Source organism: Cherax quadricarinatus, chromosome 52 (assembly GCF_038502225.1).
Source record: "Cherax quadricarinatus isolate ZL_2023a chromosome 52, ASM3850222v1, whole genome shotgun sequence".
Classification (NCBI taxonomy): domain Eukaryota; kingdom Metazoa; phylum Arthropoda; class Malacostraca; order Decapoda; family Parastacidae; genus Cherax; species Cherax quadricarinatus.
The window spans coordinates 24,392,193-24,536,371 of record NC_091343.1 but is presented as its reverse complement, the minus strand read 5'-3'; the positions used below and the strand labels follow the sequence as shown (position 1 = coordinate 24,536,371).

Here is a 144,179-nt window from a genome sequence, read left to right as displayed (position 1 = left end):
GATAGTAGTTGTAGTTGTAGCAGTAGTTGGTTTTGTTTTAAATGTTGTAGTTGTAGTTTTTTGTTGTTGTAGTTGTAATAGAAACTCTGTATTAGGGGCTGAAGAATGGAAGATTTCCATTTAAAAAATGTCCTGATCTGTACATAAAAAGTTTTTCCACATCTCGTCGGCATCACCATTTCCCCCTTCCGTTCAAAGTTTGTAGCCGATCACGCGAGTCATCCCAGCAAACCAAAAAACCCGGGGAAAAGTCCATATAAAATTAACCAGAGTGCAGCTGCACAAAAGCAAAAAGCTATAAGCCATCCCTTTTGTTACAGTAAAAAGCGGTGAATGTTCGAAATGTCGCAGTAAGTTCCTCTCTCCCATGTGGGGGTTTTTTGTCTATAGTTCCATTCACGGGATTGCCCCCTTTTTTCTTTTTTTTTGAAAAAGTCATTCTAATCTCTCTTACAGACATATCAGTTAGTTATAAACCCAACACAGCATTTTTAACATTTTTTCTGTACCCCCCGGGTTTTCCCGAACTAAAAACATACAATTGACTTTTAATATCACCTCCTACCAAAATTTATTTTATTTTTCCCTTTTTAAATTTGGTTTTAGTATTCCCAGATTTGTCCCTCCCAAAAAAGTTCGTTCAAACCCAGCGTTTTTCTGGGCACACTAAACATTGTTTTTTTCCCGAAAATTATTTACAAATAAAATCAAAGGGGTTTCAATCAGCGTGTGGGGGAAACATCGGCTCAAATCTTTTTAATATCTGAAAAAAAATATAAAATATATATATATATATATATATTTTTATATATATATATATATATATATATATGAAATAATTTGAATACCTTTTTTTTTTCATATCTTTCAAAAGATGGGAAAAAATCATAGACTATTTGCATATTATTTAGAAGACGAAAATATGCCCACGTAAAAAATTTGTCAACATTGTTTAAGAGATGTCCATCTGGATTTTGAGGGTTTTTCCCTATTAATGCTGAGGGGCATTAATTTTTAACCCACTCCCACCAGTCAAAAAATACTTTAATCCCTCTTCAGTGGGAATTAAAACAATTATTTTGTACACCTTGACCTGTATACACTCCCCCCACTTTTGAGGGGGTGTGTGTGTGTGTTTTGTGTGTGTGTGTGTGTGTGTGTGTGTGTGTGTGTGTGTGTGTGTGTTTGGTTTGGGGTTTTTAAACAAAATAAGAACAGTAGCAGGTACTATTTTTCTGTCAAGAATAAAAAACAAATAATTTCTTTCAGACTTTTACGCTCAGTATGCATCTATCTTTTTTTTTTCCCGTGTGTCTCTATAATCCTTATTCCTTTTAATACTTATTTTCCGGCTTAGGAGGCCTGGTCTGAGACCGGGGCCCCAGGCGGTGATCCCAGTACCAAAGGGCAGATGATAACAAGTACTCCGGAACCCGAATACTGGTGGTATAATAGTATGGAAATATGTTACCATAACTGTGTGTTATTTTAAATCACGAAATCGTAAAACGGTTTTAAAGAAAATAACGGGAAAAACCCGCGATCAAAAGTTTTAGAACTCCAGAACCCTCCCTTAGCTGGGCCCCGGGGGTTTAAAGCGACGGGCTGGGGTTTTAACTCTCTGATCCGGGGTTTTCCCTTGGGGATGATTTTGTTACCTTGTCCAAGTAACGCAGCAGTCTTTGGGGCAGGGAAAACCTTCATAAAAAATGGGGGTTTATCATCCCCCAGTGGGGCTTTATCATCCCCAGTGGGCTTTTTTCATCCACATTGGGGGTTTATCATCCACAGTGGGGCTTTTATCATCCCTTGGGGGTTTATCTTCCCCAGTGGGGGTTTATCATCCCCCGTGGGGCTTTATCATCCCCATTTTTGGGGTTTTATCCACATTGGGGCTTTATCATCCACGGGGGGGCTTTCCCTCCACAGGGGGGGTTTTTCATCCACATTGGGGGGTTTATCATCCACATTGGGGTTTTTTTCCACAGTGAAGCTTTATCACCCACAGTGGGGCCCCTTTTGATTCTTTTCTTGCTTTTGAGTCCAGAACTATACTTTTCCTTTTACGTTACTACTTTAATGCAGAGTAACGTAGAAATTCTAGGAATACAGACTGTTCACTTCTTTCCCAACCCTTTCCTTCCCAAATCCCCACAGAAATTTTCCCAAAACATTATCTACAGCCCTGTTATTAAGTAAACACTGCTCCGGAGATATGGGGAAAATAACAAATGAGATAATGTGATTCCCTTTAATTTTATAGTTTACACATTTGGTTTAAAATCCCAAACAGAATTTTTCTGTTTGTGGGTTTAAAAACTTTTTACTTTTGGGGAAAAAAGTATAATAAAGGAAACACAAAAATACTCATTTGTGTTTTTATTTCCAGTTCGGTATTTTTTTACCATTTTATTTCCATCGAAATGCATGAAACAAAATTTTAACCCAAATGCCTGTTAAATTTTTGAATCGTCCCCGTCGGCTCTCAGCCTTCTTCAGCCCATTAAACTGTTCCACACATGTAGGTCCTTTTTCTATTGAAAGGGGATAAATTAGACACATGGCAACTTTCAAATTTTCTATTTACAAACCGAAGGTTTGTTTTTATCAAGAAATATTTCTGGCGTATATTACGGGTAACAAGAGGAAGCATCCTCCCCCGCATACCACCAGGGCAACTAATCGGCCTTAAACTTTAAAAATAACTCCGAAATTTGGGAATACAATTTAAACAGATCCGAAAGGGGGGGATTCAAACCCCTTTACACTTGCCTGTGGTTTTGGGGAAATCACTTCCTGGGGTTTTTGATCCCCCCCGTCCGAGTTTGTTTTAAAAAATAATACTATTTAAATTTAAAAAAGGGCACAAAATGCAACTAATGCAATTTTTTTTTGTCAACGTTTCACTTTTCCAAAAATCTTAACGCCGGCTTGACGGGGGGTCGTTAGAAAACCAGTACTTACCTATGTCCTTTCTAAATCTAAATTTATCTTTAGGGAAAAGTTTCGCCCGAAATGGCCCTTTTTCAATCCATACAAAGGAGAATCTTGAAGAACGGAGGAGAATGGGGGTAATCAGTCCCCCAACCTTGGGGCCGATTGGTCGTCCATCAATCTTGAATAGAATACGGCATACGTGCTAAGAAGGGTTTTTATACCCCTTGGCAGAGGGTGAAGAATGTAGGGCTTTTAACATTTTTTTAATGTTACACGACCCACGACATATATATATATATATATATATATATATATATATATATATATATATATATATATATATATATATATATGTCGGGAATATGTAAAAATGGTCAATTAGAAGAAAATTTATTTAAAATTAAATCCTTTCTAAAAATTTTTTCTTATACGATTAAAAAATATTTTTTTTTATTAATGTTAATGTAAAAATTTTAATTTTGCACCAAAAGAATCTTAGAAAACTTCCAACCTTATTATAACAAAGCAAAATTTTTTTTAGCCTTTTCAAATTAAATATATTTTAAATATGTTTAAATAATTTAGTACTAAAAAAAAATTTCAATCAAATTTATTTTTTCGTTGGTTCAGAATGATTTTAAAAAATTTTCATACACAAATTTTTTACTTGTCCTATAATGGAAGATGGGCGTTTGTATTTTAAAACCAAAATCCAAAAATTCTGTATATAAAATATTATATTATATATATATATATATATATATATATATATATATATATATATATATATATAATATATATATATATATAAATATATATACGTATATATATATATATATATATATATATATATATATATATATATATATATATATATATATATATAAAAATATATAAAAAAATATATATATATATAAATAGATATATATAGATATATATATATATATATATATATAAATATATAAAATTTTTAACCAATGCCAGCTAAAAAAAAAAATTGCATCCACCATTGATCTCGTTCCCCTCGTGTACATAAATCGCTGGAACAAGCAAGCATTCCCTTAATCCTACATTTTCCCCTTTATTCCCCTTTCCCTCTTTTCCCCTTCCATCCCGAGGGAAAAAAAAGAGGATATAAATAATATTTTAATTTTGACACGGGGGGATTCCAAAAGATTTATTAAGTGATTATCTTCAAACTGATAAAAAAAATATATGATTTTTCTGTTATTGGTTATCGTTTTAAATTTTTTTGTTCTGATTGTTGTTTATTTTGGGATTATCCGGTTGGTTTGGGTTAACTGATGTTGCATTTGATAAGTCTGAAGATGCCGCACATGTTGCAGAGCAACAGCCTTATCGGGGGAACCCCCTTGGGCCCTTTTTGGGGCTTTACTGTTGGATTTCGGAGCTTTGGGGAGTCCGGTTTTTTACTTTGGGGGAGAGCTTTACAGGTCATGTGTTTTTTCTGTGGAGAGCTTCATTAAATCTTTCGCTCGGCGGAGTTTGTCTGATCCTATTTCGCTCATTACAGAGCCTTTTATCAAATCATGTTTTTATTGGGGAAGAGCTTCATCATGTTTTTGTTTGAGATCCAACCGGGGGCCCCTCTTTTTGCGGAGGGTTTATCAAGTCACAACTTAACGAAGCCCCCCATTTTCCTTTTGCTTTTTTTTGTTTTTTCTGGTTGCATCTTGTGTAAAATTTCCCAACATTATTCCTTTATCCTTTATTACCCGATAATTCTTTCCGAAAAGTGAGGGAAAAAACAAAAAATTCAATCTAAGGATCATGAAATTTTTCTCTCATTAAATTTTAGAAGAGCGGGAAAAAAATACTTTTTGAGGTTCGTCTTCAACGTTCGGTTCCTTTTTTCAGGGGAACAATATTGGGAAGTCGACGGGCTGTGGCTTAAGATGATGTCCCTAAGGTGGGAAAACACACCAATTTGTTAAGGGTGATGGACGGGGGGCCAAAGTGGCTTGCGTCTCTCTTTTACGTTCAGGGTTGAATGGGTTAGATTTTTTATTTGTAAAAGTCTATCTTAACCGTCTGTCTGTCTGTCTGTCTGTCTGTTTTGTTTTTCCCCCCTTTTTTTCTCCCCTCTTTCTTTCTCTCTCTCTCTCTCTCTCTCTCTCTCTCTCTCTCCCCTCTCTCTCTCTCTCTCTCTCTCTCTCTCCCCCCTCTTTCTCTCTCTCTCTCTCTCTCTCTCTCTCTCTCTCTCTCTTTTCCCCTCTCTCTCCTCTCTCTCTCTCTCCTCTCTCTCTCTCTCCTCCCAAATAAGTATTGAGCGTTCTTGTCCATTAATCAGAAAGAAAAGGTTAAACTATATCAGTGTGGGGCAACGGTACAGGACAACGGTGGGTCAAAAATTACCAGGTCAAAATTCAAGAGCTGGACGAGGGGGCGGGGACAGGTTGCAGTGGCCCTTAGTGGTGAACAGGCGGTTTGGGAAATCTTAATGGCCATCAGTTGATGGGCCCCCTTAACGAACCAACCAATCACCCCTGACGTACGTGGACTGCGTCCGGGTAAAAGAATTGGGGGGAATATGAAGACCGGTGTAACTGAGAGAGGAAATGGGAAACCGTTTATCCTGGCCCGCATTTTCTTTGCTCAGGATTTGGAATACCCTTTGAGCCAGGGTATTCACCTTTCAGGCCGTGAGGGTTTTAAAAAAATAATTTAAAAATTTGGGTTAAAAAAAATAAACTGGGGTAATTTTATTTTTGGGTTTGGGGCTCGGGTTTTTTCCGTATTTTGAATTTGGGTTTTTTATAAATTATAATTGAAATATTTGGGCTCCTTTTTAAAACTTTTATCCTTTGTAAAAATAATTTTTAGATGTGCATGATATTATCAGTTCTAATTTTCAATAAGAACAATTATCAGGGGGAGAACATTCTGGGCAAGGGAAAAGGGGTTGAATAATCAGATAGATCCCAAAGGTGCAAAGGGGGAAAAAACAGCAATTGATAACAACCAAAAGGGTATAACAGTAAATGGCACAAGTGGGGAAAAAATGATGGAACAAGTGCTGAATACTAGTACAACGGGGGTACAACAGGACTTTTTGTTTATAATATATTCCTGGTTTCCTCGGTGTTTCCTCTGGGTCTATCAAGATTTCTGAGGCAATCTGCGAGAATTATTATGTAGATTTGGCCTATCTTCCTCGTGTCAGGAACCCCCTTATTACTATGCAAATTAAATATAAAAATCAAGTTGACATTAACCACTAAAAGTTGTGTCCTTAAGGGCACTTCTCTCAGCATATTTTTTTGTCTATTTTCATAATTTTTAAAAATTTTTAGGAAAGCGCTTGAAAAGAATGGGGGTGGGAAAAAAGGGGAAAGGGGATTAGTGGAAGGAGGATGGGGTCCCCCACTCTTCCGTCCAATTACGTGGGATTTGGCCTTTATAAATCTACAGTAAATCTTTTTTAATGAAAATTTTTTGACTCTTTTTTAAAGCATGGAAAAAATTTTTTATAAGACATGAGGGGACGTAAAGGGAAAAATATTTTATCACGCTTTCAAGGAGAGACATATACACAGAAGACTTGATAGGAAAAGTGACAGTGTTTGGGAAGTTTGGGTTTCGCTGGGCACACTGTGAATGATGATTTATAATTGAGAGGCGGGGAAACTGGTAGAAGGCCAACTGCAAGTTAAAAACGTACCTAATTTTTTTAAAGGGGGTGTTGGGGGGTATTCCCTCCTAAGGCAATCAGGAAGGGGGAATGACAAGGAAAGGTGGTAAACCAAAACCCACGGCAGTATTTTGAGATTGAGACGGAACCAAAAGGTTTTAAATCAACGTCCCCCCACCAACAAATAGGCAAGTACACACACACACCTATTTATTAGATTTGAAGATAAAAAAAAATAAAATTTTTCGCTTGAATTCTGTGCCAAAGATCTGAGAACGAAACGCTGAATAGACAAGATGGGCCTTTATTGTCAATCCCAAAAGAGCCCATTTCTCAGAAACTGTGTATTTATTTTTTATTTTAGGTAAAGTACTAAACCTTTTTTTGTTAAAGAAAAAATGTAAATTTCTATCACATGAAATTCTTGGTGTATTTTTGTATCAAGAAATTAGAGAGTCAAAAATTTGCAACAAGGCTAGTTCCAAAGCTAAGGGAAGTCCTACGATGAAAGGGGTTGGGGGAAACCCCTTCCAGGAAGGGGGGAAGACATAAACCCATATAAAAAAACTGCGAGGGAAAAGATAAGTTGGACAAAAACAGGAATTTTCCAGAGATGGGACACAGAAACAAGGGGGCCTTAAGGGTTTAAAGGGGGCCGGGTGAAAAGGGTGTTTTAAAAAAATTTCTTCAGTCGGTTATCGGGAAGTGGAAAAGTCTGGCAAGTGTAGTGGGGGAGAAACCATCCTAGTCTTAAGACCAGGTATGATGAAACTCGTGGAACAGGGGGGAGGACCTAGTGGGTATCAGTGAAGGGGCGGGGCCCGAGCCGTTGACCCCCTGCAACCACAAATAGGGGATTTTTTTCCCCTCTACAGGTTTTTTAGTTTGCAAGTTCTTTCCCCGGGATCATGACGACCCAACAGTCTGTCCACTTTAGGTGCAGTAGGCTGATTAATATATGATGTCATGCTAGCGGACGTCTCAGCCTCACCACTGATTGTGAGGTATCAAAGCTTGGAGCACCCAACCCCAATTTAGTACCAAGCGAGTAATGCTTTTTTGTTAACCTTTTTTGTCCCCCACAACCCCCCACGAAAAAGGGGTTCCAAACGTGAAAAACATTCCCGGGCGTCTGTAATTTTTGTTTCTCGTTATTTATGTGCCCCTTCCGGGGAGATGCCTGGATGATTTTTGGGGGCCTTTTGATTTATGGAATTTAAGTTGTCTTCCCCTGATCTATTCTGGTTCATTTTTAATCTTTAAATTTTTGGCCCAAAACATAAATAACGGGAAATTGGGAAAATTTTTTTTAAAAAAATTTTTGAAACTTAAATTTTTTATAAAAAATTGCTCTCTAAACCGCATTTCAGGGAAAAATTTTCAGATGAGTTAAACCCTTTTTGTGCTTTTTATATTTTGGGGAAATCTTGATTATGCTCGTAGTATGATGATAATACATTCATATTCATTCCAATACAAAAGAATATTTATCCCTTGGGCACATAGCGTAATAATAAAATACAAAACACTGTGACACATACACAGGGCGCACAATACTTAGATTATATAATTAGTATAGTATTAGTTAAATAACTATGCAGAACAAAGTGACAGGATTATAGAGACATACGATGGGGTCCATGAACTTTCCAGGCTCCAAAAAGCCCCAATCTTTTAAATATAAATTTTAAAGCAGCAAAAATTTAAAAGGGGGGAGAGGATCGTGTAGAACAAAAACTTGCTGGCCTGTTATTTCTACCCAGGGTTTGCATTTTCATGTAAATATATAGAATTAAGATGCCGTGACGAGACCTAGATCCACAAAGGTCTTGAAACGGGGTTTAAAAAGAAGACAAAAAAGATAAAAAAATCAGATAAATCATTTTTTGCCCCAATGTAATTTTTTAAAGAGAATTTGAAAGCTCTCCCAAAGGGTGCGAGTCAAACCCGGGCACAACTCCCGGGGAGTAGAAGGAAGTTAGGTGGCTGGGTTTTTAAAGTTTTTGGGCCCTCAGCTGGGAAGGGGAAAAAAAAGTTAATTAGGATTATTAAATGCATCCCAAAAAGACGTCTTAAAACGGGAAAAGGCCCTTAAGGGTTTCTCTTCGTAATCATGAAAGTCACTCCCCTCTCACACAGTCACTGCGCTCTCACAAGTCACTGCGCCCCACACAGTCACTGCGCTTCACACGAGTCACTGCGCCCCCACGAGTCCTGCGCTCCCAAGGTACCGCGCTTCACACGAGCCCGCCCCCTCCCACAGTCACTGCCTTCCCCACGAGTCACTGCGCCCCACACGAGTCCCGCGCCCCACACGAGTCACTGCGCCCCACACGAGTCACCCGGTCTCCACGAGTCACTGAGCTCCACGAGTCCTGAGCTTCACACGAGTATTTAACCCCACACGAGTCACTGGGCCCCTTTACACGAGTCCTTTTAGCCCCACACGAGTCACTGAGCCCCACACGATCACTGAGCTCTCAACCGATCACTAAACTCTGACAAAGTACTGGGTTATTAAAAGGAAGGGTACAAAGGGCAATAAACTATTATAGGAATAACTAAACTACCTCAATACTAAGGGCCCTCCGGGGCCCCTGAACCATTGGGAACTATTAACTATCACACATGGCTCTGAAGATACTGAAATAACACAAACAAAAATCTTTTTAACTTCCAAAAAAGCCCCTTATTCTTTTGCAGCCTCCCCACACACCCTAACCTTTACCTGAAAAAAAAGACAGGTTGCAACACTGTTCCCCCTGGTTTTGCAGCCTGGCAGGGCAACCCAATTTTTGGATCAGATTTTTTATATGAAGGAGAAAGGAAATTTATGGGATGGGGGGGGGGCGGGCCCGGGGAAAATGAAAAGACTGTGTGCGGGCGAAAAATAGTCTGGGTTTTTGGTTTTAAATTTACCGTCTTGTTAGACAGGGGAAAATTTTTTTTTTATAATAAAATTAATATTAAATTTTCTTTACTGACGAAACCTTTCCCTTACAGCAGGACTTTCCCGTCGAATACAAATTTTTGTAACACTAGACTAGTGGTGGTTTTAAAGTTCGGCAATAAAAAAACCCAAGTGTTGCACTTGTTTCCTTTTTTCCCCCTTTAAACCCTTTGGTAAGATATCATTATTATATTGGTTTTTTTTTGGGTAAAACAGGGAAAACCTTTTAAAGGGAAAAAATTATGAATTTATTTAGAAAGAGCTAATTAACAAAAAACATGTCCCCCTCTTAAAAACTGGACTGGGCATGCCACCATAAACCAAACATCAGAATTCCTTTGAACTATGTAACAAATGTAATCTTAATACAACACTGGGCTCCACCATAAACAAACACATCAGAACCTTTTTAAATATGTAACAAATGTAATCTTAATCAGCGAAATGGACATGCCCCCATAAACAAAACATCAGAATTCCTTTTTTAACTATGTAACAAATGTTTGATAATGGTTCCCGAGAACGACATGTTGATAAATTAGACACATGTACAACTCCCTTTGGGGATCTTTATTGAGGAAACGTTTGCCTTGGGTGGCTTCATCCCTCCCATACAAGGAGAATCTTGAAGGGAAAAGGGGGAGAATGAAAGGGGAAAAGTCCTCAACCAGTCGATGTGGTCAGTCCATCAATCTTTAATAAAAATACGGCCCGGGGCTGGGAAAGGGCTTATAAACCGTTGGCAGGAGAGGGGGAAACAGTCATAGGTCGTGTAACATTTGTTCAATGTTGAAGTAGGTCCCAAAAATTGGCAAACGAAAATTCCCAAAAAATTTTAAAATCCCAAGATGTTTTTGGGGTTTTGACAGGTTTTAGATGAATGGTTCAGAGAACCCAATGTTTATAAATTGGGGAAGTACAAATTTTTGGGCAAAGAGGGAAAGTTTTTGCCAAAGGGGGGCTTCCCTCAGTCCGCCAAAAGGGAAACTTGGAAAAAAAAGGGGGAAAAATGAGGGAATTTCCCCCCTTTGGAAATGGGTGAAACCGCAAAAAATTTTAATTTTAAAAAAATTAAAAAGGTTTTAAAAATGTCTAATTTTTCAACAAATTTAGAAAAAAATTTTACTTCTAAAGAATATTAATTTGTAGGATTTCAGTTGCGGAAAAAATTCCTTACTCCCCTGGGCACAATTAATATCAAGGGGTTTGGGGAAACACATATGCAAAAGTTAGGGGATTTTTTTTCCAGAAAAGTTTCGCCTACACAGTAGGCTTCTTCAATCAGTACAGAAAAATTTATAAAGCCCGAAGAATTTGGGAAAGATTTATCCACCCCTTTTAAGTTTTTAGGTTCCCGTCCCTGGGCTGGGGAAAGGTTTTTTCCATAGTCGATTACAAACGACGATTACATCTCCCTTTAAGTCTCTTCTGCTTCTATCAATTTTTTTGTACTTTGACTGAAGAAGCCTACTTTAGGGAAAAGTTTTAAAAAAAACCCCTGTTCATATTTTACCTTTTAAAAATCGAATTTTATACCATTTTAATGTTTTTACAATATCAGGCAGCTGGGAAAAGTAGTAAACAAGAGAAAAACCTTTCATGAAGGAATTTGGGGAGCTTGTAACGACCAAGGGGTTTGGGCGGGAAAATTAAAATTTTTGGGTATGAAAAAACACATGTTAACCCTTGGGATTTTTATGAAACGCCCACACGGGGCTTCATCAGTCCTACGTATGGACTGGGGTGAAGCCCGTGTGGTAAAGTTTTAATAAAATACCCAAATTTTAATTTTTAATTTTTCAACATGTCTTCCCCGAACCATTCATCTACAAAAGTTTGGGATCTTCTGAGCATATATATTAGATTTATGAATGCAACCGGGAAAAAATTTTCGTTTGGGTTTTTCAATTGGCATTATTTAAAAGATAAAAATTATTTTGGGGGTGATTTAATATAATGTAAGGGAAAAGTTATATTTATTTTTAACTTTTTAAAAATTAATTCAAAAAATTTTAATACTTTTTTTAAAAAATTTATTCTTTTAAAGAAAATAAATTTTTTAGAATTATCAGACTTTTTTAGTTTAAGATGATTCAGTTTTTAAAATTTTTAATTTCATGTTTTACAGTTCCCTAACTACCGTCTTTGTCTTTATAATCCCGTAGTTAAATAACAAAAAGGGACAATACCGGGTAAAATTAACAAAAAACCCCCACCCAAAAAAGAGGAAAAGAGATTTTGGCCCATTGGATTTGACCCCAAAATCCCCCGGGTTTTTTCCAAGGTCCGGGGGGGACCAAACTTTTCGTTGCTTTCTTTTGTGCCAAGGTGTATAATTAACCTAGTGCCACCCCGGTCTTTTTTAGTACTTTTAAGTAACATTTTTTTATTTTTTTAAAATATACAAAAGATTGGCATTTCTTAAAGTCTTAAAGAAAGGGACCAAAAATTTTTAAAATCTATTTTCCCCCTGAAAAATGACTAACACTTTTTTTTTTAAAAAATTATTGAAGGGGAAAATTTTTTTTTCTCCAAAACCTGAGTAATAAGTGAAGTCCCCACCCGTCATTTTTTTATCCCTATACAAGCATTCTTCATTTTGGGAAAGATAAAAAACTGGTCCCAATGGGGGTCATTTTAGATTCGGGGAAAAAATATAAAGGCAGAGAAGTGTTCCCTGGCTCCCTTTTAGAGAGAGATTGACTGAGGGAAAGGGGGCTGTTCTGATTTGCATGTTTTTCCCGCCCCAATGTGGGGGTCTTGGGCCCTCCTTTTTACCGTATATCTGGTGGGTAGACGGGGTGACCTTTTGAGTGTCACCCCCCATCCCGGGAGTGGGGAGGGGTAAAACCCCCCCACCCCCGGGGAGTGGGGAGGTAAGCCCTTTTCCCTTTCCCTCTCTAAGAAGATTGATGGAACCTGCCCAACCTTCAGCTTCCTGCAATCTCCCTACCAATTACCTTTCAAGGAGGGAATGGGGTACACTTTTGCTTGTGAAAGGCTCTTGGTCCGAAGATTTAGAGCCACCCCAAACCTGATTACATCCCATTTTTCAGGCGCTATGTGACCCGCAACTGTTTTAGCGCTTCCTCAAATAATTTATACCCAAAATATTAAGAAATTTTTGCCACCTGAAAGGTCCGTAATGAACGAAAGCAAAAAAAAAAAACTAAACAGATACAATCAAAGGTTATTAAGAAAACAATTAATTAAAGGATATCTCCCTCCTTACACCTCTGAGATGTATTCTGAATGACACGTTAGGTGGATTCTGCAATCCTAATAGTGTTTGTGGTTGGAATCTGAGTGCTAAGCGGCTGGACATTGGGATCAAACCCCTTCATGTTTTTTACTGCAGTTTTAGTTCTCGAATTACGTCTCCTCGTTAAGTCTTGAAAACAGCTGGGTGTTTACGATGACAGAGGTGTGGGAGAGCACTGCTGCAGCCAAGACAACATGTTTGTCAAGGGGATATGTTTTTATTTAACTACAACAATACTTCCGTAAATGCTGTCATGACTGGGCCTCAAACATTACTGCACTAAAATATTAGCATGTGTACCAGAAACATGTGTGTATATGCATCAAATTTATGTATATCTCCTGTTTCTTTCTTCTCCATATAGATTCGCATGCCTTCGCTGCGTTCCTGCACGTATCTATCTGGATTCCTGAGGTTAAACATTCTCAGTCATTTCACTGCATTGTTCCTGAAAACGCACCTGTAATTTGCAGTTCGATGGTTATTGATCAATTTCCCATCCCCTTCCCTTGTGGTGGTGTCCGCTGAAATTTCTTACTCGTTTTTACAACTTTAAGCTCCTGATGTGTTGATTGCAACACGAAAGACCTTGAGTTGTTATTCAACTCCCCTGTGGTTGTTTTGCATATACTGTATATATATATTGTGTGGGTGGGTGTTTTCAGTACAGACAAAAGCTGTTCATATTTAATTTCCTGTTTGTCATTCGTACCATCCGAGCTAGTCGCTCCTTCCAAGGTTTTTTTTAATGCTATTGTTCACGGATGTTTGTCCAAATTTATCTTTTTATCAACTGCAATATCGAAGACACATGAAACGGCCTAAACAACTAGTTTCATTGATCCAAACGTTCTTATAACAAAGGATTACTGTTCCACGTGTGTCTGACACGCTACGCTGTATCCGCTCTGGTGGTCAGCACCTCAACATTTAAATTTCTTACGCTGCTGTCTCTCCAAGTTTAATTTCCTGTTAATTTGTCCTTCAGACTTGTGTAGAGGCAACAGAAACGGCATTAACACGTGTAAAGTTTAACAGTAATAGTTTTAAAGTGTAGTTTAACAGTATTAGTCTATGTAAGAGTCTAGCAGGATTCAGAATATAAATCACTACAATCTTACTGCGCTACCTGGCTCTGTCGGCCTGGTCATTACCCACTAAGGCTATAGTATCGCTAGTTATCCTCTGTATTATGATATTCATGGGAAGCGCTAAGCCCGTAAGACTACCGTTTGGGAAATTGAAGATAATCAGGAGTGACGCATAGAACATGGAGATAGCTTCATCTCCTCAAATCAGTAGAGAATAAACTGTGTATATACAATGAGACGTATACCTCTTAGTGCATATACACTGAGACGTATAAAATCTCGGTGTATATATCCAGAAACATATAAATAGGCACAATACCGTGACTGAATAATACACAAATAACCCATATATAGAAAAACTTATGACTGCCACTTCTACTATCTTTTTTGTATTTTTCTGCCTCTGACCCGTCCCTGCTCTCCTCTCCTGTGTATACTGCCCTCACCTTCGTGTGTTTAGCCTGTGACTAGTTAATGATGGTCCTAGTATGAGCGAAACTTCGTCATACATCCGAAGTTAACTTCCTTCTAGAGTCTTACATTAATTAGAGATTTAGTTTTTGCCACGGATGTGCAAGTTTATTTGTTACTTCATATCCATCCTGTGGAGGGTAGCGCAAGAGTGTATGGATAAACAGGCCTAGGAACTAGCCCCCATCGATTAGTAACAAACGTAAACAATCAAATTATCTTTCAACTCAAATAATTACATTAAGCAGTTTAGTCATTAAACTCTCTCAATGTAACTCTCATTACACATTATAATGGCGTTTTTGGACCGTTATTTGTTTAGCGTTTATTTTTATTATAATGGACTGTTATTTATCACTATGGTAAATTTAATTTCTTTTATAGAGAAAAATAATTACAAATTTTCAGTTTTATATTAGTGTTAAAAATTTAATTATCACCACATTTCCATATATAAAAAGATGGCCCTTTGATATTTGGATAATTAATTAACAGATTAATTAATGAGCGATTAAACACCAAAATTAAAAATTCGATTTGTATATCATTAATAAAATATATAAGTGATCTTAGAGGCAAACTTAACGGTGTTGTTGAAGGACTCGTGATCCAAGGAGTTGGAGCTACTCTCCTTTTCATTAGATCAAACTTGATTACCCATCTTCATCCTTTCCCCATGAGCAGTGATACACTTGAGGGTTTAGCACTTCTCTCTGAATATGATAATCAAGAATACTTCAGAATACTTCATTGTTATTATTGTTATTATTATTGCAACGTTAAACCCGTAGAGGGCAACGTTGAACATTCCACTTCTCGATAACATTCCTTTTGCACATTAGCTGAAAATCATTCTCATTAGTCTGAAATAATCTCTGTAGCAGTCACAAAGAACTGAAAGTACTGCAAGTGTCCTGTAGTTCGGTTGCTAACGTACTCGCCTCACACACTGAGGTCCATGGTTTGATCCGGTACGGGTGGAAACATTAGAGCGTGTTTCCTTAAGACCCTGATGTCCCTGTTCACCTAACAGTAAAATAGGTACCTGGGTGTTAGTCGACTGGGGTGGGTCGCATCCTGAGACAAAAGAACAATTTACGAAATGTTCTGCAAGAAAGGGCTTTTATATAGTATTCATTGATGTCAGCTATGGTCTGCATTTTATCCACTTCTCTCGAGGCCGGGGTCCACAATTTACACTGAGACTTTATAGATAGTAGAAGAGAGATATATACATATACATATACATGTTGTATATATATATACATATATATATATATGTCAGTTTAAATTATGTAAACTGGTTTGAATAGCAAAAGAAATCTCCATTAAACAAGCCTTGAAATTTTCTATGTTATTAAGTTATAAAAGATATTTTTTATTAATGTTAATGAAAATTTAATTTTGCAATCAAAAGAATCTTAGAAATACTTCAATTCTTATTATAATAAGAATAATTTATTTAGGTTTACCAATTAAAATATATTTTATTGCTTAAATAAATTTCAATACTAAAATAAATACAGCGAAACATATTTTTTCCCTTTTGTGTTCGTGAAACGATTTGGCTTACCATTATATATGCCAATTTCTTCACTTGTCTTATATGGCAAGACAAACGTCATTTCAAGCCAGATCGCAAAAGTTCTGGTTTATTCGCATGATATATATATATATATATATATATATATACATACATATTGGCTACAGTTATTATATATATATGAAATATATTGGCTATATATATATATATATATATATCATTTTTTTCAACTTTTTTTAATTTTATATTTGACAATTGTATCAATATTTCTTTTGAAAACACTATGTTTAAATATTACATTATCCTTTGTGTCAACACTTTCTTGAAATACATATTTTTATTACTTTTAATTAAATAAATATTTAAAATGCTCTTTACTATTAATACTAAAAATTGATCCAAAAATAACATTTATTTGTTACTCTTTAATGGCTGTTAAAAGAATTTCCGCACCCGCCGGGGTCATAAAGTGCTCTGGGGAATGGGCGCGGATGTGAAAAATGATCCAAGGAAAGAGGGGATGGTTGCTCCATTACTCGACCGTATTATTCTTGATGGTTTTTTCCTTATTTACGACCTTAATCGTTCTTAAGTTCAACCATTGCTGAGAAATAACCAATCGTGCGCGAAGTTTTTATCTCCGCCGCCGGCCCAAATAACCAATCAAAACCCCGAGACAACTTCTTCTTATCAGCTAGATAACAGACGCAGTAGCTAATAGGTACGTCATAGCACCCTAGACCAGCTTTAATTAGAGGATTCACAAATTAACCCACGTCAATAGAAGCCTTTACCATTAGCAGCTCAGCAAGTCCGCATGGAAACAGAAAAAGGTTTTTGAGTGGAAAGGAAATGAGGATGAGGCCTGTTTGATGTGTCTGGTGAAAGCATTTTTTTCGTTTTATTGGGTGAGCACATGGATAATTATTGCTGCTGATTTATAAAAGAAACATGTCATAAACAATTTTCATTTACATTTGAGTGTTTACGACACAAGCAGCAAAATATAACTTGGTTATCGTCATCTCATAAGCCATATAAGTAGCCTTTAAAAAAATGGCCACGATTTTTGGGAAATTTTGCCAGAAACATTTTTAATTTTACCCAAAAGGGAGCAATCATGAGTACCTATGTGACGCTCGCAAATATAATACCAAAGGGAGTACTATACGTCAAAGACTCTTTCTGCCAGAAACAAAGCTTTTTTTATGATGGGTGCTCATGCAGCAGGATTATTATTATAATTCAGGTAGCCATCTAACCCGGAGTGATTATACAGCCTGGGGATGGTTGCATTTATTCACCTGTAACTGCAGCATCCACCTTAAATCAAGACATTCCTCACCAACATCGCGAACCCCTGAGTGGGGTGTCGCTGCTATGAACCTGGTGTCACTTTCCATATTGGGTTCCTTAATGACTACACGGTTCAGAGAACCGACAGGGCTGGTAAATTCAGGTGACATATGTACACTCACTTCGGCATCTTTACCGATGAAACGTTTCGCCATTGGCGACTTCTAATCAGTCCAATACAACGTGAGTGGTAAGAACGCATGATAGGGAATCAGTCCTTCAATTGAGGGACTGAAGCTTTAACAGGCCCACCCGGTCCTGGGCCGAGTGGGGGCGAACGCATGCCATTGAGCGGCGCTTTTAATCCCGAAACCGGAGCCATCTCTCCTCTGATCGGATTTCACTGTTTCATTTGAACAACGCTGTATGACCTCACGGCCGAGCCGCTCTTCGCACTGTTATGCTGCTTCCGGAACTAAATAAATTCGTGCAGGTTCGTCAGTGTGGCGGATAATTCGTATGTATTTGGCGTGGGCTTCAGTAATGCGAAGTATTAAGAAGGTGATAACTTAGGGAACTTATTTCGCACAACCAGGACCTTCGATACGGCAGTGCATGTCATTGATGCTTCGCTTTATATCCGGCAATAACAACACGCACTGTAGAAACAATTATCATTGTTACTAATTATTATTGTTAAGGGAAAACTGGCCAATACCATATTATTAGCGTTATTGGCCTTGTAGCTGTCCTGCACGCCCACCCGAACCATCCGCCCGGGCTTCCAGTTTTATTCTTAACTCAGCCTAGTTTAGCCAATCCCTTGGATCATGAAAATATTTTCTTACTCCGGAGTTTACTTCCGGAGAGGTAAACCTGGGGTCATCGCCCTCATGTGTGGCCTGGTTAAGGTCAGTGACCATGCCTCTCTGGTGGATCAGAGCCTCGACCCGCAACAGGTGGTATTGTCTCTAGTTTTAAAGAGCATTTTCTGCCTTCTGCAATATGTTGGATGCTGGTGAAGGGGTTCTGATCCAGGTTGAGTTGTTTGGTCCACTTGGCAGGCTGGCATTTATTCAAGGGGCTTTAACTTACGGACTTAGCAGACTCATGGACTAGCCATTAGTGCCCAGACCTAAGAAGGTGTGTATGATGCTTGAAATTCTCTGAAAATATGGGGATGCATACGCAAATACTTTTGTTCGAGTGAATTGGGAAAGGGACGGGCAGGTTGCTTGTACGGTGATGCAAAGGTTAGCGTGGTAAAGGTTGCACGCACGGGAAGGTTGTACGTGGCGTAAATTTGCACGCGATGCAAGCGCATGACGCAAAGGTATATGTGATATAGCCGTCGTAGGTGATTAAAAGAATGACAAAAGTAAAATTAAAACAACGGTCAAATAATTATGGGGTGATAAGGCTCGCCCGCACGTAAGTGCTACGTGTACGACCAGGCGTGTGAGTAAGAACAATTGTACTAAAAACTACTGTATTGGAGTAAGTACAGTACTTATACAGTAAGGTTAGTTAACGCAATTGATATTTACGTATTTGAGGCTTTTTGCACTTCTTAAATATAGTATGCAGAAGCCTCCTGCGTGAGAGTTGTGCTTAATTATTTCATGTTGGCACACTTACCTGGACGACCTTGCTCAAACCAAGGCTATCCCAGTTATAGCCCAGCTGTCCGCGCCTTAGGATTAGGGTCTGTCCATGAGTTTACTCTCGGAAATGACGCTTACTCTAGGATAAGATATTGCAGGCCTAGTTTAAAGTGCATTTACATCTTAAGATCACTGTTCTTTTCCATCTCAAATCTTTGATTCGTGGAACTGGGAGCCAACATCTTCTCAGATCAAACCTTTATTACTTACTCTGGCACTGTGGTCCACGTGTGGGATCATCACATCTCCGATGAATTGACATGGCGGAAAACATACAAACAGTAATAAAGAATTCATGCTAATGCCAATGAAGGTAAAAGACATATGCCCCGCGGTTGGGGTAAGTGGCACTTTAGTTACTATCAGGACGGGCGACTGTGACTCATTGTGCCTTGGAACTACTGTGCCTCTTGTGTTTTTGAAATTCATATTAATGTATGTGTAGGTTTGCCAGTGTAAAGAGCATTTTGTGACGGGTGGTTGAATTAATGTGAAGGAAATATGGCGGAGCTTCTCGTGTGAGAGTGAGGAATTTCATTCTTCCTGGTATTTAGTCACCCATCAACCAACCCAGGCTTGGCTTTCACTGCCAAACTATGCTTGCTTTGCCTCAAGCCTGACTCTCCATGCCCACATTCCCGCCCACGCAGCACTGGCCTGCTATTCTCATGTCACTCAAAGACCGGTTTGAAACCTCTCATGCCGGCTCCTTGTTCTCAAGCTTCTTGTTCCTTGTTTTGCTTCTCTGTCTTTCACCTTGCCTCTCTTGCTCCTTTGAATTTCTGGTCTTGTCTTGCCTCGCCCTCTTGTTTCGGGTCCTGCCTTTGTCTTGCCTTTGCTCTGTCCCTGTTCTGTCTACCATCTCTTCCTGCCCTGCCTCCTGCTCTGCCTCTGCCCTTCCCAACCTCGTCTTGTCTCCTGTTGGCACCAGAAATGCTCTGTTCCAGTGAATTAACCACCCGCCACCCGTGGGGACTCAAACGCAGGATTTCATCTCATTCTCTGTCGTTGCGTTACCTCATGACCAGCGCTTCTCGGCGGTCACTTCAATTATGGAATTTTTGTTTACAAAGCAAAATTTGGCGCCACCATGTATGGTAAGGTGCATGGCAGCAGTGGCTCGGCGCTATATTACTGAGATTTTGAGTACTTTGGTTCCAAGGAATTAGTTATTCTTTTCCTGATCAACATATGCTTTTTATTCCCATGGCGCTTGCATCTCTTTACGACCAGCGCTTCTGCGGATATGGAGGAAGATATCTGGCGATTTAAAAATTCTAGGATGATGAAGAAATTGGCGTTAAATCGCAATCTATAAGGCGCGCGCACGACTGTCGTTCGAAGCAAATTTGCGTGGCAGGTGACGTGTGAGTATATTGCTACTACCGAGTTTCAGGCTGCAGGTCATGCTACAGCCCTGTCCCTTTACTGTGTTTCTAGAATTACCTGACTTAAGTGTCAAGAGTTATCATTCCATATAATAATACATGTATACTCATCTATTTTAGCCCAATATTTCTAATCTTACTTTCTGCCACCTTATTTTTCTTGATGTTTTGCTTTTAAATTTCCTGTTAGAACTTTTGGGAGTCAGGCATTAATGATCAATATTTCTACTTATTTTTTCCCGCCTTTAGATGTGTTTCTAATAATACTGTAGTTTATGTAGGAAATATGTATATATTTTTTTTATACAGCTTCATGCTCTTATGCTATTCAATAGTTTATTACTATAAATTTGTAGTTGGGGGTTAATGGTACGTTTATATAAATCTTCAATCCCTATATGTCACAAATGTTGACACAAACATTATTTCTTAATCTTTTGACCCAATAGAGAATTTGGAAAGGTGGGAAATAAATGCTCATACTATTATTTTGGCGCCAATTAATGTTGGTTATCTTGAGGCTGCGGCGCAACAGCATGAGATGTTGAAGGCTTGATTCCAAGGAATTGGGAGTTATCTCCATTTAAATAAATAAGTATCTTTATATTACGAGCATTGCAGGTACATAATTAGTCACATCTAGATAAATGCAGTTTTTCTCTCACACTATCTCTTTACTAATTACTCTCAGTTCATTATCTTTACTAATTATTTTGCCGTTTTGCTTTTATATTTTAGGGATTTTGGAGAGTATTTTTTCTTAATGACTGGCTGCTTATTTTACTATTTTTTTCCACTTTTACTTTTCTATTTGAATGTCGTGCGTAAATACTGTTTACTATATGGAATTTGTGCACGGCGCAACTTGAGGTTATGCCTTATGAGTTTCCGACGTTTATTTTTACAAAATTTTGTGTGGTGCTATCACAGACGTTTAGTATATAAAACACTTAATTCTGAGGCCACAGATGTTTGATACAAAACACGTTTTCACGCATTTTGGCCATAAGAATTATGCAGCCATTTTAAAATTTTGCCGGCGCTACTAATGCTGGTATGCGAGGTTGCGGCGCAACGCATGAGATGTTATTGCTTTGATTCATGGGAATTAGAGTTACCTTGGGATCAAACCAGGTGTCCCATCATCTTCCATAGGTGTCACACTTGATGGACCAGCGCTCCCATGGGGCAGTACCAATTGACTGGAATTTTTGTTTGGCCAACTGGCGCTGTTTAGAAAGTCGGCAAGACGCACGGCGGTGCAGCGGCGCTATAATACCGGGATTTGAAGGCTTGAACTGGCGGAATTAGAGGTTGGTCTACTTCTGATCAAACATGAGTGCCTCTCATCTTGTGGAAGGTGCATCTCACGGACCAGCGCCTCCATGGATGCGTGGAGGAATATTGGCAGCAGTAAGTCAGACGAAAACGAAGAACCTGGCGCCAACTGCGGACATGAGGCGCGGCGACCGCATGCGGCGCTTTTCGGAGTGCAGGTGGCGCATGAGCGTTGGCTGCCACTACTTTATCTGGTGCTGCAGGTCACAGCTTCCTGGCCCTTACCGCAAGCTTCCTTGACCATTGCTGTGGTTGGTCGTTTAACATGCGGCGAGGGATTTTGGTTTTATACTATGTAGCATGACTTCGCTGACCCGGTAAGGCTTTTTAGTGGTTCAGTTTAATTTAATACGGTCTAGCGTATAGTTCGTTACAGCATAGCCTAGCCCAGTTCAGTATGTAATAGTTCAGCCCAGCTTTGTACCGGACCTAGCTTCAGCTTCTGACTACTAGAATTTAATTTCTTAAGGTTGTTTTGGTTACACCCGAAAATTTAAGATTACTATTATATTTACTATTGATATTGTATCTTGTTGTTATATTTCGTATATTTACTAGCATTTTCATATACCATGGCCATTAAAGATTCGCTGGCACTTCCCGGCCCATTTGTAGCTGTGCTCGGCCTATTCCTTAGGAGTAAAGTCCGAGACCGAATGCTTATGGGAGGAGTGCACAGAGCTCTCTTTCATCACTGGGACCACATCCGTCCTGCGGGCTTCCCAGCAACAAGCCAGGCTTTCAGGTCTGTCATCCCCGCCCCAAGGGGGGGCTAATGGGAATGAGAGTCCGCAGAGCTGCAAGCCTGGGTCAGGCACCCACCTACCCTCTGAAGGGTTGTGCATGGTGTTGACCTGAGAGAGTTCCGGGGTCAACGTTCTCATGGCTCCGGTTCCAGACCAGTTCTCTTAGTGACCAGAGCCTGATCAACCAGGCTGTTATTGCTAGCCGCACGAAACCAACGCACTGCGCCACAGCCCGCTTTGATCATGAACCACGAAAGCGGTCCAGCGCCAGCCAGGCGACCGCCAGGGTCTGTTGGCAATCTCTTGTGTATGCCAGAGGCAGTTGAACAGTCTCGGCCCTGACACTTGGCTATGGTCTCAACGCCAGCGGACACTTGCTTTTCATTGTGGCGTGCACGTCCGCCAAGTCTCTTTTACTTTCAGAGAGTACCGCAGCAAAAGCCCGCACCAGTCCCTCCAGGATTCTTCCGCGGGTACAGCAATCATAATGTGACGGTAAGCTGTCCATATAAAACAGCTAGAAACAGAACACAAAGCCAGCTATAGAGTCACTGCAAGGAGCAAGCACACAGAACATTCAAGAGGTTGCCAGTAGAACTGCAGTAAAATCAACCATTCAAATCACAGAAGCTGTGGTTCGTGGTCATTAAACAAACGGCTTCACGGATAAATTGCCATGCAGAAATTGCGTCACTTTTGGCAGATATCCTGCGAACCAGCTTATGCTTAGTAATAAAACAGCAGCTTGCTTTGGTATGCCCAATGAGGTACCAGTGGACCAAATTGAAGGATAAGTATTAAAGAGGACAAACATCAAAGCTGTTTTCCATAGAAACCCAAGCTTTACAAATAGATGAACATAAAAGTCTGGGGCTGAAAATGCACTGCCCTTGAGATCGGCCAGCAGTCACAAACCGTGGGAGCACTGATGATGTCCAGAGTTTAAATGTGGGGCTGAGTAGTGCTGTCCTGGGAGACAGAATGGTGTGAAGTGGAGGTGCCAACCTGGGAGACAGAAATGGTGGAAGAAAGGTCCAGGAGACAGAAATGGCAGCTGGGACATCAGTCCTGGGTGAGACAGTAATAAGAAGGGATACTGTCCTGGGAGACAGTACTGTGAAGCTGGAGCAGCTGGTTCTGGGAGCATACAGTAATGGTGAAGGGAGATTTGGTCCAGGCAGCTGGAATTAGATGAGAAGGGAATACATATATATAAATGACTTACAGACAGTATTTTACAGTAGGGAAACAAGCACAAAGACAGATAAACCAATATTGCAAACTAGAAATACCAAGAGAAAATAGCAAACAAGAGTGACTCCAACAGCTAAATACTGAGGATAAATTAATAAAAACAACTGGTGGGGAGTTTCTCCATTGCTGGTGCTAGGATGATAGTTAAGACAGGGAAACATAAAGTACCTAACAGTGAATATAGTCACAGAAACCCACAAGTGTTTGAAACCGCCTGTGTGCACACACTTTATAGCACTCTAGATTCCAAGGGCATGGAATGGAAAACAGATGGGACATGCAATCATGACAATTCTAGAAAATGCTATGCCCATATGACAACAGAAAATGTAAAACTCCTCTCCCGTGCTTTTTCACCCTCTGGGAAATGTAATTTTTCAGTACAGTGGAAAAGACTGTGTTAAGTAATCTAATTGCTTAGGAAAGTATACCATTCAAAGGGGGACAAAAGATACAAACATTCAGGGCTATGTAGAAAATTTGGGTAGCTGTTACAAAGATTTGTTATGGAGAGGTTAGTGCTGGTGAAGTAGGAAAAATTGGCAGGAAATGGTGCAGAACAGATAATAAATCTTAGTTATTCTTGGGAGTGGAAAACTATAGCTGATGGCTCCTCCCATCTAAAAACCAGAATAGATATAGATACTAATGCCGAAAAATCCTCTAGTGTAATAATAAATAATGGCTCACTCTTCAGTCCGATAATATTTCTTGCAAATATACAGGGCTCCAAAGCCAAAAGCAACAGTCAACAATAAAATACCAGTATCCGCAGACTGAAGTTTGGCAGAGGCAGAAGTGTTGCAATGTTCACATGTCACCGAGTGACCCCACATAAAGGATCACTTGGGCCATCTAAAATATGGATCCTAGGAAAGCCGAAACTGAAGCAGAGTGACAGAGTGAATATGGCAAATGGTGTCATTTGTGCATTGCAGTGAGTCATTGGTTTGCACAGAATTGCGAATGCCTTCAAAATGACAGTGAAGCTGGAGTAGAAGGCCGAGAATCCAAAACCTAGGCCACAGGTGTATAGTTCTCAAGCTCTCCGGGATGCAACATCCCAGTTAAATTCCAGGAACAGCTGTTAGTAATTGATCACGTCTGGAAAATCTTCCAGTTTCCGTAATCAACATCTTGCCTCTGGGGATTTAACTAAGGCACCCCAAAATGGAGAATATATAACAATATGCAGTGCAGTAATAAATAATTGCGGAGGCAGCGCCGATGAAACTCATATCACGGAAGTAAATTCCTGCACAAATTCAAGACTTAAACCAGCAAATAATAGATTTGGCTAGACCGAGAATACACTAGACTCACCACTAATGAATGATGATCCGACAAGAAATGCCACCATATCAAAAATAAATATACTCCAGATCAACATACCGAGTGTCTGTGACATGTATGCGTGAGCTCTGACCTGCTAAAAATGAGCATTTAGGTCACTAGGAGCATTCACTAATTCAAATCTCTGGCTGGTCACAAACATGTGTGGACTATGCAACAAGTCTCAAATCTCGAGATATGTTTTGGGAAGATACACTAGAGCAACACAGACTCCTTCCCAATCTTATGCTCTAGAACAGACACCTGCAGCACCCCTGATGTATGTAATGGGTATTATTCTCAAGAAAAGGAGGAGAGATGTGGGCAATAGAAAGAGACAGGATGCCTCCTTTATATATGTATTTTTAGTAAAAGAAGAAGCAGACAAGCAAAAGAGGTCAATATATCTGAATGTGTAGGGGAGATTACTGGTCAGAGAGAAATAAAGATCAACTTAAGTAAAAGAATCCCTTAGAGTCAGGAATCGCTGAAGAACTAAAGCCATAAATGAAAATCAAAGAAACCCAAAGTATTTTTCTCCATGCCAAATCAAAATCGAGAATAACGTCTGCATTAGCTCCTACTAAAAAAAGATGCACCTACAGATGATACAGCAAGTGAAATGAGTGAGCTAATTTAAGTCCTAATACGACTCCCGGGTTTTTAGCAAGCTACATCCGGGACTGAGAGTCTAAGACTGTGTGTCGAATTTTTATGAGAGGAGCTGTACAAAATCTCTGATTAACACAAGCCTATCCGGACAAGGTTATCTCACAAATGACTTCAACAGTAAGGATAAATGACATATAAGCCCATGCACTCCTCTGGGTTTCAGGGCCAGACTTGGAACTCTAGGAAAACATCAAGAATTGCAAGAAGTTCCCTATCATGAGCCTTTCCATCCTATGGAGAGGAGCAGGACACGTGTGGTTGCCTCGTTACAAAACACAGATACAGCCCCACTTCCACAAGTGTGGGCAGTGGCTTCAACAGCAAAGAATTACAGACTAATAGTGGCTTTAATATCCTATACTGTTAAAAATCTTTGAGGTGTCCTGAGAAGAAGATCACCACTCTATCTAGAAATCTATCAAAGTTACACAAACTTCAGGGCAATTATGGTTTAGAAACAGGTCAGCCTTGTCTGTCTCAACTATTGGATCACTACTAATGAAGGTCCTTAAATGTGCAATTTTTTAGGGAAGACAAAAAAGAATGCAGATGTATTATATATTAAGACTTTAAAAGCCTTCGATGGCGGCATTCATGTATGAAGAAATGCACAAAATGCAGCACTAATAACAGGAAAAGTCGGAGCGATGGACGTGCATAGCTTCACTAACAGAACAAGGTGAGAGTAGTTGCCATAGTATAAAGTCTCATATGCTATTGCTGTGTGGAAGCCTGGTTCCACAAGACAGATTTAGTTTCTGTTTGTGCCTCATTTCATAGGTCGATGATAGACAGATAGTTAAGGCACGTGTCGCTTTGCAGATGACAATTTCGGTCAGCGATAGTAATGCTTATTGCAGATACTGTAGAGGGTGATATCAATTAAATTAGTAAGGCGAGTCATACAGAGTTTAATGACAGAATTTAATTATTAGACAAGGTAAAGATGAGGCTTTGGGCTCATCAGTGGCTGAAACAAAACTCCGCCGCCAAAACAGAGCAAACACCAACGCTGAAGACCTGAGTGATTGAAAGTCGGAGGATTCTACTTTCATGACGAATATTGTATCAATCGCATTCGCTAGAACATTGGTACGGATAATGAGCAAACTTTAAATTAGAGGTTAAGCCCATAGATGACACTTTCGCCAGGTTACGTGAGTTCTTATCTAGCTGGAATATTGCTTTTCGCACAATCTAACAGAACTCTCTTTCAAGGCAAAGAAATTGTTTATCTAGAAAATGTACAGAGAACTTTCACGCAAGCATTAACGGAGATAAACACTTTACCATTGGGAGCACTTGAGAGGCTTCTAAACCTGGTATTCCTGGAACGTGAGGAGGGAGAGACATACATGATTGCATATTACTCCGGGAAAATCCGTGAGGTGACTAGTACCAACTTGCACACGGAAATCACTCACTACGGTTAAGATTCTAAGTAGATGATGCACCATCCCCACGAAAGCAGGGGAAGTTACCAGCACGTTAAGAGACTCATACAGTGTCAGGCCTGAGACTGTCTGAACTGCTCTCAGCACACATAAGGGGGATACCAACAGACTCTGGCAGTCTTCGCCGGCACCGATCGCATCAAAGTCACTCTGATCAGTCGAAGCTGTGCTCGCGATGCTGGTTTCGTGCAGCCAGCAGCGCAACAGCCTGGCTGATCAGGGGCGATTCACCAGGGAGGCCTGGTCACAGATCGGCCACGCTGGACCCCTAAACTCTTTCTATAGTGCAAATCCCAGGTATCTTCTCCCGCCTGCATTCAGGAATACAGGCCTGTGAACCTGCCATCTCAGTACTGAGGTGTTTTTATCCTGCATGCCATCGGGTGAAGGTTCTCTACATTTTCTAGGTCAAAGTAATTTCACTCTGTTTTGGGAAGGTGTTGTTAGTGTGCAGCAATATTTCAGCTCAGATAGAATAGCAATATGATCTGAAGAGGTTACTGCGGGCTTGGTATCTTTGATGAAGGTTCTCATTATCCATCCTGCTATTTTTCTAGCAGATGCGACCGAAGGCCGTACGTTATGGTCCTGAATGCGATCTCTTGACATGACTGGCTCCCAGTGTTCCTGACTTAGCTTTTATTTATTTTGTACAGAATTTGTTTTTCTAAAATTTACGAAGATTTTACTCTCTCGCGTGTTTACCATATATCTGAGCAATTTTGAAATTTTCTCATTGTTGAACTCATACTGTTTCTCCTTGTTTTCCACTGAAAAGATTTGGTTGATATCCGCCTCGGAGCCCTATATGTCTGTAATGGGAAGACACTAGATGCTAGATTTAAAAGCTACCTGTGGCGAAGACACGGTGCTGTGGGCCGATACCCCGTCTGCGCCTGATATATGAGTCGAGTGGAACAAAGATTGTTTAAATATATAATTTTTCTGTCTGCATTTTGGGGCCTGGACTTTTTCAGTGACTTTGTTTTTTTGAATGATTTTATCCCCATGCCTTGATATTTTACAAACACTCAGTATTGGTGTGTTAGAGGTGAAAATGCAGATTTGGCTCCTGGCTTCATAACAAGAAATACCAAGAGTCTCAGGTTATTCTTGCAACCATTTGTTGCTGCCCTATTATACTGCATAGTTTTGCCAACATGTTATAGAGTGGATATAAATGCACTGGAAAATATATAGAGAAGGTGATGATTAAATTGCCCTAAGGTATCAAATCTTTCTGAGGAGGATAGATTAATGTACTTTTCCGAATTCCACTTAGTATACCTGGAGATGGGTCTCTGGTTGATGGTTCACAGGGTCTGTGACCAGGCCTTGTGATGGATTAGACCTGATAAACCAGGGCTGCACTGCGGGCTGTATGCAAACCAACATAAGCAAATCCACAGCCCGGCTGGTCAGGTAATTGACTTAGGCATCTTGTCCAGCCTCCTTGAAGACAGCCAGGCCTATTGCATCCTCTTGTATGTTGTTAAAACAGCCGAACAGTCCAGCCTCTCATAACACATAAAATACATCTTAAGACACCAGGCACCTGCTTTATCAGATATTGTAAAACCTTATTTAATGTTTTTGACATTCGTAGGAAAATTTCATGTGCAAGATTTGAACCAGTCCTCTAGAATTTGGCCCAGTAAATTATGTATTTTGCGCCCTGGTGTTCCATGAACAGAGCCAGGAGTTCATATGTCTTGCGTACTGATGTACTTTATTGAATATAATAATAAAAGTTATAATAATATTAGTTATGACAATTCAAAATTCTATTCAATGCATAATAATAATAATACCATATAATAAAATTATATTGATACTTACTGAAAATAATACTGGTAAATGATATAAGATAAATAATAAACTCAATTTTATGTACATATTTACCATAAGTGATACGCATAAGGCATTACTTAAAATATTGGGGTGCATGTTAGGTGCCGTTTAATAGAATATGCTAATAAGAGAAATAATGAAACTGAATGTTGCGAATGTAGTTAGAACTGAGGAATTTATAATCTATCATGTTAATACGAGGGGAATGTGTAGATAGCACGCTTACGGAGCAACTTCTTGAAATGTAAATACTGGCTTGGTTGCTGCAGGCTGCTCTAATGCTCAGATGCCATTGCAGCAGAGCAGGTTTGCTACATATATATAGTTACAGCATGTGTACTTTTGACATTTGGACAGACATAGATGACGACCCAAATAACCAGCCTTCGGATCATTTATTTCTTTGGATTAATTATATTAATAATAATACACACATATTATTATTACATATATTTATTATTAATACATATTAGACATAATAACCTATGCATATGTCAAGATATATTATTAATGGAATAATATATAGACAAACTTTATTCTCCATAAAGTGGAGTCTCAGCATATTATGGTATTTAGGTGATTGACTTGGTATAATTTCTTAGAAAGTCCTTGTTATGCAAAATCATTTTGGATAGTCTTAAACTAAATTATGACCACCAGTATGTATGGGAACAAGAACACAATTTTAAGATGTTGAGGTATTTAGTAATTTGATAAAGTGTCATTGGTGATATATTAAGGATGAAGCTGTGTACAGAGTTGTATGATCTTTATTATATTTAAGATAACATTGATCAAAGTGAATTGTCTAGCATTACTTAATAAAGATTAGCAGGTAGCAATCCAGGCTTTGAAATTGCTGCAGTATGAGATTGTAGCTGAGGTGAGTTTTCAGACTTAGGTCCCTTTATGCACAGAAAGTTTTCAAAGATGAAACTAGGCACACAGTGAAAATATCTATATCTGTGTGTGGTATTTTCCCATGCGAGTTCTGTTGCAGTCTTGAGAAAGAGTTTGGCCATAGGGATTGACACTAAAATTTACGTTCTCTATATATAGTTATAAATTCTTGTTTATTGGCAGGCTTCAGGCCTTGAGTGAGTAGGGGAACGTTGTTCTACAGGCAGACTGAGTGATTATTTCTGTTCTATACCAGATACATCCACAAATTCTCCAAGATTTGCTTGCAAAGTGGATAAGGAACTGGTAGATATAAACCAGACGTATTCCTTGTCACTGCAATTTAAAATTTTAGTTCCAGGCCTTTTGTGTATCCATGCTTTTGCATTGCTATCCAGTGCGACGGGATATGGTGCAAGTAATAATAAACTAGCCATTACTAGCACACAGGATGGATATGGGGTACAATTAGCTAGCCATTACTATCCATAATGATATGTGACATAAGATACAATGGTAAACCATCCGCCTACCATCCATAGGCAGGGACATGAGGCATACAATAAATTCAAAGCCAACACCATCCAGAGCAGGATGGATATGAGGTACACATGATCTAAGTTGGAATATTTTTTAAAATTATAACCATGCAAATTTGTGCTTCAGAGAGCTATCTGGTCTTCAGCTGGACCATCCAAAAGATGTCAATGGTAAAGCCACACTTGATGTCACTGGTCATGTGAGTGATGTCCCTAAGAAAGTGTAAATTTATCGTGATGTAACCAATATTCTCAGAAATATTCCTTTGTGAACGCTCAGTAAGCCTATTACCTTCTGACATACATACATCTATATTCATTATTAAATTTTGCATATGAAATGCCTTATTTTAATGTTAATATAAATTTTATTTTTCTGTACTAAATGACACTAATTTAATATTAATATAAATCTGACAACATAAATTTCTGATGTATATATATATATATATATTTTTTTCAATAAAGCCTGTCATTCTCTCACTTCAGGTAGGTGACTCCAAAAGAAAGAAAATCCCAAAGAAAATACTTTCATCACCAATCAATATTTACCAATAATTTCACACATTATTATGCTTGCAGAGGTAAGCTAGCAATACAACAGTTTAGAAGTTATACAATATAAAAGACACAACAAACATATCCTCTCCAAACTGGCTAATATCCCAAATTCCTCTTTAAAGTGCAGGCATTGTACTTTCCATTTATGACTCTAAGTCCACATATGAAAAAACAATCGTTTTCTTGATCCTTTCACTAAATATTACTCTGCTTCATCTTAAATAGATCGTCAGGTCCTGCTACTCATCTGTCTCCATTCATTCCCATTCAACACGCCACGCACGCACAAGTCCGGCCCTCTTCTAACGCTTTGAGGGACGCACTTACCTCGCTTTCTCCTTCCTTCCTCATAGATTTACATGCTTTCTATGTCATTCTATTTTCTGATCCACTCTTTCAAAAATGACTACAAACTAATTCAACAAAATCTTCTCTGGTTCTCTGACTAACACTTTTATTAACTCCACACCCTTCTCCAATTTCCACACTGCACTTTTCTGCATGCCAATATTTACACTACACGTATTGCTCTTTAAATGCGACATCTCCGACTGCTCTTAAATCACCTGCTGCTGCATTTCATTTCACCTAAGCTTCATAATCTATATATGTTGGTACTACTATACTTCTCACACACCCTTCTTTACTCCATGAGATAACGTTTTTCACCCCACACATACTTCAACCCATCACTCACCCTTTTCTCCTTTATCACCCTCTGTGATTAACTCATCCTTCATGTTAAATCCATCTCTACTGACATCACAATCCCCAAGCACTTCCGAAAATATTCACTTTTTCTATACTTCCTCCTCCCATCTCCCTGATATCCAATTTCTTCTTTATTTTATTATTTGACACTTTATCAAATTTATTTTTTTTGTGTGTTACTAACTTTCTTTACCTTTATACACATTCCTAAACTCATCTACTAACCTTGTAATTTTTCTTTAGAATTCTCCTATACATTAAAGCATTGATTGTGCCAAAAGTAACTGTGTCAATCTTCATTTTGAATTCCTGATTCTGTAATTTAACTTCTACTCCTTCTCTCCAACAATTCACATTTACTTTCTCCTTTTTATAACTTTATTTCCAGAATATATTAAACAATCATGAGACATTATATATCTCTGTTCAGACCTACTTTTACTGGAGCTTAATCTTCCTCTTTCTACACACCCTCAACTCTGGGAGCCTCTCATTTATCTCATAAAACTTATAGTATTAATAATCTTACCATCTATTCATATAAATTTAAAAATATCGTTGGCCATTATTTGCCCTCCATCCACTCTATCATATGCCTTCTAAATCCACAAATGCACAAAAACTCATTTTATCTAAATACTGTTCACATATATGCTTCAATGAACATTGATCTACATATCCTTTACCTCCACTTTAAACTTCCTTGCTCAATCCAGCAATCCACATTCTCCTGTCTTATTCTAATTCTTCTTTCTCAATTATAACTACCATAATTTTTTCCTGGCATGACTTAGAGAACTGATTCCTCTGATGACTCTTACAATCTCTGTCCTCTTTCTATATAAGCTGGGGACTACAAGCATGTGGTTCTGCTAATCCCTAGGTACTCCTTCATACATTTATTGAAAACAGTGTTTACCAAAATAACGATCAACACTATATCTCCCTGCCTTTAACATTTCTTGTCATGATCCCATCAGTTCCAAAGGTTTTACCTCTCTTTCATATTTAATGCACGCTCATAAAAATTCTCTCTCCTACACCCCATTTGGTTTCTTTCACCTTAAAAGATGGTATATCTCCTGACTAGTATGAAATTACTGCCTGCTTCTTCCTAACATTTAAAAGTTCCTCAAAATATTCTTAAGTATTCACTTAATACTTCTCTATCTCCTCTCATTTCTCCACACCTCCCATTTCTATTTCTTAATTGATAAATCTATGTTAATTTTCTTTAGTTTTTCAATTTGTTTTAATCTCATCCTGTAATTTTTTTTATTTTCATTGTATTTTTTGACAGTGCCTTCTCCCACTCTAACATTCTTCCGTTTCCTTGTACTTCCCATCACTTTCTTTGACTTTTTATTTCTCCCATATACTTCTGTTTTATAATATCTTCTAGTTTTAGAAATTTTCTATGAAAAAGCATTTTTTTTCTTCTTTTATCACACTTTTACTTACTATTCCACTAAATCACTCTCTTCCTCCTGCCTCACCCTCCCACAACTACAAAATTTTTGCTCTATTATCTTGGTTACTGCATTTAAACTATTTCCAACCCTCTTCAACCCCCACTACTTTATCATCTTTTACTAGTCTACCTTTTCAAGCAATAGTCGCCATATTCACCCAACTCTCAGCTTTCATTTACACTTACCTCCCTACTTTGTTGCTGCCACCTTCCCTTTCCCATCTACCTCTACTCTAACTGTAGCTACAATTCAGTCAATGATCCGGGAGAACAGCTGCCCCTTCTATAAACATGTACATCCCGGAGCTCTACCCATCAACCTTATCCACCAATACAATCTAACAACTACTTCTTACTACGTGCCACATCACACTTGGCATATTTATTTTCTATTCTCTCTATGTAAATAGTGCTATTTGTTTTTCATTAAACTTTTTAAACATTAAATGTAGCCTGACTGAAGGCCCTATTTGCATTTACTGGCACCCAAAAATTACTCCGCTCACTGGCAACATTTTACCCACTCTAGCATTGAAATCCCGAACAATCATTAGTTTAGTTTCGGATTCAAAACTCCTCATGCACTCACCTCAAGATTCTCAGTAATCTCTCTTCCTCTCTTCTACACCCTCTTCCTTCAGGGTATACACGCTATTATAAACTGCTCTTTTCAGCATCAACTCCATTTTTACTCCACACCCTTGAATTAATACATTTATGTGTCCTCTTTTCCCGCCACAGCTTTTATCCTCTAACATATATACTTCTTTTGTAGAAGTTAAATTTATTTGAAACTTCTGACTTCCATCCTATTTTATTCTTTCCTCTCTACTGAGTCCTCTTACCCTCTTCCAGCTGAGCCTTCATGAAGCAGACATCCAGCTTCTTCTCCTGTCTATAAATATCCTCCACAATCATTCCTTTTCATTATTCGCACAAATATCCACTATTATCTTAGATTCTACTTTGAGCAATCTCTCTTTCTTTCTTTGTTTTAGTAATCTTTTATAGAAAAGTGTTACAGCCCATTGTTCCCAGCATTTCAGTTGATTTTTGGATAACATGTGATGATATTTGAGGAAAAGATTTTGGTCTACTTCTATGATATGCATAAAGTAGGCACCTAAGAATTACAAGATAAAATCAAAGAAACTGGGGATGAGTGTGTGAGCAACAACGTATATATGTAGTAGTGTGACCTATAAGCAGGTTACAGCAAGACATACCTGTAAATCTTAAAACATTCTCCCATGTGTAAAGAAATAGAATGAATCAATAATTGCTGTAAGACACCAAAAGTATGAAGATTAGTTTAATTTCTAAATACAACAAACACAACAACAACAACAGAATAACACACTACTTCCAATGAAGATTCGGTGATGATTGATGTGATGGGAGGAGGAGAGTGCTGTTTAATACGCAGAAGGAAATCCCTTCTCCACAGACTTGAGGCAGTCTTTCCAAGTTACTTCTTGTCAAAGAGCTGTGAGCCAGCTGAGAGTCATGAGCTGTCGCACAACATACCCGTCTTCACATAGTGCTTGTATTTTCCAGTGTCTTATGACTTTTCAAAGGGTCTGGCCAACACGTTGTAGCAGTTGCCAACACGGCTTGCAGCAGCTGTGTTAGGCACATTTGATTGCAAAAAGGCCTAGGCACTCGGCCACTTTGCACACATCTTCTATTTTCGGCTAGTCATTAGCACTCTTTGGTCTCGACAGAAAGGCACTAGAAGCTTTAGCCTACATGGTGACTTATTTGCAGAAATACACTAAAATAGTGATACTATGGATAATATGAAAATGCACTGAATGGTCTCAGATGCGCAAGACACTGCTGGGGGCTTGCAAACACTGGCACACACGGGGCAGTTCAGGCCACACATGGACACGTCTCAGCACAAAATCATATCTATAATAGGAGCGAAACTGGACTGACACCGGATTTATCGGATACCATGGCTTCAAACCGCATCCAATTGTATTTATATAAATCTGTACTTTTGGCACTGCATACAGTGACCAACTAAAGGACATGGCACGCATTAATATAAATCTGACTATTATTAGTTGATACATTTCCTTAAAGCAAAAATTTGCCTCGATTAAAGCAAAACCTGACTCGTAGCGCTATTCGTTCGCACTATATATTGTTCACTTCTTGCCTTGAGTGTTTACTGTCCTTTAAAAGCAGTAGCTTATAGTTAAAGCAGCTATCAAGTTGTCAAACATACAACTGAAATATTTTTGCTATTATTACAGCCTTTGTAGTGATTGCACCTGCAAAATGCTTTCACCATGGGGCCTCAAGAAAGTTTCTCAGTGCCAACCCTGGCTGTTAAAAAGGGTGAGAATTACTACATTAAAGAGCAGGATCACATAAGTATGAAAGTGGAGGCATGTAGCCCTGAGCTTTGGTCAGGTTGTATAATAAACCCCAATCAACTATCACGTATATCAGGCAAGAAATGGCACCGGCAGGTTATCTTACATAGTAACCATGTTTCTTCAAACTGACTCATGATAGAAGATGTTGAAAGATTTCAGCATGTGTGATAATCAGAAACAGATAGATGGCATGGTGCACTTCTTGCGTATTTATGTGTAGGTACTAGGAAGCAGATGACGATTAACCATAAAAATTCTAGCAACCAGTGATGTGAGTGAATCCTGGCCAGCAAAGGCTATTTGGAGATTAAGCGAGTGGCATTCCAGGTGTGACAAGGCATGGTGAGGCCAAGTAGTCTCAGACTACAACACAAAAATATGCAGACTGGTGAAATACAGGAGCAGGCATGACCGAAACCTGAACAAGTGTTAACTGCAGATTTGGGAATATACTCTGTTTTGGAAGAAAATGCTAAGCAGGACGTACATTACTCAGGAGGTATACCCCAGGACATGGGCCTATGAAAGACAGTGGCTTACTCTGTTGATAGAAAAGCACAAGTAGTGGGTGATTGCAAGAAGTTTGACAGGTATCACTCCTGAACTCCCAGAGTGTTCACAGGAAAACAGTGTCTCAAGCAATTTGTGTAAAGTGGGAGGGTAAACAGTAAGGTATTTGGGCCCAATAGGACTCTTTCCATGACTATTACAACGCTTACTTGCCCTCAATGTGAAAATTACCCCAATTGAAAGAAATTAGACTCTATGCCACTTATTAGACAGCGCTCCCGGTCATCCTGAGACTCATGCAGAGCTTAATTTCTAGGACATGAGTTTCATTATGTGGTTTTTTACTTCCTAATACCATCTCCCTTCTCTCTGCAGCCCATGGACCAGCAGGTTATTTCCAACTTCAAGAAACTGCGTTACAGAAAGCTTTATGTTTGAAAGGTGCGAGAAAGATCTCCCAGAAACTCAACTGACTCTTAAGAGTTTTGGAAAGACTGTTTACCATCCTCAATTGTGTGTAAACATTACAGGTAAGGGCTTGGGAGGCTTTTTGATCAAGAGGACACAGGAACTCTGCTTGAAAAACTGCACAGAATGTGTAGACAAAAGTGGGATTTGAAGGGTTGAGGTGTCAACCTTGAGGAATCTGGACAGTTGAGAATCCATTGCAGCATTGTGTAGTTCCTTTGGGGGTTGGATAAGCCAGGGGAGACAGGAAGAGTTGGTGGTGAGTGACAGTGAAGAACTAACTACTGATGAGCTTGTTAGATCATCTGAATAAAAGTAAGAGAGTTAAGACCTGGAGTGAAACTTGGAGGAGGGGGAGAGAAATTAAGAAGCTGTTTGATTTTAAGATCAGTGAATATGGGGCAAAGCATTTGAAGTGCAAACCCTTGGATGAAAATCACCCTGACAGCAGCTACCGCAAAGCCGTGGCAGCAACCTGTACACTGACAATGTTAGAACCACTTAGGAAAGTCATAGTTGAAATTCAGAGGTACAGGTATTCATGGACAGATATAGCACAAATGCTAGAAGTTCAGTGGATTGGAAGCTGGTCCAGTGGTATAAAGAATAAGGGAAGGAATCTCCTTTGTAAAAGACTCTGCCGCCTTTGGCGCTACTGTGGTAAGGGGGATCTTTCTAAAACACCAAGAAGATCAACACTCTCCTCCTCCCATCCCATCAATCATCACCAGATCTTCAACAAAGGCAAAGCGTCAGTGTAATATAGCATGTAATCTCTCTAAGCTCTGTGTATTTTTTGTGTACTCACTATTTCATGTAAAAATTTTTTCTCAATATTTGGTGTCTATAATGGATTAATCGATTTATTATTTTCATGTGTAGGGAACTCCAATCTCTGACTAACGACAATTTTGACTAACGATGAGCCTCAGGAATGGATTAATATCGCTCGAAGGAGGTCCACTGTATTAGTTATTTTAATGCACTCTTTATCCACATGTGCACAAAATGCCGCATTTAATTTTATTATCATGCAAATGTTATACTGCAAGATATTGTTTAAGAGAAATGAGAATGAGCGAAACAGAAACGAACTTCATATGTATCGTCTGTAGGGAGGTTTAAATATGGGTAGGGCCCAATAGGCGCGTTGGAGGAGGGGGCAAGAGCAAAAAGTGTTTGCATTTAAGGATTGGACTGAAAGTATACATGTTGGAGTTTGCTTGACAGGAGTGAATGGACAAACATTTTAACACTTGACGTGTTGTTGAGGTGGAGCAGTAACATTTATGTGAAGTGGGGATTCAGGAAATTGTGCAGTGGCTGGACTTAAGTCCTGAGATGGGAAAAGTACAGTGCTTGTAATTTCCATAAAGGAGGGTGTAGCACAGCAGTTTAAACTGTGGTGTGGTAAAGCAGCACTTTCCTGGCTGTACATTGCGATGGAGTGAATGACAGAGTTTTTCGCCACCCTGCCCAGGTGAATCAAGTTCAGTGTATTATTAAAATACAAATTATTCTTTATTGCTGAATACTTGTGTGATGTTATTGGTTATTTAAATTTGTTTTTTCTTGATGTTAATATAAACTCTGTTTGATGTGATGCATATATGCATATTAAGTGATATTTTATCACATATATAAGAAGTAAATTTACATATTTCTGTTTGTAGAAATTCACCCTTGAAATGCAAATGTTTATTTTTATGTGTATATAAACCAATTTTTCATCCTACAAAGGTCTTTATGGTAAATTTATATAGTATAAATAATTTAAAAATTTATGAATAAGGATTACATATTTTCTGCAAAACTATGTGTGTTTAGCATTTGCCTTTTTCAGCAATAATTACTATACTATGTTAAATTTCTTTTGTCTATTGATTATAGTTAAAATGGAGTTTTGAGCCTGATGGCTCTCACCTAAATTTTCTGAGGTTCTCAATATTTGGTGTGATCTCCTAGGTTTATTTTTCAGCCCCTGGAGTGTGTCCAGTGTGCTTAAGCCCCTGAGGTCTTATTTGGGACTCTAGAGAGACTCTGTATTTTGCCTCCCAGGGTCTATGTGCTGTAGTCTCTGAGGTCTTGTTTGTGGGACTCTCGGGAGAGATTGTGATGTGAGCCACGGGGCCCTCTGAGATCCTTACACATTAAGGGTCTGAATCACCTAGCCCTGGGAGGTTTATTTGGCAGCTGGGTTCATGTCTAGCCCTGAGGTTTCACTTTCTGGAGCCCTTGGGGCCTTGAGATCTCAAAGCCAGTCCCCTGAGGATTCTGGCGTGGAGCTTTTGGTCCTCTTCTGGAGGTCTCATACTGGGACTCTGAGACCCAATTGTGTGGCCTCCTGGAGCTTCTACATTTGGGTAATTCCGATGACTTCTACATAAGCTCTGAGCTCCCCTGCCAGCCTCTGAGCTCGCTACACACTGGGGCCCTGGAAAGCTCACACTTGACCAACCTTCTGCCACCTGGGGCCTGAGCCGAGCGCATCTGAGAGAGCTCTCTCGTGGGTCAATGCTCCACGGTCCGGCCCACTACTCAGCCTCCCGGTTCAGGAGCCCGATCAATTCAGGGGTTATGCCACTAAGGGATAAAATGCATCCAACGCATTTGTCGGCTGTCCGCCGGTCATAGGGCATCACTTTGTAAGTGCTTGTCCAGTGCCAGTTTGAAGAACGGCCATGATCTATTGGCATCTGCTCTGTGTATGGAGTGCAGTTGGAATAGCGTTCGGCCTCGACACTTATTGTATTGTCTCAACGCACATGACACCCCTGCTTTTTCTACATTAGGGATGCTGGGACTGTCAAACAAGCTCTTGCTTTGCAGGAGGCAAAGATTTCTTCTCCTGTGGTGTCTGTGGCACAGTCCTTCCAGGACTAGTATCTTTTTCTTTTCTTTCAAATAAATCACAGATCCCAATTACAAGTAGTAGTCAAAGAAAATAAAAGTCTTTCCTTTTTAAATTAGGGGGTGCACATATAAGTAGAGGAAGGTGTTATTTGTCTTGTCTTCTGGTGCAGTACTAGCTAGTTTCTCACGACATGCATGGTTTACGGAGGAAGAATTCCTGTCCCACTTCAAGGAGTGCAGTGAGAAATAAATACAAACAAAGAACTATGGGCAAATAGAAGAAAACCCCAGAGGTGTGTGTATATATATGTTGTACAATCGTACATGTATGTGCAGATAAAGACCTAAGTGTGGCAGGCGGCAAAGACGCAATTTTAATTCAACCTGCATGTTTATGAGACAGAAAATGGGATAAATCGTTAATCCTACTATCACTGTGTAATACAATTACAGTGTTCTCTGCTACACTACTCAGCAGACGAGTAGTACTCTCCCTGCAGTTGTTGCTCACTTTCACCACTACTCTAGGTGTATATAATCATGTTTTCTGCATCTCCCAGTGGAATACAGGCTCAGGAATCTTCTGCTTTACTCCTGTGTAATTCAGAGTGGTGTTTATTCTGTTATACAAGGCCAAAGCATAGTCCTTTTGCACTTTCTAGGTCAAATACTTCACCTGCCCTTGAAAAAGGTGCTACAGAGCAGTAGCAATATTCAGGCCAGATTAGAATGTTTAACTTTAAGAGTGTCATCATATTTGGCATCCCATTTCAGCCAGTTCTCATTATCCATCCTGTCATTTTTCTAAAGTAAATCAAGATGATACACACAGCAGGTCTCATTGTGAGATCTCACACGATCACCCCGTTCTTCTTGATGCTGTATTTTTTTATCTACCTTGCGGCTGAACTCTCTGTTTTGTACCTCTGATGAAAGTTTTTAATTTCCTGTACGTTTACTATGCATTTAGTGCAATTGAAATCTTCCAATACGAACCTCTCATGTTGTTCGCGAGCCCATTGAGATTTAGTTGATGTCCGCTTCGAGCCTTCGCAGGTTTGGTATTGAAGATACTCGCTTTTTCGTGTAGATTCGGGATGTCAATTCAGCAAGAAGACACCGCACCGTGGCCGACATCCTGTCTGTGCCAGATATGAGGATGAGTGAAATAAGATGGGGAGTTTAGTATGTGCCTTTGGTGGAACAGAGCTTTTCACTGCAGGCCGCCGGGACTCTACTCTCCTGTTGACTACTATTCTTTGTGCCTGTTTGTGCAGTGATGAAACTATAGATCCATCTACCAACTCTTTCCCGGGGTATTCCTTAGCACATTTTGTGCCAAGCTTTTGTCACGCCATATCACAATTTGTCAAGGCTTTAAAAGTTTAAAGATATTACATTCATTTCTGTCTTTAGCAATTCAGACCTTGTCAGAGTGATCCAACAGTTGAGACAGACAGCAGCGACTGCTCAAACCCATGTTTCTCTTCTTCTGCAGAAAATTGATGGGCGCCTTTAGATGGCAGTAATCTTGTTTAGACCCTTTCCAGACTTTATGACATGGGATGTTAGTATATCGGTCTGTAGTTCCTTTGTTATTGCTTTACTGCCTCTCAGAAGTGTGGCTATGTCTGTTGTTTTTAGTAACTGTGATGACCCCATGTCCATTCTCTCCATAGATGCTTTGCAAAAGCTCGTGATAGGGCTTTCTTGCAGTTCTTGATGAACACGGAGTTCCATGAGTCTGCCTTGCAAAGTGCATGGTACTCATTTATCGTCTGTCTGAAGTCATTTGGGCACCTGCGGATAACATCAGGTAGGCTGTAGCAATCCAAATTTCAGGTTTCATAAAAAAATTAATTTTGATTCCTCACTTTTCGTTCGGTTAGTGGCTTGCTAAAAATTGAGTCATATTGGGGACCCTGGAGCAGCCCACCTACTTCCTTTGCTGTCACTACAGGGGAGACTCATCTTTGTTTAGTAGGAGCCTAATACTGACGTTGTTTCGAACTATGATTTGGGCAGTGAGAAAGAAATACTTTGGCTCTCCTCCTCTTTCTTTGATTTCTCATTTATGGCTTTTGCCCTTCCTATGACTCCTGACTTATAAGATCCCTTTGTGCTTAAGTTCGATGCCTGCTGGCTCTTCCTTCTGACCAAAGGACTTCACGCATTTCAGATATTATTTTCCTTTGGCCGCTTCTGTCATACCTATCATTTAAAGGAAGCACCTGCTCCCTTTTCTCATTTTACATCTGGATTTTCTCCTTCTTAGCGAATAATCCTAGAGCATACACTCGAAAAAGGTCAATGTAGTTAATCTGTTCTAGGTATGTTGGGGCCACAGTGTTGCCATTCATCCTCCTTAGCTTTATATTTGGTTAGGGACTTGGTTTATTTGGTCCTATTTTTATGCTCTTGTTATTAGTTGAATTTAGAAGGGCTCCCTGACTAATCTATTATGGTCGTGTCTGGGCTCCGTGTGCATACATGTTCGAACCTTCATTATGTTGCATCTGAGTGATATTGTTTTTGATATGTGGTGATATTTTCATCAAAGATCAACACAGTTGTGGTGAAGATGAGAGGTTCAGTGCATTCTCCAGTCCAGTAGGTCTTTAAGCCATTTGCCGGGCTCTTGCTGAATTTCAGCAGAGACTTAAAGCCCGTAGGTGTGTGTGTAGTGTGTGTGTGTGTGTGTGGTGTGTGAGTTTTCATCAGAGTTTCTCCTGGTGTTAACACTGCAGACAACATTATTTGCTATATTCTTCATTTTAGTGCTTTAGTTGAAATCCCAGGAGCAAGATGTTAAAAGTGAGCCAAGTGCAGATTTTCCAGTCAGTGGCCCACCTAAGAGCCAGGCCGTGGAATTATGACGTTGCATCCCAGGCCTTTGTGAGATTCACCAACAATGATTCAGGTTTTGTTCCCTATCTTACTGCCAAAACTCTCTCACTACATCATTTGAGGCATTACAGTTCCAGCAAACAAGCCACTCATGGATATTAATATACTCAACCCCTCTCCGGAAGCTCTGTTCACCACTCTGTCGATCTGGAGAAGGTTGTAAACCTGGGATCCATGATTTCCGCTTATCCGGCGATCTCTTCTGCGTGGGTTCTAGAGAGTCAAAGGAACATTGCATTTCCGTCTCTCGCAAGCAGTCCATGGATGAAAGGTACTTTGTTGTTCGTTGCTGTTTTAGACCCCAGACATTTTGAGTAGTTAAAGAAATGTCATCGGACTGGTATTGGTTGTACTGGGGGACTTTTTTCCCAGCATTAGCATTCGTATTTGCTGTTTGAGCGGAGGCCATCGATTGCAGTCCCACTCCAGGATTAATTCTGGATGCAGGCATGATTTCGCCATTTCGCGAAGCTCCTTCCGAGCATAAAAATCCTTCCTCCCTCTTGGAGTGGCTGTACACCCAGGTTTCTCCCATGGTCTGGACACATCTTTTGTCCCTTAGATGGTGTGTTTGGTACTTCTGGGTTACAGCACAAATTTTTTCCCTGTACTGAAGAGACATTTTAGGTGGTGTGAAAGCCAGGAAGGAGTTTGGTATTTTCTGCTGTCATATGGCACAGGCATTTAAGTGGCCATAGTTGCAGATCCATCTGCTTTTCCAGATTTCCTATGCTCAGTAAGATACTGGGGTGCACAGTATGCAACAGGCTTGGCTTCTCTGGCTGGTTCTGGGGTTTCTGTGATCAGTATTCTGCTGGTGCATGTTTACTCGTTCTTTCCCGATCCTCATTAAAGCACTGGATCTATAGTGGGCCTCACCAGTTGTTTCTGGTAATGTATCCTCACTAATGCCATTTAGTCTCTTGTTTGCCATTCCCTGCAGTATTACTAGTTTGTAATATTGATTTCATTTTGTGCATTTACTCACACTTTCTGTTTCTCTACTACAGCTCCCTTGTTCTCTCGGGAGGTCATGAGAGGCACTCCTCATGCATTACTCTCTATTGTCTCCAGGACAAAGCACCTCCAGCTTCACCCACACGTCCTCCTAGCAGACAAAAGAGCACCAGTTTCACCTACTGTTGCTCAATGGTGGACAGCACCTTATCAGTCCCACATTTCATTGACCATCAGCGCACCAGCCTTGCAGCTTCTGTGGGACTACATGGCTGGTGCACTGCTGTATGATACGATCTGTAGCCCAGACTTTATTTTTTCCTCTACTGTTACAGAATGCTTTCAGGTTTTTCTATGGCTGCTGCTCGATGTTATCCTCTTTTAACACACGATTTAGTCCATAGATTTATTCCATTTAAAGTATACCTAAAAACCCTTCCCGATTCAATACGTTTGTAGGATAGTTCCTGATATCTGCACAAGGACGTGGACACCACTCCCACAAAAATGGCACTCTTGATATGTGGGATGCCATTTGCTTCGACTGCAGACTACAATAAGAGCTCGCTATAATGTGATTTGAATGGCTGATTTTACTATGTCTCATTAGTAACCTTTGAATATTCTACTAATAATCCCTTTGCAAAGTGGAAGACTCTGGCTATTTACTTCATTTCTAATTGCACTTAGATATTAGGACAGCTACCAGCTTACCTGAGCTTACTTAGAGAGAGCCTGGGGTCATCGGCTCTGGCGGTCTGTCTGTACCAGGCCTCCTGTGATTGGGCTACTTCTGATCAAATTGGTGGCTGTTGAAGAAGTGAAGGCACGCAAACCAACGCATTTGCCACAAATGCCCTGATCAGAATCACCTTGGTGGCTTGGTCCAGCTGAAGCTGAAGACTGCCAGGGCCTGCTGGTAATCCCCTATGCGTGCTATGGGGAGGCAAAGGAACAGCAGCCCGGCCCTGACACCCTATTGCATGGTCTTTGGTCGTGCAGTGACACTCTTGTTTTTTCATTGGGGGATGGTATCGTTTGCTGAAGCCTTTGCCTCGTGAGTATGATTTCAGCAAGTTCATACCAGTCCCCGAGGATTTTTCCATGTGATAATCTGTATTCTCTCCTATGTTCCAGGAATGGCAGGTCAGAAACTTTGGAAAGCGCTCCTGAAAGTAATTGAGGTGTTTTATCTCCGCGCATGCGCTCGGGAAAGTTCAGTACATTTTCTAGGTCGATACTTTCACTTTCCTGCTTTTTAGTGTTAAAAGTATAGGAGTGCAGCAATATTCCCAGCCTAGATAGAACAAGTGACTTAAGAGCAGGATGAGCCAGAAAGCTGACAGGCGCAAAAATTGGTTCTCCGTTTACAGTCTGCTTTATTGTCCAACGAACTGAATGAAAACCGGCCGATGGTTCGGACCAGTCAAGGGTTCGGAAACGCTGATCTGACTGGTGGTCGATGATGAAACATGCCTGGTCAGTGATTTTGGCTGTCATGATGAAGGAACTACTGGAAATTATTTAACGAAAAGAATATGTGATTTAATTGGATACAAAAAAGTATATAATAATATAGAAACGGATATGGTGAGAGGAATGGAGCTTAAACAGAATGACTTCAAGAGTGTATCAGTCTGGTGTGAATGAAGGCAGGTAGGGTCGCCTAGGAAAAGAAGCTGGGAGGAGGGGTAAAGGAGGTTTGCGGCAGGGAGCCGGACCTGAGCAGGCACGCAGTGAGCGTGCCTTGACAGGAGTGAATGGAGACAATTGGCTGCACATTGACGGCTGCTGGAGTGTGGTTGTGCCAACATTTGCGAAGGGGTTCAGGACTGCACGGACTGGGAGTCCCGGGAGACGGAAGACAGTGCCTGCACTCTGAAGGAGGGGTAGCATTGCTGCAGCTAAACCGTAGTGTAAAGCACCAGAAGATAGTGATGGAGTGAATGATGGTGAAAGTTTTTCGGTTTACTCCTAGCCTAGTGAATCGCCAGTGTGGATAATAAAAATAAGATATCTTGGTATGTTGAAGAACCGTGATTACAGCAGCCTCACACAATATTGAACGTCAAGTGCTTCAACCCTTTTGTTTATAGATCACTGTTTCTAGTTTTTCTAGAATTTTCCTATCTCAACTGATAAGTCGAAATGCCATATTTCAATTTAGCACATACAGAGGTACAAAAGTAGCAATACAGGACAAGAGTAGAGCAAAGCTAATTTATACTATGGCAGCATTACGGGCTGCTTGAAATAATTGCAGATTAACTACAAAATGATTACACACACATAATTCAAAAAGAAGCAAGCCACGTTGACTATTACAGCGCTGCTACCAAGCAATGATGAACTATGATAAAAGTCAAATAATGTAAACAGATAACTATGCAGCTACGCGGAGCACATGTTATTAGTCGTATGGTTAGCATTCAGTTAGGTAGTGATTCTGTTAGTAAGGTATTTAAAAATAATATAGATTAGTTTAGAGCGAATATTTATGTGATATAATCAGAGAAAACATTTGAAGATATACAATTATAATGTTCAGTTATTCAGCATTTATTTGGTTTTGGGTGAGTAAGTAATCTGAGAAGAGACTCTGAATCTATAAACAGGTTGTGTTTTATATTTACAGTAATTTAATCCAGATTTTAGGCCTTTATGCATTGAGTTTTTGCATATGAGATGGACACGAGGAAATATCAAAGAGTGATCTGGTGTTTGTAGTTATATTAACAGGTGTTCCATGGAGGTCATGCAAGGAGATGCTTGAGGAGGCTAACATCAGAGTTATGGTTCTATATGTAATAGGTGCAGTAATAAAGTATGGATGTTTGTATGGTATGTTTAGTGTAATAATATTGTAGTGAGCAAAGCCGTTTGGGGTAAGTATAAATTCTGTTATCACTCCTAACCTAGCCTTTTGTTGGTGCAATTAGTGGTCTGAGATGAGCCACTGTTGTTGAGTCTGATGCACAAATTCCATAGGTGAGATAGGCAATAAGAGTGTGAGTGATATAGGGGCCAGGAGGGTTGACTGTGTGAACATAGCACCCATTCTATAGATGCTTCCATAGCCTTGGAAATTTTCAGAAATGGATGACAGGTGCATGAAATTTGAGTCTATTTATCAAGGTGATCTTTAAGAATTTTCTCTGTTAGCTTTAGATAGGTGATCCATTTATCAATATACAAGAGGACATTCGTGTTCCTGCTACCAAAACCGAATGAAGCGCAGGCTCGTCAATGTTTATGTTTATAAGTCTCATCCAGGCAGACATTTCGTATCTGAGATGGCATATGCCGTGGATCGGGCCTGGTGAGAGAAGACGGTGTAGGTGTCATCTCCGTAAATAGTGGGCTTGAGTGATTATATATTTGAAGGGGTCATTATGCATAGGAGAAAGAGAAGAGTCATGACACTTCAGGACAATCAATCAAAATTACGCCAGCATAAAGAAGCCGTCCCACGGCGCACAAATACAGCATTGGCTTTCTGCTGCTGAGGACTTGGGAGGAAGTTGAGGGAGCGCTTTCTCTTTATAACAGTGACACTTACGTGTGGAGCAAGTCATGGTCAACTGTATTGTTTACGTAAGTCAACGAAGATCCCTATTATCACTATAGCCGACTGGAAGAATTATTGGAGGAAAGATAAGCAGTAATATTTATTTCTCTGTTTTGTGTGAGATTAAGGATCGGGTTGGTACCAAGAAGAGTAGGCTGAATTTAATTGTATATGTCTGTATTTTCAAGAAAGAGTGAAAAAACTAAGAAAGTCACTTCCACCCAATAAGTACTACATTATATTACTGGTTAGTTGCTACTTATAACACCGTATCTCCCATTCACGGGTATCACTAGATTATATGTGGAGGCACACTTTGCAGGCCAGGAAGATGATGCAAAACAGCTGACCCAGGTGTGTGTGGCAGGTGGCTTCTGGTGACTCTGGCACCCGCCTCTTAGCTTATCGCCAGTTACAAAATTCACCCGTTTTAAAATGACACAGCATTGTGCATATCTATGGGTGCTACTGGTAGAATATAATTTCATAACACTCATGCATACAATAAATGCCATCAGAGACTTCTCCTCTGACTAAAAGAAAAGTTCACACATATTTTGCACACAGCAATAATTAGCCCATAATTCTCTGGCAAACTCTTCTACAGTAGTGCACGACTTAATCCCAGGTTTCTACCGGTATATACCATTTTGCCGCCCAAGACTGGCCCCCAGCACCAGAGGGGATGTACTAGATAAGATTGATGGCATAAATTATGCTCTAGAATGTAAGAGCAACCGCAGGAAACACGAGAAAACACGGATAATAACAAGGTACACACGTGGGCCCTGAGGACCTCTGGTTTGATTTCTCATGGGGCCCTTGATAAAATTCCTTGTGCATTTGACTCTTTTACAAGTTTTTCACTATTCGCTAGTTACTTACAGTGCCTAATGTTTTGCAGCTCACTGTTATTTATAATTTAATGCTTATGTCTTATTGTTTTCTAAATTAATGTTTACAGTCCAATGTCATTTATAAATTTAAGTTTACACCTCAATGCTACTTGTACTTTCAGTGTTATTTACAGCATTACAACTTTGTTATTATACCTCTATCACAGTGTAATTTTGCTTAGCCACTCTCCCACGCTACCTTCCCAATTATGCAAAGTATTTATGTGGCGCGCTTGTACCGCGTACATGTTTGGGGGTCTGAAATGGACCGACCCATCTACAGTATTCTGGGACAAAATCGTCTAGCACTGGCACTCTGAACATATTTCAGAATGAAAATAATATCATAAACCGGGGATCCACTGTAGCTCACAGCCTAGTGTTATTTTACAGTAAATGTTTATAGCCCAAAACGGTTGGGACCCTCTTCTCTCTAAGATATCAAGCACTGATTGGTGCTTGCAGAAACTGGCCCTCTTTCTATTAATTACAATTATCTAATTTATATATCCATAATTTCACCTATGCCATTCCAAGTTGGACCAACTGCAGCAACACACCTAAAGCCAATAATAACCCGGGAATAAAGGTTAGAATTTTCACCACTAATCCCATCCAGCAAACACTCTCTCTACTCTTCACATAGATCAGGGTCCCTAAGGATTCGCCGAGGTCCCCGGGGTTTTTATGCTTGGTCCCCCGGGAGGTCTCATATTTGGGATTTTCTGAGGACCCCACCAGCCCTGAGCTCCCCACTTGGGGACCCTGAGGACTCACAGGGGGGGTCGGACCCCCTTTGGGCCCTGAGCCTCACCCCGGGGGCCCCCAAGCCCCCACACTTGGGGACCCGGGAATTTGCCATTTGGGGGGGCCTTTGAGCTGGATTTTACCTGGAGGGGTTTTCGGGGGCCGCCCCAGGGCCCCGGCCCGTTACCAGGCCCCCTGGGGTTCAGAGCCTGATCAACCAGGTTGTTACTGCGGGGCCCCTTAATCCAAACGGAAAAACCACAGCCCGCTGGTCAGGAAACCATTTTGGGTGCTGTCCATTTCCCGTTTGAAGACTGCCAGGATTTTTGGTAATCTCCCTTTAGATGCGGGGAGGCAGTTGAATAGCCCGGGCCCCTGACATTTATTGTTTTTCAAGGGCTAGTGACCCCCTTGGTTTTTCTTTGGGGGGTGTTCACTCCGTCTTTTTGTTTTGGAGTGATTTCGGTGAAATTTCGGAAATTAGCCCCCCAGGATTTTCCAGGTGTTTTCTTTCTTTTTTTCAAAAAATCGGTGACCCCAAACCGGGCAGTGTGGGCCTAAAAGGAAAAAAAAAGTTTTTAAAATTTAGTAATATATACGGGAAAAGGGGGTTTAAATTAGCCCTGCTCCCGGCATTTTAAGGTTTCAGACATGCATGGCTTACGGAGGAAGAATTCTTTTCCCCACTTCCCATGGGGGCCGGGGGGGAAATAAACAAGAACAAGAATTTTGGTAAGAAAATAGAAAAAAACCCAGGGGGTGTATATTTTGCTTGTACACTGTACAGGGTTGTGTGTGACCTATGTGAAAGAAGTAGCAAGACGTACCTGAATTAAACCCTTGTTTTATGAGACAGAAAAGGGACACCAGCAACCCCACCATCACGAATACAATTAAGGTTTGTTTTACCCCACTTGGCAGGAGGAGTACCCCCCCCAAGAGTTGCTGCTCCAACCATCCTAGGTGTTATAAAAATCTGTTTTCCCCCCCCGACCCGGGGAATACAGGTCTGTGGAAATTAACCCCGGGAAATTGAGGTGTTTTATCTGTAGGGCCCAAAAGGGGGAAGGTTTTTTTGTACCCCTTTAGGTAAAATTTTTCACCTGCCTTGAAAGGTGGGGTTAGTGGGGCAGCAATATTCCAGCCAGATAAAAACAAGCCCCTTTTAAGGGGTTTTACCATGGGCTTGGACCCTTTAGTTTTAAAGGGTTTCCCATTATCCATCCTGTCATTTTTCTAAAAACTCCCATTGATACAATGTTTTTCCCTAAGGTGAGATCCTCCAATGATCACCCCCAGGTTTTTTGATGTTTTTTTTGCCCTATTTTGTGGCGGGGAATTTTTTTTTGTACTCTGATGAATTTTTTTAATTTTCCCAATGTTTCCATTTTTTTCGAGAAATTTAAAATTTTCCCCATCATTGAATTTCAGTTGTTTTCAAGCCCAAAAAGATTTGGGTTTTCCCCCGGGACCCTTTGGGGTTTTTGGGAATGGAAGACATTTTATGGGGGATTGGGATGTCACCGAAAAGGGGAAGACAGGGGAAAGGGCTGAAAACCCCTTTTGGTTTTTTGGGTCAGATATGAGGATGAGAAACAAAAAGGAGCAAAGGGTCCCCCTTGTGGAAAGAGCTTTTTCACCCGAGTTTTGGACTTTACCTGTTGCCCACATTTTTTGTGTTCTGTTTGTGAGGAAATTAAGTTTCCATTTTACCAACTTTTCCTGTTATTTCGGGCACGATTTTCCCTTATTACCCCAGGGTCACACTTTTGTCGAAGGCTTTTGAAAAAGTTTGTATATATTACACCCGCATTTTTTTTGTCTTTAGTGATCAGGCCCTTTGTCGGGAGTGATCCAAAAGGTTGAGACAAAAGGAGCATTTCCCTTCAAACCCATGTTTCCCGGAAATTGAGGGGGTTTTCAAAAGGGTGGAAACCTGTTTGGGCCCCTTTTTTAAAGTTTTTTAAATGAATGGGATGTTAAAAAAAGGTCTGTAGTTTTTTGGGTTATTGTTTTTTACTGCCCCTTTGTGAAGTGGGGCTATTCTTTTTTTTTTTAGTAACTGGGGGATGACCCCGTCCATGCCCCCTCTCCAAGGGGGAAACCGGGGATGGGGGCTTCTTTTTTGGGAAAAAAGGAGTTCCATGAGTCTGGCCCGGGGGCAAAGGGGATGGGCATTTTATTTATCCCCTGTTCGGTTTTTTGGCACCAGGATAACATCAGAAGGTTTAAACCAAATTTTGGGCCCTTTTCCCTCATAAAAATTAATTTTGATTTTCGACCCCAAATTGGGCTAGTGGCTTGCAAAAAACTGAGTCATATTGGGACTTGAGGCCCCCCTATTTTTTTGCTGTCATCTGTGTGGGGGCCCATCTTGTTTAAGCGGGGGCCCAATACGGGACGTTTTTCTTTTAACTATGTTTTGGGCATAAAAAAAGAAATATTTTAATTTTTTCGATTTTTTTAGGCCCTTTTAGTTTTTCCCCATGATTCCGGGGACTCCTTTTAAGATTCCTTTTTAGCTTAATTTCAAAGGTTTCCAATTTTCTGACCAGTGACCCCCCACGATTTCAGATATTTTGGGCCCCTTTTTGGCCCCTTTGTTGTTTTTTTTCCCGCCTGAAAGGAAGCACCGGGCTTTTCTTTTTTTACATCTGCTCCTTTTTTTTTAAAGGAATAATTTTGGAACATCAAAAGGTAAACCAAGTTAATCTTTTTCCCAGGATGTTGGGGCCAGTGTTGCTTCCCCCTTTTCCTTCCCCAGCTTATATCTTGGGACTTGGTTTACTTGGCCCCATTTATGTTCTTTTATTAAGTTAAATTTTTGGAAGGCCCCTCGGGACAATTTCTCATTAGTCGGTTAAAATTTTGCATACTTTCTGAACTCGATTATGTTGTGTTTCGAGATATTTTTTTTGGGATATGGTGAATTTCGTATCAGATCATCATTGTTAGTGAAGATGAGGTTCAGTGTATTTGGTCTATGGGTTTTAATTATTTGCTGGTTTGTTTGAATTTTGGGGAAAATTTAAAACCCTTGTGTGTGGGGTGTGTGTGTGTGTGTGTGTGTGATTTTTCCAGAGCTGCCTCCTGTCTTATTTTTGCAACAACATTATTTGCATTTCCTCCATTTTAGGTGCCTTTTTTTTAAATTTGGGAGCAAGATTTTAAAAGGGCAGAGGGGCAGTTTTTTCCAGTCAGTGGTCAATTTTTAAGAGCGGGCCGGAATTGCTGGGACGTTGCACCCCGGGGGTTTTGTAGACTACCACAAATGACTAGGTTTTGGTTTCATTTTACTGCTAAAACTTTCCCCACATCATTTGAGGTAAAAAGGGTTCTGGTGCAAACAAGACTCATGAATACAGGCCAACCCCCCCTTTTGCCTGTTCACTCTGTCGATCTGTATAGGTTGTAATCCTGGGATCCATATTTCGTTGTCCAAGGGGGATCCTCTCGTGGCCCGGGAGAGTCGGAATACTCAGGCCCTGCAAGCAGTCCATGGATGAAAGGTTTTTTGTTGTTCGTTATTGGCTTTAGACCCGATTTTTGAAAAGAAGAATGTCATCGGATGGTATTGGTTGAAATTGGGGGCTTTTTTTCCCTTTAAGGTATTGTTGGTTTGGAGTGGAGGCCATCGATGGGGTTCCCCCCCGGGATTAACGGGAGGTGTACGATTTCGCCATTTCCGTTTTTTCCCTTCCTGGCCCCAAAAAACCCCTCCCCCCTTTGAGTGGCTGTGGCTACCCGGGTTTTTCCCCATGGTCGGGAAAAGGGTTTTTTTGCCCCTTTTTAAAGATGGGTGTTCCAATTTGGGTTATAGACGTCTTTTCCTGTACTGAAGGGGGACATTTGGTAAAAAAGTTTTACGGGGGAAAAAAAGCATTTTTTTTGTTGGGCAATAAAACATTTTTTTAGGGGGGGGTCAAAAAGGCAAAATCCCATCGGGTTTTCCCCAGTTTTCCCCAGGCCTGCAGATACCAAGTGCATAGAGGGCACAGGCTTGGTTTCCGCTTCCCTTTGGGTTTTCCCGGGGACTGTTTTTTCCTTTTGGGGAAAAGGTTTCCCTTCTCTTTCCTACCCCCTCCCCGGGGCACTAACGATGGGGCTCTCACCAGTTTTTTTTGGGAAGGGGATCCCCCACTAATGCTGGTCGAGCCCCCTTTTGTTTCATTCTTGTGGTTTACTAGTTTGAATATTGATTTATTTTTTGTACTCTGACTACACTTGTTTCCCCCCCACTACAGCTCCTGTCTCCCTCGAGGTTATTTATATGCTTTCCCTCATGCGATTTTATTGTCCCCCGGGACAGCACCCCAGTTTCACCATTACTGTCCCCCCAGACAGCAGCACCAGTTTCCCCATTGCTGCTACCGACAGCCCCATCAGCCCCACATTTACGGGACTACGGGGGCACCCTCCACCCTACAGTTTCTGATACATGGCCAGCAAAAAAGGGGATACCATCAAACCTAGACTTTTTTTTTCCCATCTGTTATAGAATGCTTCCAGGTTTTCAAATTGCCTTGATGTTACCCTTTTTTAATACCAAGGGTTTTTTTAGTCCACAGATTTATCTAAAATTTGGGCACCCCCAAAAAACCCTTCCCCTGTTTCCAATACTGCTTGGGATATTTCCCGGGATACGGGGCCAAGGGACGTGAAAAATTTCCACAAAAATGGAATTTATCCATGTGGATCCCCCATTTGTTTGACTGCAGACTACAGAGCTTCATAAGGGTTTTTTGAAGGGTTGATTTACTATAGTTCTACAAAGTAACCTCTTGAATATTCTACTAAAAACCCCCTTTTTAAAGTGAAGCCCTCTATTTGTATTTCATTTCAACTGTACTTGTATTTTGGGACAGTTTTTACCAGTTTCCCGGGAGTTTACCGGGAGAGAGTTTCGGGGACCCCCGGCGCCCGGTTTGGACCGGGCCCCCCGGGGATCACCCCGGGGATCAACCAGGCTGTTCCCGCTGGCTGCACGCAAACCAAACGGGCCCAGCCCGCCCCGGATCAGGAACTGATTTGGGTGTTTGTCCAGTGCCAGCTTGAAGACTCCCGGGGGCCTTTTGGGTAATCCCCTTATGTGTGCGGGGAGGCAGTTAAAACAGTCCGGCCCTGACACTTATTGAGGGTTTCTAACGGCAGTGACACCCTGCTTTTCTTGGGGGAGGGGTGCACCCCGCTGGTTTTTGCCAGAGTGAGGGATTTTCGGGGTGCAAGTTCGGAATTAGTCCCCAGGATTTTCCAGGTGATATAATCATGTACTCTCCCCCCCAAGGTTCCGGGGGAATACAGGTTTAAAAACCCCCGGCCCCCCAGAAATTTGGGGGAGGTTTTTTATCTGCAGGCTTCGAAAGTTTTTGCCCCTTTTTTCTGGGTGGGAAATTTAAAACTCCCTTTAAAAGGTGCAGAGTGCAAAATATTTCCACCCTAATAGAATGAAAGGGGCCTAAAGAGTTATATTTTTTTGGGCTTGATATCCCCAAAAACCCTTTTTGTCTGTTTACAGTCTGCTTTATTGTCCTTTTTAACCCGCTTAAAACCCGGGCCAAGGGGTTTTCGACCAAAAGGGTTGGGAAAAATTTTGGGATTTTGGATCAGTGGGTCACTTATTTAAAACTTTCTGGTCAGTGATTTGGCAAATCCAGGAAGGAACCATTGGAAATTATTTAACCGAAAAAAAAGGTGATTTAATTGAAACAAAAGCATGGGGTTGTTGAGGGGGTTTCTCGGAATGTAGAGAATGGAGCAAACAGAATGATTCAAGAGTGTATCAGTTTTGAGTGGGAAGGAGGGTAGGGGTGGGCCCCGGGGAAAGGTTGGGAGAGGGGGAAAAGGGAAATTTTTAAAGGGGAGGGGTTGGATTTCCAGCGGGGGCCGGGGGAGCGTGTTTGATAGGAGTGAATGGAGACAAATTTTTTTTAATTTGACGTGTTGTTGGAGGGTGAGAAAAGTAAATTTAAAAGGGGGTTCGGGGAAACTGTTTTTGGATTTGAGTCCGGGAGATAAAGTACAGTCCGACCTGAAGGAGGGTGAACGAAAATTTTTAAAAAATTTGGTTTAAAGCCCCCCTTTCTGGTAAGAAAAGTGATGGAGGGGGAATGATGGTGAAATTTTTTCCGGGCCCCCCCTTGCCTTGGGAATCCCAGGGGGGATAAAAAAATAAAATATAACTTGCATGTTGAAAAACCCGGGTGATTGCTGGGCCCACAAAAGAACGGTAAAGGGCCCTTCCCAAACCCCCTTGTTTATAGACACGGGTTTCTAGCTTTCGAATTTTTCCCATCTCCACCACAACAAAGGGCTATTTTTTAATTTGACAAAACAGAGGTAAAAAAAATACAGATAAATTTAAAGAAAAAAGCCATTTTACTATGCATAGCTTTAAAGGGTCTTAAAAAATTAATTTAAGATTAATAAGCAATGATTATTATTATTATTAAAATTAAAAAAAGAACCCTTAAGCCACAAGGACTATACACCGAATAAGCAATGAGGGAAATCGGGAAAAAAACAATAATGAAACAGATAACTATAAAACAAGTGAGTTTTAAAAAGGGACAGGTCTTTGGTTTTTCCAGTTGGGTATGATTCTGTTAGGGTGTTTTTAAAAAAAATAATAAAGTTAGATTTTTGGGTTTAACATTTAGGTGATATAATTGTGAGAAACATTTAAGATATACAATTTAAATTTCAGTTATTCAGTTTTTTATTTGGTTTTGGGTGGGGAATCTTTAGAAAAATTTGGGAATTTATAAACAGGTTAGTTTTTTTATATTTACAGGTAATAAATTTCCCAGTTTTTGGGGCCTTTTTATGTGCATTGATTTTTTTGATAGTGTGAGAGGGAACACGAGGAACATCAAAAAAGGATTTTGGCCCGGTTATCAATGTGTTCTGTTGAGGTTGGAAGGGGGGTTTTTTTGGGGGGAGGGTTAATATCAGATTTAAATGTTCTATGATGTACGGGGTGCAGAATAAGTATGATGTTTTTTTGGTGAGTAGGTTTAGTGGGCTGAAAGGAGGGCTGAGTGAGAAATTTGTTATCTTTCTAACTGCAGCCTTTGTTGGGTAATTGGGTGGTCTGAGAGGGAACTGTTGTTGGCCTATGCAAAAATTTCCTGGGTGAGATAGGTAAAAAAGAGAGTGAATGGGCCGGGAGGGCTGACTGGGGAACATAGCCCCGATTTCGATAGTATCCCCACAGTTTTGGGGAAATTTTTTTAGAAATTTGATGTATATGTTTTGAAATTTTGAGTCTATTATAAAGGGGGTTTCCCCAAAAATTTTTTCCCTGTTAGTTGGGGATAGGGATCCTTTTATCATTATGAAGGGGGACATCTGTAGCCTGTTACCAAACTGAAGGGAAGGGTTTGCAATGTTTAGTAAGTTTTTAGCCCCTTCATCCAGGAATATTTTCTGAAGGTTTTTTGCAACACGGACGGGGCCGGGGAGAAGACGAGTAGTGTCATCTGCAAAAGTGGGTTTGAGAAATTTAAAGAAACTTTTGGAAGGTCATTTATGTATGGGAGAAAAAAAGGGCCCGGACATTTCCCTTTTGGGGGACACCAACTGTAATTGGTTGTGCAGAAGAGTTTGCCCCATTTCCCAAACACACATTTTTTGTTGCTGAGGTAAGTTTTAAAGGGAGTTGAGGGGGGCCCCCATCCCAAAGGGGTGAAAAATTTTACGGGAAAGTCATGGTCAACTGATAAAAATTTTTACGTAAGTCTTTTAAAGATCCCCTTTCCATGGGTTGACTGGAAGAATTATTGGAGTGAAAGATGTTTTGGAATTTTTTTTTTTCTTTTTTATATTGCGCCCTTTTGGGAAATTACAGGTTAAAAGGAATTTCCCCGTATTTTTCGGGATTTCAAGAAAGAGAAAAACTAATGAAAGTCACCCCCCCCAAAAGTACCTTTATATTACTGGTTATTTGGGTTTTTACAAACTTTTTCCCTCCCATTCACGGGTACCAGATTATATGGGGGGGTACATTTGGGCAGGCCGGGAAGATTTTTTCCAGCTGACCTGTGTGGTGGTTTGGGGACTTCGGCCCCTCCCCCTTTGGGGTTTATCGTTTCAGTTACAAATTCCCCTTTTTTTAAAATGACATTTTTAGCATTTATTATCTATGGTGCCACGGGAAGAAACACTATAACACTATGTATACACAATGTTATCGGGGGAATTTTTTTTCCTCTGACTAAGGGTTCTATTATTATTATTTTGCACACAGCAAAATTAGCCTATATGTAATTCCCCTCGGGGCAGAAACCCCCGGGTTTGCACACCAATCCTCCTTTTTTTACTGGATACTATTTGCGCCCAAGTTTGGGTTTCCCCAATTAGAGGGATTTTTTTAAAGATGGCACAAATTAAAGTTCTAGCATCGAGACAAACGGGGAAAAACACGAGAAAACACGGAGCAAACGGGGGGCGGGACATGGGGGCCCTGAGGACCTAGCTCTGATCTCTTGGGGGGCCCTGATTTCCTTTTTGGGATTTTAAAAATTTTTCCACCATTAAATATTTACACCCTTAAATGTTTAAAATTCCCGTTATTTAAATTTTTAATGTTTTGTTTTTATTTTTTTAATTTAATGTTTACAGTCCAATGTTTTTAACTTAATGTTTAAAATTAAAAGGTTTTTGATTTGGTTATTTACAGTATTTACAACTCTTTTTATTTCCCTTTAATACAGTAAACCTCGTTTAAAGGTCACCCCCAATTTGCCCCAATTTAAAGGTAAGTGCATTTTTTTAAATGCTTTGTATCGAGGGTTTTGGGTCTGAAAGGGACTAATCTAATTAAGGGTTTTCCCCAGGGAAAAAATCTTTCAGTACTGGCACCTGAAACTTTTTTTCCCCAGAATGAAATAATATCAAAAACCCGGGGATCCACTGTATTCAAAACCCCAAAAGGTTATTTAAAAGAAAATGTTTATAGCCCAAAACGGGGGGATCCTTCCAAGATAATGTTTTACTATGGCAAACCCCCTTCCCTTCCCCAAACTATACCATTAAATTTATATCCATACCCTCACCAGCATCGGCGGGATTCAACTGCAGAAACACACCTAAAGCCAATAATAACCCAAAAAAAACCCACAGCAAGAATAATCACTAAATCCCACCCCCGGAAAACCCCCCCCACTCTTCATAGATCAAAATTCTCCTGTTCAGAAATCCACACTACTGTGAAAACCTACATTTTCAGGCCCTTTTAAATTCCAAAAACCTTTTGACCTAAAACGTTTTGATAGTTACACAGAACCCACAGGCACAACCCCGGAACACAAAATCTTTTAAATTTCCCCGTTCACAAAACCCTTTTAAAAAAAATTAAAGCACAGCAAAGGGCCCCTAAAATCGGGGAAACCCCCTTAACTGGAAAATTTAAAACTGCAGAAAATTCATCCCCTTTTCCAAAACTACCATCAGAAAACACTTTATCCCCCTGTTTAACCCTGTCAACTAATTACACGAATACCACCTGTTAAATTTACATTTCACTCACCCATTTGCCCAAAACAGAAATATCAATCTCAACTTCAAAAAATGAATCTAACTAGTCATAATTTGGGCCTTGCAATACCCCATTAAGTTATTTTAAAAAGAAAAAAAAGGATCTACATTCAAACTAAAAACCAGTATTTAGTCACTTTTTTAAAATACCAATTTTACCACAAAATTTTTTGAAATTTTAAATTCCTAAGATTTAATTAAAGTCTTTTCAAATTTGCTCAGCCATGTTAGGTGTTAAAAAGGGATACACCTGAATTATTATTTTTTTTACATGTAAACCACACAAATTTTAATTTTTGGGTAAATTTCAGCATTGTAACCCCCATAGAGAATAAATTTGAATTGAATTGAAAAAATTATTTACAGTAAGGTTTACAGTCCAATGTTTTTTTTTTTGATAATGTTTAATCTTAGTGTTTACAGCAAAATGTCTTTACAACCTATTATTATTATGGGGGGGCCCCAAAACGCATTGGGTTTTAATGTTTATGCCCCCATTATTTAAAAGGCCCAATGTTTAAAATTATTTCCCGTTTAATGTTATTCACAGCCCTTTATTTAAGTTTTTACGCAAAAGCCTTTTTTTTGTTTACATAATACGGGGCATTAGATTATAAACATTTTTTTAATCTAAAATGACTTTTAAAATTTATTTTTAAGGTTTTCCATTCAATATAATTTTTTTTTTTTTATTCATAATGCTAGTTTTTTTTTTTTTTTACTGTGATTTTTTAGCTTTTTCTTTATTACTGATTTTTTTGGTCTGAATTGTTTTGTTTTTTAAAAAGGGTTCCCTATTAATTTTATTCAGTCCCGTATGTTACCCACTTTGTTTCAGATTTTCTTTAACTGATAAAAATTTCCCATTAATTTTTTTATATAAAAAATTTAAAATTTTCCAAATGCTGTAAAAATTTTTGCCCCAGATTCCCTTGGAGTTTACCTGAGAGAGTTTGGGGGAATGCCCCCCGGGCCCGGTTTGGACCAGGCCCCCGGATCGGGCCCTGATCAACCAGGTTGTTTGCTGGCTGCACGCAAACCAACGCGACGAGCCACAGCCCGGTTGATCGGGAAACCCGCCCCTTTGGGGCTTTCCGGGCCAGCTTGAAGACTCCCAAAGGGCCCGTTAACCCCCCTTTGGGGGTGCTGGAGGCATTGAAAGCCCGGGCCCCCCTGACATTAATTTACCCCCCTTTTAATTTTGGGGGACACCCTGCTTTTCTTTGGGGGGATGGTGATCTCAAAGTCTTTTTTGGGGGTGATTTTCAGGAATTTCCCGGACTAGTCCCCGGGGATTTTCCAGGTGTTAAACACATTCTCCCCCCCAAATGCTCCAGGGAATACAGGCGGGGAACCCCCTGGGCCCCCCATGGAGGTGTTTTTCCCTGAGGCGCCGTGAAATTTCTCGGCCTTTTCTAGGTGGGCACCCACCTGCCTTAAAAGGTGCGGGGTTGAGGCAGAAATATTCCGGGGGGAAAAAAGGGGGGGCCCCGGGAAGAGTGCATCATGGGTTTGGCCCCCTATTTTGGGAAGGTTTTTCATTATCCACCTTTTTTTTTCTACAGATGCAAATGATACAATGTTTTTCCCTTTGGGGGGAGACCCTCTAATCACCCCAGGTCTTTGACGTTGGGCCCCCTATTTTGGGCCAAAATTTTGTTTTGTACTCTGGGGAAGATTTAATTTTCTGTTTCAATATCCCAGTAATTAAAAATTTAAACCGTTGAACTTCATTTGTTTTCTGGCCCACTAAAAAGTTTTGGGGTTGATCCCCCTTGACCCTTTGGCCCCGAAATGGAAGACACTGTCATCCCAGATTCGGTGTCATTGCAAAGGAAGACCCCGGTGCTGTGGCTGACATCCTTGCCTATTTTGGATATGAGGATGGGGAAACCCAAGAGGGGACCCAGTACTGTGCTTTTTTGGAACAGAGTTTTCCCCCCGAGCTGCCTTGACTTTCCCTCTTTTGGGACACATTTTCTGTGTTCTGTTAGTGAGGGAAATTATAGATCCATCGATCACTTTTCCTGTTGTTTTTAAGCGCGCTTTTTGGCGCTATTAACCATGGGTCACATTTCCCCCAAGGCTTTTGCAAAGTCTGTATATTTACACCCTTTTTTTTGTTTTCTAGCATTTGGGACCTTTCGGGGATCCAAAAAGGAGACAAAAGGGACCTTGTTCAAACCCATGTTGCCCTGGGTTGTGTAACTGAGGGGTTTTGAGGGGGGGAACTTTTTTTAACCTTTCAAAGATTTTTATGATAAGGGGGATGTTAGTTATTGGTCTGTAGTTTTTTGGTTTTTGGGTTTTACTCCCCCCTTTAGGGGGGCCCCGTCTGTTTTTTTTGTAACTGGGGGGACGACCTTTTTCCACCCCTCCCCAAAGGGGGGAAAAGGCCCCCCGGGATGGGGGCTTTGCAGTTTTTGAGGGAACACAGATTTCCCAAGGAGTCGGGCCCCGGGGGCCGGTAGGGGAATGCCGGGACCCCCGTTCAAGCTTTGGTTTCCAGGAAAAATCAAAAGGCTTTTTGAACCAAATTTGGGGTTTCCCATAAAAATTCTTTTTTGTTTTTCCCTTCGCGTCGGGTTACGGGGTTTGCTAAAATGAGTCATATTGGGATTTGAGGGGCTCACCACCCCCTTGTTGTCATTTTGGTGGGACCCATTTTTGTTTAAGTAGGGGCCCAAACGGGACGTTTTTCCCGATTGGATTTGGCATGGGGAGAAGAAATATTTTGGGGGTTTTTTCGTTTATTTTGGTTTTTAGTTTTTCCCTAAAATTCCTGATTTAAAAGGATTTTTTTTAGCTTAATTTCGATCCCCGCTTTTCTTGACCCAGGTCCCCTTAAGCATTTCAGATATTTAAACCCCCTTTTTAGCCGTTTTCCCTTTATTTTTTTCCCCCTTGTAAAGGGGCCCTGTTTTTCTATTTTCCCCCCCATTTTCCTTTTTTTTAGGGAATAACCCTTTGGTTTTACATCGAAAGGGCCCTAAATTGTTCTGGGATTTTGGGGGCCCTTTTAATATATTTTCCCCAGTTTAATGGGTTAGACTTTTTTTATTGGTCCCATTTTTATTTTTTTGTTATTGGTTAATTTTGAATCCCCCGTGACAAAATTCACTTAACCCCAGGTTTTTTACATGTCTAAACCCTCAATTTTTTGTATTTTATATTTTTTTTTTGGGATATTGACATTTCATCAGATCATAAAAGTTAGTGAAGATGAGGCTAGGTATTCTAGTCTAGTAGGTTCTATTTTTTCTGGTTTAAATTAAATTTGGGAAAGAGTTTTAAAAGCCTGTGAGTGTAGTTTCCCCGAGCTGCCTCTGGTGTTATTACCAAAAAATATTTTTTTCCCATTTTCCCCCATTTTAGGTGTTTTAAATTGAAGCCCCCCGGGAGCAAATGGGGGGTGGGGAGCGGGAAGTTTTTCCCCAGTGTAAATTTTAACAGCTGTTCCAATTTGGGGATGTTGCATCCGATTTTTGGGTAGACCCCACAATGACTGGGTTTGGTTCTGCCCTTTTACTCAAAATTCCCACTACATCATTTGAGGCATTGCTTTTCGGTGCAAACAAGGACGAAATGTACAGGCCAACCCCCTTTTGCCTGTTCACTCTGTCACATCTGAATGGGTTTTAAAACCTGGGATCCATTTCGTTGTCCAAGGATCCTTTTGGGGGTCTGGGGAAATGTTTAACATTCCCTTTCCCTTTCTGAATAGTCCATTTATGAAAGGTTTTTTGTTGTTTGTTGCTTTTTAGCCCCGATTTTTGGTAAAGAAGAATGTTTTTGGGATTGGTGGTATTGTTGGTACGGGGGATTTTTTTCCAATTTTTGGTATTGTATTTTTGGGTTTTGGAGGGGGGCCACGATTGTGGTTCCACCCAGGAATGACGGGGATTTGGTGAGTTTTCCCCAACCCCCAAACAATTACCACTACTATGTACCAATACAAAATACCAAATCAAAACCAGCCCTGTAATAGGATTATTAAAATCCCATTAGGGAAATTTTCCCGGGGAAATTAAATCCCTTTTGAGATTTTTAAAGATTTCTTCAATTACCATGTAAACATGTCCAAAAGGGTATCAAGCATGTCTAGAAATTGATCGGGATTTCTAGTGGGGATCTTTAGTCCAAAACCGCAGCAAGCATGTCCAGTGTTCAAAATCCAAAAAACCCAGTATTGTAGCAAGCTTTGGTTCATCTCGACCAAGCATTGTCCATAACAGCTAAAATGGTTGGTTAACATATTTATATTTGGGAGTTTTTTAAAGAATGAAAAAGGTGTTGCGGTGAGATGTGAGATTAAAATCCATTTTTTTGATCTGAAAAAAAGGAAAGCACCGAAAGTTTTTTGGGCCCGATGAAAAAGTGCTTTTGAGAGATGCGGGGAAAAAAAACCCAAATTTGTTTTTACCAATAAAACTGCTGGAGGGTTTCCCCAAGGGGGCACGGGACAGGCCCCAAAAAGGTCAGTACCCAGCCAGGCTGTTTTCCCTTGGGCCGGGTTGCGGGGCCCGAAACAGCCTGGTTGATCGGGCCCTCGACCCAAACCATGAGGCCTGGCCAGACGGGGGTATTGACTTCAAACCCCTCTCCAGGTTGGTCAACAATTTAGGGGGATGGAAAAAAAATTTAAAAGGAAAAACATAGGAAAACATGATGGGGAAAAACCAAAAATTTTGGGCAATGAAAGTTTGGGAGGAAGGAAAAGGCAGGAAGAAATGTGTTCAGATGTTTTAAAGGGGAATTTATCAGCAGATGAACCCCAGGGAAAAACGAAGGAAACATGGGGAATTAAAATGAAAAAAAGAGGGGAAAAATTTAATTGAGGGCACTGTCGAGATGAAATATTATCCATGGATTCAAAGAGGGGAATATATGAGATTATTGTGATAAAAGCATTTTTTAGGGGTGGAATCATTGGTTGGGGAAATGCTGAGGAGGAGGGGGAGAAAAGGAGAGGGCCGGATTCGGTAAAGTGGTGGGGAATATTATGCGGGAGAATTTGTAGTTTGACAAGGTGTGGGGGCCAAAAGTATTATCCAGAGGGGCAGAGGAGGAGTTGAGGTGGAAAATTTTTAAGATAGGGGGACAAAAATAGGTTTATTTGGAAAGATATCTGAAGGGGAAGGGAAAGGGCGGGGTAGGGGTCACCCTTTAAAAAAGGTTGAAGGGGGCGGGAAAGGAGGTTTGTGTGAGGTTTCCTGAACAACCAGAGGCATGTGTCAAGGGTTAGGGGGTGGAGGCCAGGGGTTTTTGGTTTTTCCATGAGCTGTTGCAGGGGAGCAAGGTGACATTTTGTAAAGGGGATTCGGGAAAACTGGTTAGCCAAAATCTGAACCCCAAAGGGGAAACCAAAATGCTTACACTGAAGGAAGGGTGGGGGAGGATTTTGGGGGAAGCAATGAAATGTATTTTTGGGCCCTCCTTGGCCAAGAGAGCTAAAGGGAATGATGGTAAAAGTTTTTCAGGTAAAATTTTCCCCTTTGTGGGAAAATGACAATGGGTTAAAAAAATTTGGAGATGATAAACAAACAGTATCAATGCCCCAAGATTATTTACCTGCTACCAGCAGTGTATCAGAAATAGTGACAAACAGTTTTTTATTTATTTTTTAAATTTTGGGAACATGTTACTGAAAAGGGTTAAAAAGGAATACAGTTTTTAAATGTAAATGCTAAACCCCCTTTGACAGAGCATTAGGGAAAAGGAAATTAATTTTAAGATTAACAAAAAATGAAATTCATTTTAAAACATTATTGCAAACAGATAAAAATTTTTAGCACAAATGAGTATTACAAAGACAGGTCATATGGCCCCCTTTGTTGCTGTGCATTCAAATAGAATGGAGTATTCTTTAGGGAAAAGAATTAAAAAAAAAAGTTTGATTTACAGGTTAGACATTTATGAGATACAAAGGGGAAAAATTATTTGTATTTATTTAGTTGGGGGGGTAAAAAGGGGGTTTTTTTAGGGGAAAAGATTTTTAATTTTAAACAGAAAAGTGTTTCTTTTTTAAATTCACAGGTAATGAATTTAGATTTTTAGGGGGCCCTTTTTTGCATTTGAGTTTTTTTTTTAAAACGTGGGGGGGCCAAGGGAAAATCAAAAAAGGATCTGTGCCTTGTGTTATGGCCCTGTGTCTCTGTTGAGGTAAGGGAGACGTTTGAGGGGAGGGTTTATATCAGAGAAGGTTCATATTGAGGTGCAGTAATTGGGCGGGGCCCACCAATAATTTCATAGGTAGGGTTGGAGACAGCAACCGCCCAGGAGGACCACTGTCCTGCCAAGTGAGTTTAAAAAGAAAGCCCCAAAAATTTTTTTAAAGGGTGGTAGGAGTGTTGGGGCCTTTTTTTTTGTCCCAAGAACATGCAAATTTCAGGTATGTCTTTTACTTTACTTTCACTTAGGGGCACACTCCCCAAAATGCCAACACATTTTATACAACCCCGGGGTTTTTTTTATTTTCTTTTCTAGTTCTTTTTTGTTTATTTTTATCTTTCCCTGGGGGGAAAGAATTTTCCTCCATAAGCCATGGGCTTAAAAAGCCGGGGGCAAGGGGTAAGGGGAACCTCTTCTCTTGTAATTTTATTTAAAATGTAAAAAGGGGAAACTTTTGTTTTTTTCCCTTTTACACCCCGCCTTTGGGGGGATACGGGTTGTGTTGGAAAAAAGGGTTTTTTATGGTGAGCAAATTTTGAGTTTTAATATTGGTAGAGGTGTGCCTGTAGGGGGAATTTATCATTCCGACTGCAGCCCTTTGTTGGGAAAATTTAAAGGCCCGAGATGGTTTTTTGCCCGGGGCCCCCTGCATAAATTCCCGGGGAGATAGGGGGAAATGTTTTAAAAGGGTATAGGCCGGTAGGGGGACTTGGGAAATAGATCGTTCTTTTATAGATGTCTATGTTCTTAAATTTTTGGGAAAATTTTTTTATGTTTTTTGAAATTTGAGCTATTATCAAGGTTGATTCCCCAAAAATTTTCCCTGGGGTTTTGTGGGTAGGTGATCCGTTTTTCAATTTTGGAAGAGGGACCCCGTAGCTCCAGTTGAAAAAATTTTGGGGAAACTACAATTTTCCCGGTTTTCCCTGCCCGATCAACAGGCTGTTATGGAAAGGGGCCTTGGGATTTAAAAAAAACACTGGGAAAACTACAACAAAAATGGCCAGGCTGAGAAGTTACAAAACCCTGGAAAACAGGTCACAAGGTTGTCGGGGCATAAATTAGCCGGACAGCATACTGAACCCGAGCTTCCCCTTTTAAATGGAAGATTGGGAGGGGGGAGTTTTGGGTGACCTGGGAACAGGAGACTAGGGATTGTGGTCACCCAATCTACACTACTGGGGAGGGAAATTTCCGGTTTAACCCGACTATAATTGTTTACCAATTTGGGGACTGTAATGTAAAAAAGTAGTTATAATCTACAGCACCATGCAGTCAGTGGGCTGAATATTTTGGTTTGGTAGTTGGGCATTGTCCAAGATTCTCAGGCAGTGAACTTTTTAAATGCCTTTTTCTCAAGACATAATCTTAACCTTTTTTTTCTTTCACTGTTTCCCTTTAAATTTTTTCCCCCAATGTCACACTTGTGGATTGCCAGCATATCATTGGCAGCTGCTGCTGGTGAGAGATTTAGAGGGGAACCTTTGTTTTTCACCCATAATCCTAAAATCCTTTGGTATGTAATAATATTCTCTTATTAACAAGATTATGTCCCCATACCAGGTTCGTGGGGTTTGGGGGGTTTCCCTGCAACAAGATTTTTCCCTTTGGCAAAAAAAGGATTTTTTCCGACGACACCCCGTTCCCGTCCGCAGTCCCAGACCCCATCGGGGGGGCTGGTGAAATGAAGTACTTAACATCTCTTTAATTTTTAGCAATCAAGTCATTATTTTTAAATGTAATTTTTAAATTTTTTTATGTTTGAATAAAGATAAAATATTTCATGGGGCCCAAATGCGACATTTTTTTTTTATGTTAAAAAATGGGTAATGGAGGGGATACTAGTTAACTATTATTTATAAATAGTTGGGGGTTAACTATTATGTGAATTATAAATATTTCCCCTGGTATGTGAACCTTTATAAATATAGTTTTATTATTAAAAATATATTTATTAAATGATTTATTGTCCAGTGTTAATTTATTTTACTGATGTATAACAAAACATTTATTTTATATAGGGTGTAAAAATTTTTTTATAAAAGTTTTGTATTTTTTTCAGATGTATATAAATGATTTTTTTTAATTTCAAAATGGTATATATTATTTTTTGGTAATATTTATGATTTATCATTTTTAAAGTCAAAATGGGGAAAAGGGTTAAGGGAGGAATGTTATAAATTTTAATATTTTGGAAAAACAATTTTACATATAATTTTTGGGGTATTTTTTTTGTATGAATCACAAAGCTTAGTGCCCTTTTTTAAAAATAGAAGTACACGTAGAACAATAATAGTGGTAGTAGCATTGTATCAAGCATGTCCAAATTTTTTATGTCCAGTATTCTAGCTGGGGATGTCCAAATTTTAGCATGTCTAATATTTTTTCCTGTCCAGTATTGATCAAGCATGTCCAAATTGATCATGTCCATTTCTAAAAAGGGCCCGGGTTTAACACGGAGGGCCCGGGTTCCCCATTCCCAAGTGGGGGAAATATTTCAAAATATTTTTACACCTGTTTTCCCTTTTTCACCCAGCAGCAAAAGGTACCTGGGTGTTAGTCGATTGAGGGGGCCCTCCTTTTGAGACAAGATTGAGGGCCCAAATGGAAACTGGGTTTGACAGGGCCTCTATGACGCACCGACTTTTTTTGGGGTTTTCCTGGGTTTCTAACCCTTTGGATTAAAAAAAAAAACCACCAAACGCCCAAGATGTATGGTTCGAACATAATAGTTGGGGAAAGAAGGGAACGCTTAGGTTTCAGAGGGAAAGGGGAAAATTAAAATATTTTTTGGGTCTGAACAATGATAGTACAATGATAGAATGGAGGAATGTAGCAGGGAAATAACATCTAGATATTTAGGAGTGGTCTTATCAGCAACAATCCATGAAAACAAAGGGACCATGGGAAATTTAAGGAGAAAAAGGGGGGTGGTGATTGAGGCATCTGTGGGACAAAGGGAAAATTAACTTGGGTCCAAAGAAGGGGAAAAATGTCAGAGCAAAAATGACACCAACACCCTTTTTAAGATGCGAAACATTGGTTTTAACTTTCAGGGGGAGGTGGCTGGGGAAAAAATGGAGATGCCATATCTGAGGGGTATCTGTGGTGTGGGTATTATGTTTAGAATTAACTTGGGGATTTGATTTTGGAGGTTACTAAAAATATCATCCAAAGGGGGAGAGGAGGGGGTTGAGGTGGATTTGAATTTAGAAGGTGTACGAAATTTGGGTGACTTTAAAAAATATGTAGGGGAAAGGGAGGCTGGGTTGGGGTCACAAATCAAAGGTTAGAAGGGGTGGGATCGAGGTTTGTGGAAAAAGCTTGGGCAACCAGGAGGCATGTTAGGAGTGAAGGCCACGGACTTTGGGAATTTTTGGGGAAAATTGGAGGTGACCACGGGGGCATTTTGTAAGGGGTTCAGGGAAAAATGGGTTAGCTTTGATATGAATTCCCTTTAAAGGGGGGGAAGACAGTGCCCACACCCCAAGGAGGTTTCTGGGTTTAAATTAGGAGAGGCAACTGAAATGGTTTTGGTCCTTCGGAGAGCAAAGAATCAACGATGATGGGCGCTTTTTCCTTTTTTTCATCCCCCTTTGGGGGAAAAGGCCAGTGTTAGAAAAAAATTTTGGGTATTAGGGAAAAACAGATCAAAAATCCCAGGATTGTTTACTTCCACCAGCAATGTATCAGAAAAAGGGCAGAACAATTTAAAAAAATTATGGGGAAACTGGGTAATTTTTGTTTCCTTTCTGGATCGGGTTCTATGGGTATGTTTGGGAGTTTTTGGATCAAAACACTAAAAATTTAAAAGGCAATCAACAAAAAAAGGCCGCTTTTAAAAGGTTATAAACTCCCGAGACAGGTCACAAATGCCCAGACACAATCAGCTGTTAACATGCTGTAATCACAAACAATCATTTAAGGAAGGATGGGGAGAGTTTTGGGTTTAGCTGTGGGCAAGAGACTGGTTTTGGTCACCCAATTCACAATTTTTATAGGAATTTCCTTTACCACCTACAATTGTTTTTCCAAAGGACAGTGAAAAAAAAAACATTTGTATATCTACAGCCCCCATGCAGTCATTTGGGCTGAAAAAATTAAAATAGGAAATTGGACATTGTCCACAGAACCCCAGGCCCGTGAACCATTCTACATACCTTTTTTTTCAAAAATTTTTAAAAATCTTAATCTTTTTTTTCTTTTCTACTGTTTTTTTTAAATCTTTCCCCCACTGTCAACATCTTTTGGATCGCCAGTATATCATTGGCAGCTTGTTGTTTGGGGAGAGATTTGGGGTGGTAAACCAGTTTTCCACCCATAACCTTTAAAGGGTTTGGATGTAATAAAATTTCTTTTTTAACTAAGATTAGCCTTTTATTTGGTTCGTGGTTTGGGGTTCCACGAACCCCAAAATTTTTTTGGGCAACAAAGGATTTTCTTCGGGCGATTTTTCCCCCCGTCCAGTCCGGGAGTCGGGAAAACCCATCGGGTGGGCTGGTGAACATGAAGTACTTAACATCTCTTTAAATTTTTTTGCAATCAAGTCATTATTTTTAAATGTTTTTTAAATTTTTATATGTTTGAATTAGAGATAAATATTTTTTTCATGGCCGACATGCGAATTTTTTTTTTTATGTTACTGAATGGGTAATTAAATGGAGTGAAAATACTAGTTAACTATTATTTAAGCAGTAGTTGGGGAAAAATTAATTTTTATGTGATAAATATTTTTGGGATGTGAACCTTCAGTAAATATAGTTTTATTATGGTTTTATATTTATTAAGATGATTTATTGTCCAGTGTTAATTTGATTTTACTGATGTATATTACCCCCGACCAGCCCGTAGGGGAAAGGGAAAGGGGGGGTAGGGGGCCCTTTTGGGAAAGGGGTTTGGGGGAGGGGAAAGGAGGTTTTGGTGCGAGGGGGGAATTTTTAGCAGGCATTGGGGAGCGTGTTTTTATAGGGGTGAATGGAGACAAATTTGGTTTAATACTTGACGGGTTGGGGTGGAGGAGCAAAGTAAATTTATGAAGGATTCAGGGAAAGGGGAGGCCGGATTGGGGTCCTGGAGATGGGGAAAACAGTGCCTGCACTCCAAAGGGGGGGGAATGGGCAGTTTAAAACTGTAGTGTAAAAGGACCCCTTTTGGCAAGACAGTGATGGAGGAATGGGTGGTGGGAAAATTTTTTTTTCCCAACCGCCTTTTGGGGGGAATTTGAGTGGATAATAATAATAAAAAAAATTTTTTTAATATATAGGGTGTAAAATTTATTATAAAAATTGTATTATTTTTGGGGAAATAAAATGATTATTTTAATTTCAAAATGTTAGGGATATATTATTTTTGGGACATGTATATATTTATGATTTATCATTTTTGTCATAAATGGGAAAGGTTTAGGTAGGTTATTATAAATTTTTAAAATTTTAAAAACAAAGGTTGTACATATAATATTGGTGTATTTTGGGATGAATCACACATGCTTAGTGGTTTTTTTAATAAAAGAAACACATCGTAGTAAAATAAAATATGGTAGTAGATTTTTATCAAGTATGTCCAGAATTTTTAGCAAACATGTCCAGTATTCTAGGGAGCATGTCCAGTATTATAGGGATGTCTAATATTTTTTCCTGTCCAGTATTGATCCAGTCCAATTTGGGCCCTGGGGCCACTACTCAAAGGTCCCCTTTTACACACGGGGGTCTGGCCCCTTCCCCGGCGGGTGAAAATTTCAACGATTTCCACACCTGCTGTCCCCTTCACCCAGCAAATAGGGGACCTGGGGGTTAATTTTCTGAGGGGGCAAAATCCCGGGGACAAGATTGGAGGACCCAAAAAGGGAAAAAGAGACAGTCCACTATGGACCTTAAACCTTTTTGGGGTTTTCCCGCCAAACAACCTCGGGAAAAAAAATGGGGCCAAAAAGCCTAAGATGTATGGTTTTAACATATTTATAGTTGGGGTTATAAAAGAAGGGAAGCTTAGTGCTATGCAGAAAAAAGATTAAAAAAATTTTGGGGTCTGGGTCAATGAAAGTACAAAAAATAGAATGGAGGGAAGGGGGTATGGGAAGTTTTAAAAAGTTAGATATTTAGGGGTGGGTTTTTTCAGCAGATTAATCCCTGAAAAAAAAAAGGGTACTTTTGGAAAATTGGGAAAGGGGAAAAGGTGGTAAAGAGGCATCTTTTGGAAAAAGAAATTTTTCTATTGATCCAAAGAGGGGAAAAATGCGAGCATAGTGACACTAACACCTTTATATAGATGCGAAAAATTGGTTTTTAATCTTTCAGCGAGGAGGTGGTTTGGAAAAAATGAGATGCCATATCTGGGGGGCTATCTGTGGTGGATATTATGTTGAGAATTTTAACTTGGGGGAAGATGTGGGAGGGGTTAAAAATCATCCAAAGGGAGGAGGAGTTGTTGAGGTGGATTTGAATTTTTATAGGGTAAGAAAATTTGGGTGACTTGGAAAGTATGGGGGAAGGTAGGTTGGGTGGGGCCAAATCAAAGGTTTTGGGGGGAGGGGTAAGGTTTTAGTAAAAAAGCTTGGACAACCAGCAGGCATGTTAGGGGGGAAGGGGAATGGACTTTGGGAAATTTTTTGGGGCAGTTGGGGGGTGACCACGGGCATTTTTTTGAAGGATTAAAAACTGGGTTTGCCAGATATGAACTTAAGGTGGGGAAACACAGCCCAAAAACTCCAAAAAGGTTTATGTTTTGGAATTTGAGAGGGAACTGAAAAGTATTGGCCCTTTGTCGAGAGGAAACAAAAATCAACGTATGGCGAAAGCGCTTTTTTTTTGGTTTTCCTACCTTGTGGAAATGGCCATGTTTGAAAAAATTTTGGGTATTTGGCCCAAAAGATCAAAGTCCCAGGATTGTTTAGTTTTTACCAGCAATGTATCAGAAAATGACAGAACAAACTAAAAATTAATGGGGAAACTGGGTAATTTTAGTTTCCAAGTGGGTGGATCAAACGGGTTAGGGGTATGTGGACCGTAGTTTTTAAAACAGTAAAACTAAAAAGGGGGAATCAAAAAAAATGGGCTGGAAAAGGTTATACAACCCCCGAAACAGGTCACAAACCTTTGCCAAAATCAAAGGGTTAACATGCTGTAAAACACAAAAATCATTTCGGGGAAGGATGGGGGGGAGAGTTTTAAGGAGCCGGGGCAAGAGACTGGATTGTTACCCAATTCACACTTTATAGGGAATTTTCGTTTTCCACACTCATAATTGTTTACCCAAAATTTGGGGGCAGTGAACAGTTTAAAAAACATTTGTATATCTAAGCCCATGCAGTCATTTTGGGCTGAATAATTATTTTGGGGAGTTGGGCATTGTCCCAGATTTTTGGGGAGTGAACCATGTTCACAACCTTTTCTCAATGGAAAATCTTAATCTTTTTTTTCTCTTTTTAATTTTTCTTCAAATTTTCCCCCATTTTCATCTTGTGATTTCCATGGTATGTGAACCTTCAGTAATATAGTTTTATTATGTACTATTATTTATTAAGTATGATTTATTGTCCAGTGTTAATTTGCATTTTACTGATGTATATTACTATGACATTTATTTAATATATAGGATGTAAAATTTATTTATAAAAAATTGTATTATTTCGGCTGTATATAAAATGATTATTTTAATTTCATAAATGTTAGTATATATTATTTCTGGTACATGTATATATTTATGATTTATCATTTTCATGTCATAAATGGGAAAGGTTAAGGTGTAGCAATATTATAAATTTTAATATTTTGCAAATCATAGGTTGTACATATAATATTGGTGTATTTTGTGTATGAATCACACATGCTTAGTGCTTCTTTTTAATAATAGAAGTACATCGTAGTAACAATAATAGTGGTAGTAGCATTGTATCAAGCATGTCCAGAATTCTAGCAAGCATGTCCAGTATTCTAGCTAGCATGTCCAGTATTATAGCATGTCTAATATTTTTTCCTGTCCAGTATTGTATCAAGCATGTCCAATATTGTATCATGTCCACTACTGCTAAAGGTCCCGCTTCACACACGGAGGGCCCGGGTTCGATTCCCGGCGGGTGGAAATATTTCAACGTATTTCCTTACACCTGTTGTCCTCTTCACCTAGCAGCAGATAGGTACCTGGGTGTTAGTCGACTGGAGTGGGTCACATCCTGTGAGACAAGATTGAGGACCCAAATGGAACTAAGTTAGACAGTCCTCTATGACGCACCGACTTTTTTGGGTTATCCTGGGTTGCTAACCCTCGGGTTAAAAAAAAAAATCCGAGCGAAACGCCTAAGATGTATGGTTCGTTAACATATTTATAGTTGGAGTTATAAAAGAAGGGAACGCTAGTGCTATGCAGAGGTGCGAGATTAAAATATTTTGGATCTGATACAATGATAGTACAATGATAGAATGGAGGAAGGTAGTATGCAGGAAGTAAATATGTTCAGATATTTAGGAGTGGTCTTATCAGCAGACGAATCCATGAAAAACAAAGGGTACTATGGAATTGAAGGAGAAAAGGTGGGTGGTGCATTGAGGCATCTGTGGAGACAAAGAATATTATCTATGGATCCAAAGAGGGAAATATGTCAGAGCATAGTGACACCAACACCTTTATATAGATGCGAAACATTGGTTTTGAATCTTGCAGCGAGGAGGTGGCTGGAAACAATGGAGATGCCATATCTGAGGGCTATCTGTGGTGTGGATATTATGTTGAGAATTTTAACTTGGAGATTAGCATGTGTGGAGGTTACTAAAAGTATCATCCAAAGGGCAGAGGAGGAGTTGTTGAGGTGGATTTGACATTTAGATAGGTGTACGAAATTTGGATGACTTGGAAAGTATGTAGTGGAAGGTAGGCTGGGTTGGGGTCGTCAAATCAAAGGTTGGAAGGAGTGGGTATCGGAGGTTTTGTGTGTAAAGAGCTTGGACAACCAGCAGGCATGTTAGGAGTGAAGGCCAATGGCACTTGGAATTTTATGAGCAGTTGGAGTGTGACCACGGTGACATTTTGTGAAGGGATTCAGGAAAACTGGTTAGCCAGATATGAATCCTTAAGGTGGGAAGCACAGTGCCCACACTCTCAAGGAGGTTTGCGTGGTTTGAAGTTAGGAGAGGCAACTGAAATGTATTGGCTCGCCTCTGTCGAGAGAGCAATAGAATCAACGATGGCGAAAGCGTTTCTTCTCTTTTGGTTATCCTACCTTTGTGGGAAATGGCCAGTGTTAGAAAAAAATTTGGATATTAGGTACAAACAGTATCAAAGTCCCAGGATTGTTTACGTTCTACCAGCAATGTATCAGAAATAGTGACAGAACAATTGCTAAAAAAAAATTATGGGGAAACTGGATAATTTTAGTTTCCAAGTGCTGGATCAAGCGGGTTGCTATGGATATGTGGGCCTGTAGTTTGCGATCAGTAACACTAGTTAAATAGGCAATCAACAAAAAATGGCCAAGCTAAGAGGTTATACAATCTCCAGAGACAGGTCACAAATTCGTCGAGACACAAATCAGCTGTTACAGCATGCTGTAATCACAGTCAATCATTTCAAGTGGAAGGATGGGAGGGAGAGTTTTGGTTGAGCTGTGGACAAGAGACTGGTATTGTGGTCACCCAATTCACACTTCTATAGGAATTTCTCGTTTACCACACTCATAATTGTTTACCAATTGGTGGACAGTGAACAGTAATAAAAGCATTTGTATATCTACAGCGCCATGCAGTCATTGGACTGAATAATTATGTTAGGTAGTTGGACATTGTCCACAGACCTCAGGCAGTGAACTATGTTCACATACCTTTATCTCAATGACATAATCTTAATCTTTTATTCTCTTACTACTGTTTCTTCAAATCTTTCCCTCACTGTCACATCTTGTGGATCGCCAGCATATCATTGGCAGCTTGCTGCTGGTGAGAGATTTTGAGTGGTAACCTAGCTACCACCCATAATCCTAAAGTACCTCTGGTATGTAATAATATTCTCTTATTAACTAAGATTATGTCGTTACATACCAGGTTCGTGGTTTGGGGTTCCACGCAACGAAGATTTTTCCTTTGGCAACAAAGGATTCTTCTTCGGACGATTTACCCCCTGTCCAGTCCGGTAGTCGCAGACCTCATCGGGGTGGGCTGGTGAACATGAAGTACTTAACATCTCTTAATTCTTTAGCAATCAAGTCATTATTTTTAAATGTAATTCTTTAAATTTTTATATGTTTGAATTAGAGATAAATACTATTTCATGGCCGACATGCGACATTTTTTTTTTTTCTATGTTACTGAATGGGTAATAAGTGGAGTGACATACTAGTTAACTATTATTTATAGCAGTAGTTGGGGTAAGTTAACTATTATGTGATAAATATTTCCATGGTATGTGAACCTTCAGTAATATAGTTTTATTATGTACTATATATTTATTAAGTATGATTTATTGTCCAGTGTTAATTTGCATTTTACTGATGTATATTACTATGACATTTATTTAATATATAGGATGTAAAATTTATTTATAAAAAATTGTATTATTTCGGCTGTATATAAAATGATTATTTTAATTTCATAAATGTTAGTATATATTATTTCTGGTACATGTATATATTTATGATTTATCATTTTCATGTCATAAATGGGAAAGGTTAAGGTGTAGCAATATTATAAATTTTAATATTTTGCAAATCATAGGTTGTACATATAATATTGGTGTATTTTGTGTATGAATCACACATGCTTAGTGCTTCTTTTTAATAATAGAAGTACATCGTAGTAACAATAATAGTGGTAGTAGCATTGTATCAAGCATGTCCAGAATTCTAGCAAGCATGTCCAGTATTCTAGCTAGCATGTCCAGTATTATAGCATGTCTAATATTTTTTCCTGTCCAGTATTGTATCAAGCATGTCCAATATTGTATCATGTCCACTACTGCTAAAGGTCCCGCTTCACACACGGAGGGCCCGGGTTCGATTCCCGGCGGGTGGAAATATTTCAACGTATTTCCTTACACCTATTGTCCTCTTCACCTAGCAGCAAGTAGGTACCTGGGTGTTAGTCGACTGGAGTGGGTCACATCCTGTGAGACAAGATTGAGGACCCAAATGGAACTAAGTTAGACAGTCCTCTATGACGCACCGACTTTTTTGGGTTATCCTGGGTTGCTAACCCTCGGGTTAAAAAAAAAAATCCGAGCGAAACGCCTAAGATGTATGGTTCGTTAACATATTTATAGTTGGAGTTATAAAAGAAGGGAACGCTAGTGCTATGCAGAGGTGCGAGATTAAAATATTTTGGATCTGATACAATGATAGTACAATGATAGAATGGAGGAAGGTAGTATGCAGGAAGTAAATATGTTCAGATATTTAGGAGTGGTCTTATCAGCAGACGAATCCATGAAAAACAAAGGGTACTATGGAATTGAAGGAGAAAAGGTGGGTGGTGCATTGAGGCATCTGTGGAGACAAAGAATATTATCTATGGATCCAAAGAGGGAAATATGTCAGAGCATAGTGACACCAACACCTTTATATAGATGCGAAACATTGGTTTTGAATCTTGCAGCGAGGAGGTGGCTGGAAACAATGGAGATGCCATATCTGAGGGCTATCTGTGGTGTGGATATTATGTTGAGAATTTTAACTTGGAGATTAGCATGTGTGGAGGTTACTAAAAGTATCATCCAAAGGGCAGAGGAGGAGTTGTTGAGGTGGATTTGACATTTAGATAGGTGTACGAAATTTGGATGACTTGGAAAGTATGTAGTGGAAGGTAGGCTGGGTTGGGGTCGTCAAATCAAAGGTTGGAAGGAGTGGGTATCGGAGGTTTTGTGTGTAAAGAGCTTGGACAACCAGCAGGCATGTTAGGAGTGAAGGCCAATGGCACTTGGAATTTTATGAGCAGTTGGAGTGTGACCACGGTGACATTTTGTGAAGGGATTCAGGAAAACTGGTTAGCCAGATATGAATCCTTAAGGTGGGAAGCACAGTGCCCACACTCTCAAGGAGGTTTGCGTGGTTTGAAGTTAGGAGAGGCAACTGAAATGTATTGGCTCGCCTCTGTCGAGAGAGCAATAGAATCAACGATGGCGAAAGCGTTTCTTCTCTTTTGGTTATCCTACCTTTGTGGGAAATGGCCAGTGTTAGAAAAAAATTTGGATATTAGGTACAAACAGTATCAAAGTCCCAGGATTGTTTACGTTCTACCAGCAATGTATCAGAAATAGTGACAGAACAATTGCTAAAAAAAAATTATGGGGAAACTGGATAATTTTAGTTTCCAAGTGCTGGATCAAGCGGGTTGCTATGGATATGTGGGCCTGTAGTTTGCGATCAGTAACACTAGTTAAATAGGCAATCAACAAAAAATGGCCAAGCTAAGAGGTTATACAATCTCCAGAGACAGGTCACAAATTCGTCGAGACACAAATCAGCTGTTACAGCATGCTGTAATCACAGTCAATCATTTCAAGTGGAAGGATGGGAGGGAGAGTTTTGGTTGAGCTGTGGACAAGAGACTGGTATTGTGGTCACCCAATTCACACTTCTATAGGAATTTCTCGTTTACCACACTCATAATTGTTTACCAATTGGTGGACAGTGAACAGTAATAAAAGCATTTGTATATCTACAGCGCCATGCAGTCATTGGACTGAATAATTATGTTAGGTAGTTGGACATTGTCCACAGACCTCAGGCAGTGAACTATGTTCACATACCTTTATCTCAATGACATAATCTTAATCTTTTATTCTCTTACTACTGTTTCTTCAAATCTTTCCCTCACTGTCACATCTTGTGGATCGCCAGCATATCATTGGCAGCTTGCTGCTGGTGAGAGATTTTGAGTGGTAACCTAGCTACCACCCATAATCCTAAAGTACCTCTGGTATGTAATAATATTCTCTTATTAACTAAGATTATGTCGTTACATACCAGGTTCGTGGTTTGGGGTTCCACGCAACGAAGATTTTTCCTTTGGCAACAAAGGATTCTTCTTCGGACGATTTACCCCCTGTCCAGTCCGGTAGTCGCAGACCTCATCGGGGTGGGCTGGTGAACATGAAGTACTTAACATCTCTTAATTCTTTAGCAATCAAGTCATTATTTTTAAATGTAATTCTTTAAATTTTTATATGTTTGAATTAGAGATAAATACTATTTCATGGCCGACATGCGACATTTTTTTTTTTTCTATGTTACTGAATGGGTAATAAGTGGAGTGACATACTAGTTAACTATTATTTATAGCAGTAGTTGGGGTAAGTTAACTATTATGTGATAAATATTTCCATGGTATGTGAACCTTCAGTAATATAGTTTTATTATGTACTATATATTTATTAAGTATGATTTATTGTCCAGTGTTAATTTGCATTTTACTGATGTATATTACTATGACATTTATTTAATATATAGGATGTAAAATTTATTTATAAAAAATTGTATTATTTCGGCTGTATATAAAATGATTATTTTAATTTCATAAATGTTAGTATATATTATTTCTGGTACATGTATATATTTATGATTTATCATTTTCATGTCATAAATGGGAAAGGTTAAGGTGTAGCAATATTATAAATTTTAATATTTTGCAAATCATAGGTTGTACATATAATATTGGTGTATTTTGTGTATGAATCACACATGCTTAGTGCTTCTTTTTAATAATAGAAGTACATCGTAGTAACAATAATAGTGGTAGTAGCATTGTATCAAGCATGTCCAGAATTCTAGCAAGCATGTCCAGTATTCTAGCTAGCATGTCCAGTATTATAGCATGTCTAATATTTTTTCCTGTCCAGTATTGTATCAAGCATGTCCAATATTGTATCATGTCCACTACTGCTAAAGGTCCCGCTTCACACACGGAGGGCCCGGGTTCGATTCCCGGCGGGTGGAAATATTTCAACGTATTTCCTTACACCTGTTGTCCTCTTCACCTAGCAGCAAATAGGTACCTGGGTGTTAGTCGACTGGAGTGGGTCACATCCTGTGAGACAAGATTGAGGACCCAAATGGAACTAAGTTAGACAGTCCTCTATGACGCACCGACTTTTTTGGGTTATCCTGGGTTGCTAACCCTCGGGTTAAAAAAAAAAATCCGAGCGAAACGCCTAAGATGTATGGTTCGTTAACATATTTATAGTTGGAGTTATAAAAGAAGGGAACGCTAGTGCTATGCAGAGGTGCGAGATTAAAATATTTTGGATCTGATACAATGATAGTACAATGATAGAATGGAGGAAGGTAGTATGCAGGAAGTAAATATGTTCAGATATTTAGGAGTGGTCTTATCAGCAGACGAATCCATGAAAAACAAAGGGTACTATGGAATTGAAGGAGAAAAGGTGGGTGGTGCATTGAGGCATCTGTGGAGACAAAGAATATTATCTATGGATCCAAAGAGGGAAATATGTCAGAGCATAGTGACACCAACACCTTTATATAGATGCGAAACATTGGTTTTGAATCTTGCAGCGAGGAGGTGGCTGGAAACAATGGAGATGCCATATCTGAGGGCTATCTGTGGTGTGGATATTATGTTGAGAATTTTAACTTGGAGATTAGCATGTGTGGAGGTTACTAAAAGTATCATCCAAAGGGCAGAGGAGGAGTTGTTGAGGTGGATTTGACATTTAGATAGGTGTACGAAATTTGGATGACTTGGAAAGTATGTAGTGGAAGGTAGGCTGGGTTGGGGTCGTCAAATCAAAGGTTGGAAGGAGTGGGTATCGGAGGTTTTGTGTGTAAAGAGCTTGGACAACCAGCAGGCATGTTAGGAGTGAAGGCCAATGGCACTTGGAATTTTATGAGCAGTTGGAGTGTGACCACGGTGACATTTTGTGAAGGGATTCAGGAAAACTGGTTAGCCAGATATGAATCCTTAAGGTGGGAAGCACAGTGCCCACACTCTCAAGGAGGTTTGCGTGGTTTGAAGTTAGGAGAGGCAACTGAAATGTATTGGCTCGCCTCTGTCGAGAGAGCAATAGAATCAACGATGGCGAAAGCGTTTCTTCTCTTTTGGTTATCCTACCTTTGTGGGAAATGGCCAGTGTGTTAGAAAAAAATTTGGATATTAGGTACAAACAGTATCAAAGTCCCAGGATTGTTTACGTTCTACCAGCAATGTATCAGAAATAGTGACAGAACAATTGCTAAAAAAAAATTATGGGGAAACTGGATAATTTTAGTTTCCAAGTGCTGGATCAAGCGGGTTGCTATGGATATGTGGGCCTGTAGTTTGCGATCAGTAACACTAGTTAAATAGGCAATCAACAAAAAATGGCCAAGCTAAGAGGTTATACAATCTCCAGAGACAGGTCACAAATTCGTCGAGACACAAATCAGCTGTTACAGCATGCTGTAATCACAGTCAATCATTTCAAGTGGAAGGATGGGAGGGAGAGTTTTGGTTGAGCTGTGGACAAGAGACTGGTATTGTGGTCACCCAATTCACACTTCTATAGGAATTTCTCGTTTACCACACTCATAATTGTTTACCAATTGGTGGACAGTGAACAGTAATAAAAGCATTTGTATATCTACAGCGCCATGCAGTCATTGGACTGAATAATTATGTTAGGTAGTTGGACATTGTCCACAGACCTCAGGCAGTGAACTATGTTCACATACCTTTATCTCAATGACATAATCTTAATCTTTTATTCTCTTACTACTGTTTCTTCAAATCTTTCCCTCACTGTCACATCTTGTGGATCGCCAGCATATCATTGGCAGCTTGCTGCTGGTGAGAGATTTTGAGTGGTAACCTAGCTACCACCCATAATCCTAAAGTACCTCTGGTATGTAATAATATTCTCTTATTAACTAAGATTATGTCGTTACATACCAGGTTCGTGGTTTGGGGTTCCACGCAACGAAGATTTTTCCTTTGGCAACAAAGGATTCTTCTTCGGACGATTTACCCCCTGTCCAGTCCGGTAGTCGCAGACCTCATCGGGGTGGGCTGGTGAACATGAAGTACTTAACATCTCTTAATTCTTTAGCAATCAAGTCATTATTTTTAAATGTAATTCTTTAAATTTTTATATGTTTGAATTAGAGATAAATACTATTTCATGGCCGACATGCGACATTTTTTTTTTTTCTATGTTACTGAATGGGTAATAAGTGGAGTGACATACTAGTTAACTATTATTTATAGCAGTAGTTGGGGTAAGTTAACTATTATGTGATAAATATTTCCATGGTATGTGAACCTTCAGTAATATAGTTTTATTATGTACTATATATTTATTAAGTATGATTTATTGTCCAGTGTTAATTTGCATTTTACTGATGTATATTACTATGACATTTATTTAATATATAGGATGTAAAATTTATTTATAAAAAATTGTATTATTTCGGCTGTATATAAAATGATTATTTTAATTTCATAAATGTTAGTATATATTATTTCTGGTACATGTATATATTTATGATTTATCATTTTCATGTCATAAATGGGAAAGGTTAAGGTGTAGCAATATTATAAATTTTAATATTTTGCAAATCATAGGTTGTACATATAATATTGGTGTATTTTGTGTATGAATCACACATGCTTAGTGCTTCTTTTTAATAATAGAAGTACATCGTAGTAACAATAATAGTGGTAGTAGCATTGTATCAAGCATGTCCAGAATTCTAGCAAGCATGTCCAGTATTCTAGCTAGCATGTCCAGTATTATAGCATGTCTAATATTTTTTCCTGTCCAGTATTGTATCAAGCATGTCCAATATTGTATCATGTCCACTACTGCTAAAGGTCCCGCTTCACACACGGAGGGCCCGGGTTCGATTCCCGGCGGGTGGAAATATTTCAACGTATTTCCTTACACCTGTTGTCCTCTTCACCTAGCAGCAAATAGGTACCTGGGTGTTAGTCGACTGGAGTGGGTCACATCCTGTGAGACAAGATTGAGGACCCAAATGGAACTAAGTTAGACAGTCCTCTATGACGCACCGACTTTTTTGGGTTATCCTGGGTTGCTAACCCTCGGGTTAAAAAAAAAAATCCGAGCGAAACGCCTAAGATGTATGGTTCGTTAACATATTTATAGTTGGAGTTATAAAAGAAGGGAACGCTAGTGCTATGCAGAGGTGCGAGATTAAAATATTTTGGATCTGATACAATGATAGTACAATGATAGAATGGAGGAAGGTAGTATGCAGGAAGTAAATATGTTCAGATATTTAGGAGTGGTCTTATCAGCAGACGAATCCATGAAAAACAAAGGGTACTATGGAATTGAAGGAGAAAAGGTGGGTGGTGCATTGAGGCATCTGTGGAGACAAAGAATATTATCTATGGATCCAAAGAGGGAAATATGTCAGAGCATAGTGACACCAACACCTTTATATAGATGCGAAACATTGGTTTTGAATCTTGCAGCGAGGAGGTGGCTGGAAACAATGGAGATGCCATATCTGAGGGCTATCTGTGGTGTGGATATTATGTTGAGAATTTTAACTTGGAGATTAGCATGTGTGGAGGTTACTAAAAGTATCATCCAAAGGGCAGAGGAGGAGTTGTTGAGGTGGATTTGACATTTAGATAGGTGTACGAAATTTGGATGACTTGGAAAGTATGTAGTGGAAGGTAGGCTGGGTTGGGGTCGTCAAATCAAAGGTTGGAGGGAGTGGGTATCGGAGGTTTTGTGTGTAAAGAGCTTGGACAACCAGCAGGCATGTTAGGAGTGAAGGCCAATGGCACTTGGAATTTTATGAGCAGTTGGAGTGTGACCACGGTGACATTTTGTGAAGGGATTCAGGAAAACTGGTTAGCCAGATATGAATCCTTAAGGTGGGAAGCACAGTGCCCACACTCTCAAGGAGGTTTGCGTGGTTTGAAGTTAGGAGAGGCAACTGAAATGTATTGGCTCGCCTCTGTCGAGAGAGCAATAGAATCAACGATGGCGAAAGCGTTTCTTCTCTTTTGGTTATCCTACCTTTGTGGGAAATGGCCAGTGTTAGAAAAAAATTTGGATATTAGGTACAAACAGTATCAAAGTCCCAGGATTGTTTACGTTCTACCAGCAATGTATCAGAAATAGTGACAGAACAATTGCTAAAAAAAAATTATGGGGAAACTGGATAATTTTAGTTTCCAAGTGCTGGATCAAGCGGGTTGCTATGGATATGTGGGCCTGTAGTTTGCGATCAGTAACACTAGTTAAATAGGCAATCAACAAAAAATGGCCAAGCTAAGAGGTTATACAATCTCCAGAGACAGGTCACAAATTCGTCGAGACACAAATCAGCTGTTACAGCATGCTGTAATCACAGTCAATCATTTCAAGTGGAAGGATGGGAGGGAGAGTTTTGGTTGAGCTGTGGACAAGAGACTGGTATTGTGGTCACCCAATTCACACTTCTATAGGAATTTCTCGTTTACCACACTCATAATTGTTTACCAATTGGTGGACAGTGAACAGTAATAAAAGCATTTGTATATCTACAGCGCCATGCAGTCATTGGACTGAATAATTATGTTAGGTAGTTGGACATTGTCCACAGACCTCAGGCAGTGAACTATGTTCACATACCTTTATCTCAATGACATAATCTTAATCTTTTATTCTCTTACTACTGTTTCTTCAAATCTTTCCCTCACTGTCACATCTTGTGGATCGCCAGCATATCATTGGCAGCTTGCTGCTGGTGAGAGATTTTGAGTGGTAACCTAGCTACCACCCATAATCCTAAAGTACCTCTGGTATGTAATAATATTCTCTTATTAACTAAGATTATGTCGTTACATACCAGGTTCGTGGTTTGGGGTTCCACGCAACGAAGATTTTTCCTTTGGCAACAAAGGATTCTTCTTCGGACGATTTACCCCCTGTCCAGTCCGGTAGTCGCAGACCTCATCGGGGTGGGCTGGTGAACATGAAGTACTTAACATCTCTTAATTCTTTAGCAATCAAGTCATTATTTTTAAATGTAATTCTTTAAATTTTTATATGTTTGAATTAGAGATAAATACTATTTCATGGCCGACATGCGACATTTTTTTTTTTTCTATGTTACTGAATGGGTAATAAGTGGAGTGACATACTAGTTAACTATTATTTATAGCAGTAGTTGGGGTAAGTTAACTATTATGTGATAAATATTTCCATGGTATGTGAACCTTCAGTAATATAGTTTTATTATGTACTATATATTTATTAAGTATGATTTATTGTCCAGTGTTAATTTGCATTTTACTGATGTATATTACTATGACATTTATTTAATATATAGGATGTAAAATTTATTTATAAAAAATTGTATTATTTCGGCTGTATATAAAATGATTATTTTAATTTCATAAATGTTAGTATATATTATTTCTGGTACATGTATATATTTATGATTTATCATTTTCATGTCATAAATGGGAAAGGTTAAGGTGTAGCAATATTATAAATTTTAATATTTTGCAAATCATAGGTTGTACATATAATATTGGTGTATTTTGTGTATGAATCACACATGCTTAGTGCTTCTTTTTAATAATAGAAGTACATCGTAGTAACAATAATAGTGGTAGTAGCATTGTATCAAGCATGTCCAGAATTCTAGCAAGCATGTCCAGTATTCTAGCTAGCATGTCCAGTATTATAGCATGTCTAATATTTTTTCCTGTCCAGTATTGTATCAAGCATGTCCAATATTGTATCATGTCCACTACTGCTAAAGGTCCCGCTTCACACACGGAGGGCCCGGGTTCGATTCCCGGCGGGTGGAAATATTTCAACGTATTTCCTTACACCTGTTGTCCTCTTCACCTAGCAGCAAATAGGTACCTGGGTGTTAGTCGACTGGAGTGGGTCACATCCTGTGAGACAAGATTGAGGACCCAAATGGAACTAAGTTAGACAGTCCTCTATGACGCACCGACTTTTTTGGGTTATCCTGGGTTGCTAACCCTCGGGTTAAAAAAAAAAATCCGAGCGAAACGCCTAAGATGTATGGTTCGTTAACATATTTATAGTTGGAGTTATAAAAGAAGGGAACGCTAGTGCTATGCAGAGGTGCGAGATTAAAATATTTTGGATCTGATACAATGATAGTACAATGATAGAATGGAGGAAGGTAGTATGCAGGAAGTAAATATGTTCAGATATTTAGGAGTGGTCTTATCAGCAGACGAATCCATGAAAAACAAAGGGTACTATGGAATTGAAGGAGAAAAGGTGGGTGGTGCATTGAGGCATCTGTGGAGACAAAGAATATTATCTATGGATCCAAAGAGGGAAATATGTCAGAGCATAGTGACACCAACACCTTTATATAGATGCGAAACATTGGTTTTGAATCTTGCAGCGAGGAGGTGGCTGGAAACAATGGAGATGCCATATCTGAGGGCTATCTGTGGTGTGGATATTATGTTGAGAATTTTAACTTGGAGATTAGCATGTGTGGAGGTTACTAAAAGTATCATCCAAAGGGCAGAGGAGGAGTTGTTGAGGTGGATTTGACATTTAGATAGGTGTACGAAATTTGGATGACTTGGAAAGTATGTAGTGGAAGGTAGGCTGGGTTGGGGTCGTCAAATCAAAGGTTGGAGGGAGTGGGTATCGGAGGTTTTGTGTGTAAAGAGCTTGGACAACCAGCAGGCATGTTAGGAGTGAAGGCCAATGGCACTTGGAATTTTATGAGCAGTTGGAGTGTGACCACGGTGACATTTTGTGAAGGGATTCAGGAAAACTGGTTAGCCAGATATGAATCCTTAAGGTGGGAAGCACAGTGCCCACACTCTCAAGGAGGTTTGCGTGGTTTGAAGTTAGGAGAGGCAACTGAAATGTATTGGCTCGCCTCTGTCGAGAGAGCAATAGAATCAATGATGGCGAAAGCGTTTCTTCTCTTTTGGTTATCCTACCTTTGTGGGAAATGGCCAGTGTGTTAGAAAAAAATTTGGATATTAGGTACAAACAGTATCAAAGTCCCAGGATTGTTTACGTTCTACCAGCAATGTATCAGAAATAGTGACAGAACAATTGCTAAAAAAAAATTATGGGGAAACTGGATAATTTTAGTTTCCAAGTGCTGGATCAAGCGGGTTGCTATGGATATGTGGGCCTGTAGTTTGCGATCAGTAACACTAGTTAAATAGGCAATCAACAAAAAATGGCCAAGCTAAGAGGTTATACAATCTCCAGAGACAGGTCACAAATTCGTCGAGACACAAATCAGCTGTTACAGCATGCTGTAATCACAGTCAATCATTTCAAGTGGAAGGATGGGAGGGAGAGTTTTGGTTGAGCTGTGGACAAGAGACTGGTATTGTGGTCACCCAATTCACACTTCTATAGGAATTTCTCGTTTACCACACTCATAATTGTTTTCCAGTCGGTGGACTGTGAATAAAAAAGTATTTGTATATCTACAGCGCCATGCAGTCATTGGCCTGAATAATTATGTTAGGTAGTTGGACACTGTCCACCTCAGGCAATGAATTATGTTCACATGCCTTTATCTCAATCACATAATCTTTTATTCTCTTACTACTGTTTCTTCAAATCTTTCCCTCACTGTCACATCTTGTGGATCGCCAGCATATCATTGGCAGCTTGCTGCTGGTGAGAGATTTTGAGTGGTAACCTAGCTACCACCCATAATCCTAAAGTACCTCTGGTATGTAATAATATTCTCTTATTAACTAAGATTATGTCGTTACATACCAGGTTCGTGGTTTGGGGTTCCACGCAACGAAGATTTTTCCTTTGGCAACAAAGGATTCTTCTTCGGACGATTTACCCCCTGTCCAGTCCGGTAGTCGCAGACCTCATCGGGGTGGGCTGGTGAACATGAAGTACTTAACATCTCTTAATTCTTTAGCAATCAAGTCATTATTTTTAAATGTAATTCTTTAAATTTTTATATGTTTGAATAAGAGATAAATACTATTTCATGGCCAACATGCGACATTTTTTTTTTTCTATGTTACTGAATGGGTAATAAGTGGAGTGGCATACTAGTTAACTATTAATTATAATAGTAGTTGGGATAAGTTAACTATTATGTGAAATATAAATTTTTCCATGGTATGTGAACCTTCAGTAATATAGTTTTATTATGTACTATATGTTTATTAAATATGATTTATTGTCAAGTGTTAATGTGCATTTTACTGATGTATATTAATATGACATTTAATATACAGGATGTAAAATTTATTTATAAATATTTGTATTAATCCTACTATGTATAAAATTATTATTTTAATTTCATAAATGTTAATATATATTATTTCTGGTGTATATTTATGATTTATCATTTTAATGTCATAAATGGAAAAGGTTAAGGTGTAACAATGTTATAAATTTTAATATTTTGTGAATCATAGGTTGTACATATAATATTGGTGTATTTTGTGTATGAATCAGACATGCTTAGTGCTTCTTTTTAATAATAATAGAAGTACGTAGTAGTAACAATAATAGTGGTAGTAGCATTGTGTCAAGCATATCCAGTATTCTAGCAAGCATGTCCAAGTATTGTAGCATGTCTAATATTTTTTCCTGTCCAGTATTGTATCAAGCATGTCCAATATTGTATCATGTCAACTACTGCTAAAGCTCCTGTTTCACACACGGAGGGCCCGGGGTTGATTCCCGGCGGGTGGAAACATTTCGACGTGTTTCCTTACACCTGTTGTCCTGTTCACCTAGCAGCAAATAGGTAACTGGGTGTTAGTCGACTGGAGTGGGCTGCATCCTGGGGGGGCAAGATTGAGGACCCAAATGGAAGTAAGTTAAAAAGTCCTCGATGACGCACTGATTTTGTTAGGTTATCCTGGGTTGCTAACCCTCGGGTTAAAAAAAAAAAAATCCGAACGAAACATCTAAGATGTTTGGTTGGTTAACATATAGATGGAGTTACAAAAAAAGTGAATGCTAGTGCTGTGCAGAGATGCGAGATTAAAATATTTTGGATCTGATACAAGTAAGAATTGTCACAGTTGCTTTATGGTGATGACACTGCGCTTTTGAGAGATTCTGAATAGAAGTTGCAATGATTGGTCAACAAATTTAGTTAGGTATGTAGAAGGAAATTAAAAGTGAACATAGGAAAGAGCAACATGATGAGGGTAACAAAAAATTTAGGCAATGAAAGAATGGAGGAAGGTCGTATGCAGGAAGTAAATAACAAGTCGTCCGTCTCCCACCGAGACAGATATTTGGGAGTGGTCTTATTAGCAGATGAATCCATGAAAAACAAAGGGTACTATGGAATTGAAGGAGAAAAGGTGGGTGGTGCATTGAGGCATCTGTTGAGACAATATTGTCCATGGATCCAAAGAGGGAAATATGTGAGTGCACTATGCACTCCAAAACTCTTATATAGGTGCGGAGCATTGGTTGTGAATGTTTCAGCAAGGAGGAGGCTGAAAACAATGGAGATGCTATATCTGAAGGCAATTTGTGGTGTGAATATTATGCCGAGAATTTGTAACTTGGAGATCAGCATGTGTGGAGGTTACTAAAAGTATCATCCAGAGGGCACAGGAGGAGTTGTTGAGGTGGATTTGACATTTAGATAGGTGTAGGAAAATAGGATGACTTGGAAAGTATATCTGCAGTGGAAGGTAGGCCGGGTAGGGGTTGTCCTATTGAAGGTTGGAGGGAGTGGGTAAAGGAGCTTTTGTGTGTAAGGAGCTTGGACAACCAGCAGGCATGTTAGGAGTGGAAGCCAATGACATTTGGAATTTTATGAGCAGTTGGAGTGTGACCATGGTGACTTTGTGAAGGGATTCAGGAAAACTGGTTAGCCAGATTTGAATCCTTAAGGTGGGAAACAGTGCCTACACTCTCAAGGAGGTTTGCAGCATTTCAAGTTAGGAGAGGCAACTGAAATGTAGTATTGGCTCGCCTCTGTCAAGAGAGCGATAAAATGAATGATGGTGAAAGTGTTTCTTCTTTTTTGGTAATCCTACCTTGGTGGGAAATGGCCAATGTGTTAGAAAAAAATTTGGATATGACAAACAAACAGTGTCAAAGTCCCAGGATTATTTACGTTCTACCAGCAATGTATCAGAAATAGTGACAGAACAATTGTTAAACAAAAATTATGGGGAAACTGGTTATAGTTTCTGAGTGCTGGATCAAACAGGTTGCTATGGATATGTGGGCCTGTGGATTGCGATCAGTAACACTCTAGTTAAACAGTCAACAAAAAATGGCCAAGGTGAGAGGCAAAAAACACCAAAGACAGGTCACAGGGTCGTCGAGACAGAAATCAGCTGTTACAGCATGCTGTAATCAGCCAGTCATTTCAAATGGAAGGAGGGGGAGAGGGAGAGTTTTGGTTGAGCTGGGAACAAGAGACTGGTATTGTGGTCACCCAGTTCACACTAGGAATTTCTAGTTGACCAGACTCGTAATTGTTTTCCAGTCGGTGGACTGTTGATTATTAAAAGTATTTGTATATCTACAGTGCCATGCAGTCATTGGCCTGAATAATTGTGTTAGGTAGTTGGACATTGTCCACAGACCTCAGGCAGTGAACTATGTTCACATGCCTTTATCTCAATGACATAATCTTTTATTCTCTTACTACTGTTTCTTCAAATCTTTCCCTCAATGTCACATCTTGTGGATCGCCAGCATATCATCGGCAGCTTGCTGCTAGTGAGAGATTTTGAGTGGTAACCTAGCTACCACCCATAATCCTAAAGTACCTCTGGTATGTAATAATATTCTCTTATTAACTAAGATTATGTCGTTACATACCAGGTTCGTGGTTTGGGGTTCCACGCAACGAAGATTTTTCCTTTGGCAACAAAGGATTCTTCTTCGGACGATTTACCCCCTGTCCAGTCCGGTAGTCGCAGACCTCATCGGGGTGGGCTGGTGAACATGAAATACTTAACATCTATTAATTCTTTAGCAATCAAATCATTATATTTAAATGTAATTCTTTAAATTTTACTAAATTTTTATCATGTTTGAATTAGAGATAAATACTATTTCATGGCCAACATGCGACATTTTTTTTTTTCTATATTACTGAATGGGTAATAAGTGGAGTGGCATACTAGTTAACTATTAATTATAATAGTAGTTGGGATAAGTCAACTATTATGTGAAATATAAATTTTTCCATGGTATGTGAACCTTCAGTAATATAGTTTTATGTACTATATGTTTATTAAATATGATTTATTGTCAAGTGTTAATGTGCATTTTACTGATGTATATTAATATGACATTTAATATACAGGATGTAAAATTTATTTATAAATATTTGTATTAATCCTACTATGTATAAAATTATTATTTTAATTTCATAAATGTTAATATATATTATTTCTGGTGTATATTTATGATTTATCATTTTAATGTCATAAATGGAAAAGGTTAAGGTGTAACAATGTTATAAATTTTAATATTTTGTGAATCATAGGTTGTACATATAATATTGGTGTATTTTGTGTATGAATCAGACATGCTTAGTGCTTCTTTTTAATAATAATAGAAGTACGTAGTAGTAACAATAATAGTGGTAGTAGCATTGTGTCAAGCATATCCAGTATTCTAGCAAGCATGTCAAGTATTGTAGCATGTCTAATATTTTTTCCTGTCCAGTATTGTATCAAGCATGTCCAATATTGTATCATGTCAACTACTGCTAAAGCTCCTGCTTCACACACGTAGGGCCCGGGTTCGATTCCCGGCGGGTGGAAACATTTCGACGTGTTTCCTTACACCTGTTGTCCTGTTCACCTAGCAGCAAATAGGTAACTGGGTGTTAGTCGACTGGAGTGGGCTGCATCCTGGGGGGGCAAGATTGAGGACCCAAATGGAAGTAAGTTAAAAAGTCCTCGATGACGCACTGATTTTGTTAGGTTATCCTGGGTTGCTAACCCTCGGGTTAAAAAAAAAAAAAATCCGAACGAAACATCTAAGATGTTTGGTTGGTTAACATATAGATGGAGTTACAAAAAAAGTGAATGCTAGTGCTGTGCAGAGATGCGAGATTAAAATATTTTGGATCTGATACAACATGATGAGGGTAACAAAAAATTTAGGCAATGAAAGAATGGAGGAAGGTCGTATGCAGGAAGTAAATTTTTTTTTTTTTTTTTTTTTCAACAAGTAAAACGACAACCACCCAGACAGATATTTTGGAGTGGTCTTATTAGCAGATGAATCCATGAAAAACAAAGGGTACTATGGAATTGAAGGAGAAAAGGTGGGTGGTGCATTGAGGCATCTGTTGAGACAATATTGTCCATGGATCCAAAGAGGGAAATATGTGAGTGCACTATGCACTCCAAAACTCTTATATAGGTGCGAAGCATTGGTTGTGAATGTTTCAGCAAGGAGGAGGCTGAAAACAATGGAGATGCTATATCTGAAGGCAATTTGTGGTGTGAATATTATGCCGAGAATTTGTAACTTGGAGATCAGCATGTGTGGAGGTTACTAAAAGTATCATCCAGAGGGCACAGGAGGAGTTGTTGAGGTGGATTTGACATTTAGATAGGTGTAGGAAAATAGGATGACTTGGAAAGTATATCTGCAGTGGAAGGTAGGCCGGGTAGGGGTTGTCCTATTGAAGGTTGGAGGGAGTGGGTAAAGGAGCTTTTGTGTGTAAGGAGCTTGGACAACCAGCAGGCATGTTAGGAGTGGAAGCCAATGACATTTGGAATTTTATGAGCAGTTGGAGTGTGACCATGGTGACTTTGTGAAGGGATTCAGGAAAACTGGTTAGCCAGATTTGAATCCTTAAGGTGGGAAACAGTGCCTACACTCTCAAGGAGGTTTGCAGCATTTCAAGTTAGGAGAGGCAACTGAAATGTAGTATTGGCTCGCCTCTGTCAAGAGAGCGATAAAATGAATGATGGTGAAAGTGTTTCTTCTTTTTTGGTAATCCTACCTTGGTGGGAAATGGCCAATGTGTTAGAAAAAAATTTGGATATAACAAACAAACAGTGTCAAAGTCCCAGGATTATTTACGTTCTACCAGCAATGTATCAGAAATAGTGACAGAACAATTGTTAAACAAAAATTATGGGGAAACTGGTTATAGTTTCTGAGTGCTGGATCAAACAGGTTGCTATGGATATGTGGGCCTGTGGATTGCAATCAGTAGCACTCTAGTTAACCCTTTGAGGGTCAACAGGCCCTCTCCGGGACACGTTCTCAGGGTCGGCCAAATTAAAAAAAAAAAAAAAAAAAAAAAAATCTGATGAAAAGATAGAGAATCTTTTCCCAATCATAATGACACCAAAAGTATGAAATTTGATGGAAAACTTACAGAATTATGCATTCGCGAAGTTAGCGGTCTTGGCAATGTTTACGCATTGGCGATTTTGCCCACTTTGAGCCCCATTTTCGTCCAATTCCACTGTATTAGTCGACAAAAAAACATGAATATTTTGCTAGAACTCTATTTTTTCTATCGAATGAGTGCAAGAAACCGCCCATTTACCAATTTCAACTATCCAATACAGTGGTCAGAATTTAGCAATTTTGCCAGAATAAGCATTTAAGACATTCCTGGCACTAAAATGACATTTCCTCTGTTCATTAGTCACGTCTCAAGGCCCCTCTTACATTCTTTTGCTTTAAACTTTGAATTTTTATTCTCACAAAAAAATAGAAGTTTTACTGTTATGCAGACTACTGCATTAGTGTAAAAAATGGTATAAATAATATTGGCGCACTTGCGAAAGAATATTAGACTCACCAGTTGACGTTTATTGGACCATTGGCACGATTTGTTTACTTTTGAACTTTGGTAAAAATCGAACATTTCTGCTACTTTGAGCTCAATTTCAAGGTACTTTTCATTGTAAAACCAGCCAAAATCATCTCAATTTCTGTAATATGTCTTCCATTCTATAAAATGAGACCAAGAAAACTAGAATACAACAATAAATACCATATGAAAATACAGTGCAAAGTCGCTGTTTTATTCCAAAAAAACGGTCAAAGCTTTTTTTTTTCTCATTATGCACTGTGTGCTGCAGGATTTTTTTTTTATAATGTGCACACTGACCACATAGACCCATTCTTTCATATGTAGGCCTACCAGCTTTCACATAGACCCATTCTTTCATATGTAGGCCTACCAGCTTTCACATAGACCCATTCTTTCATATGTAGGCCTACCAGCTTTCTCCCACTAGATTTGAGGGTGCTAGAATTTAGGCGTACTAGTAGGTCAAAAACCCTTGGTCGTAAGCCGTACTAGTATGGTCGAAACCCTCAAAGGGTTAAACAGACAATCAACAAAAAATGGCCAAGTTGAGAGGTTACAAAAACTCCAGACAGAGGTCACAAGGTCGTCGAGACACAAATCAGCTGTTACAGCATGCTGTAATCAGTCAATCATTTCAAATGGAAGGAGGGTGAGGGAGAGTTTTGGTTGATCTGGGAACAGGAGACTGGTATTATGGTCACTCAATTCACACTACTATTGGAATTTCTGTTTTACCACCCCTCAAGGAAGGTTCCTTGATGTTGGTGAGGGGCTCTTGATTTAGGAAATTGGATCTGTGCTCCGGTTCCCCGAATTAAGCCTGAATGCCTTCCACATCCCCCCCCCACGCGCTGTATAATCCTCTGGGTTTAGCGCTTCCCCTTGATTATAATAATAATCTGGTTTACCAGATGGGACTGAGTAATTGTATACCAGTTGGTGGACTGTGAATAGTAATAAAAGTACATATATAGATATCTACAGTGCCATGCAGTCAGTGGACTGAATAATTGTTAGGTAGTTGGACATAGTTGTGGTCTGTGAACATTGTTCACATGCCTTTATCTCAGTTACATAATCATTTATTCTCTTACTACTGTTTCTTCTGATCTTTCCCTCAGTTCCACATCTTGTGGATCACCACCATATCATCAGCAGCTTGCTGCTGGTGATAGATATTGAGTGGTAACCTGGCTACCACCCATAATCCTAAAGTACCTCTGGGATATAGTATCATTCTCACATTTAATAAGAGTATGACACTATGTACCAGGTTTGTGGTTTGGGGTTCCACACAACGAAGATTTTTCCTGGCTTTATGCTGATGATATTGTGCTTTTGAGAGATTCTGAAGAGAATTTGCAAAGGTTGGTTGACAGAATTTAGAAGGGAACATAGGAAAGAGCAAGGTAATGAGGGTAACAGAAAATTTAAGCAAAGATTGGATATTGGATTGGAGGAAGGGAGTATAGAAGTCAGAAGATGGGTGTATGAAAGACCAAGTGAACCATAGAATTCAAGGAGAAAAGGTGGGTGGTGCATTGAGACATCTGTGGAGACTAAGAACATTATCAATGAAGAGAAAGAGGGGAATATATGAGAGTATAGTGATACCAACCCTCTTATATGGGTGTGAAACATGGGTTGTGAATGTTGCAGCAAGCCGGAGGCTGGAGACAGTGGAGATAATATGTCTGAGGACAGTCTGTGGTGTGAATATTATGCAGAGAATTTCTAGCATGAGATTAGGTTGTGTGGGGTTACTAAAAGTATTATCTAGAGGGCAGAGGAGGGGTGATGGAGGTGGTTTGGACATTTTGAGAGGTGGAGCAAAATAAGATGACCTGGAGAGTATAACTGTAGTGGAAGGAAGGCAGGGTAGGGGGTCATCCTATGAGAGGTTGGGTAAAGAAGGTTTTGTGCATGAGGGGCTTGGACAAAAAGCAGCCATGTGTGTGCATGTTAGGAATGGAGACCAATGGTGTTTGGAATTTTATGAGCTGTCGGAGTGTGAGTAAGGTGACATTTTGTGAAGGGATTCATGAAACTGATTAGCTGGATTTGAGTCCTGAAGGTGGGAAGCACTGTGCCTACACTCTGAAGGAGGGGTTGGGGGATTTACAGTTAGGAGAAATATCTGAACCATAATATTGGCTCGCCTCTGTCAAGAGAGCAAGAGAATGAATGATGGTGAGAGTGTTGCTTCTTTGGGTCACCCTACTTCAATGGGAAGTGGCCAGTGTGTTAAAAAAAAATTTGGAGATGATGACCAGTGTCCCAAGATTATATACCTACTACCAGCAATGTGACAGAACAAATGTTAAAAAAATTATGGGGAAACTAGATCATTATACTTTCCAAGTTCTGGATCAAGCAGGCTGTTGTGGATATGTGGGCCAGTGGATTGCCAATTGTAACACCCTAGTTAAACAGGCAATCAACAGAAAATGGCCAGGCATCAAGGTTACGCAAACTCCAGAAACAGGTCACAGGGTCGTCAAGACATCCATCAGCTGTTACAGCATACTGTAATCACAGTCAGTCATTTCAAATGGAAGAGGGGCAGGGAGAGTTTTGGCTGAGCTGGCAACAGGAAACTAATACTGTAGTCACCCAATTCACATTACTATAGGAATTTCTGGTTTACCAGACAGCGGACTGAATAATTGTTTACCAATCAGTGGACTGAATAATTGCGTTAGGTAGTTGGACACTGTCCACCTCAGGCAATGAATTATGTTCACATGCCTTTATCTCAATCACATAACCTTAATTTTTAATTTTCTTAGTACTGTCTCTTCTGATCTATCCCTCAACGCCACATCTTGTGGACCGCCAGCATATCATCGGCAGCTTGCTGCTGGTGAGAGATTATGAGTGGTAACCGAGCTACCACCCATAATCCTCAAGTACCTCTGGTATGTAATAATATTCTCTTATGTAATAAGAGTATGTCATTATGTACCAGGTTCGTGGTTTGGGGTTCCACGCAACGAAGATTTTTTCTTTGGCAACAAAGGATTTGTCTCCGGACGACTTACCCCCTGTCCAGTCCGGTAGTCGCAGACCTCATCGTGGTGGGCTGGTGAACATAGAATATTATCACATCTCTTAATTCTTTAGCAATCAAGTCATTATTTTTAAATTTAATTCTTTAGCAATCAAGTCATTATTTTTAAATTTAATTCTTTAGATTTTACAAAATTTTTCCCTTATGTTTGAATTAGAGATAAATACTATTTCATGGCCAACATGTGACTTTTTTTTCTGTATTACTGAATGGGTAGTAGTGGAGTGGCATACGTACATGGTATTTTCAGTGTTTTTCTTTTCAGCGATATTTTTGGCTCTGACTGTATTGTCCAAATTTTAGCCAAGTAAGTTTTATTATGGTCATCACTATTAAATTTCTGTCACTTCCATATTCATATAGTCGGACTTGAGTCCTGGAAATGGGAAGTACAATGCCTGCACTTTAAAGGAGGGGTTTGGGATATTGGCAGTTTGGAGGGATATGTTGTGTATCTTTATATGTATATGCTTCTAAACTGTTGTATTCTGAGCACCTCTGCAAAAACAGTGATAATGTGTGAGTGTGGTGAAAGTGTTGAATGATGATGAAAGTATTTTCTTTTTGGGTATTTTCTTTCTTTTTTGGGTCACCCTGCCTCGGTGGGAGACGGCCGACTTGTTGAAAAAAAAAAAAAGTTTTTTATTTTCCTACATTTTTGTTACATTTTTATGTTTTTTTTTTTTTTTTATTATCACACTGGCTGATTCCCACCAAGGCAGGGTGGCCCGAAAAAGAAAAACTTTCACCATCATTCACTCCATCACTGTCTTGCCAGAAGGGTGCTTTACACTACAGTTTTTAAACTGCAACATTAACACCCCTCCTTCAGAGTGCAGGCACTGTACTTCCCATCTCCAGGACTCAAGTCCGGCCTGCCGGTTTCCCTGAATCCCTTCATAAATGTTACTTTGCTCACACTCCAACAGCACGTCAAGTATTAAAAACCATTTGTCTCCATTCATGCGTGAGCATGTGCTCACGCATGCCTGCTGGAAGTCCAAGCCCCTCACACACAAAACCTCCTTTACCCCCTCCCTCCAACCTTTCCTAGGCTGACCCCTACCCCGCCTTCCTTCCACTACAGACTGATACACTCTTGAAGTCATTCTGTTTCGCTCCATTCTCTCTACATGTCTGAACCACCTCAACAACCCTTCCTCAGCCCTCTGGACAACAGTTTTGGTAATCCCGCACCTCCTCCTAACTTCCAAACTACGAATTCTCTGCATTATATTCACACCACACATTGCCCTCAGACATGACATCTCCACTGCCTCCAGCCTTCTCCTCGCTGCAACATTCATCACCCACGCTTCACACCCATATAAGAGCGTTGGTAAAACTATACTCTCATACATTCCCCTCTTTGCCTCCAAGGACAAAGTTCTGTCTCCACAGACTCCTAAGTGCACCACTCACTCTTTTTCCCTCATCAATTCTATGATTCACCTCATCTTTCATAGACCCATCCGCTGACACGTCCACTCCCAAATATCTGAATACGTTCACCTCCTCCATACTCTCTCCCTCCAATCTGATATCCAATCTTTCATCACCTAATCTTTTTATCCTCATAACCTTACTCTTTCCTGTATTCACCTTTAATTTTCTTCTTTTGCACACCCTACCAAATTCATCCACCAATCTCTGCAACTTCTCTTCAGAATCTCCCAAGAGCACAGTGTCATCAGCAAAGAGCAGCTGTGACAACTCCCACTTTGTGTGTGATTCTTTATCTTTTAACTCCATGCCTCTTGCCAAGACCCTCGCATTTACTTCTCTTACAACCCCATCTATAAATATATTAAACAACCACGGTGACATCACACATCCTTGTCTAAGGCCTACTTTTACTGGGAAATAATTTCCCTCTTTCCTACATACTCTAACTTGAGCCTCACTATCCTCGTAAAAACTCTTCACTGCTTTCAGTAACCTACCTCCTACACCATACACCTGCAACATCTGCCACATTGCCCCCCTATCCACCCTGTCATACGCCTTTTCCAAATCCATAAATGCCACAAAGACCTCTTTAGCCTTATCTAAATACTGTTCACTTATATGTTTCACTGTAAACACCTGGTCCACACACCCCCTACCTTTCCTAAAACCTCCTTGTTCATCTGCTATCCTATTCTCCGTCTTACTCTTAATTCTTTCAATTATAACTCTACCATACACTTTACCAGGTGGTTTAGAAAGACACGTAAGCAAACACTATAACATATTTATTAGAAAACGTTTCGGTCCTGGGACCTTGATCACTTCACTGAGAAGTGATCAAGGTCCCAGGACCGAAACGTTTTCTAATAAATATGTTATAGTGTTTGCTTACGTGTCTTTCTAAACCAACTTGTCGGTATTTATTACCAAGGTTTATTCCACTTTACCAGGTATACTCAACAGACTTATCCCCCTATCATTTTTGCACTCTCTTTTATCCCCTTTGCCTTTATACAAAGGAACTATGCATGCTCTCTGCCAATCCCTAGGTACCTTACCCTCTTCCATACATTTATTAAATAATTGCACCAACCACTCCAAAACTATATCCCCACCTGCTTTTAACATTTCTATCTTTATCCCATCAATCCCGGCTGCCTTACCCCCTTTCATTTTACCTACTGCCTCACGAACTTCCCCCACACTCACAACTGGCTCTTCCTCACTCCTACAAGATGTTATTCCTCCTTGCCCTATACACGAAATCACAGCTTCCCTATCTTCATCAACATTTAACAAATCCTCAAAATATTCCCTCCATCTTCCCAATACCTCTAACTCTCCATTTAATAACTCTCCTCTCCTATTTTTAACTGACAAATCCATTTGTTCTCTAGGCTTTCTTAACTTGTTAATCTCACTCCAAAACTTTTTCTTATTTTCAACAAAATTTGTATGTATGTACGTATACTGAATCCCGTGTACAGTAACCATTTTTTTCTTTTGCATAAAATTAATAAAAATCAGCATACTATAAGAATTTTGATATAGTGTGTATGTTCATAAGTCTCTATTTATATAATTTGTTGTGTATTAATCAGATCTAGGTAGAGTATTTTCATTTAAAGAATTTTTTATTTGATTCATGATGCATTCACATGCAGGGAACTGGGGTTATGCAATATAGGGATAACTTTCTCATATGCAGAGATTAAAAATATCTTGGTATATTCATGGCAAGAGCTAAATCCTTAGTGCCTAGCAATGGTGAGTATTCGGGTGTGATCTGAGGAAGGGAAAGAGTAGCTCAAATTTTTTTGAATCGTTGTCCCTTCTCTCTGAAGGAACCTCTTCTTGACTAAGTCTTTCAACAAGCACACAATTTTCCTCTGTAGTCGCCATTCTTCCCTCCTTCCTGATGGCCCCACCTGTGACACTCCCTATTACACTTTTTGATAGTAACTCCTGAGTCTTTTCTAACTCTACCTCTTATCCTTTCTGCCCCTTGCTACTTCTTGCTCCAGCCACACCCCCTGCAGTGCTGTAAAACCCTCGTGGGTTTAGAGCTTTGATTATGATCTTTGGCCTTTTTATAATGTTAATGGGAAACTATAATTTTAAGCCATAAAATGGCTTCAGCATAGATACTTTTGGCATAAGTGTTTATAATCTAAGGGTTTTATAATTATTGTATTTGCACTTAATTTAGTGTCTTGTAACACTCCTATGATAGAATTATCCAGGAAATGCACTCAACCCATAAGGGTTGTACAGTACGTGAGCAATAGAAAGCAATCAAATTAAATCAGAGATTTGCATTCACTTTCTTGGATCAAGATCCCCTCGCTGGCATCCAGGTACCTCCCTAGAGGGACCCATAATAGAAGGTAATGTGGAGTGGCTCCTGATATCAGTAAAACTTGAACCAGTTGTAAATTACATCAGACTTGCAGCACCTGGGATATTGAAGGAGTGTCAGGGATCAGGTATGATCAAAGAACAGCAAAATAGTTTCATTTCCTTGGACCAAGAGCCCCAAGGTTTTATTATAACCATGGGGGAATGCTATACCTGTAGGTATTATAGTGCCTTTGGGGGGGGGGAGGTACTCAGGCTCAATTCAGGGAACTGGAGCACAGATCAAATTCCCTAGATCAAGAACCCCTTACCAATGTCAAGGAACCTCCCTTGAGGAGTTAGGCTGGATTTTACATACCTGCCTTAAATCTACTCCCCAAGATAGAAGTATCTTTATTTTACAAAATATTAATATCTTTCAGTCAATATACTTACAGTATTTAAATTTCCTAAATGCTGTCAATCTAACTACAAACTACCCTTGTATGATTAGCACTTCTTTTTTATTATAATAACTGCAGACTGTTAGGTAGTTAGCACGTTGGTTCTACAGATGTTAGTCGACTGGTATGGGTTGCATCCTGGGACAAAACTGACCTAATTTGCCCAAAATGCTCTGCATAACAAGGGGCTTTCTATATAGTAGTATGTCATTGATGTCAGCTAGGCCTGTATACCCTGTACATGTACTTGTAGTAAATTAAGATATTATTATTAAGATAGGGTTCCCCCCAACCCCCATGTTAAATTCATGCAATAGCTCTTCCTATATAAATGGTGCCAATAAGACATGCACCATTTAATGTGAAGGTAGTTGATCATATAATTTGATTACATATACAGATAATTACTGAAATATAAATATTCTTTTGTTCCCTAAATGAAGGATTTAAAAGTGTAAAAAAAAAAAAATTTCCTAGTACGGTATGCATTCAGGTGCATAATTGTAATTATTAGAGGTTTTTATGAAAATAGTAATTAGTCAGCCAAGAATCAAAGGTTTGTTTAAAAACAGGCATATAAATCATGGGCTTGATTAAATGAGAAAATCTTGTATTTGTTCCCTCATACACTTTTGGCGTTCAAGTTTCACTGCTGCTGCTCGTGCTTTGACTGGAAGATGATTCACCCCATCCTGTAACAAATATATTAAAGAATACAGGGAGAGTTTAATAAACAAGAAATAACATAAATATAAATGAAAAATTAAGGGGAAACTCTTCCTCTAAAAACTGGTGAAGGGCAGGGCATTTAGTAGAAGGTGCAGCTACTCTTCTCTAATTTGGATCAAACCTAGTCTTTCCATTCCTCAGCTCTATGACCCCTGTTAGATCAGAATTATCTACAATATATCAAGATCCTTGTGGGTTTAGCACTTGCTGCGTATAATCAGTTAAATATACAGTATTATTTTAAAGTTTTATAGGTAGTAGGTTGGTAGACAGCAACCGCCCAGGGAGGTACTACCGTCCTGCCAAGTGAGTGTAAAACGAAAGCCTGTAATTGTTTTACATGATGGTAGGATTGCTGGTGTCCTTTTTTCTGTCTCATGAACATGCAAGATTTCAGGTACGTCTTGCTAATTCTACTTACACTTAGGTCACACTGCACATACATGTACAAGCATATATGTACACACACCCCTCTGGGTTTTCTGCTATTTTCTTTCTAGTTCTTGTTCTTGTTTATTTCCTCTTATCTCCATGGGGAAGTGGAACAGAATTCTTCCTCCGTAAGCCATGCGTGTTGTAAGAGGCGACTAAAATGCCGGGAGCAAGGGGCTAGTAACCCCTTCTCCTGTATAAATTTAAAAAAGAGAAACTTCTGTTTTTCTTTTTTTGCCACCCTGCCTCGGTGGGATACAGCCGCTTTGTTGAAAGAAGATTTTAAGTTTTAAAGAAAGCAGTATAAAAGAATACAGACAGGCCCTATTTGTATGGCTCCTAAGGTTCTTAACCCCAAACAATAAGCAAAAATTGCCAGTGGGTGGGAACAAAGCAGTTTGTTCATTATCAGATACATCTAAAAAGCCTGAGATCATGTGACTCCTTTGTTGTTGGGTAGGTGGTGCTTTGCCTGGTTGAGTATCGTGCATACTAATGTTTTAGAAATTTTGTAGCTTCCAGTGTTACACTATGGTGTTGGTGACAGCGATTCGCAAGTACCACCAACACTGCTGAATCAACTTCTAACAAAGCAGCGGCACTGCCAAAATCCACTTCAAAGAATTAGTAGGTTGGTAGACAGCAACCACCCAGGGAAGTACTACCGTCCTGCCAGATGACTGTGAAACAGAAACCTGTAACTGTTTTGCATGATGGTAGGATTGCTGGTTTCTTTTTCTGTCTCATAAACACGCTAGATAACAGGGATATCTTGTTACTCCTACTTACACTTTGGTCACACTTCACAGACACGCACATGCATATATATATACATACATCTAGGTTTTTCTCCTTTTTCTAAATAGCTCTTGTTCTTCTTTATTTCTTCTATTGTCCATGGGGAAGTGGAAAAGAATCTTTCCTCCGTAAGCCATGCGTGTCGTATGAGGCGACTAAAATGCCGGGAGCAATGGGCTAGTAACCCCTTCTCCTGTAGACACTTACTAAAAAAGAGAAGAAGAAAAACTTTATAAAACTGGGATGCTTAAATGTGCGTGGATGTAGTGCGGATGACAAGAAACAGATGATTGCTGATGTTATGAATGAAAAGAAGTTGGATGTCCTGGCCCTAAGCGAAACAAAGCTGAAGGGGGTAGGAGAGTTTCAGTGGGGGGAAATAAATGGGATTAAATCTGGAGTATCTGAGAGAGTTAGAGCAAAGGAAGGGGTAGCAGTAATGTTAAATGATCAGTTATGGAAGGAGAAAAGAGAATATGAATGTGTAAATTCAAGAATTATGTGGATTAAAGTAAAGGTTGGATGCGAGAAGTGGGTCATAATAAGCGTGTATGCACCTGGAGAAGAGAGGAATGCAGAGGAGAGAGAGAGATTTTGGGAGATGTTAAGTGAATGTATAGGAGCCTTTGAACCAAGTGAGAGAGTAATTGTGGTAGGGGACCTGAATGCTAAAGTAGGAGAAACTTTTAGACAGGGTGTGGTAGGTAAGTTTGGGGTGCCAGGTGTAAATGATAATGGGAGCCCTTTGATTGAACTTTGTATAGAAAGGGGTTTAGTTATAGGTAATACATATTTTAAGAAAAAGAGGATAAATAAGTATACAAGATATGATGTAGGGCGAAATGACAGTAGTTTGTTGGATTATGTATTGGTAGATAAAAGACTGTTGAGTAGACTTCAGGATGTACATGTTTATAGAGGGGCCACAGATATATCAGATCACTTTCTAGTTGTAGCTACACTGAGAGTAAAAGGTAGATGGGATACAAGGAGAATAGAAGCATCAGGGAAGAGAGAGGTGAAGGTTTATAAACTAAAAGAGGAGGCAGTTAGGGTAAGATATAAACAGCTATTGGAGGATAGATGGGCTAATGAGAGCATAGGCAATGGGGTCGAAGAGGTATGGGGTAGGTTTAAAAATGTAGTGTTAGAGTGTTCAGCAGAAGTTTGTGGTTACAGGAAAGTGGGTGCGGGAGGGAAGAGGAGCGATTGGTGGAATGATGATGTAAAGAGAGTAGTAAGGGAGAAAAAGTTAGCATATGAGAAGTTTTTACAAAGTAGAAGTGATGCAAGGAGGGAAGAGTATATGGAGAAAAAGAGAGAGGTTAAGAGAGTGGTGAAGCAATGTAAAAAGAGAGCAAATGAGAGAGTGGGTGAGATGTTATCAACAAATTTTGTTGAAAATAAGAAAAAGTTTTGGAGGGAGATTAACAAGTTAAGAAAGCCTAGAGAACAAATGGATTTGTCAGTTAAAAATAGGAGAGGAGAGTTATTAAATGGAGAGTTAGAGGTATTGGGAAGATGGAGGGAATATTATGAGGAATTGTTAAATGTTGATGAAGATAGGGAAGCTGTGATTTCGTGTATAGGGCAAGGAGGAATAACATCTTGTAGGAGTGAGGAAGAGCCAGTTGTGAGTGTGGGGGAAGTTCGTGAGGCAGTAGGTAAAATGAAAGGGGGTAAGGCAGCCGGGATTGATGGGATAAAGATAGAAATGTTAAAAGCAGGTGGGGATATAGTTTTGGAGTGGTTGGTGCAATTATTTAATAAATGTATGGAAGAGGGTAAGGTACCTAGGGATTGGCAGAGAGCATGCATAGTTCCTTTGTATAAAGGCAAAGGGGATAAAAGAGAGTGCAAAAATTATAGGGGGATAAGTCTGCTGAGTATACCTGGTAAAGTGTATGGTAGAGTTATTATTGAAAGAATTAAGAGTAAGATGGAGAATAGGATAGCAGATGAACAAGGAGGCTTTAGGAAAGGTAGGGGGTGTGTGGATCAGGTGTTTACAGTGAAACATATAAGTGAACAGTATTTAGATAAGGCTAAAGAGGTCTTTGTGGCATTTATGGATTTGGAAAAGGCGTATGACAGGGTGGACAGGGGGGCAATGTGGCAGATGTTGCAAGTGTATGGTGTAGGAGGTAGGTTACTGAAAGCAGTGAAGAGTTTTTACGAGGATAGTGAGGCTCAAGTTAGAGTATGTAGGAAAGAGGGAAATTATTTCTCAGTAAAAGTAGGCCTTAGACAAGGATGTGTGATGTCACTGTGGTTGTTTAATATATTTATAGATGGGGTTGTAAGAGAAGTAAATGCGAGGGTCTTGACAAGAGGCGTGGAGTTAAAAGATAAAGAATCACACACAAAGTGGGAGTTGTCACAGCTGCTCTTTGCTGATGACACTGTGCTCTTGGGAGATTCTGAAGAGAAGTTGCAGAGATTGGTGGATGAATTTGGTAGGGTGTGCAAAAGAAGAAAATTAAAGGTGAATACAGGAAAGAGTAAGGTTATGAGGATAACAAAAAGATTAGGTGATGAAAGATTGAATATCAGATTGGAGGGAGAGAGTATGGAGGAGGTGAATGTATTCAGATATTTGGGAGTGGACGTGTCAGCAGATGGGTCTATGAAAGATGAGGTGAATCATAGAATTGATGAGGGAAAAAGAGTGAGTGGTGCACTTAGGAGTCTGTGGAGACAAAGAACTTTGTCCTTGGAGGCAAAGAGGGGAATGTATGAGAGTATAGTTTTACCAACGCTCTTATATGGGTGTGAAGCATGGGTGATGAATGTTGCAGCGAGGAGAAGGCTGGAGGCAGTGGAGATGTCATGTCTGAGGGCAATGTGTGGTGTGAATATAATGCAGAGAATTCGTAGTTTGGAAGTTAGGAGGAGGTGCGGGATTACCAAAACTGTTGTCCAGAGGGCTGAGGAAGGGTTGTTGAGGTGGTTCGGACATGTAGAGAGAATGGAGCGAAACAGAATGACTTCAAGAGTGTATCAGTCTGTAGTGGAAGGAAGGCGGGGTAGGGGTCGGCCTAGGAAAGGTTGGAGAGAGGGGGTAAAGGAGGTTTTGTGTGCGAGGGGCTTGGACTTCCAGCAGGTATGCATGAGCGTGTTTGATAGGAGTGAATGGAGACAAATGGTTTTTAATACTTGACGTGCTGTTGGAGTGTGAGCAAAGTAACATTTATGAAGGGGTTCAGGGAAACCGGCAGGCCGGACTTGAGTCCTGGAGATGGGAAGTACAGTGCCTGCACTCTGAAGGAGGGGTGTTAATGTTGCAGTTTAAAAACTGTAGTGTAAAGCACCCTTCTGGCAAGACAGTGATGGAGTGAATGATGGTGAAAGTTTTTCTTTTTCGGGCCACCCTGCCTTGGTGGGAATCAGCCAGTGTGATAATAAATAATAATACCATGGAGCGTAACACTGGAAGCTACAATATTTCTTAAGCATAAGCATAAGCATACATGATACTCAACCAGGCAAAGCACCACCTACTCAACAACAAAGAAGTCACATGATCTCATCGTCTACCTGTCCTCATCCCAATATGGCATTCTTCAGGTCACTATGCATCACTCGTACCTCACTTTCCACCTAATATATACTGTCTTTTAACCTCGTGATAGAAGTGATCAAGCTCCCAGGACCGAAACATTTTCCAATAAAAATGTCCTAGTGTTTGCTTACGTGTTCCTCCAAGCAAAGATAGGGATAAACAAAGTACTGAGGATATTGAATCAAGCAAGAACTAGAAGTAACAGATTTAAATTAGATAAATTTAAATTTAGAAAGGACGTACAAAAGTACTGGTATTCAAAGTTGTCAATGAGTTTACCAATCTGCCAAGTAGGGTCAAAGAAAAAGATTAGACAAATGTATGAACAAGAAGGGCTGGATTTGATTAAGACATGAGGCTTTGGGAAAAGGTTAGACAAACAGGTGGGTGAAAAAGACCTGCCTCATATGGGCCAGTAGGCCTGCTAGTGTTCATTTGTGACTTTCCTGAGCCTGACCTCAGGGTGCACATAGCCTTACAAGGCCATGTACCTTTATTTTTATGCTTGATAAAATTGTCGTGTATAAGTGTCATCATAAAGGTTTTACAGAAGTGTCTTTCTTTTGTATCAGCTTACATCACTGTTCATCCACTTGTCACTGTAATGCCTCCAATTTGCACCAGAAAAGGGTAAAACTATGGAGCAAATTTAAGAAGAAAAAAATAGCTGAACAGTATGTGGGTAAAATTTAGCTAGTCATGTAGTCTATGGTTTATAATAAACCAAATATGGGATGGTACCTGTAAAGACGTCCAGCAAACATTTTCATAAGCACTGTTATCAGTAATGCTTCATCATTCTAGGTTTGGCCTATCATGTTTAAAGATTATGCTGTTGTGGATACATATCTATAAATTAAACCAGAGCACCACAAGAATAAGACAAAGAAAATAAATAAGTGCTAATCCTATAACTGGAATCTTATAAATTTAACCAATAAATACAGTTATATTTTCAATATTAATGTGATACTACTGTATAATCACTCGCCATTTCCCTCAGTATGATGCGACATCCATAACAGAGATATTGTTCCATCACTTCTTTGGTAATTTCCTGAAGTTTTCCACCAACACAGCATTCAGGGTTCTGACTGCATTTTAATGTCTCAGTAGCAATGTGAGAAAGATCTGCTTCACAGCATTTATTTAAATTTCCAAGCAGCATTGGTGAGCATTTCTCATCATTGATATGCATGTTTCTGTGTGTTACAGTTTCTTGAAAGGCATGAGTCACTGAGGTGCTAGCAGACAACTTTTCAGAAACTACAGTGGCATAGAATGCTGATGCCTCACTTTGTTCTGTGTCTAGTGGAGAACAGCACAAAGCACAGGAAGCGTTGCTCAAATCCATCTCAGACTCACAGCCATCATCACCATTCAAACTGGGAGTAGAGCACTTGCTGCAATCTGAAGAGGTTGATACTAATTTGTCTCCTGTACGGAAAATTGTTGGAACTGTAGCAGGAAACTCCTTTTGTAGACCCAGCACAAACTCTTCTGTGCATGATACAATGCTAGGGCCCTGTAAAAATTGAGAAATTAATAAGGCAAACACTACTACTTGAATGGGTTTAAAATTTTAAAATTTGAATTTTTTTAAAATTTTTACAAACAAAAAAACCCCCCCCCCACGCACATTAGGTAATCATATTCATTTTAATTTTTTACCTGTATTGTCTTACTACTAGTCTAAATTTAGTTTACATTTTGAACATGAAAAATTTTCCTTTTAATTTCTGTTTTGTATTAATTTTTAAATAGTTTTTTATCCAGACAGTGCAGGATAAAGGGCTATTCGGGGAATGTGGATGGCAAAATGGTTTTGGGCATATAAAATAGGATGGAAAGAAGAGGTAAAAATTTTTCCAGTAAGGCTAGGAGGGAAAAAAATTTTTTGAGTGCTAGGGGCTTAGAGAATGTAGGCAGGTGAGTGGAGGCAGTGGTTTTAGGGCCGAGACCAAGGGTTAAAAACACAATTAGCTGGAAGTGGGGAAATACAGTGCCTGCACTCCAAACAATAAGGAAAATAGTTAGGGGGTCATTTTCATTGTATGTTGACACAACAATACAGCTATTGAATGGTAGATGGATAAAAATGTGCAAAGTAAATTTAAACCCCCTGACTGTCCGGTCATATAGTAATAGCATGGGAGATACCGTGTTTGCGTATTATCGAAAACTAGCGGTTCAAATAAAGCGGGGAGGGCTGGGCCTGGAGAATGGGTCTCAGTGGTGGTGTCCCCCCAAAAAAATCTGGGACTAAAGGTGTTGGGGGCCCATCTTGGTGCCCTTTTTCCCCTGCCTTGCGAAGAAGTTCCTCCTCCCGGGATTGGGGTCTTTTTTTCCCCCAATGATAGCTCAAACAGTGATGATAGTGTCAGTGAAAAATTCGGGTTTTTGGCGGGTGTGACCAAAAATTACCCAGGAAAACATAATTAAAAAAACCCAGATGACCCACAACCTTCCCCTCTGGTGCTGGGCCTGTTCATGTTCACCTGTACCAGGACAAAAGAAATATTTGCCCTTCAAGACTCAGATGTGAAAAAGTGATGGGATAGTGATTTGGGTTATTGGGGTTCTAGTTGTGAAAAGTGGGGTGAATTTTCCCCCAGTGAAGCGGCGGTTATAACTCGCATGGGGTCTGGTAGTGTGCCATATTTTTAAAAGGAAGGAGCATCTCGGGCCACCCCAGGCCCCCCACGTCCTGATAGTGAAGATCGATGTTTGATGGGTATAAATGATGGAGTGGGGCAGCAGGTGGTGGTGGTGATAGTGTGGTGGCATGGTCATGTGACCCCATGGGCCCGCACTACCCTGCTGCTGACTTCAAAACAAACCACCGCCCGACCCCCCCCCAAACCAAAACCCTGAAACCCCCAACCAATTAAAATTCCAGAAAGCACCGCTACCCACGGGGTTTGGGCACGTGGGGGGTTTTTTAACCCCCATGCTTTGATGGAAAAAAGTGGAATAGATCATGCATTAAACAATCCCACTAATTCTTTCAGTTTTTCTTCCATGCCCCCATGGACTTTTGTCGGAAAAAATACATACAGGTACACCATGAAACACTATTCTGTCCCCAAAGATCCCCCTACACCAGGGAAGGACACAACTGGGCAGAGATGTATCTGTTTTTTACAATAATGCTTTTGCCACATGTGTATAAGCTTTTCCCAACACATCTGGGCACAGACCGCCTGTTTCAACCCCGTTTTCAGTGACATTATACCAGTGAATAGATTTGGGGATGGTTTATGTTTTTTCAGAAAAACCAGGCCTAAAGAGGAAGGTTATATAAGATCAGCGGTGTTTTATACCTGAAACAAAAGTGCTGTATGTTTTTTATCCTTCGGAAGTTTTTTTGAGTCTTTGATTTTTTCGAAGACCCCATTCAAGGTATATACCAAGCAGGGGAACGTTTTGGTATAAAGTTATTTGTTCTTTGTTTGAAAATGGTCTGGTTTTGGATATAATTTTACACTGGCGGAAAAAAAGGAAGATCCAGGTTACGGGTATTCTGGTGATTGTTAAAAATGATGGAGCCATATCTTGGGGGGAAATTTTTATTTGAAAACTGCCCAAAGCCCTATATAGTGATTTCGCGTGAACATGACGGGATTGGGGCACAGTGGGGAAACGTAAACATATCCTAGGTTCAATGCTGGCGTCGTGAGGTAAGTGCAGGTGTTTGCCCCCCCGACATCATGGCATTTGGTGGCATGACAACTGATTCACCTGCTGACATCAGTTCACCGCCCAAAGGGAACACTGGAAGCAGAATAGAACCAATGAACCCATTAAAAAATCTGCGCTTGATGGATTACAACCTCAATATCCCCAAGTGAAAATGGACATGCAGATTGGGTTTGCGTGTTTTGCAAGAGTTATAAGTGGTACAAAAAACTTTTTTTCCATCTTCTTAAATTTCCTGCTGAATGCTTATAATATGTATGTTGAAGACCAGGGAGAAACCTAAATATGGTGAATTTTGTTTGTCATCAAAAAATAATTTTCAAGTAAAGAAAAACACCTGAAAAGAATAAAATTATCAACACATGTCCTCGTCTGGGGCCCTGGTGATCACACCCCCCACCCCTGCTACACTGCGAAGGGTGTTTGTCTGGGACATCCCCCGAACAAAATCGAACACTCTTTTTAGGAGTGAAGACACCAGCTTATACCCATGTTTCAAAAAATTTCCCAGTGCAGCATTCAAAAATGTCAGTGTTGTACATATGTATATATATTATAAAACAATCAAAAAATTTTGTTTACATTTTTTGTTTTGGTAAACAAGTTTTAGCAACTTTTAATGATGAGTGTTTTTATAATTGTTTTCATTCAACGAGGTATATTTAACATTGCACAATAATTTGGTTAAGGCCAAAAAAAGTTATGTGAAAAAAAAAAGGGAAAAAAGAAACCATCGTACAAGTAAATAAAATTTTGGGTGGGGGGCAGTCGCGCCCAAATAAATTCACAAATTTGGACCTCATCGGAATCTGAGGGAAAAATTTTTTAGGGGGGATAAAACAATCAAAAAACTTAACATTTTCATAAAAAAAAATAATTTTTTTAATTTTTTCGAACCAAGAGACACTTGGTTGGGCCTTCATTAGGGGGTTAAAAATGTGGGCAATTTTTGGACTTCCCGGGATCACAGCCCAAGACAGATCAAAACATCAATTTCATCTCTTAATTTTGTGATTTATTTTTGAAGTATTAAAAATAGACCTTTTAAATTTTTTTCAGCTCAGTAAAATTAGGAAGGGGATATAGTGTTGAACTTCGGCCCTGGTATTTCTCTCATGGGCAAAAAACTCGTGGGTGAAGAGACCTAAAAGGGAAAAAATTTAAAAAAGAAAGAGAGATTAAACAGGGCACAAAAAACCTAATCTAGAAGAAAAAACCTAACTCTGAGGGGAGTATGGCTAAAAAAAAACCAAAAGAGGTAAAAAGATGGACACTTTTATACCCCAATATGTAAAAAAGCAGGACAGATAAAATAGAAATGATGTTATAAGTCAAATCTCTGAATCCGCTTCATAATGAACTCAAATTTTTTGCCAATGGTCTTTTTTCTTTACTTCAATTATTCAGTTTTTTTTTTTTGTATTTTAATTTTTTTTTGGCACATGATTTTTAGATTGAAAGCAAGCCATGGTTTTCCTTAAAATGAGTTTATCTGTGAATATAAATTTTAAACCCCTACAAAAAATTGACCCTTTGGAAAAAAAAAAAAACAATGATGTGATCTACAGGGTTTTTAAAGGTTTCAACAAAATATCTTGGGGAAATTTTTAAAAAATCCAATGGTTAAAAAAAAAAAAGTAGAATTAGATATTCAAATTTTAAACAGATCACAAAGAGGGGCAAAAAATATAAAAAAAGCCGCCTCTCAAAAATTTAGATTTTAAGAAGGGAAGTTAAAGGGTGGCCGGTAGGCAATGCCCTCGCACCCCTTTAAGTGTCTATGGTTCAACGATAAGGAAACAATGGGTGTTTCCTTACACATCTCTGTTTACCTTGAAAGGGGTCCCGGGGTGTTATCCTGGGGGGTCACATCATGGGGAAAGACTAAAAAACCCCCAATGGAAATAAGACAGAGCCCTCAATCCCTCTGATTTTCCCAAAGTTACCCATGGTCCCTAACCCCTCTGGTTAAAAACTGAACAAATCTTATCATAACTACTAATAAAAACACATACGGGCGGGGGCCAACAAAATTAACTTACCACTTTCCTTGGAAGCGAGCCTTCCCAATGCAACCAGTGACAAGATTGAGATGGATAATTTGGAAATTTGAAAATTTTTTGTGTTTAAAATAAACCAAAATTTATCCCAGTTGTTCAGCAGGTCATTTTGGGGGATATACTTTACATGAACAATACTCAAAAATTTTCTCCTTAAACTTGAGTTTATTGCAAGATTTGCCACCCATTCCTAAAATATAAGCATTTTTGGAAAAGAAATACAGAAACCTTCCATATAAGGGACTAACAACGGGATGGTCCATTAAATAAACATTTAAAAATAGCAAAAAAATGCCAAAGTATATATTTTATATCTAATATAGTACTATTTTAAAAAATATGGTATATATTAAAAATATATTATTTTAAAAATTTTTCACAGTTTTAAAAGTCTCATATCGGGACCCAGTATATGAGTTTACGTATATGTATATGTATGAAAGTAGGCAGGAACAGTAGAGATGTAAAGCGAATGTATGTACAGTACCAGATCCCCTTATTTTGGGCCTTTCTTTTTATTTCTCTCAGTCTACTCATCTCTCCCCCTTTCATTGGGGGTACCCTAAACCCTTTCCCCTTTAAAAAATCTAAATTTTAATAAATTTAAAATCTATATTTTTAACATGATAAATTAAAAACGTAAATGGATCTTTCACCAAATTAAATTTTTCCCCACTCTTCAAATGTACAGTTAAGAAGTAAATAAAGAAAATAACAGGACTTAAGAATCCCCTTAAAAACAAATTTTTTTTTTAAAAAATTTTGGGATTCCCGGCTGGGTCAAAAAAAACTTTAATCATTCACCCATCACTGTCTTGCAGGGGGGTGTTTTAAAAAGTTATAAAACCAACTTTTCCCCTCCTTCAGGGCAGACACTTATTCCCCATCCCCCAGGATAACCCAGCCCACAGGTTCCTGACCCCTTCAAAAATTTACTTTGTTTAACCCCAACGTAAGTTTAAAACCTTTTCCTTTTTTTTTTTTTTTAACAATCCCGCCCCCGACGGGTAAAAAAAAAAAAATCCCCAAAAAAAATCCATTCATTAAACCCTTTATAACATAATCCTGTTTTTGCGGGATGCTCAGAATACAACATTTTAGAACATATATTATAAAGATACAAACTTCCCCCCAAAACTGCCAATACCCAAAACCCCCTTTGAAAGACGGGGTGAAACTGTTGTGAAATTTTTCCATTCTCAGGTACCCCAAGGGAGTGTACGAACGAGACGCACCAAAGGGAATAATATTGTTGTTTTGGGATAACAAGTAAGGTATTGGATGGGGGTTCTGCTTAAAGGAAGGGGAGCAGGGGTTTGCTTTCCTGGGGCTGGGATGGGATTTAAAACCTCTGATGCATCAGAAGGTAATGGGAGTAATCCTTATCTTCTCAGTGCTGGGAAACGATGTTGGCGGGCGTGGAGTGAAGACCTGATTAGCAGGATGGGTCAAAGAAATAATTAGGAGAAAGGGGGGGAACCCCTCATATGTAGTTTTTGCCAAGGGGGGAGTTGAAATGAATGGTTGCCCGGGGAAAGGTGTAAATTGCTGGCGGGACAAATACTGTAAGGAAAAGCAGTAACTTCATTGACAACTGGGATTTAGGAAAAATGACATGTATCCCGGGGAGGGGGTTCTTATCTAGGTGTGGGGTGGGGCACGGGAAACCCGGTGGAGGGGCAGTTAGGACTTTAAACTAGGGTAGTTAGTGGTAGGGTTTTTGGGCAGGAAAACGTGAAGTCCCAGTGTATAAATTACGAGTTCTAGGGGAACTAGTAATAATAAAACGAGGTAGATATTGGCCGGGGACCTTGGGTGATAAGGACAGTAATGGGTTTGTGAAAAAAAAATGAGCAGGAAGGGTAAAGAAAGGAGAGTCTTTCAATGTTTATTATGCTAATTGCCCTAGTGCTAGGAATAAAATGGGCAGTTGAGATTGTTCGTGCAGGTAACATATTTTTAACTGAGGCGTGGTTTAATTTAAAAAATCGGACATGCCTGCGGGAAGTCAATTCAGGGTTTTTAAAATTTTTCCAAGAAGAAGAATATTAATTGGAGTATTCGGGTATGAATTTGCATAAAAAATTTGTTAAATCACAAAGATTTTTTGGGTAAAATTTTAGGGCATGGAAAAAAAGAAGGGGGATTCCGTCCCCAAACAGTAGGACCAGGAAAAAACTATGGGGGGAAATTTTTGGCCACAAGGCCATAATGGTAATTCGGAGACTTTTAAATTTTGTATGTTGATTGGAAATTTTTTGTGGGGTTTGAATCCAAAGACTTTTAGTTTTTCAGGATTGTTTTTTTAAGCAGTTTTGGCAGAACCCGGGAAAAAACCCGTTTACTTATTTTAAATAATGAATCCTTGTTAATAATTTTAAAAATTTTAAAGGGAAATGGTGCAGCCCACAAATCATTTCATTTAGCATTGAATAAACGATGTAGGTAACTCAGTAACGTCCCCGATTTTCAGCGGGTTAGATGGGAGAGAACCTTTTCTTTTTTGACTGGGGTAGCACATCAAATGACAGTTTTCTGAAAACTATACAAAAGCGTTTTTCCCTTAAAGAAATTGATCAAAAAAAATGACCCAAAAAGGGTGAATAATAGGCTCAAATATCTCTGGGGGATAAGAAAGGAATTTATAGGCATCAAAAAAAGGGGAGGTCATCTTTTGAATCAGTAATTTACATTAAGAGGACATTAAAAGGGGGTAAAAAAACAAAGGGACAGAAATTAAAGTTTGGGATTCTAAAACTAACCCAAAAAATTTTTTCCCGGTCTATAGAACAAAAATTTGAGAAAAGATGGTCCCCTTTAAAAAAACTATGGGCACCCACTACAAAGAGAATGAAATGTTGATTTTAAATTATTTTCTCTCAGTTTTTTCACAGGAAGCACTAACAATATTCCCGTAAATTTAATTTTTTTCAGTGGGCTGAAGAAGATAAAATTTTTTAAAAACCCGTCACTAGGGGATGTTTTGGAAACAGATAGACAGACTGAACAAAATAAGTCCCGGGGCCTGATGAGGTTTTTTTAAAGGGTTCTTTAAAGGGAAAGCAAAATGGAACCTTGGAACCCTTAACTAAATTTTAATTTATCTCTTCAAACAGGTGTAGTTCGATATGGAAGATGGGTAATGTAATTCCCATTTTTAAAACAGGGACAATCTTACCCCAATTTCGCCTAAGCCTGACCTCAATTGTAGGCAAATTACTAGAGCAATTATAGCTCAAATTATAAAAACCATCTCGATACATGCGTTTGAAATTAAAAAGGGGTTTACAAGAGCCGGTCTTGTCTAACTAATTTTTCTTTCTTCGTAAAAAAGCTTTTGGGCTGTTGACCACAATAAAAAAATTTGATATTATTTCTTTGATTTTAGTAAGGCTTTTGATAGGTTCCACACCAAGACTGTTAAAAAATGGCACCTGGCATTGGGAAAAGGTTCGTGGGTAGTCATGGCTCACTGACGGGGAAAAAGAGTGTCCATAAAGGGGAAACCGGGGGGGATCTGTAAAAGTGGCGTTCCAAGGCGTCTTGGGGTTGTTGTTTATAAATATATCAAAGATCTTGAGAAATTATGATTAAACAAATTAATGACACAAGATGGGTAGGATAATTGATTAACGTAGATGTTATGGAACTTAGGGGGATTTAAACAAACCCCTATTCTTGGCAGAAAAGTGGCAGATGCGTTCAATGGGTAAATGCAAGGTTCTGAAAATTGGGTGCCATTCTGTACTTATAAGTTAAATGATGTAGAACTTAGCCATACAGATTAAAAAAGGACTTGGGGGGTTTTGGGGAGCACAACCTTAACCAAGACAGCAAAGCCCCGCGCGTATAAGGCAAATAGATTACGGGGGTTTTTATCAGAAATGTAAGCAAAGAGTCCAAAGGGCATCGCTTTATAATCATTGTAAAATCGCCGGTTACAGCTCAGTTTTTCTCCGTTTTCAAAATGGAAAAAAATTGTTTTAAAAAATTCAGCGGGATGACTAAATTAATACATGATTTGAAATCTTCCTTTTGAAGAAAAATTGAAGACCCTTGACATTACCCTTTGGGCGAAGAATGAGGAGACCTGATCAAGTGTATAATGGAATAGGTATTAATAAAGGGATATTAATAAGGTCTTGGATGTTTTCCAGAGAACCTTTTAATGGTTTAAATTAGATAAATTTTGATTTAAAAGGGCATGGGGAAAATATTGGTTTGGAAATAGGGTAGTTGATGAGTGGAACAGTCACCGGGTTTGAGGCTATTTTATTTCAAATCAAGGGGAATACATGAGTGGGGGGTTGGGTTTTGGGGCTTTCCCTCGAGCTTTTTCTTTGGGTGGGATTGAAAATTGGGTGGCAAATGTTTTTTTAGTGGATGAATTTTAAAGGGCCTGCCTGTATGGGCCAGCGGCCTCCTGCAGCTTCCCCTTTTTTATGTTCAAAGTGCAGGCATTGTTTTCCCCTTTTAGGGCTAAGTCCACTTTTGAAAATAACGGTTCCTGAACCCTTCATAAAAATTACCCCCCACACTGAGGGGGTTTAAAAGTCTCGGGGGAGGCTTTCAAATTGGCGGGGGCCCCCTTTTAGGTCAAGGGGGATTAGCGGAGGGGGTTTAAATTTTGGTCATTAAATACATTCTGGTTATTTGATTAAAATTTATTAGGGGAAAATACATCAAACAACCAAAAACCTTTTCCCAAAAGCCATTAATATCTTGTTAAAACATGATTTTAAAAGAATAAATAAAAGTATTACTAGATTGGCTATTAAAGTAGTAATCTGTACTTTTTATTCAGCATAACCCTAAAAACTTTTTTTTCCTTTTTAAATATGACCTTTTTTTACATTTCATCAGCATAAGACTATCAAATCAATAAAAACAAAAAATAAAAATTTTTATATTCCCAGGCACCCTTAAATAAACTTTTTTTGGGTTTTTAAATTTGGGAAAATCATCAATTATTTTCTGAAAATCAATATTTTTCGTTAGATCAAACCCAAAGAAAAGGAGGTTACACAATTTGTCTTGGCCATTGTTAACGACTGGTTTTTTCCCCTTTAAAAAAAAAAGAATGCTCCTTCACACAGTACCTGGAAATGTTAGGTAAAGGTGATCATATGTAAATTAGGGAAAGGGTTTTTGAGATACCTGCATTTTTTAAAAGTTTAAAATAGGGTTAATTTTCAGGTGGGGTTTAATCTGATTATATCCCAAAAAATGAAATATTTCTTCAACAAATGTCCCGAACATCTGCTGAAAGGGGTTGTTAAAAATTTAATGCACTTCTCTCAATTCTGCATCTGGCATAGTAGTAATTTTTAACAGAAATCCAAACTTGTCTTGGGCTGGGGATTTCTTTTTTTCAAATTCTTAAACAGTGAATCCAGAATGCAAAATGAGCGTCTTACATTTCTGCCTTGTGAACACAATTTTATTGTCTGGCTCTTCAAAATTGCTTTTCCCCTTCCTTTACCCTGATGATCAGCCCCCACTGATCTTTTACCAGCAGTTTGCTTTCTTTCCCAAAAATTTAAAAATTCTTCATTGAAAAGGGGCTTCAAATTCCCCTAACCCCATAGAAAAACACAAGAGCCATTTCAATTTTAATTTTCTGAAGTGTCTTGTTTGGGATTTTTCCGCCGTATACGTCCCCCAAACACAAGGGGCCAATTCAAAAAACTTCCAATTTTGATGCTGTCTGCTTCTCTTTAGTTGTGTCTGGTTTCATCCTCTGCATTTGGATCAAAGAACGTATTTCAAAAAGTGTCTTTCAAAGCATGTGTTGCATCAGCCTGACCACCCTTTTTTTGATAATGATTTAACATCTCCATGAATGGTTGACTTGATAACTCCACCGGCGTTAAACAAAAAAAATTAAAAAGTGCTTGTAAAATCAAAAAAAGAAACGCAGCAAAACACTTGCAGCAAGACCCCCCAAGATTAAAAGAATTTTGAGAGGGGAATATTAGAATGGGGTTGATTGGGTTGGGGGGCAATTCATTTTATTTTTCCCCACTATTTTCTTTCATTTCTAGTCCCAGGCAATCCATAAGAGAATCGTTCAAGCAAGATCAGACTACATTATATTTTTCTCCCTATGGCCCGAAGAGGAAAAATTTTATAAAGCACTCTACGGCACCACTGGGTCGACAAAAAACAATGAAAAATTAATTGATCTTCGTGAAATATCGTGCTAATCTACACTTTTGCAAAGTATTTTTTTCAGCACATCATGATGTTATTGAGGACCCTTTTTAGTCATCAGTTCAATAAATTATTGCATATATAGATGACATGAAAATCAGTGTTTTTTCTGCATTCCCAAGGCTGACACATGATTGCAGAATGGATGGGTTGCAAAGTTCTATGATCCCCAGGAAATTGCCCTTGTTTTCGAACCCAAAAACCTCATTTTCCAGGTTGTCCCCTTAGGGTAAGAATTTTAAAAACAACAACTCTTTCTAGAACTTTTTTTTCCAATAAGTCGCTTTTTCAGTTTTTATTTTCCAAATAGAATCAATGCCTTTTTCGTCAAAATACACTGTCTAAATACACAAAAAACCGCCCTAAAAAAAGAAAATGACGTTTAGTCCGACTTGGGCAATTTTTTTTTTTTTTTTTTAAATCAAATGCAGCTCCTGTGGTGGTGCTGTTTTTTGTTCCTCAAAAGCGGAATTTTTTCCCGTCACTGAAACCCTTTTGGGGATTTTCTTTGGAGTGCTTGATGAACAGTACACTTTTCCTGAGCTTTCAGAGAACCATCCATGATCTTTTTACAGTTTCTGAATTTCAAAACTTCAAAAAAACAGATGACTTTAAACAATGGCACTTCCATATCATAAATTTGCTGATTTCAAAGTCAATGTTCGAGTTTTACTGAATTTCTGCAATGAAAACATTGGAGAAACTGGGATTTTTGGCCGAGGCAGGATCTTTTTAAAACAAACCTGTGGATGAAATTCCGTTGAGACATTGAGAGGGGGACCAAAAGAAGTAGATGCTGGCTGAGAAATAATGGAGGAGGGCTTCCTGTTTATCTGATGATTCAATTCAACTTTTTAAAAGAAACTTTTTGACATTGTGATCTTTCTGCAGTTTCCCCATCTTTCTTTTCTGTTCTTCTTCAATTTTCTTCTTTCTTTTTGTACCCACTGAAACGCCCCCATCCCTTCGAGATGCCATAATGAGGATGTACTGTCAATTGCAAATACAAATTTTTCATTTTCAATTTTTATTATTTTTTTTTATTAATTTTTTTCTGTCAATTGGGGGGGAAAGGCCTTTTGTCCCCTTTCTTCTTTCATCTAAAAAATTTAAAACATTACAGAAAGGGGTCAATACAGAACTTTTTCCATAGATTGGTTAGGATTTGGGCTCAATATTTTCAATTCATCCTCCTTATCCTTTACTTAAACAGAAATCATAAGTCCAAAAACAATGCACAATGGTATTTTTATTACCATTTTCTACTAAACTAATTATTATGTTTTTCATGAAAAGGCCACCACCATGATAAAGGACAAATTAAAAAATGCAGGGGCAATTTTCAGTTTCCCCCAAACCCAAAGATTTTCTGTGTGACTTATGTGTTTCTGGGGAAAAATTTAAAAATTGATGTTTACATCCCCAAATTGAAAAAAAAAGCATTTGGGAATATGTAGAAATCAATCAATTAATCTGTTATTGAAATGATAAAAAAACTTAAAGACAGGACAAAATCTTTAAAACCTACAACGAAATCAGTTTTGCTTTTTGGTTTTTCTTTTTAAAAAATTTTTCCAAAAAAACCTTTTTGTCCAATCAAGTCTAGATAACATGTAATTATAAAAAAAATTTGGGGAAGGATCTCCTCTCACCCATTGCGGGGAAAAAAAAACTGTTCTGATGTAAAAAAAGGCTTGTTGAGGTTCCCCATGGTTAGGTTTATTTTTTTTTTATTTTATTTCATTATTTATTTTTGTTTTTATTAATTTTTAAAAATCAATTTTCTCCAAACCCTTTAACTTTTTGGTGGACGCTTCACCAGGCAGTCTTGGGTGAGCCCCTGAATCCCTTGGACGGGGCCCCAGGCAAACCTAGTTTGCCTATCTTAATCCCCCCTGCTCACCCCCAACAGATCCAGGGCCCAAGTACCTCGCTCCATTCACTCTATCTAACACGTTTATGGGAGCCTGGAACAAGCCCTTGCCCCCAAAACCTCCTTTCCCCCCCTCTCCACCCCCTTTAATGACCCCCACCTGCCTTTCCCTTTCCCCATAGATTTATATCTTTCCCCGTCATTCTATTTGATCCATTCTCTTAAATGACCAAACCCCCTCAACAACCCCCCTTCTGCCCTCACTAATCTTTTTTAACTCCACACCTTTTTCCCAATTTCCCCCCTGAATTTTCTGCATAATTTTAAACCCCCACATCGCCACGCTTTCTGGAAGTCCAAAACCCTCTAAAACCCCTTTCCCCCCCCTCCCAAACCCTTTTCCAAAGGGCCCAACCCCACCCCCCTCCACTAGTTATACACTCAAGTCATTCTTTTTTTTTCATTTCTCATTCGAACCACCTCAACAACCCTTCCCCACCTTCTGAATAATGTTTATAATCCCCACCTTCTCCCCAATTTCCAAAAAAAATTTTCTATTTTAACATACCCACATTGCCCTCAGACCAACATCACCCCCCACCTTTTGGAACATTCATCACCCATGCTTCACACCCTATAGGAGTGTTGGTATAACTGTCTCAAAATTTCCTCTTTTTTCCATGGACCCAAAATTCTGTCTCCACAGACTCCCAAGTGCCCCCTCCCCTTTTTCCCTCAAACTATGATTACCCCCTTCCCTTTGAATCCTTTACAAATCCCTCCCAAAAGAATACATTCCTCCTCCATACTCTCTCCCCCCAATCTGATATCAACTTTTATCCCTAATCTTTTTTATCCCCATTACCCTTTTGTTCCTATATTCACTTTTAATTTTCTTTTTTTACATACCCCACCAAATTTCTCCCAAACCTCTGAATTTCTCTTCAGAATCTCCCAAAGCACAGTGTTTAGCAAAAAGCAACTGTGACAACTCCACTTTTTGCTTAATTTTTATCTTTTTTCCCCCCCTTGCCAAGACCTTGCATTACTTTCTTACAACCCCCCTCTATAAAAATTTGAAAACGGGGACATCCCCATCCTTTTTAAGGCCCAATTTTTTGAAAAAATCTCCCCCTCTCCCCTCTCTAACCTGAGCTTCATATCCTTGTAAAAAACTTCACTGCTTTCAGTAGCCCCCTCCTATAAAACACCTGCAGCATCTGCCAACCCCCCTATCCACCCCTTTATATGCCTTTTCCAAATCCATAAAGCCACAAAAACCTCTTCAGCCTTATCTAAATATTGTTTTATTTTTACTGTAAACACTTGGTCCAACCCCTACTTTTCCTAAAGCCTCCTTGTTCATCTTAATTCTTTCCCAAAAAAATCTACCATAAATTTACCAGGTATACTCAACAGACTTATTCCCTATAATTTTTTTCACTCTTTTATCCCCCTTTTCCTTTTTACAAAAGGGAAATATATCTCTCTGCCAAAAAAGGCAAACATATAAATCGGGGCTTTGTACCAAAAAAAAGTCACCGGGGATATGTTAAGCCCCATATTTAAAACATTCCTTTATTACCAAAGAAAGTAAGGATCATCACAAAAATACCATAATCCTGTAAACAGCATGGGAAAGCAGCCATGAAAAAAAAATGAAATTAGGACTAATTAAATAAACCTTTTAAAAAAGTAAAAAAATACTCATCTAACTTACAAACCCTTTTTACACCCTATTTTTTGTAAAAAAAATTAAAAGTGATACATCAAGAAAAAAATTTTTTAAAATTGGCCCTTTCCTGCCAAGGCATCAATGATCACAAAGCCTGACTGATCCCAGGTTATTACTCTGGCGGTAGAAACTTTCCCCAAACCTTTTTTAAATTTTCTGAATTAAACAAACTTTTGTTTCATTAAAAGCAAACTTTGGGGTGTTAAAAATTCGAGAATCTTAATGAATCTAAACCTAAACTGGGTATAAACTGATTTAAATATCTTCACAAACTGTGTGGGAGAGGAAAAGGCAACTGGGGGTACATTTTGCTTTTTGTCCAAATCTTGCTGTTGTTTCAGTGATCACTTTCAGAATACTTTTCACAGATTCTGATGCATTGATCGAATTATTAATGGTTTTACAACAATTTGGTTAATTTAAATTAAATTAATAGTTTATTCTTATGTTGGGGGTGGAAACTTTTTCCCCCCAAAAGGGGGCAGATGAAACTGCAGAACCAATGTTGTTGTTCCAGGGAAAGATTTTCTAATGGGAAACCCCTGTCTAAAGAGTTTCAAAGTCTGCACTCTTATTAAACCGGTTTAAAGACAGTGAAATATAAATAACAAAAAAGAAGAATGCTTTTATTCTTCTTTTCCCAAAAAACTACCATATCCCACCAAAGGGAGGGGGGAAAAAAAACAAGTTGCTGTTTAAAATTTTAATTTACCTGGAAAAGAGTTCGGGGGCAATGCTCCCCGGCCCGCGGCCCGGGCGGCCTGGGGGATCACCTGATCAACCCGGTGTTACTGCTGGCTCAGAATCAATTGAGCCACAGCCCGGGTGATCAACCCACTTTGGGTGTTGTCCCGTGCCAGCTTACAGCCAGGGGTCTTTGGAATCCCCCGTATGCTGGGAGGCAGTTGAACACTCAGGCGCATATTTTATTTTCTCTTAACATGCTAGTGACACCCCCTTATTGGGGGGGTGTTGCATGCTCCCCGTCTTTGCTTTGTGAGGATTTTTGTGCAAGTTGGGCTTCCTCTAGGGTTTGGTGTATATAACCATGATCTTCCTGCCGCGTTTCCCGGGTAAAGGGTTTAGGAAATTCAAAGGGTCCCATAATTTAGGTGTTTTTTCTGTTTTGCCGGGGAAAGGGTTTTCTTCATTTTCGGGGCAGCAATTTCACCTGCCTTGAAGGTGCTTTTGGGGCGAAAATTTCCAGCCTAGACAGAACAAGCCCATGATGACACCTGAAGAGTTCATGGGGGGCATCCCCAGTTTGAAGGGGTTTTTCCCTTTTCCATCCTGTTTTTCTGAGTCGTTATCAATGGGTCCTTGAAGGTGAGATCCTCCCACATGTCCCCCGGTCTTTGACGTTGGTTTCCTCATTTTGTGGAAGGAATTTGTTTTTTCTCTGAGGGGTTTAATTTTCATTTTACCATATTGGGATTTAAATTTTCACATTGAACTTCATATTGTTTTCTGCAGCCCACTGGAGGCTGATGTCCGCCTGGGGCCTTGCAGTGTCTGCAATGAAAAACCTTTATGCAGTTCATGTCATCTGCAAAGGGGAAAACAAGGGGCTGTTTGGGATCCTTGTTTTTCAGATTGAGGATGGCAGTACTGTGCCGTGGGAAAAAGCTTTTTACCGGCTGCCTCAGACTTTCTCTGTTGTCCTCTTTGTTCTGTTTGTGAGAAATTTAGATCCACCTACCAATTTTTTCCCGTTATGTTTTTGCCGTTTTTGTGCGCTATTACCCATGATCACACTTTAACTTTAAATCTGTATATATTACATCTGCATTCTTTTTTTCCTCAGTGCATCAGGACCTTGTCTAGTGATCCCGTAGCTGAGACAAAGGAGCGACCTGTCAAAATTTGCCCGGGTTGTGTAATTGATGGGGGTTTAGTGGTGGTATCTTTTTTTTAGGGCCCTTTCAAAATTTTTATGATATGGGGTGTTAGTGTATGGTCTGGTTCTTTTTTTTACTGCCCCCTTTTTGGGGTGGGGATACTTTTTTTTTGTAACTTGGGCGACCCCTGTCCATGCTCCCCTCCCGGATGGTACGGGCCCTGATAGGGTTTTCAGTTCTTTATGAACCGGGGTTCCATGAGTCTGGCCCCGGGGCAGAGTGTACACATTTTCGCCTGTTGGTCATTTGGGGTCAGGATGATACAGATAGGCTTGCCCCAAAAACTGTGGTTCAAAAAAATTTTTGATCTTACCCCAGTCGGTTGGCCTTTCTAAAAAATGAGTCTTTCTGGACAGTAGCTCACTATTTATAATTTTTTTTGGGGCCCCTTTTAAATGACTTTGGAGGAAAATTTGTTTTACTTCCCCCTGGGGGAATTATATATATATACTTATTTTTGTTTTTTTTTTAACATCTGGCCATCTCTCACCAAGGCGTATGACCCAACAAAAAACACTTTCACCATTTCACATCATGTCGCCCGAGGGGGTAGATCAACAGTTTAGATTCCTCCAAAAAGGCAAAAAATCCCTCTTTCCTTTAGGTGCAGGCACTTCTTCCCACCTCCCGGACTCAAATTGACCCAGTTTCCCATATCCCCTTTAAAAATTTTCTGCTCACACCCAACGCAAACTTTTTTATAAATGCCTTCACTTTAAGTCTTTCGTCCCTAATTGGCCTGGCAGCTCAAAGAGGTTCTTTTAAATTAATCTCTTGAAATTGCCCCCCCTTTTAAAAAGGACAGGTGAGCATGCAGGGAACTGACTTTTGTAGTGATGTAAAAAACACGAAAACCCCTAGAGATGACTGTTTAAAAAATCTTCTGTACATAACTGGTCCAAAACTGGGTTTTTCAATGCAACTCTCAAAAAAAGGTTGTTTTGGGGGCAAAAAATAAAAGAAAATTTTGAAGTGTAATTGCCCTGACTATAAACAAAGTTTAAAAAGATAAAGATAATTTTTTCCCCCTGTTAAAATAAGAAAAACTTCAATTCTTTTTCAGGTCACCCCCCATCAGTGGGGGAGAACGTTAAAATACCTTTAAATTAGAACCCCCCCTGGGATCAAAAAACCTCCATTGGGAAAACTGGGTTTTAACTAGGAACACTTGTAACACAAGGGCTTCCTAAAATTCTCCACATATTATCAGTCATCATTGTGAACTGCAAATTTTTTGTACCAAGGTCTATATCTTTCCCCTTCTCATAATATGCTTCTGCTCTGTTGCACCCTAACTAAAAAAAAAACAATTAACCCCTTTTTTCCCGGGTCCATAAACTTAAACTCGCCCAGTTCCCAAAAAATTTTTAAAAAAAAATTTTTTATTTTTCTTATGAAATGTGAGAATCTTTTCTGAAGGTAATAAAAAAAAGTACAAATTTGATGGGAAATAAAAATTTGTCTCAGAATTTTGATGTGTGGAAACGCATTGGGGTTTTACCAACTCGCTCCCATTTTGGCCAATTACCTTATTCCAGTCGACCAAATTCTTAGCTATTTCACTAGTATTACTTCTATTCTATCAATTGAGCAGAAGAAATCATGAACTTATCTGTTTCAACTACAAAATAAAGTGATTGGAAATTGGTAATTTGGCCAATTTAGTACAAAGTTCAAAATATTCCAATTTCAAAATAGGGTCCAGAATAAACAATGCAGGCATTCCTGGCACTAAACTAACATTTCCTTTGTTCATTAGTTATGTTTTCAGGCTTTACAAATTAATTCCATTTTGATTTTCAATTCGAAAATGAATTTTTATTCAAACCAAAAATAGAAGATTTATTGTCATGCAATATTGTAGTAATTGTATAAATAATATCAGCACATTTGTGAACGTATATTAGACCCACCAGCAGGGTGTATTAGAGGTGTGAGGTCATTTGTTTACTCTTGAACATCGGCAAAAATTTAACATTTTCGCTACTTAGAGCTCAGTTTCAAGCCATTTTCAGTACTAAAACCAATCAAAATCATCTCTATTTCTGTAATATATCTTCTGTTCTATCAAATGAGACCAAGAAATCACAAATACATCTATAAAAAACATACAAAAAACACTGCAAAGTTGCTGTTTTAATCGAAAATTACGGTCTGTTTTTTCTCTCGTGCACTGTGTGCTGCAGGATTTGTTTTATGTGGTGCACACATACCACAGATGTATTCTCTCATATCTAGGCCCAAATTTACCTCTCACAGCTTATCAGAGTGAGCTGAGCTCATGGCGTAGATCTACGGTGTGGACCCTCAACATAAAGCCATAGATCTACAGCACGGACCTTGAAAGGGTTAATATAGAATACACAGGAGTATCCACCTTGTTTCAAAGGGCATTTTTTTTCATTAAAAGATAAAAAAAAAAAAAGTTTTGCAGTAGGGCTTCTTCAATTAAACTTAACCACATGATTAACCAAGTTCTAGATTGTATACAAAGCTATACATTTAGCTAAGAGTATTCTCATAAACTAGCTTTTTCTTTAAAACTCAGATATGATAAAAAAAAGTTATGAGGATTACCAAACAGTTTCTCTTAAAATTGGTGCACATACAAAATCAAGGATAATAACTCTTCAAGAAATACCATCAATATAGAGAAAAGCAGGATCAAAGCGTAGCTTTTTATGAGAATTTTCATTGAGGCCTTCTCGTATCATGTGAAGAAGAGCTGTTGAAGATGCTCCTCCTGATGTTGCCACAAGAACACGGTCACCTGCATGGATTTGTTTTGACTTGCCAATAGTGGAACGAAACTTGTGTACAAAGTACGATAAAAAGCACAGCCTGCAAAAAATGCAAGACTAGAGAGAAATGCCATAACTCTTATATATTCAACATAATACAGTATCAAGATATCTAATGTTTTTTCCAAAGAAAAATCTCGTGAATCAAACTATAATATGATATAGCTGCAATCAATCAATCAATCAATTTCATTTCTTTGCAAGTAGTACATTGAGATTATGTACGTATTGACAATAATGAGTTGCAGCACAAAGAGAACCTCTATCATGCCTAGGCATTATGGGCAGACTTAATTTAATGGCTTACTGACTACTTAATACTAAAGAATTTATCATAGTTTAAGTTGTACAATAGTTTCAATAATAAATATTTAAATTATATTATGGGAATATAACATTGTGATTTGCTGAAAGTAGTTTACAGTACGAAAATGCTACAATTGGGTGCAGGGCAGTACAGTGGACCCCCGCTTAACGATCACCTCCAAATGCGACCAATTATGTAAGTGTATTTATGTAAGTGCGTTTGTACGTGTATGTTTGGGGGTCTGAAATGGACTAATCTATTTCACAATATTCCTTATGGGAAAAAATTCGGTCAGTACTGGCACCTGAACATACTACTGGAATGAAAAAAGTTCGTTAACCGGGGGTCCACTGTACTGTTTTGGGTAGTACAGTGGACCCCCAATGCGACCAATTATGTAAGTGTATTTATGTAAGTGTGTTTGCACGTGTATGTTTGGGGGTCTGAAATGGACTAATCTAATTCACAATATTCCTTATGGGAACAAATTCGTTCAGTAATGGCACCTGAACATACTTCTGGAATGAAATAATATCGTAAGCCAGGGGTCCACTGTATTAGTCAATATGTTCATACACTAATACTACTATGTAGTATTAGTCAATATTATGACCTTCCAGTCAGGTAATACAGGTTAATAAAAGGGGAGAGTAATTAGCGTGTTGAGGATAACAATGGGAGACATGCAAGGTAATCAGCAGGATGCATTTTAAAGAACTTCAAACTGACTGGAAATTCAGTAGAGTAAATCTGACAGACAGAATCAAGTACTGTAATCCGCAATCCAGAAAAGCAGTTAAGAACAAAGTTCTTCTTCTTTCAACAAATTGGCCGTATCCCACCAAGGCAGGGTGGCCCAAAAAGAAAAACAAAAGTTTCTCTTTTTAGCTTTAGTAATGTATACAGGATAAGGGGTTACCAGCCCATTGTTCCCAACATGTTAGTCATCTCTTACAACACACAGCTAACAGAGGAAGAATTCTGAAGACTGAGACAATTATGCAACATATGGGAATCTTTATTGAAGATTGGAGATGAACAAAGTTATTTTATGAAAATAAAAACAAAATAAATCTCTGAATAGCTTGTTGTACTTGTGGAAAAGTATTAATAACCTTTGAATAAACAAATCTAAATATTAAAATAAACTGTCACTCAATTATATACAAAGGTACATAAATAACCCACATATAGGAGACTGAAACATATGATGACATTTCAGTCCAACTTAGACCATTAGCTAGTCAGGCAATGAAACAGCATCATGAGTTTCATTCTTTGTGATGGTTTATCTGTGCACTGTTCCTGTCACAACATTATGCATTTTTATTCTTTACATACAAAAGTTTATTGAAAAATTTATAAAAATACAAAAGCCAAACCTGCAGTATGCATCCTTGACTCTCAACACAACCTCTGCCGCCGACTCTCCACACTTACGACACAAGACATCTCCTCTGAAAAATATAAATATTTATCAAGAATATGCACAATACTGTACATACAATACTTATACTCCATACAGTAGGACTGCCGTATCCACGGGTCCAGTTTCCAGTTTCAGTTATCCGTGGTTTACCTTGGCCCAAAAATAACCCTTAATTTTGCTTAATAATAACACCAAGTGCAAAAGTAGTGATGGTGGCAGCTCTTCAAAGCCTAAAAGAAGTTGTGAAGTGCTTCCCATCAGGAAAAAAAGTGCTAATTCTTGATATATTGTCCATAATTTATCAATTAAACTTCATCACAAGTATGTATGTATGTAAATGAAAAATAAATTAAATACAGGGTTCACTATCCAAGTTTTTTTATATCCGTGGTAGGTCTTGGAACATATTCCCCATGGATACGGGGGCCCTACTGTATAATAAATTTCCTTTACTGTTATTTTTCCTGTAATCTTAATTTCCATTGTGAGAGTAAAATTAGTGCCATAATATAGATGATCCCCACTTCATAATCTAGACAGGGATTAGAGAAATGGTTCAATGAGAAAAAGACTGAGTCATAATTTTCTACAGAAGTCTATGCAGTAACACAATTAAGAATGGTTAATGAAAAATGATGTAAAGCCAAAAAAAAAAAATGTGAAATCACTACAGGAAGCACATCAACTCAGAGACATACCAGTGTTATAAACCAGCCAGAAATTAATATTCACTAACAATGTGAAACTAGAGATTATTATTGATACAATCATAACTAAGCACTAAACCTGCAAGCATCATACAGTGAGATAAGATAAGCTATATTTAAGAAATTACAAATAATTTTACAGACAGCAGTATAAATCTGTACAGTGTGGATTTAACATAGGATAAACCAATAAAACTAAACAGCTAGACTTACTTCCACTGGAGTACTGAGAAGATGAAAGAAACTTTCAAAAAAGAAATAACAGACAAGAACAAGAAACTACCAAATTTATTCAGTTTTGTACAAAGCAAACTAAATAAAAAGACATTTACATGTGTGTACTAAGAAGAATCTGGACGAGGACAAAATTGATGAACTGGAAGAGGAAATCTGGAATACTAAACATCCAAAGATCTTCGATGAGTTTGATTACAGGTAACTGCAAAATAAGAGATAAAGGAAGAAAAAAGTGCTTATGTGTTGTGTAATAAATAAAGCCACAAGGTGAGAATGTAGACAATTATGACACAGACTATGACATACCTGCTAATGTCTAGTGCTCCTGTAGCATGCACCATTTCAGTTATTTCATCAGGGTCAACACTACACATGATTGTGATGAGCTTGCAAAATCACCACGCCAATCTGCTAAACAAAATGTGAAGTCTTTTTAATAATCCATATCTCACAATACAAATACTGACACTTCAAATTAAATAAAAATTTATTTCCATATGATGCATCGTTGGTACAAAATTGAATGATATTACATCAAACACAGGGAATGCCCCTTAGTTATGCAGAGCATTTCGAGCAAGCTTAATCCTAACTTACATCTAGAAAGACTATTGTATTTTACATATATTTATATATGACATTACTGATATTCACAATAAAAGTGATTCAATGAATATGCATATGTAATATGAAGTAGATAAAATCATAGCAAGGTACATAGGAAAAAGAACATTTAGAGTACAGTGGTACCTCAGGATACGAACAGCTCAAAACTTGAACAATTATGTAAGTGTATTTATGCAAGTGCTTTTGTAAGTGTATGTTTGGGGGTCTGAAACGGATTAATCTAATTTACATTATTCCATATTGGAACAAATTCGTTCGATATTGGCACTCGAACAGCCTTCTAGAATGAATTAAGTTCATATTCCAAGGTACCACTGTACAGTGGACCCCCGGTTAACGATATTTTTTCACTCCATAAGTATGTTCAGGTGCCAGTACAGACCGAATTTATTCCCATAAGGAATATTGTGAAGTAGATTAGTCCATTTCAGACCCCCAAACATACAGGTACAAACGCACTTACATAAATACACTTACATAATTGGTCACATTCGGAGGTAATCGTTATGCGGGGGTCCACTGTATATTAAAAGTGATTCAGTTAATTCACTACCTCTACTGCTTAGTACTACTCCAACTTTTACTTCTAGATACCACAAGTTCTACATACCAAGTTCTACTTCTGGATACCACAAGTTCTATTTCTAGATACTGCATTATAGGTGGACATGAACAACTGCATATAGTGAGCAGCATTGCAGCAACCACCATAATACTGGTGACCACTGCATGAAGATGACTTTGACTTGTAGAATCATATGTATGCAAAGTGTACATCAAGCATATTACTATCATCATTATAAGTATAACTAAGTTCTAAACCCACAAGGGTCATACAGTACTATACATCAAGCATAGCATGTAAAACAACACAATAAATGTTAAATAAGGGAAAATAATAGTGAGTTGAAAAGAGGAAATATCCATTTGTAATTAACAACATTTTATAAAATGCAAATCACACATTGTAAACTTGCTAAGAAATAAAATTTGAATTTGTATGGTATTTAAAATGTCATTAAATCAATCACACCAAATGCTGCCCTCAAAATATCACTAAGGTTTCTACCGGCACTTGATTATAAAACCTAAATAATTAAGTAAATTTATTTAAGCACAGGCACACATAAGTACAATTATCTTATATAGTGTAAATTACTTAAAATAACCCAAAAAAAGTCAAAGTGACTTATTTCCAGTGGAGTCCTGAGACCTGATAATAAATGATGATTGATGATGACTGATAAATAACAAAAAAAAGACACAATACCATGACTGGTACAATACACAAATAACCCGCACATAAAAGAGAGGAGCTTACGATGATGTTTCGATCCAACTTAGACTATTTACAAAGTCACACTGTGTGTGACTTTGTAAATGGTCCAAGTTGGACCAAAACATCGTCGTAAGCTCCTCTCTTCAGTGTGTGAGTTATTTGTGTAGGAATGACTGATGATGATTGATTGACTGATCTTCAATAATAATAATAATAATAATAAAGTTTATTTCTACAAGTACAATGTATACAAGTCAAGCTGGTATAAGTGACATACTACTACATAGAAAGCCCATTGTTATGCAGAGCATTTTGGGCAAATTATGTTAATTTTGCTCCCAGGATGCAACCTATACCAGTTGACTAACACACAGGTACCTATTTTACTGATAGGTGAACACAGACAGCAAGTGCCTAAGGAAACACATCCTAATGTTTCCAGCTGTACCGGGGATCGATCCCCAGACCTCAGTAGTACTGTATTTTTTTTTTATTATTATTATTATTATTAATATTATTATTATTATTATTATTATTATTATTATGATTATTATTATTAGTCAATTAACTCCAGCTGGTGTATGGAGGTTTGCTCTCACCCAAGATTGAACTCAGGTTCCTCAGTTGCCACCCAACAACGCTACCACTAAGCTACGAGCTACCTGATCCCCAAAACCATTCAAACCTTCTTCATTCATAGAGTAGCGGTCAACCCGCACTAGTTATACAGCTGTAGAGTTCATCAAAGACTAGAAGTCTGTCCACAAGGTTAGTAACTAGTACATAAGTCTATTCAGGTACAGGTACACATAAATAGTTACATACATAGCAGAATATGTGTAGATTACCTGGGATAACCAAACAAGTCAAAGTGACTTATTTCCATTGGGGTTTGTTCACTTGTTTACCTGGAGTTTACCTGGAGAGAGTTCCAGGGGTAAATGCCCCCATGGCCCGGTCTGTAACCAGGTCTCATGGTGGATCAGGGCCTGATCAACCAGGCTGTTACTGCTGGCTGCACACAATCCAACGTACGAACCACAGCCCGGCTGGTCAGGTACCGACTTTAGGTGCTTGTCCAACACCTGCTTGAAGACAGCCAGGGGTCTATTGGTATGCTGGGAGGCAGTTGAACAGTTTTGGGCCCCTGACACTTACTGTGCTGTCTCTTTAACATGCTAGTGGCACCCCTGCTTTTCAATGGGGGGATGTTGCATCGTCTGCCGAGTCTTTTGCTTTTGTAGAGAGTGATTTTCGTTTGCAAGTTTGGCATTAGTCCCTCTAGGATTTTCCAGGTGTATATAATCATGTATTTTTCCCACCTGCATTCCAGGGAGTACAGGTTCAGGAACTTCAAGTGCTCCCAGTAATTGAAGTGTTTTATCTCAGTTATGCATGCCATTAAGGTTCTCTGTACATTTTCTAGGTCAGCAATTTCACCTGCCTTGAAAGGTGATGTTAGTGTGCAGCAATATTCCAGCCTAGATAGAACAAGCAACCTGAAGAGTGTCATCATGGGCTTGGCATCCCTAGTTTTGAAGGTTCTCATTATCCATCCTGTCATTTTTTTAGCAGATGCGATTGATACAATGTTATGGTCCTTGAAGGTGAGATCCTCCGACATGATCACTCCCAGGTCTTTGACGTTGGTTTTTTGCTCTATTTTGTGGCCGGAATTTGTTTTGTACTCTGATGAAGTTTTAATTTCCTCATGTTTACAATGTCGGAGTAATTGAAATTTCTCATCGTTGAACTTCATATTGTTTTCTGCAGCCCACTGAAAGATTTGGTATGCACAATTTGGTTCAGATACATATAATTAAGTACAAATATGTACAATTAGGCAAAGGTATGTACAATTAGGTACAAGTATGCACAATTAGGTACAGGTATGCACAATTTGGTACAGGTATGTACAATTAGGTACAGGTACATACAATTAGGTACAGGTACATACAATTAGGTACAGGCACGCACAATTAGGCACAGGCACGCACAATTAGGTACAGGTATGTACAATTAGGTACAGGCACTCACAATTATATACAGGTATGCACAATTAGGTACAGGTATGTACAGTTAGGTACAGGTACGCACAATTAGGTACAGGGACGCACAATTAGATACAGGTACGCACAATTAGATACAGGTACGCACAATTAGGTACAGGCACGCACAATTAGGTACAGGTATGTACAATTTGGTACAGGTATGTACAATTAGGTACAGGCACGCACAATTGGGTACAGGTAAGTACAATTTGGTACAGGTACGCACAATTTGGTACAGGTACGCACAATTTGGTACAGGTACGCACAATTGGGTACAGGTACGCACAATTTGGTACAGGTACGTACAATTTGGTAGAAGTATGTATAATTAGGTGCAGGTACACTAAATACAATTAGTTACATGTATTATTATTATTATTATAATCAAGGGGGAAGCGCTAAACCCGGAGGATTAAACAGCGCCTGGGGGGGGGATGTGGAAGGCATTCAGGCTTAATTCGGGGAACTGGAGCACAGATCCAATTCCCTAAATCAAGAGCCCCTCACCAACATCAAGGAACCTTCCTTGAGGGGTTACATGTATTACAATTCGGTACAGGTACGTACAATTTGGTAGAAGTATGTATAATTAGGTGCAGGTACACTAAATACAATTATTTACATTTATTACAATTAGGTACAGGTACACATAAGTACAGTTACAATACACAGAAACCTAATAACGTGTTTAAATTACCTTCGATAACCCCCCCCCCCCCAAAAAAAAAAAAAAAAAAGGTGCGGTTGTTGTTTCAGTTTGCTTACAGCTGTTGTTGGGGTTTATAGGACCACTGACATCCTCCTTCAGCTTCCTGCGGTTGTGATGTGGAATCTGTCTGGTTGTTGATGTTAAAAGGGGCTGTTAAAAGCCACTAAAGTATACGCCTTATTGAACCTTAACTTCCCAGTAAGCTTATTTAAGTAATTGTACTTATGTGTACCTGTATTATCCACACTAACACATGTGTACATTACATAGGATAACCCCAGAAAAGTCAGATAGAGTGGCTTATTTCCATTTGGGGGGTCCTTGTGATATATTGTTATTTAAAGTCCAGCTGTAAGATACAGACAGGGACCATTAACTAGTCACATAGAGATGAGAGAGAAGGGATACATATGTGTATTTATTAAGTTTCCTCTGGAAAGAGAATTACTGATGGCACACAATGCCGGCAAGTTGATGAATAAGATACATGTTCAACACTTGGTTATCTTTACTGCAGAAACGTTTCGCCGGCACAACAGGCTTCCTCAGTCAAATACAGGAGACATTATTAATATTATTATTATTATTATTATTATTATTATTATTATTAATTATTATTATTATTATTATTATTATTATTATTATTATTATTATTATTATTACATTCATGAGGAAGCGCTAAACCTGTAAGGATCATACAACTCCAGACTAAATGGGAAGCTTTCAAGTTTGATAAGACTAGAGAAGATTTAAATCGGATGTTTAACCCGGGAGAAGGTTAGCCAATCAGGATAACCCAATAAAGTCAGTGCATCATCCTTAAGGTCCTTTAATCTTCCCCAGGATGCGATCCACACCAGTTGGCTAACACCCAGGTTCCTACTTACTACTAGGTGAACAGGGCAAGTGTAAGGAAGCATGCGATTCCCGGTCCATCAATGTGAGCTGAGGATATCATCAACTGCTACCGATTCCTTGGATCAAGAGTACCTCACCATTTCCCCTCACCCCTTGAGGGGGAATGGAGACAGCAGTAGTAGTAGTAGTTTTGACGTGATCCTTGGTGGAAGGTGGTCAGTCCTTCAATCCTTTCAGGCTTGAGGAACTAACACCTCGCACTAAAGCTGACAGACTGAGCACGTCAAAACTACTACTACTATCTCCAGTGTTTTCCTGTATTCAACTGAAGAACAGTGTTATGGGAGCAAAACATTTCGGAAACAAAGATACACAAGTGTAAGTTCCTAATGAGGTCAGGTGGACCCTCCTTGCCTAAACCCAGCAGTGCCACACACCCGATTCCCTGAGTCACCACTGCACTTAATCAACGCCACTGCTGAAGTCATAGTTAATATTATTATTCCCGATTTTTCGTGGATGCGTATCCAATTTTTATTGATGAGTTAAATGCGCGTGGCGGCCCGAGGACTGTATGAACCCTCCTGAGGGAAGCATCGGAGTCGTAAACAACGGAGCCGATAGCGCCTCGCTGACGACACCAGTGGCCCTTAATTCATGTCATTGTTTTCGCTGAGCGGAATGGGATTAAGTAAGTTTTATTCAGGTATACACAAATACAGTTACATAGAATTATCATACATAGCAGCATATGTGTAGAGAACCTAGGATAACCCAAAAAAAGTCAGATAGAGTGGCTTATTTCCATTTGGGGGGTCCTTGTGATATATTGTTATTTAAAGTCCAGCTGTAAGATACAGACAGGGACCATTAACTAGTCACATAGAGATGAGAGAGAAGGGATACATATGTGTATTTATTAAGTTTCCTCTGGAAAGAGAATTACTGATGGCACACAATGCCGGCAAGTTGATGAATAAGATACATGTTCAACACTTGGTTATCTTTACTGCAGAAACGTTTCGCCGGCACAACAGGCTTCCTCGGTCAAATACAGGAGACATTATTATTATTATTATTATTATTATTATTATTATTATTATTATTATTATTATTATTATTACATTCATGAGGAAGCGCTAAACCTGTAAGGATCATACAACTCCAGACTAAATGGGAAGCTTTCAAGTTCGATAAGACTAGAGAAGATTTAAATCAGATGTTTAACCCGGGAGAAGGTTAGCCAACCAGGATAACCCAATAAAGTCAGTGCATCATCCTTAAGGTCCTTTAATCTTCCCCAGGATGCGATCCACACCAGTTGGCTAACACCCAGGTTCCTACTTACTACTAGGTGAACAGGGCAAGTGTAAGGAAGCATGCGATTCCCGGTCCATCAATGTGAGCTGAGGATATCATCAACTGCTACCGATTCCTTGGATCAAGAGTACCTCACCATTTCCCCTCACCCCTTGAGGGGGAATGGAGACAGCAGTAGTAGTAGTAGTTTTGACGTGATCCTTGGTGGAAGGTGGTCAGTCCTTCAATCCTTTCAGGCTTGAGGAACTAACACCTCGCACTAAAGCTGACAGACTGAGCACGTCAAAACTACTACTACTATCTCCAGTGTTTTCCTGTATTCAACTGAAGAACAGTGTTATGGGAGCAAAACATTTCGGAAACAAAGATACACAAGTGTAAGTTCCTAATGAGGTCAGGTGGACCCTCCTTGCCTAAACCCAGCAGTGCCACACACCCGATTCCCTGAGTCACCACTGCACTTAACCAACGCCACTGCTGAAGTCATAGTTAATATTATTATTCCCGATTTTTCGTGGATGCATATCCAATTTTTATTGATGAGTTAAATGCGCGTGGCGGCCCGAGGACTGTATGAACCCTCCTGAGGGAAGCATCGGAGTCGTAAACAACGGAGCCGATAGCGCCTCGCTGACGACACCAGTGGCCCTTAATTCATGTCATTGTTTTCGCTGAGCGGAATGGGATTAAGTAAGTAAGTAAGTAAGTAAGTAAGTAAATTTATTCAGGTATACACAATACAGTTACATAGAATTATCATACATAGCAGCATATGTGTAGAGAACCTAGGATAACCCAAAAAAGTCAGACAGAGTGACTTATTTCCATTGGGGTCCTTTTATTTCCATTTTATTTCCCATGGCAACCCAGCCCTGAAACTAGTTGGTGAGTAATGATGTTAGTAAAATTATCGACAATATGTTAAGTAAAAGGACATAAGTGCAACCAATGCGGCATTTTATTGTGGCAACGTTTCGCTCTCCAGGACCTAAATTGACTCATATAGTTCCTCAAGAATAGGATGGACACTGTTTCCTGAAGAATATACATACATTCAATATTTTTTCATCTGCCTAAAGAAGGTGCTTCTGCGCACCTTCTATAACAGACACGTAAGTAAACGGTGACCCAAGTTCATACACAAGCCTTTGCTGAATTTATTTGTTATTAGGGTAAAAGAATGACGTGCTGACGTGTACTGACATGAGCTGACATGCTTGTGGGCGCTTACACATGTTGACACGACTCACGAAATCGTAATGACACGATTGCAAACAAACCATACGCCGGCCGGGATTGAACCCGCAGTCAGAGAGTCTCAAAACTCCAGACCGTCGCATTAGCCACAAGACCAGCTAGCCACAATAAGATTCGTCCAACTAGGTATATTTCTACACCATAGGAAGGTTAGCATAGGCACCACTGTGACCACAAATGCAAGTTTTTACAGACGAATCTCCAGCTAGCGTGGCCGTGACGAACTCTAGCTCAAGTCCCCTCACTGCCGTCAACATGACTCAGTGGCTAACGCGACGGTCTGGAGTTTTGAGACTCTCTGACCGCGGGTTCAATCCCGGCCGGGGTATGGTTTGTTTGCAATCGTGTCATTACGATTTCGTGAGTCATGTTGACGGCAGTGAGGGGACTTGAGCTAGAGTTCGTCACGGCCACGCTAGCTGGAGATTCGTCTGTAAAAACTTGCATTTGTGGTCACAGTGGTGCCTATGCTAACCTTCCTATGGTGTAGAAATATACCTAGTTGGACGAATCTTATTGTGGCTAGCTGGTCCAGTGGCTAACGTGACGGTCTGGAGTTTTGGGGTATGGTTTGACATTGCTGACTTGTCTTTGTGATATTTTTATATTTTCCTCCAGACTTACACTAACCAAACAAATTGTCTGAAAATAGTCTTATTATTTTTTTTATCTCCATTCATATGTCATTCACACACAATTAGCTGAGTACACACACACACAGAGTAGCGACCAGTGAAGAGGCGGGGCCAGGAGCTGTTTACCTGGAGTTTACCTGGAAATAAATGGTATAAAATACCGACACAGTGGAATCCGTGTGTGACTTGAAAAAGCCCACTGTGTGGGTGAAACGTTGTCAATAAAGGATCACATTATACTGCATTTGTGTTTATATTTCCATGGAGTTTACCTGGAGAGAGTTCCGGGGGTCAACGCCCCCGCGGTCCGGTCTGTGACCAGGCCTCCTGGTTGATCAGAGCCTGATCAACCAGGCTGTTGCTGCTGGCTGCACGCAAACCAATGTACGAGCCACAGCCCGGATGATCAGGAACTGACTTTAGGTGCTTGTCCAGTGCCAGCTTGAAGACTGCCAGGGGTCTGTTGGTAATCCCCCTTATGTGTGCTGGGAGGCAGTTGAACAGTCTCGGGCCCCTGACACTTATTGTATGGTCTCTTAACGTGCTAGTGACACCCCTGCTTTTCATTGGGGGGATGGTGCATCGTCTGCCAAGTCTTTTGCTTTCGTAGTGAGTGATTTTCGTGTGCAAGTTCGGTACTAGTCCCTCTAGGATTTTCCAGGTGTATATAATCATGTATCTCTCCCTCCTGCGTTCCAGGGAATACAGGTTTAGGAACCTCAAGCGCTCCCAATAATTGAGGTGTTTTATTTCCGTTATGCGCGCCGTGAAAGTTCTCTGTACATTTTCTAGGTCGGCAATTTCACCTGCCTTGAAAGGTTCTGTTAGTGTGCAGCAATATTCCAGCCTAGATAGAACAAGTGACCTGAAGAGTGTCATCATGGGCTTGGCCTCCCTAGTTTTGAAGGTTCTCATTATCCATCCTGTCATTTTTCTAGCAGATGCGATTGATACAATGTTATGGTCCTTGAAGGTGAGATCCTCCGACATGATCACTCCCAGGTCTTTGACGTTGGTGTTTCGCTCTATTTTGTGGCCAGAATTTGTTTTGTACTCTGATGAAGATTTAATTTCCTCATGTTTACCATATCTGAGTAATTGAAATTTCTCATCGTTGAACTTCATATTGTTTTCTGCAGCCCACTGAAAGATTTGGTTGATGTCCGCCTGGAGCTTTGCAGTGTCTGCAATGGAAGACACTGTCATGCAGATTCGGGTGTCATCTGCAAAGGAAGACACGGTGCTGTGGCTGACATCCTTGTCTATGTCAGATATGAGGATGAGGAACAAGATGGGAGCGAGTACTGTGCCTTGTGGAACAGAGCTTTTCACCGTAGCTGCCTCGGACTTTACTCTGTTGACGACTACTCTCTGTGTTCTGTTAGTGAGGAAATTATAGATCCATCGACCGACTTTTCCTGTTATTCCTTTAGCACGCATTTTGTGCGCTATTACGCCATGGTCACACTTGTCGAAGGCTTTTGCAAAGTCTGTATATATTACATCTGCATTCTTTTTGTCTTCTAGTGCATTTAGGACCTTGTCGTAGTGATCCAATAGTTGAGACAGACAGGAGCGACCTGTTCTAAACCCATGTTGCCCTGGGTTGTGTAACTGATGGGTTTCTAGATGGGTGGTGATCTTGCTTCTTAGGACCCTGTGAACAGAATTCTGCAACCACAATTAGGTGAGTACACACACACACACACACACACACACACACACACACACACACACACACACACACACACACGCGCGCGCGCGCGCGCGCGCACACACACACACAAAGCGAACAGGCGGGGCCAGGAGCTATGAACCGACCCTTGCAACCACAATTAGGTGAGTACACACACAACGAAGACGCAGGGTCAGGAGCTATGACTCGACCCCTGCAACCACAAATAGATGAGAACACACACACACACACACACATTCACACCTGCTGCACTCTCATGCTTCTTGCTTTAAATTAGAAAGCCACTTTTCTGCTTGGTGCGACTCACCAGTTTCACAAACTTCAAGGTTGAAGCATTTTACCATTTAGAATCTCAAAGCTCGTTTGACAAGCTCTCTGAAGCCAGGCACAGCATGCTTCAATTTGCACAATTATCTTTCTTTTCGATATCTATACTTCACTTCCGGAATAATATGGTTCATTTCTCTTTTCATTTCACGACCTTCTGAGGCCATCAATGGGACTGATCTCCTCTCATTATTACATTCCCTGGTGAGCAATAAACCCTCTGGCATGACATCATGCAGCGTCTGTGGAATGGGATTCGATGAGATTTGATCAAGAAGTATGTATGTTCTACTTCACACTATGTTCTTGTGTTGTTAAAGTCACTGGAGGGCGAAACGTCTACAAATAAAGATACCCAGATGTTGCACATGTGTCTAATTCTTCATGTTGTCGGTATTATATACTATTCACGTAGTGTGTATGTTGTCCAGATGTGAATAATAGTTACACCAGGAGCAGCTCCTCTCAAACTGCCTCGCCTTCAGTGCAGAATATATGATTTCTGAACAGAAAATTGGTAATTACACCGTTTTCAGCTTCCTCATTTTTTTAATGCATACATTCTCTGACGTTATGTGACGCATTTGGGGCTCAGCACTTTTTGTGAATGCAATAATAACAGTCTACGTCACGTATACAAATACTTCTACGTCTTTGCCTCAGTTAAGGGCTGATGTAAGAACATAAGAAAGAAGGAACACGGCAGCAGGCCTACTGGCCCATGCGAGACAGGTCCAATTCTCCCACTGGCTTAAGCCAATGCCTTAACTTAGTCAGGTCAGTCACATTCACTTAAGGGAGGAGCACGGCAACTGACCTAGTAGCACAAGCTAGTAAGGTCCAACTCACACCCAGCTAATTAGCACTTAACTCATAAAGGTCGGGGAACAGGAGGCAATCAAGTTTAATCTGAGGAAAGAGAGGACAGTCGCGGTTCCTTGAATCAAGAACTCTTCGCCAGCATCAAAACACCACTCCCTTTAAGTAGAGGTTTCTACCGCCCTAGGGAAGGGGTACTGGTGAAGGGGCTCTTGATCCAAGGAATCTGAGCTACCCTCCCCTTCTTTAGATCAAACTTCACTATAATGATAATGCACTATTATTATTATTATTATTATTATTATTATTATTATTATTATTATTATTACCTATAAATATCCAGGACAATCAGAGACAAAAAAATTATAAATATTTATTTAAAATTCGGTAAAATATAAAAATTTATATTGTAATCACTTGATGCTATATAGAAAACTTCATTATAAATAAAATCCAATATATAAACTAAATCGAGATTCATTCAGTTATTTCTTTGTGCTAAAAAAATAAAGAAATTACTGGACAAATCAAAAAAATATTAATCTGTATAAGTATATATGAAAATAAAGTTTTAGGTGAAACTAGATAGATCTTTTTTTGGAAAAGACGTATAAAATTGGGTAATAACAAGGGGTGTATAATTGGTAAAGGAGTAAAACCCCATAAGTCCCATGTATTTCTGTACGTCTTCAAATTACCATCAACATGTTAGGTTAAAGGACACATTATACAGCTAATGTCAAGCTTGACCAAGCTCCTGGAGAGCGAAACGTTGCCACAATAAAGATGTAGCATTAGTTGCATACATGTTCTGTTAACTAACATGTTAACCTGTGGCGATTAGGCAGTAATTCCCCCCCCCCCCCCAAAAAAAAAAGTGTTCTTCTTCCTCGTCCCATTCAATAAATTTAATAGTAGTTATAACTCCTTTGTAAATGTTAGAAAATAACATTGTCTATCACTCAGTGTTACATCAGTTACATCATAACACTGTCTATCACTCACACTGTTACATCATAACACTGTCTATCACTCACACTGTTACATCATAACACTGTCTATCACTCACACTGTTACATCATAACACTGTCTATCACTCACACTGTTACATCATAACACTGTCTATCGCCCACAATGTTACATCATAACACTATCACCCACAATGTTACATCATAACACTGTCTATCACTAACACTGTTACATCATAACACTGTCTATCGCCCACAGTGTTACATCATAACACTGTCTATCACCCACAATGTTACATCATAACACTGTCTATCACTAACACTGTTACATCATAACACTGTCTATCGCCCACAGTGTTACATCATAACACTGTCTATCACCCACAATGTTACATCATAACACTGTCTATCACCCACAATGTTACATCATAACACTGTCTATCACTAACACTGTTACATCATAACACTGTCTATCACCCACAATGTTACATCATAACACTGTCTATCACCCACAATGTTACATCATAACACTGTCTATCACCCACAATGTTACATCATAACACTGTCTATCACTAACACTGTTACATCATAACACTGTCTATCGCCCACAGTGTTACATCATAACACTGTCTATCACCCACAATGTTACATCATAACACTGTCTATCACCCACAATGTTACATCATAACACTGTCTATCACCCACAATGTTACATCATAACACTGTCTATCACTCACAATGTTACACCATAACACTATCACTCACAATGTTACACCATAACACTATCACTCACAATGTTACACCATAACACTATCACTCACAATGTTACACCATAACACTATCACTCACAATGTTACACCATAACACTATCACTCACAATGTTACACCATAACACTATCACTCACAATGTTACACCATAACACTATCACCCACAATGTTACACCATAACACTATCACCCACAATGTTACACCATAACACTATCACCCACAATGTTACACCATAACACTATCACCCACAATGTTACACCATAACACTATCACTCACAATGTTACACCATAACACTATCACCCACAATGTTACACCATAACACTATCACTCACAATGTTACACCATAACACTATCACTCACAATGTTACACCATAACACTATCACTCACAATGTTACACCATAACACTATCACTCACAATGTTACACCATAACACTATCACTCACAATGTTACACCATAACACTATCACTCACAATGTTACACCATAACACTATCACTCACAATGTTACACCATAACACTATCACTCACAATGTTACACCATAACACTATCACTCACAATGTTACACCATAACACTATCACCCACAATGCCACAGTTCGTCCTTAGGTTCAGAACTCAGATACTCTCATTACACACACTAGTTTAGATTGAAATACAACAATAAATTTACACTAAGCATGAATTCGTAGCTATATAATATAATTTTAAAGGGTCGGGAGGCTATTACATTGATGATTTTTGCAGTCTGAATGTTTTCCCTTGATATATAATTAGTTCAAATTCCCCTTCACCGCCGATTGTGACCAGATCTTCCTGGAGTTCATTAAGAACATAAGAAAGAAGGAACACTGCAGCAGGCCTACTGGCCCATGCGAGGCAGGTCTAATTCTCCCACTGGCTTAAGCCAATGCATTATCTTTGTAACTTGTTCAACTTTCAAAACTTTGGGGCCCAGTCCCTAGACCCATTATGTATCTCTGTAATCTTTTGACTACCACCCACAGGATGGGTATGGTGTGACTACCACCCACAGGATGGGTATGGTGTGACTACCACCCACAGGATGGGTATGGTGTGACTACCACCCACAGGATGGGTATGGTGTGACTACCACCCACAGGATGGGTATGGTGTGACTACCACCCACAGGATGGGTATGGTGTGACTACCACCCACAGGATGGGTATGGTGTGACTACCACCCACAGGATGGGTATGGTGCGACTACCACCCACAGGATGGGTATGGTGTGACTACCACCCACAGGATGGGTATGGGGCGCATAATAAACATATTAAACTAAAAACTAACGCCCCCCCCCCGTCTTTTTTTTTCCTCTCGTATCTTCAGAAAATGTTATCTTTACAAAATTATGTCTTTAAAAAGTGCTTTATATCTGGCACCCAGATATAAAGCACTTTAAGCGTCATAACGCGGTTTTTCAACAACTTATCCGCTGTTCCATTGGCCGTAATTACTCCCCACAAACCAAAATGAATTAACGATACAATCTTCCAGTCTTAAAGAAACCTAAAATCGCCTAACTAAATTTAAATAAAGTTGGAAGAGAAATCAAAGAACGGATGGAAATCGAGCCCATGACAAGAGTCAAAATGACTCACGAAATCGTAATGACACGATTGCAAACAAACCATACCATGGGCGGGGTTTGAAGCCGCGATCAGAGAGTCTCAAAACTCCAGACCGTCGCGTGAGCCACTGGGTCAGCTAGCTTCAATAAGATTCATCCAACTAGGTATATTTCTACACCATAGGAAGGTTAGCATAGGCACCACTGTGTCCACAAATGCAAGTTTTTACAGACGAATCTCCCGTCAGCGTGGCCGTGACGAACTCTAGCTCAAGTTCCTCAAAGCCGTCAACATGAGGGTCAAGGCTAATGGGCCAGTGCGTTAACCACTGGATCATACTGACCTGTTAAGATTCATCCAACTAGGTATATTTCTATACATCATAGGAAGGTTAGCATGGACCACGACTGTAACCACAAATGCAGGTTTTATTTACAGACGAATCTCACACCAGCATTGCTGTGGCATGCTCTAGCTCAAGGCCTCTGTGTAATAAACAACGGTTACACTATGTTATAAAAGATAATATGTCTGCAGGTGCAACAAGTTTGATCAAATTCCTATTTATGAGTAATTATATATTATAATTATTATTATTATTATTATTATTATTATTATTATTATTATTATTATTATTAAAACTAAAGGGTAAACCACTAGGGTCATACAGCGATGCATATTTATAGGTTATCTATACACTTAGGAATCTGAAGACGGATATCAGTGTGGACTAGTATTGCTCCGAGTGGACTACTGAGCATCATGGAGGCTGTGGCGGGTCATCTCGCACACCTGCCTCAAACACTGCTCTACACTCCATAAAAACAAAGTTTGGAATGTATGAGCTTTATCTCTGCTCCTGGGATACACGGTCGTTGTTGTACTGTGGATAGGAAAGGTGTGAAATGTGTATATTGAATTATGACTCGTGTGTGTGTGTGTATATATATATATACATTATATATATATATATATATATATATATATATATATATATATATATACATTATATATATATATATATATATATATATATATATATATATATATATATATATATATATATATATCATAGTTCCTTGATAATGTGAGAAGTCACGAAAGCGCTTGCAATTTCACTATTCTTTCACAGTGGATGTTTTGCATATTTTGATATCACCTTTTTACTGTGATTTTAATTCATATATATCAAAAAGAAGAGCTAAACCACAAGGGTTATACAGCGCATTATGATTCGATGATGACAGTTACAACTATTGCATGACTAATGGTTAACTGCACTGCAAAATAAATGTAACTTAATGAAGCTCTACACAGAGCGAAACATCACCTGATAAAGCTCTACACAGAGCCAGACGTTGTCTCAGCCAAAACCTTTTTCTGCAAATGCGTTTTTTAATTATTTACCATTATGGTCGATAGTAAGCCATTTGAATCCAACTTCGAGAACACTGAGAAATCAGGAAATGAATTAAGCGTAATCAGTGTATCAGTAGCAGGTAGTCTGAATACTTCCCTTTTTATCTGCCCTCCAGCGGACGGAGGATCGAGCCTCAACCGCTTCTTATACCGAATAACCCACAGAAGAACCTCGCAAGGGTATTATTACTAAAACTCACCCAGAACCAATACCAGCTCCAAGACAAATATTTTCCTCTTTGAAATATATCTT

At 39.2% G+C, this 144,179-nt stretch overlaps 2 protein-coding genes across 2 annotated transcripts; both read right to left on the bottom strand.

Annotated features, from left to right (window-relative positions):
* Positions 1 to 73,428: 73,428 nt before the first annotated feature.
* LOC138854201 (uncharacterized) lies at positions 73,429 to 99,621 on the bottom strand. Its single transcript, XM_070095996.1, has 8 exons — positions 99,603 to 99,621; positions 94,768 to 94,884; positions 88,826 to 88,942; positions 85,775 to 85,891; positions 82,869 to 82,985; positions 79,951 to 80,067; positions 77,031 to 77,147; positions 73,429 to 74,229 (listed from the first exon to the last, which is right to left on the bottom strand). Exons 1-8 carry the CDS (start codon positions 99,619 to 99,621, stop codon positions 74,105 to 74,107), a joined length of 846 nt encoding a protein of 281 aa, XP_069952097.1. The 3' UTR covers positions 73,429 to 74,104.
* LOC128696849 (cytoplasmic tRNA 2-thiolation protein 2-like) lies at positions 98,830 to 132,460 on the bottom strand. Its single transcript, XM_070095995.1, has 7 exons — positions 132,325 to 132,460; positions 127,909 to 128,010; positions 126,612 to 126,686; positions 124,763 to 124,962; positions 121,671 to 121,735; positions 105,635 to 106,168; positions 98,830 to 99,814 (listed from the first exon to the last, which is right to left on the bottom strand). The coding sequence occupies exons 2-7, from the start codon at positions 127,974 to 127,976 to the stop codon at positions 99,716 to 99,718; spliced, it is 1,041 nt and encodes a 346-aa protein (XP_069952096.1). The 5' UTR covers positions 127,977 to 128,010; positions 132,325 to 132,460; the 3' UTR covers positions 98,830 to 99,715.
* Between the last annotated feature and the right edge of the window lie 11,719 nt (positions 132,461 to 144,179).

Bases quoted from the DNA above. Each gene is read 5' to 3' on its own strand.
- LOC128696849 (XM_070095995.1), bottom strand. From the start codon at position 127,976: ATGTGTAGTGTTGACCCTGATGAAATAACTGAAATGGTGCATGCTACA. The intron at 126,687-127,908 runs GTATGTCATAGT...TATATTTTTCAG, and splicing joins GGAGCACTAGACATTAGCAG to AGGAGATGTCTTGTGTCGTA. The intron at 99,815-105,634 runs GCGAGTGATTAT...TATTTGTTACAG, and splicing joins GCATCATACTGAGGGAAATG to GATGGGGTGAATCATCTTCC.
- LOC138854201 (XM_070095996.1), bottom strand. The intron at 88,943-94,767 runs GTACATAATGAC...CATGTTCACCAG, and splicing joins AACCCCAAACCACGAACCTG to CCCACCCCGATGAGGTCTGC. The intron at 74,230-77,030 runs GTATGTAACGAC...CATGTTCACCAG, and splicing joins AACCCCAAACCACGAACCTG to CCCACCCCGATGAGGTCTGC.